Source organism: Musa acuminata, chromosome BXJ2-6 (assembly GCF_036884655.1).
Source record: "Musa acuminata AAA Group cultivar baxijiao chromosome BXJ2-6, Cavendish_Baxijiao_AAA, whole genome shotgun sequence".
Lineage (NCBI taxonomy): Eukaryota > Viridiplantae > Streptophyta > Magnoliopsida > Zingiberales > Musaceae > Musa > Musa acuminata.
Window position 1 is genome coordinate 38,745,518 of NC_088343.1, and position 124,541 is coordinate 38,870,058.

At 38.4% G+C, this 124,541-nt stretch overlaps 13 protein-coding genes and 1 long non-coding RNA gene across 23 annotated transcripts; 9 read left to right on the forward strand and 5 right to left on the reverse strand.

Moving 5' to 3' along the window:
• Positions 1 to 10,826: 10,826 nt before the first annotated feature.
• On the reverse strand, positions 10,827 to 17,440 carry LOC135615505 (eukaryotic translation initiation factor 3 subunit H-like). Its single transcript, XM_065114113.1, has 12 exons — positions 17,283 to 17,440; positions 17,061 to 17,140; positions 15,749 to 15,865; positions 15,543 to 15,646; positions 14,888 to 14,954; positions 13,627 to 13,760; positions 13,493 to 13,541; positions 13,220 to 13,291; positions 13,010 to 13,111; positions 12,858 to 12,925; positions 12,040 to 12,192; positions 10,827 to 11,052 (listed from the first exon to the last, which is right to left on the reverse strand). The coding sequence occupies exons 1-12, from the start codon at positions 17,290 to 17,292 to the stop codon at positions 10,995 to 10,997; spliced, it is 1,014 nt and encodes a 337-aa protein (XP_064970185.1). The 5' UTR covers positions 17,293 to 17,440; the 3' UTR covers positions 10,827 to 10,994.
• Positions 17,441 to 18,421: 981 nt separating this feature from the next.
• On the reverse strand, positions 18,422 to 24,192 carry LOC135615506 (uncharacterized). The gene is made up of 5 exons (XM_065114115.1): positions 24,064 to 24,192; positions 23,814 to 23,962; positions 23,684 to 23,732; positions 21,213 to 21,355; positions 18,422 to 18,778 (listed from the first exon to the last, which is right to left on the reverse strand). Exons 1-5 carry the CDS (start codon positions 24,110 to 24,112, stop codon positions 18,692 to 18,694), a joined length of 477 nt encoding a protein of 158 aa, XP_064970187.1. The 5' UTR covers positions 24,113 to 24,192; the 3' UTR covers positions 18,422 to 18,691.
• A 792-nt stretch (positions 24,193 to 24,984) lies between these two features.
• LOC135615507 (stearoyl-[acyl-carrier-protein] 9-desaturase, chloroplastic-like) lies at positions 24,985 to 30,310 on the forward strand. Its single transcript, XM_065114116.1, has 3 exons — positions 24,985 to 25,225; positions 28,226 to 28,727; positions 29,469 to 30,310. The coding sequence occupies exons 1-3, from the start codon at positions 25,110 to 25,112 to the stop codon at positions 30,027 to 30,029; spliced, it is 1,179 nt and encodes a 392-aa protein (XP_064970188.1). The 5' UTR covers positions 24,985 to 25,109; the 3' UTR covers positions 30,030 to 30,310.
• Positions 30,311 to 32,737: 2,427 nt separating this feature from the next.
• LOC135613655 (transcription factor BHLH156-like) lies at positions 32,738 to 34,142 on the forward strand. Its single transcript, XM_065110689.1, has 3 exons — positions 32,738 to 33,181; positions 33,260 to 33,634; positions 33,724 to 34,142. Exons 1-3 carry the CDS (start codon positions 32,750 to 32,752, stop codon positions 33,829 to 33,831), a joined length of 915 nt encoding a protein of 304 aa, XP_064966761.1. The 5' UTR covers positions 32,738 to 32,749; the 3' UTR covers positions 33,832 to 34,142.
• A 1,849-nt stretch (positions 34,143 to 35,991) lies between these two features.
• On the forward strand, positions 35,992 to 46,428 carry LOC103989251 (ATPase family AAA domain-containing protein FIGL1). The gene is made up of 14 exons (XM_065114117.1): positions 35,992 to 36,359; positions 37,254 to 37,392; positions 37,634 to 38,092; positions 39,564 to 39,811; positions 42,743 to 42,870; positions 42,949 to 43,067; positions 43,146 to 43,238; positions 44,073 to 44,174; positions 44,245 to 44,347; positions 44,522 to 44,605; positions 44,689 to 44,784; positions 44,886 to 45,013; positions 45,137 to 45,268; positions 45,554 to 46,428. The coding sequence occupies exons 1-13, from the start codon at positions 36,001 to 36,003 to the stop codon at positions 45,236 to 45,238; spliced, it is 2,160 nt and encodes a 719-aa protein (XP_064970189.1). The 5' UTR covers positions 35,992 to 36,000; the 3' UTR covers positions 45,239 to 45,268; positions 45,554 to 46,428.
• A 1,783-nt stretch (positions 46,429 to 48,211) lies between these two features.
• On the forward strand, positions 48,212 to 49,797 carry LOC135613656 (cytochrome P450 94B3-like). The gene has a single exon (XM_065110690.1). It carries the CDS (start codon positions 48,254 to 48,256, stop codon positions 49,751 to 49,753), a length of 1,500 nt encoding a protein of 499 aa, XP_064966762.1. The 5' UTR covers positions 48,212 to 48,253; the 3' UTR covers positions 49,754 to 49,797.
• Positions 49,798 to 51,950: 2,153 nt separating this feature from the next.
• On the forward strand, positions 51,951 to 60,117 carry LOC135615508 (uncharacterized). 2 transcript variants are annotated; one of them, XR_010488045.1, is made up of 8 exons: positions 51,951 to 52,361; positions 53,211 to 53,397; positions 53,525 to 53,775; positions 55,711 to 55,825; positions 58,095 to 58,187; positions 58,256 to 58,399; positions 59,710 to 59,879; positions 59,973 to 60,117. XR_010488045.1 is itself a non-coding variant. In XM_065114118.1 (7 exons), the coding sequence occupies exons 1-7, from the start codon at positions 51,979 to 51,981 to the stop codon at positions 59,824 to 59,826; spliced, it is 1,290 nt and encodes a 429-aa protein (XP_064970190.1). In that variant the 5' UTR covers positions 51,951 to 51,978; the 3' UTR covers positions 59,827 to 60,117. The 2 variants fall into 2 exon arrangements, 1 of the variants encoding a protein (XP_064970190.1); XM_065114118.1 differs by having other exon boundaries at positions 59,710 to 60,117.
• A 1,152-nt stretch (positions 60,118 to 61,269) lies between these two features.
• Positions 61,270 to 80,878, reverse strand: LOC135615509 (probable bifunctional methylthioribulose-1-phosphate dehydratase/enolase-phosphatase E1 1). The gene is made up of 12 exons (XM_065114119.1): positions 80,593 to 80,878; positions 80,254 to 80,390; positions 79,088 to 79,183; positions 76,328 to 76,447; positions 69,700 to 69,789; positions 68,043 to 68,222; positions 67,669 to 67,824; positions 63,588 to 63,734; positions 63,398 to 63,499; positions 62,504 to 62,613; positions 62,254 to 62,372; positions 61,270 to 61,783 (listed from the first exon to the last, which is right to left on the reverse strand). Exons 1-12 carry the CDS (start codon positions 80,819 to 80,821, stop codon positions 61,692 to 61,694), a joined length of 1,578 nt encoding a protein of 525 aa, XP_064970191.1. The 5' UTR covers positions 80,822 to 80,878; the 3' UTR covers positions 61,270 to 61,691.
• A 993-nt stretch (positions 80,879 to 81,871) lies between these two features.
• Positions 81,872 to 82,799, forward strand: LOC103989255 (uncharacterized). Its single transcript, XM_009408057.3, has one exon. The coding sequence runs from the start codon at positions 81,952 to 81,954 to the stop codon at positions 82,633 to 82,635; it is 684 nt and encodes a 227-aa protein (XP_009406332.2). The 5' UTR covers positions 81,872 to 81,951; the 3' UTR covers positions 82,636 to 82,799.
• A 1,759-nt stretch (positions 82,800 to 84,558) lies between these two features.
• Positions 84,559 to 93,105, forward strand: LOC135613962 (uncharacterized). Its single transcript, XM_065110958.1, has 12 exons — positions 84,559 to 84,595; positions 85,709 to 85,782; positions 85,921 to 86,001; positions 87,331 to 87,406; positions 89,051 to 89,121; positions 91,044 to 91,145; positions 91,719 to 91,808; positions 91,885 to 91,959; positions 92,050 to 92,082; positions 92,167 to 92,247; positions 92,833 to 92,916; positions 93,001 to 93,105. Exons 1-12 carry the CDS (start codon positions 84,559 to 84,561, stop codon positions 93,103 to 93,105), a joined length of 909 nt encoding a protein of 302 aa, XP_064967030.1.
• Positions 93,106 to 93,313: 208 nt separating this feature from the next.
• Positions 93,314 to 94,849, forward strand: LOC135613791 (uncharacterized). Its single transcript, XR_010487374.1, has 4 exons — positions 93,314 to 93,380; positions 93,469 to 93,564; positions 93,641 to 93,682; positions 94,434 to 94,849. It is a non-coding gene; the product is annotated as an uncharacterized LOC135613791 (long non-coding RNA).
• Positions 94,850 to 95,775: 926 nt separating this feature from the next.
• LOC103989256 (uncharacterized) lies at positions 95,776 to 103,652 on the reverse strand. 6 transcript variants are annotated; one of them, XM_065114123.1, is made up of 5 exons: positions 102,095 to 103,652; positions 99,012 to 99,052; positions 97,160 to 97,275; positions 96,328 to 96,389; positions 95,776 to 96,229 (listed from the first exon to the last, which is right to left on the reverse strand). In XM_065114123.1, exon 1 carries the CDS (start codon positions 103,498 to 103,500, stop codon positions 102,319 to 102,321), a length of 1,182 nt encoding a protein of 393 aa, XP_064970195.1. In that variant the 5' UTR covers positions 103,501 to 103,652; the 3' UTR covers positions 95,776 to 96,229; positions 96,328 to 96,389; positions 97,160 to 97,275; positions 99,012 to 99,052; positions 102,095 to 102,318. The 6 variants fall into 6 exon arrangements, with proteins under 6 accessions (XP_064970195.1, XP_064970194.1, XP_064970193.1 ...); XM_065114122.1 differs by lacking the exon at positions 99,012 to 99,052; XM_065114121.1 differs by having other exon boundaries at positions 97,160 to 99,052.
• Positions 103,653 to 108,083: 4,431 nt separating this feature from the next.
• On the forward strand, positions 108,084 to 115,676 carry LOC103989257 (uncharacterized). 4 transcript variants are annotated; one of them, XM_065114127.1, is made up of 7 exons: positions 108,085 to 109,255; positions 110,438 to 110,942; positions 111,302 to 113,829; positions 114,136 to 114,191; positions 114,331 to 114,426; positions 114,589 to 114,659; positions 115,086 to 115,676. In XM_065114127.1, exons 1-3 carry the CDS (start codon positions 108,292 to 108,294, stop codon positions 113,502 to 113,504), a joined length of 3,672 nt encoding a protein of 1,223 aa, XP_064970199.1. In that variant the 5' UTR covers positions 108,085 to 108,291; the 3' UTR covers positions 113,505 to 113,829; positions 114,136 to 114,191; positions 114,331 to 114,426; positions 114,589 to 114,659; positions 115,086 to 115,676. The 4 variants fall into 4 exon arrangements, with proteins under 4 accessions (XP_018683321.2, XP_064970199.1, XP_064970200.1 ...); XM_065114128.1 differs by having other exon boundaries at positions 115,256 to 115,676; XM_065114126.1 differs by lacking the exon at positions 115,086 to 115,676 and having other exon boundaries at positions 114,331 to 114,730.
• A 765-nt stretch (positions 115,677 to 116,441) lies between these two features.
• On the reverse strand, positions 116,442 to 120,246 carry LOC135615511 (chloroplast envelope quinone oxidoreductase homolog). Its single transcript, XM_065114130.1, has 4 exons — positions 120,090 to 120,246; positions 118,752 to 118,893; positions 117,558 to 117,649; positions 116,442 to 117,357 (listed from the first exon to the last, which is right to left on the reverse strand). The coding sequence occupies exons 1-4, from the start codon at positions 120,153 to 120,155 to the stop codon at positions 116,632 to 116,634; spliced, it is 1,026 nt and encodes a 341-aa protein (XP_064970202.1). The 5' UTR covers positions 120,156 to 120,246; the 3' UTR covers positions 116,442 to 116,631.
• Between the last annotated feature and the right edge of the window lie 4,295 nt (positions 120,247 to 124,541).

The following is a 124,541-nucleotide window of genomic DNA, read 5'->3' on the forward strand; positions in this document are numbered from 1 at the left end:
TGGCCGATTGGGCAATAGGCCGCAGGAGAGGACGATGCGCCGAAGAATCAGACGAAGCGTCGAGGGACCAATGACATGCCGGACAACTTGGTTAATTGCTTAGGATTAATTGTCTCGATCGAAGTTTTATTTTAAGTGTGCAGGATTAACTACGATGAAAGATAGACAAGCAGCAGGAGTTGCGCCGGAGTCAAGTTCATGATCACGTTGGGAGTTCGAGAGTTCGACGGAAGTACGGACGGTCGTCGGAGGTTCTGCGAGAACAGATCCGAGAAGTCCAGAAGCTTGCCAAGCGAAGCTCGTCGGAACTCGCCAAGTGGATCGTCGCAAAGTCCAGGAGTTTGCCGGAAGTCCGCAGAAGCATCACCGAGGGTTCATCGGATGATCGACGGAAGTTCGCCGGAAACTCGCCGGAAGAAGCGATTGACGTACCGAAGCAAAGCTGCAGAAATTGTCTTAGATTTAATCGTAGTTAGCACGGTGATTAAGTTAGAAATGGGAGGTGATCCCATTAGCTTAATCCTGGGGCAATTGGGCCCCTGAAGAACTCAAGTTGGGTCGAATGGTTCAACCCATTCGAACCCAAGTAGCTGTGGGAGGTGCAACCGCCCAGGCAGGGAGGTGCCACCGCCCAGGCTAAGTCTCCCAGCGAGACTGGGCGGTGCAACCGCCCCAGCCAAGAGGTGCAACCGCCCAGGGCTCAGTCTCCAAGCGAGACTGGGCGGTGCAACCTCCTCTGTCGAGAGGTAGCACCGCCAGAGCTCAAGTTCCGAGCTCTGGCAGGCGATGCAACCACCGAGCTCGGTCTTCGAGCTCTAGCAGAGAGCTGCAACCTCTCTGGACAGGAGATGCACCGCCTGAGCTCGGTCTTCGAGCTCTGGCAGAGAGGTGCAACCACCTCTGGCAGAGAGGTGCAACCACCTCTGGCAGAGAAGAGAAACTTCTCTGGTCAGGAGATGCACCGCCTGAGCTCGGTCTTCGAGCTCTGGCAGGAAGGTGCAACTACCCCTGACAGAGAAGGTGGAACCGTCCGAGCTCAGTCTTCGAGCTCTGCCAGGCGGTGCCACCTCTCCAGTCGAGAGGTGCAACCGCCTGAGCTCAGACTTCGAGCTCTGCCAGGCGGTGCCACCTCTCCAGTCAAGAGGTGCAACCGCCTGATCCCGGAATTCCGGGATTTGATCGTTTTGAGCTCGAAATTTGAATTGGGTTGGGGCCTATAAATACCCCACCCATTCAGCACTGAAAAGATACAGACCTACACCGAAATCTTGATCTTTTCTGTGATTCTAAGAGCTCAAAAGTGTTGTAAAGCCTTTAAGTCTCCTCCTTCTGTTCTTCAAGTTTTCAGTTGTAAAGTGAGGAGAGAAAGGTCTGTAAAGGTTGTCTCCTGAGCCTGTCAAAAGGAGAGAAACTGTAAAAGGGAAGTTTGGCCTTCGCCTATTGAAGGAAGGCCCCTAGTTGACGTCGGCAACCTCGTCGGTGGAGGAAGCCAAAAGTGGAGTAGGTCAAGGCTGACCGAACCACTCTAAATCTCTGGTTTGCGTTTATTTTTGAGTACTTTATCATTACTGCAAACCTCCTCCATTACTACTGCTCTCTGCGCTCTCACGAACAAGTTCTAAGTGCTGTTCTTCCGAATCTGCATTCAGACGTAAATTCGTATTTTCGTACATTACAGTTTACGTTTACGTTTGATTCTGCAGAACTGTCTTCCGTGCTTTTACGAAAGAGTTTCTTTGCAGTTTACACTTACATTTTGATCCTATTGATAACTGCAAACTGTCCTCTACAATTTTACGAACGAGTTTCAACATTTAGACGTAAAACTGCATTTAGACGTAAATCGGCTTTCCTCTCACAATCATCAGTTCTCAGTTCACGTTTACGTCTTGATTTCAACTGCATACTGCCTTCTACGAGTATACAAACGAGTTTCAAAGTTTAGACGTAAATCTGCGTTTAGACGTAAATCTGCGTTTAGACGTAAAACTGCGTTTAGACGTAAATCTGAGTTTAGACGTAAACTGCGCTTAGACGCAAAACTGCGCTTAGACGCAAACTGTGTTTAGACGCAAACTGCGCTTAGACGCAAACTGCGCTTAGACGCAAACTGTGTTTAGACGCAAACTGCGCTTAGACGCAATCTGCGCTTAGACGCAAACTGCACTTAGATACAAACTGAGAATTAGCTTTTGCATCATAATAGCTTTTATTGAACGAACGCAGCTTTTGGTTTTTAATCGCTGTAAGATTTCCGCTGCACTAATTCACCCCCCCCCCTCTTAGTGCTCTCGATCCTAACAATTGGTATCAGAGCCAGGTTATCTCTCATTTCGGATTTACACCCGAGAGAAATGGCTCTTCAAGAGGGCTTTTCGGTCTTTCGTCCACCGTTCTTTAACGGATTGGACTACACTTACTGGAAAACTCGAATGAGAGTTTTCTTGATTTCTCTAAATCTGGATTTATGGAATATCGTTGAAAATGGTTTTCAACTTCCCTCTAAACCGACGAACGAATGGTCGGATTTAGAGAAGAAGTATTTTTCTTTAAACGCAAAGGCTATGAATGCCTTATTTTGCGCTTTGGACAAAAATGAGTTCAATCGGGTTTCTTTGTGCGAAACGGCTTTCGATATTTGGCGCACTCTTGAAATCACGCATGAGGGAACTAGTAGAGTCAAAGACTCGAAAGTTAATATTTTACTGCATGATTTCGAGCTTTTTCATATGAAACCAAGCGAAACCATTGTTGACATGTACACCCGTTTTACGGATGTCGTCAATGGTTTAAATTCACTTGGTAAAAGCTTTTCGGATTTTGAACTCGTTAACAAAGTTTTGCGCTCACTTTCTAAAACTTGGGATTCAAAAGTAACTGCTATTCAAGAATCGAAAAACTTGAACCAATTTCCACTTGAAGAACTAATTGGTTCATTGATCACATATGAAATGACGTGCAATGCACGTGAAGAACTTGAGAACCACCTTCCAAAGAACAGGAAGGATTTGGGACATAGAACATTTGAAGACCACTCGAGCATAAGCTCAAGTGATGGTGAACTTAAACTACAAATGAAACGAAAATTAAAAAGCAAAAAGAATCAAACTACTTGCTTTAAACGTAAGAAGAAGAACAAAAACTGGGATGAATCGAGCTCCTCCGAAGAAGAGAAAGTCAACAAAAGCAAGGCGGCAAACTACGCCTTAACAGCCTACAATGATGAGGTAATCGAAATCCCCCTAATTTATTTTGAAATTACTTGATGCTTTCATGATGTATCTTTCTCTTTTAGTTTAGAATTAATTTTCTTAAAAATTACATGTTAAAAAAAAAAATTATTATGATCATACTAAGTAATTTCAAAAATGATAATATTGCATATTTTATGATAAACAAATAAAATGATCTTGATTGAAAATATGAAATCATGGTTAAGAAGTAATAATGTGCATTACGTTAATTTCCATTGTTATTTCTCGATTTTGATTAAAGATCATGTTTGATTTGAAGAAATGCATAATGATGAAATTAAATATTTCGATTGACAATTTCATGCATGAGATATACATGATGATTTTTGTGATTGATGGTTTTATGATGAAATTCATTTTACGATCCTAAACGTTGATGCATGTTTTCATTTGACATAAATGAAAAGGCATGCTAACATGAAATCGATCACTTAAGATGAAACACTTAAAAAAGGGGAGAAATATATGAATTGATGCTATAAACACTATGCTATGATTATCCCATGCTTGCATCACCAAGAAATATATGATTGCTATCATTGCTATATGCCCTGTATCAAGATATCAAACAAAATCTTGCTTCACAGTTTTACGCATTGATATCTTACCACATGATGAAATGCTACAATTGATGAACACTTGAAATGTAATCCTCTATCTTATTGATTTTTCAATAAATCTATGCTTGTCATACATGAATTTATTGAATGTAATTTTGATGATGATTTCAGATTTGACAAATGCTTGATTCGTATTTACGATATAAGATACACTTTAAATATGAATCATGCATCAATCATGTTAAATGCTTCAATCATTTTCTATCTCTAGAGTTCTCGATTTTGATGAAATACAAGTGATAAATTCATTTATGATATCTTGTAAATCACTTGAATTATGAATGAGTTTTTTTTTTATGATGCGTTAAAAGAATCACTTAAAAAGAAAATGCTTTTCCCATCTGATCGAGATTAATGATTTCATGATATTTTGTGAATCTCGAAATTAATTTTAATGACTTGATTATGAATTTCAAGTTAATGATTTGATTTGAATCATAATCTTGATCTTGCAAAATTGAAGTCACAAATAATATCCTGTGGTATTCATGAATTGATACTCACAATATGAAAGCATTGATATTCATGACTTGAATTGGATTGAAACATTGTATGCTTAAATTAATCATTCTCCTATGTTTCAAAAATTCCTTAAATGCCTTATGTGATGATTGAAAACTAACTTGCTTTATGATGAATCACGAATCATAACTTGATCTATGATGCCTTGAAATGATTAAAATATTTAATACTTTTATGCTCTACCCCCTACTTTCTTCTTGTTTTCAATGATAAAATGGGGAGACGTTTTGATCATGCATGGTAGGATATAATTTGACAAAATTGATACCATCATGATATGAAACATTTATGATGTGCAATTATGCATGCAATACTTGCTTTCTAATTATGATGTGATGTATTGCATATGATGTAAATCATGATCTAAAATGCTATGAGTGCCAAGTTACACATTTTGAGAAGAAATTGCTATATTGAAACATTAATGTAATTATGAATGGTGATATGATATCATGCATGTAATACTTCAACTTATGATAATGATGCATGCAATGATAAAATATTCATGATGAAAAATTGTCTTGACATTCATAACTTGATTATTCATCCTTTGTCATGATTTTGAAATCGTTGTAAAAGGAAAAAAGAAGTACAAAACTGTATTCTCTCTTCCTTTTTTACAATGACAAAGGGGGAGATAGCTAGCTTGTACAAGTCAAGAAGATGCAAAAACTTGACTGCTTGCTTGCCTATCTTAAGTAGCAAAGATTGCTAACTTGCTCATTTCAAGAAGAAAAATTGTCTTCTTGAACATCACTATCTTGAATATCTTAGTTGAAGCAAAACTTGCAATTTGCACATTGCAATAGGAAGCAAGAATCATGAGCTTACACAAGAAAGCTATCTTGTATTTGCTTTCGAAATTTTTGCTAGCTTATATATTGTGAAACTTGTATATCGTAAAAATTGCTAGCTTGTTGGTCTAAAGAGAAGCAAAAAGTTGCTATCTCAAAAGAGGCAAAAATGCTAACTTGCGCATCTAGCAAAGTGAGCAAAATTTTCAAGAAGCAAGAGTTGCCTTCTTGAACATCTCTAATTTGCTAGCTTACATGATGTAGAACTTGCTATCTTATATGCTATAAAACTTGCATATCTAAAACTTGATAGCATGAATGTTCTAAGCATGATGAAATACTTGCTAAATCTTCTAGCTCCAAAGATTGCATTATGATAAAACTTGATACTATGTTTTTCATGCAATGAATTGAACCAATATCACAAACACTTGATTGTGGTACTTCTCCTTTTTGTTGATGACAAAGGGGGAGAAGTATGTTGATGACATGACATGTGATGCATAAGTTTATGCATATGTTCATGTTGACGTGTTGCAAGTATTCATGATGAATATTGCAATGACTTGAATTCAGGTTGAATTCAAGGTTCTATCAATATGGCATATTGATAGGGGGAGTTTGTTTAAACTCCGGGAGTTAAGTTTAACTCCGTCATCAAGTGGTTGTCATCATCAAAAAGGGGGAGATTATTGAATCTCGTATTTTGATGATGAAACTACTTGATATATGTTTATGATTTAATCTGCGTTTTGAGTGACGCAGGATGCTTTGATCAGGATGAGACAATTAAAGCAGGAAAATCATGTTGTGCCGGAGGAACATGTCAGAAGATTGGACGTCGGGCCGGTGGATCGGTCGACGTATCGACAGAAGGCTTCGGGCCGTGGACTCGGGCATCGGGCCAAGTAGAGCGGGTATTGTGCCAAGGATATCGGAGTTGCGGAGTCAACTGGCCGATTGGGCAATAGGCCGCAGGAGAGGACGATGCGCCGAAGAATCAGACGAAGCGTCGAGGGACCAATGACATGCCGGACAACTTGGTTAATTGCTTAGGATTAATTGTCTCGATCGAAGTTTTGTTTTAAGTGTGCAGGATTAACTACGATGAAAGATAGACAAGCAGCAGGAGTTGCGCCGGAGTCAAGTTCATGATCACATTGGGAGTTCGAGAGTTCGACGGAAGTACGGACGGTCGTCGGAGGTTCTGCGAGAACAGATCCGAGAAGTCCAGAAGCTTGCCAAGCGAAGCTCGTCGGAACTCGCCAAGTGGATCGTCGCAAAGTCCAGGAGTTTGCCGGAAGTCCGCAGAAGCATCACCAAGGGTTCATCGGATGATCGACGGAAGTTCGCCGGAAACTCGCCGGAAGAAGCGATTGACGTACCGAAGCAAAGCTGCAGAAATTGTCTTAGATTTAATCGTAGTTAGCACGGTGATTAAGTTAGAAATGGGAGGTGATCCCATTAGCTTAATCCTGGGGCAATTGGGCCCCTGAAGAACTCAAGTTGGGTCGAATGGTTCAACCCATTCGAACCCAAGTAGCTGTGGGAGGTGCAACCGCCCAGGCAGGGAGGTGCCACCGCCCAGGCTAAGTCTCCCAGCGAGACTAGGCGGTGCAACCGCCCCAGCCAAGAGGTGCAACCGCCCAGGGCTCAGTCTCCAAGCGAGACTGGGCGGTGCAACCTCCTCTGTCGAGAGGTAGCACCGCCAGAGCTCAAGTTCCGAGCTCTGGCAGGCGATGCAACCACCGAGCTCGGTCTTCGAGCTCTAGCAGAGAGCTGCAACCTCTCTGGACAGGAGATGCACCGCCTGAGCTCGGTCTTCGAGCTCTGGCAGAGTGGTGCAACCACCTCTGGCAGAGAGGTGCAACCACCTCTGGCAGAGAAGAGAAACTTCTCTGGTCAGGAGATGCACCGCCTGAGCTCGGTCTTCGAGCTCTGGCAGGAAGGTGCAACTACCCCTGACAGAGAAGGTGGAACCGTCCGAGCTCAGTCTTCGAGCTCTGCCAGGCGGTGCCACCTCTCCAGTCGAGAGGTGCAACCGCCTGAGCTCAGACTTCGAGCTCTGCCAGGCGGTGCCACCTCTCCAGTCAAGAGGTGCAACCGCCTGATCCCGGAATTCCGGGATTTGATCGTTTTGAGCTCGAAATTTGAATTGGGTTGGGGCCTATAAATACCCCACCCATTCAGCACTGAAAAGATACAGACCTACACCGAAATCTTGATCTTTTCTGTGATTCTAAGAGCTCAAAAGTGTTGTAAAGCCTTTAAGTCTCCTCCTTCTGTTCTTCAAGTTTTCAGTTGTAAAGTGAGGAGAGAAAGGTCTGTAAAGGTTGTCTCCTGAGCCTGTCAAAAGGAGAGAAACTGTAAAAGGGAAGTTTGGCCTTCGCCTATTGAAGGAAGGCCCCTAGTTGACGTCGGTAACCTCGTCGGTGGAGGAAGCCAAAAGTGGAGTAGGTCAAGGCTGACCGAACCACTCTAAATCTCTGGTTTGCGTTTATTTTTGAGCACTTTATCATTACTGCAAACCTCCTCCATTACTACTGCTCTCTGCGCTCTCACGAACAAGTTCTAAGTGCTGTTCTTCCGAATCTGCATTCAGACGTAAATTCGTATTTTCGTACATTACAGTTTACGTTTACGTTTGATTCTGCAGAACTGTCTTCCGTGCTTTTACGAAAGAGTTTCTTTGCAGTTTACACTTACATTTTGATCCTATTGATAACTGCAAACTGTCCTCTAAAATTTTACGAACGAGTTTCAACATTTAGACGTAAAACTGCATTTAGACGTAAATCGGCTTTCCTCTCACAATCATCAGTTCTCAGTTCACGTTTACGTCTTGATTTCAACTGCATACTGCCTTCTGCGAGTATACAAACGAGTTTCAAAGTTTAGACGTAAATCTGCGTTTAGACGTAAATCTGCGTTTAGACGTAAAACTGCGTTTAGACGTAAATCTGAGTTTAGACGTAAACTGCGCTTAGACGCAAAACTGCGCTTAGACGCAAACTGTGTTTAGACGCAAACTGCGCTTAGACGCAAACTGTGTTTAGACGCAAACTGCGCTTAGACGCAATATGCGCTTAGACGCAAACTGCACTTAGATACAAACTGAGAATTAGCTTTTGCATCATAATAGCTTTTATTGAACGAACGCAGCTTTTGGTTTTTAATCGCTGTAAGATTTCCGCTGCACTAATTCACCCCCCCCCCCCCTTCTTAGTGCTCTCGATCCTAACAAAAATAAGCCTGTCAAAGGAACATTTATAAATATAAAAAAATTTATGTGATATTTCGACATATCATAATATTAAAAATTATTCAATAGATCAAATATTATATAAAAATTGAATATAAAAAAATAAAATCAAACAACGATATGTGAAATATATGACATATATCTTTCAATACTGTTATAAAAATTTTATGATATTTGTAGATATATCGTCGTTGGATCCGAAGGTTGTAGTGATATCGATATATAAGAAAAACTAAACTTATCTTTTTTTCTGTTATAAAAAAACTGAACGATGAATTATGAACAAATGGGAGAGCAGAGGCTCATAAAAATTTATATATCATTGTCAGGAGATATTTAATATCATAAATAAATTTTCTAAATTTGCATATCAAATTTACATTTCTTACATTTTCTCTGTGAATCATTTAGGTTAATCTATATAAATATAGATTTTTATTCAGAAAATTTATTTTCACATCCATATCATCTAACTTAAAATCATAGTAAGTCATTAATGTTATGACAATTTTTAATGAGTTTATTTAAAATTTAAATTTTTTTTGTTATGATAAATATATTTTTTTAGTAAAATCTTGTATAATAAATTTGATTAATATATTGTTCGATATTATCCTTTGGGTCACGTTTATATTAAGAGCTTTTTTATATAGTTAGTGAGTTATTCAATGAGTTCTCAAATATCATTTTAATTATTTATCTTAACTCTTCGTTTATTGTATCGTATCATTTTTTATAAATGTTACTTTGAAAACAATGAGAGGTGTTTTTGATTCATATATCATAATTTTATTCTTATAGATATACCACATAATAATAATAAATAATAAATTTATTTTTCCTTTGAAATCTTCTCAAAACTGTCCGTTGTGCTTATTTTACAAGATTATTAGTTATGATATCAATAAGTTTTGAGATCTTCTCAAAACTCTAAATTAGACAATCAACCTTATTTAATTCGGCAGGCCCAAAATTAGGCTAAACATCAACCCAATTAAATCAATTAGAATTTAAAGTTCATCAAAATAAAAAAAATTGATCAAAATTGATTTATTTTTCAAATTCAATCAAATTGATCTAGTCTATATCCAATCAAGCAATTAAAATACAATCATAATCAAATCCAATCAAAACATTTAGTTAAAATAAATTTAATTAATTAATTTATTATTGATGACATAAATTCAAAAATTTTAATTTCTAAGGTATAAAACTATAATTTTTCATGGGATATAATGGAAATATATAATACTGAAGAGCGGTAAATTTTAAGAACAAATTGAAATTTTCATGGTTTTTTAAGGGTAAAAATATTTTTTTTAAAAAACCCTAATTCTCATTCCTTTTCGTCCATGCCCACGTGCAACTATGCGCACGTGTTGTTCGACCACACCCATCATCATTAGACTATGTGCAACTATGCACACGTGTTGCTCGGCCACACCCATCATCATTAGACTATGCACACGCATCACTCGACGACTCCTACGATCGTTGTTGCACAATTGTGCACATATTTCTACTACACAATCATTGGGCTTTGGCATCCAGTGGCACTAGTTGTGCCTAGTAAATGCCATTGCAATGATATTCCTACAACTGTCGTAACCACCGCAAGCAATAGCACTATTGCAATTGCCTACGCCCATCTCGGCAAGTCTGTTGCACCCTATGGTGCTTCCACTACGTAAACACCCATCGCCATAATTAGGTTGGCAACCATCATGTGTCATCACCCTTAATAATACTAGCGTCGATAATAAACTATTAATTATAATTTATCAATCAAACATGAGAAACCTCACATCACCCGTAAACAACTAACATGACGAACTAAATAAAAGACAAATCGACAACACAAACTGATCGTTATCTCGTTCTAAGTATCATAAATTAAAATCGAATAATACTTTTTGGCTAGCAAAGGATGGTAACAAACACATCTAAATGCAAAATAGATCTGAAATATTTTTATGATATAAAGTATTTGATTTCAAAATAAGCACTTATACCAATTGTAAACATAAAAACCATAATATGCCATTGTTATAAAAAAAATTATTATAAAAAAATTAAAATCAAATAACGATAAATCAAATATATGAGTCTCTTAAAAATTCTATCTATTTATAAATAAAAATAAATAATCTAAGATAAATAATTAAAAAAATCTCTCTCATCAAATTCATTTCGTAAGAGATTCTATCATAATTAAACTTTCTTTTTATGAAATGATAATCATAATCAAAATTCAATAACATCTATAATATATCTTACGTAATTAGATAGAATCATATAATCTAATAACATCAAACTAAGTCAAACTTGCCAAGAAACAATAAAACAATTATGTCAACCATATGGAGATGTCAACTGGGGAATGCCACCAAAAGTTTCACAATTGAAATGTTAGTTGACCAAAATTCTCAATACCAAAAGTTATAAGAACTGCTTCAAAATGATCTTTGCTAACGACAGTTACTCCCATAGATGATGTTCTTCGTAGCCCATCCAATCTCACATGCGGTATACCATCTTGGATTTAATTCTCTTGCAAAGCCTTCATCATGTATAATCTGTTAAAGTTTTGACCAGCAACACTGCAATTTTTAAAACAACAAAAGAGATTAAATTACACATTAATCATATTTTCCTTTCCTGCTAAGAGGCATGAAACAACAAACAAAATGAAATAACACAAGAAAGAAAACACTTGGTTACATTCGAACACCCATCTTTAACCTTAACATCCAGAAGAACAAAAATATTACGTAGAAAGACCAAAGGCAAGATCAAAAGATATGGTGTATAAGATTCCCGTGATAATTTTCAATTATGTAAAATGGCTTACAATTTTCTTGATAATTTTCAAGACAAAACATTACACCCCTTATTTTGAGTACTTAATGACCACGTTATGACAGAAATAGTGACCCTTATTGGAGGCAGTAGATTGCTATTCAGGTTTAGCTCATCATAACAGTCAGATTAATTTAGAAACCTTCTGTGCGTGTAACCAATAACCAACACTGAAATAATGGCCATTTACTTTCAATTATTTAACATATTATATTGGAGATACTAACTGCTCCTACGGCACCAGTTGCATATTATAGTTAAAAAACATGGAAGACAGTAGCAGAAACAACATAATTCTATAAAGAAAACAGTATCGAACATTCTCACCCAAATAACTTCCAATAAATTCTGTGGCATAAAACAAATGTGTGAAATACAAACAGGGAGGAAAAGATATTATGAATGTCATATCCGAGCATCAAGTTTGATCTCTGTTAGCAGATCAAAGTAACAAAGAGCAGCATATCTGTAGCAGCATAGCAATAGAATTGGTTAACGAGAACAAAAACAACTTTTTTATACTTTGATGGCTGCTAATATAAGCAGATTTAGTAATATTATGCCAATATTACTTCAGATGTCAGATGCTTTAGTTTAAACTTCATTTGTGTTATTCTAGTGTATTTTGCACGCTTCAAATTTCCATATTAAAGAATGATCTACAAACACATACTAGTAAAGAGGATAAGTGGCATGTTTCTAGATGAGATTTAGTTACACTTGCATACCCATTAATCTGGTTGCAGTAGTTGGATATCTGATTTGTTATGAGATAGCTATCCAAACGGGATGGCTCTGGTATTGGTTTGAAAATGGGATTTGATGGATCTTCCTCAGGCAGTGGTTCCTCCCCAGCCGCTTTCCGTGCCATGTTCTCCACCCTATCACATAATATATAGACACAAACTTTAAATATATTATCTAAATAAAAAACAACAAATGCACAAGATCCAAGTTAAGATTGTTGCATCAAATGAGCTTAATAAAACCACACAGAGGTTGAACATCACAGACACGCTTTCGGCTGCATAAACTTGGCTTTAATGTCATAGCAATTGGTATCCGACGAACTGAACAAATTGCAAATAGTCATAAATAATCTGGATAGAAGCCCCGATACCTGGACCTTAATAAATCCAAATAATATTACTTATAATCAAAGCATCAAAACAAAATTGGCATACATATGGAAGGACAGTCAACCAACTCCTTTGTTCCGGGAAGAGTTTGAGGAGAACAAACAAGGACACTATCATTTCTTGTATTAATGTTAAGTTCTGACTTCCGAGTATAATACCATACATGAATGTTGATAGAGAAACTAATTCATACTCTGTAGAAGCACCTTGAAAGGATTTGTTTTGAATTCATTAAATCAAAATTACAAAAATGTCAGACAGAAAAAGAAAGGATCAAACAAATTTGTACATGACACATCCGGAAAATAGAAAAAGGACAAGCTAGCTCAACACAGGAAATAAGATGGTCCAATGTCTAAATACAAAGAAAGTGATATGATCCCGTAAATTGGTTATGTACATTTTACCTTCTTTTTTGAAGCCACGCTTGCTGTTGAGCTTGCTGTCTTGACAGATTTCGGTAATAGTACTGGAACTGAAAACAAAAAAGAACAAATTGGGCATGTGATCTCATTTGCTAGAACAAAGAAAGGTAAATCATTCGGAAGGCACATCAAACCTTATTCTGTTCCGCAGAAAGATCTTCCATGCAATCAATCAAAAATTCTAGGTTTCTTTCCACGTATGGAGCAGTGGATAACTTCAGTCGATCATAATCACACTGTCACAAAATCTCCATGCGTTCAAGACTTACAAGCATGAAAAGCAACACTAGAAACTCACAGAACGATTCAGTAGAGCATTCACTACAATGGAGGAGCTATCAGACCTGTGCAACAGGGGATTCAGGCTCCAATTCAGTCATGAATGCACTTGCAAGTGCAGAATTAGAAACTTTAATCTGTCCAATCAACAAACAAAAGTAACAAGTATAAGAGGAAAAAAAAAAGTATAGAACACATGTTAAAAAGATGGTATCTATGATCTTCTACGACATACGACATATAACTAATAAAAAGATGAGCAAGCAAGTGATTCAAATTTGCAAATAAAAAAACATTGAATGGTAGCTTCAAGTGACAGCTTGAGAAAATCAACTCACAGGTATCTCCTCAAAGATATCTACCCATGAAAGCTTCTTTTCTCTCAGCCTAAAAATGAAGCAATCACATGCATAGTACAGAGAAAATTAACTATCAACAACTTGATTAACTTAGATCACAAAGGAAAACATACTTCTCCCCGGTAAAATTATTGTTGCGGTAAAGATCCATAAACGAATCTGCAAGTTTCAAGGCCTTGAGAGCTAAAGCACCTTGAGAAGACCTTGATGGATCATATATGATACACACACATCTTCGAATATTTTCCTGTGTGAATAAAAATGTTATATAACAATAACCTGAGATCAAAAATTTTCATCAAGAATAACAGTGATTCATCTAATAGTAACTAAAGCAACATAAAGAACAAATATGACAAACCAAATATATCACCAACCATTAGGATGAGAAAAATAAGCAGTTGAAATGGTGCTAAATGTCATTATGCAATTCACCAAACTTATTAATTAGAAACAAACTGATTGATCTTCATGACTGATGTCTCTAAGTTAATCTTGTATTGACTAAGTTGCACTTATGGGTTGGTTCATATTAGTTTGATCTTGACGTTACTCTGCTTTTAAAACTTAAAGATGTTCTCCATCATTTAACTTTATCTGTTATCTCAAAAGAGTATTAACGGCTAAGAGAACATAACTTATATTAGATGTAGAGTCAGCTGCCAGTTTATGGAAGCATGCTCTTTGAGTTTGAGAAAGTTCTGTTCATATCATCCCATGTCAACATACCAAGGCACATGGGTCTGTTCAGTGCTTTAACATACTTTTGACAGGTGCCAAGAATCTCGTGTTTGAAACGTGCCAACATATTACAAACACCAAGCATGCTGGTGAAGCTTATATGTTGCCACCCATCTGCATTTAAAACAGTTGGTATATCTCTTAGACACCCTTGGCTTATCTAAAAGTCTTCATGCCACTGACCCATTGCACCCCAATCACAAGGCAACATCACTGCACTATCAGTATCTGATCCTACAAACTATCATAATTATTCAACCTACTATTGCAGTTCTGGACTTAAGCAACATGGTAAGACCTGAAATCCTCAAAGATATCTAAATTTCATTTAATATAGGACAAAATAATGTGTTTTTACCGGTTTAAGAAAAAGTAACACAAGAAAGAAGACATAAAAAATGAACTATTTAATATTTACATGAAAAAATCGAAAAATAAATTGCTGTCTCCAGCTGTTTGATGATCAGAAAGTACGCAAAATTATGTCCCTCATTCATTACGTTTAGCTATTCATCCTACAATCGTATGAAATTCATCATGGAAATTAGGGTAACTTTGTAAACTCAAAGCAGTATGATACCATTAGTATCCTAAACATACCATGGGAATGTATGACAAGGATCTTCACATTACCTGGTAATTCATGAACGTTTCAATCAGCTCCACAGTCTGGAAAGATCCCAGTAAAGTCGACTGGTACCTGAAGATAGAAGGCAGTTAGCTGGTAGAGGAAAAGCTTGGAGATCCTAAATGTTAGGACTTTGGTATAAACAGATTCTCTGCCAATGAGATAAAATACCTAGTTTATTCCCAAAAGAAATGTAGCCAATGAATAAATAAAAAGACAATAATTAAAAGATATTTTTTTCCAACTTTCACCACAAACTTTGAACACATTAACAAAGTTCAGCAGGCTAAGCTTTTTCCTACTTTCCAAGGTTTTTAAACAGTTAAAAACTCAATAATTCACAACCATATTCCCATCAATATGGAGACTGTTCCAGGTTGATTCAAATTTAAAAAGGTTGCAAGTAAGACTGAAGCCTAAACCTAGGGCAAATCTAGCAATAGAAGGCTTCCAGAATGCATAAATGGACAGCTAAAGGTTAGCAAAATGTTTCCACAGATAAGCAACATCTAGCAAACGAAATAACTCACAAAAGTCATATTTTTTATAGAATGATTAAATTGAAGACCAAAACAAGTAAAAGGATAACCTCGAAATGAATCATCACTGTCATCCATAATGATGTTGAATTCTACTAAAAAAGAAACATTAATAACATACCATCCCACAGTGTTATTGTCCACATTAACCTCTCTTAGACATCTCATCATTTCCAGCTGATAGTTGGCCCCATCTGCTTCAACTTCCTCATCTTCTTCCCTTGTCTTAGACATGGTAGTGAAGAAAAATGAGAGAAAGCATAACATCCGTGGACATTGCTAAATGGTTGCAACTTATTTGGTCTAAGATTTGACATCATTTCATACCGGGAAAGGAAAACAATTGGTCACTTCAAGAACACTACCAACATCTAGACCAAGAAGTTGACCTGTGACAAGAGCTGGCGAGAATTCATTGCAATGTTTAATTATCTTCAGAACGGCCTGCACAGAATCAACCAGAGAATATATATTCTGTCAGAGACTTCTTTTATAATAGAACTAAGTAGCACATGCAAGCAAGAACTTTCATAATTATATCTTAATCAAAATATAAGAGCAATTGGTAAGAATTCCAAGTCCCCGGAAGAATCAATCATGGCCTATTTGTTTTCTTGACCATTTATTTGGATTTAAAGTATAGCACAAAGGCGGAAGCTCCCATTCGCACTACATGATGTGCATAGCACAAGTAACAAATTATATTACAAAAAAAAAAAGTCTATGACAATATTTTGATAGGGTAATTTTAGAACAAGTTTGACTGTGCAATAGGTTAATAACAGATGACCCTTTACTTTTGAAAAAAATGATTCTGCTCGGTAGAAAGCTAAATCTGATCCTTCTAACTATAAATTGCATACGAGTACCAGTGTTTGAATGCATGTGAGTGTCGATTATGTTTTTCTTCTTTTACATGTTGAACCATACAGCATGATCCATACAAGACTCATATAATACTTTCAGTATACTATGCATGTTTGGTCTCTAATGGCCCCCAATATGTTTTAACACACTCTTTGGACGCTACAGGAAACATGTAGACTCATATATGGAAGGCTTCATCGATTTTTCACCCAGAATAAGCTTACAACTTTTACCACCACCGCTCACCCACCATTCCCAAGGAGAAAACGAAACAGATTTCTCCTGGCTCCAGTTTCCTAGCAAACCCACCTCAACATCTTCGATACCATAAGAATCAAACTGTCTGAATTGACATCATAGTTAGGCAAATCTTCAGTATAGTAAATTTAAGATACCAGAGCAACAACTGATCCATAGCTTTTTCAAAAGACGTACATGGCTGAGTTGAAAAAATACAAGTTCCCAAACAAAAGCAAAAATCTAGCAAATCATACGAAACATAACCTAGTGCAATGGAATTTCGAGAAGGTCCATATGACGAATTCTAATTTTTTGCGCAAAACTCCCTCAAATTGAAGACTACAAAACAACGAACTTGATGAGGAAAAAATATAAAAGCATTTTCTCACGTCAGCTACTACATCCTAATTCTTTTTTATCAACTTGTCCTCGGAAATTGAATCGTAACCTTAAGTTCGCCAAAACAAAATGGACGGAGTATTAAAAAGAAAAAAAAGGGAAGGAAAATGACATAAAATGATTCAAGATTTACCAGCCCTTCCATCTGAACAACTCGCAGAGGCGGCGTAACCTCCTCGGAGGACACAGCTTGAAGAAAAGAACGCACCATGGCTGCCAAAAACCAAAACCAAAACCCAACCTCAGGAGAAACTACGAGTAGCCAAACAAAACCGATCTATCGGTCGAAGAGATTAAGATCGAGACAGAGAACCATCGAAGGAATTGATTCGACAAAGGATGGGGATTCACTCACGATTCGCCATCGGAGACGAAACGGTGGGTTTAGGGCACGGCGCGAGGAACAGAGAAGCCGAGAGGCGTCCTTTATGCGCCGCTTCCTGCGGAGAAGAGGGGTGTTGCGACGACGAGGGTTACTTGGCTTTAAGATTGATTCCGAAGTAGGATTACTAAACCTGCGTCGCTGCAAACGGGTACAATCGCAAACACGATCCGACAACGGACATAACAACCCAAATTTTAAAGACAAAGTACGTTAGGATTGGCAATAATTTCATAGTTCTAATACGATTCAAATTATTTGAAGAACTGTGAATTCAAATGGGAAAATATTTTTTTGTGAATCAGAAAATGCTTGTTCTATAAATATTTGTATCTCAAGGTTGGTAAGCGAGAGAGTTCAAAATATTTTGGATGCTTTCATGTTTTCTTTTAATATATCTATAAAGAGTATGAAACCTTGTTTTAGATATATAAAAAATATATATATTATAAAAAATAATATTTTTTTCATAATTAATTATTTTTTACTACTACAAAATATACTATGCAAATATATACCATGAAGATGCAAGGTATCAATCACCGTATCTATCGCATACTAAGCGTGCGTTCTACTATATGAGCTACACCACCGTTTAGAGCAATGCCTCGACTTTTCATATATCTTTAATGAAAATAGATAACATAATGCTGCTAATGTTGACAAAGATGTCAATCACCAAATATACTAACTGACATATATCTTTAATGAAAATAGATAACATAATGCTGCTAATGTTGACAAAGATGTCAATCACCAAATATACTAACTGACATATTCATGAAATAAAAATATATATGCAACGTGACGTTAATGAATTAGAAGTTGCAGTCATTTCTTATCATTCTACTGATGACGTTTATTGAAACAGCGAATAAATACAGTACTGTGACAACCAGCAATAGAAAATTTACCTAGATTTTCTGTTATAAGTTACATGAGAACAATGACAAGTCAACGATAGATGTTCCCGATTAACCCCAAATCCAATATAAGCAGTTAGATTTGGAAGTCAGTTCTACAACATCAGAAACTAGCTGGCTGATATGGTGGTCATTGGTCAAGCAAGTAAAAGACCAATTTTGCAAAAATATTGCAGTTGCAACAAATCATGAGAATTAAAGAGGGCATTTTTTGGACTGACTGACTAGCAGTTCAGCAGCATACAAGCATTCACATATCATATTCATTACAGTTTGATGTCATGGTCAGCTACTGCTGTCGTAAAGTGGCAATTTTGTCTACATGGCATAGTCGGATATGCAATCCATGTTTAGACAATATTCACAAATGTTGGGTAGATATGTGGTCGCAAAAGCAACACAGAATCACCAAGATGCTCCGAATAATTAGCTAGTGCCAACAAATCAAAATAAAAAATTTCAATCGGAGCGCGCGCCTCCCATGAAAGTCCTTGGATCAGGGCAGGTCCCAGTGAATTGAGCCTGAGAGAAGTCGAAACCTGGATTCTGCAAATTGACGACGAAAATGAAGATATTAGAGCTTGGTGCGACTTTACTGGTCTCGGAAGGACCAAAAATTGTATTATAATATGTGCAGAGAAGATTTGAGGGGAAAATTTGCTGGAAAAATTTATGAGTAGTTAATATAATTATCACTTAATGACTAGGAGAGACCTCTACAGAGTGTAGAAATCACTAGGCCACAGAAATACAAGTTTAAGCTTCAATCTGCTAGCAAAACTTGGTTAACCTACCACATGAATGGATGACAGGTGTTTTGCTAATACCTCTAAAGCTTCTCTTTGTATTATTAAACTTGTATTTGATATATTTGGCCTTAGTTCTATTTAATAATGAAACGCCTGCCATCTATATTTTTACACATAACTCTAGTATGAAGTTACCACAAATTGCCTCCTGTTATATAAAGCAATGTCATAAACCAACAGCATATCATGAAAGTTTATTTATGGCTGTTATGGAGTGAAATGATTGTGAGCTGACCCTGATTTAAGCCTAGACGAGGCCGACAATCCACAGAATCCATGTGGACCATGTGTTTTGTCATCAATCTCCAATTTATGTTGAATTCCTGCTGGAGATTGAGTTGAAATCACTCCTTATTGGTATAGGATTCAGTGGCATATGGGTCATGTGATGCTCATGAAGAAGATGATGCCCCATAACAATGGCTTACATGAAAAGAAAGATGCATATAACTACAAAGAGCTCATTGCTATGTCAGTTGAACTTCTTTTGCTTTCTTTTTTCCTTTCTTTGAAACAAATATCCAAACAATAAGACAGGATTTGAAAGAATATGCGATGATACAACAAGCAAGCACAATGAACCTAATTAGGTCAATGAATGTGTCTATGGCACTATTTGTGATACAAAATAACTTCAAGGATCCAATTTCATCCACAAGCTGAAGATTGTAATTCAAACTCATCAATCTTAAGTTCAAGTTCAAATGCAGAATATAGGGAGACCATTAGACAGCAGAAGCAATTGAATAATTGAGACAACTGTGAAGGCTTCAGTTAAATTGCCTAAGGTCCACAACTGAGGCTAATATTTGTAATAACTGACAAGTTATTTGATAAGATAAGGAAATCTATCGAGACCATATTAAATCAGAGAAAGTTTTGCCGAGCAACAGACATTTATCCTCAAGAAAAAGGATTATCAGCATTTTTTTTATCAAAACCGTTTGGTTGAACATATTTCTTCCCGCCACGTTTGAGGGAATAAAGTGGGGGATCAATTATTTGAAATTTACATTTCAGATTTCAACCCATAAAATGGTTGATTAAATTTAATACTATAGATACTTACCCTTAACCAAAAGCACTTTGAGGGTTAAGTTGCTTGCTATTCTCAGACAGATGCATTAAGGAGTTAAATAAGAAATGAAACTATTTGGGTGTTTAATCTTCTAAATGTATTCAGCAGGTAAGAATTTCTTATAGGGTAATATGAAAGAGCTCAAATATATAATAAAAAGGATATACTGAGGAAGAATGACACATGTCATAATAAAGCTTCAAGCAAAATCAACAACATCCGATGACTCCATTATAAGAAAGACATTTTCTTTTTCTGGTTTCTTTGTCTGGAGTTTCAATTAGAGTAGGAATCCTAGTTCAAGTTGACATACTTCACAGAAAAATGATCAGCTATTTAAAACAAAAGCTGTACAAGAAATATTTAATCAAAAAAAGAATTCATTAGTAACATGGGCCTCTGTTTCTTTCCTCTCTCATTGCCTCTATGATTCCTGCATTTCTCCAAATTTACTCTACAAAACCTTATATCGTGTTCTCCCTGCAAAGTGCAAAGCACTCCAGTTCACTACTAGAGGCCATGGTGCAAAGAACCAGCAAACCTTGAGCATAGCAGAAAAGTGTTGGCACCTGGCATGACACCATGCCCCATGCCACCAATACCATGCGGGTACACTGTTTGGCATGATTGTCATGGGCAATCCTAAAGCTGTGTTGTGATAATATAATCTAAACTTCATAACATGTTAGTTCAAGTGAAAGAATAACTCCAAGCAGATTGAATAATATGATCCAATTCTATGGATGTAGCCTCTAAGCATTAAGCTATTCTTTGCATATCAACCATCATGGAGCTCCCAATTCTTTCACAAGTAAAAATGAGGATAAAGTATATATTTGTTCTTTCCAATAAACTTGCCTGAATTGAGTTTCATCAGTAATCTAAGTTTAGCACCAGAAAGTTCATCATAAGTATATAAAGATTTAATAGGTCATGCAACAAATGCCACAAAATCATAACCTACTAGGAGAATAACCAGACTGGTAGGAAGCATAAGCATATTCCTATCAGGAGTTGAGACATGGCTAAACCAAAAACGCACTGCAAAACCATGCCCCTTTTAGACATAATAAGCAAGAAAACCAGACTTTACCTCTTCCTGGAATCTCTGAAGCATAAGGCGCTTCTGTTCAAGATCTGCTGAATATGGATCCAGTGCACCCTGACCAAGTATGGGGGATGACCAAGTTTGTCCTTTGTCCCTCTTCTGTAGTGTTACATGCATGATCTCATCCTCTTTTTTGTAGAAGATAAGAAAATATGTCATCAGTTTTCATACTAAAAAAAGAGAAGACTATTGAACTCTATTAAGTGTGATATAACTAATTAAATTAAGAGCCACTAATCCCGTCTTACCCTTTCTAATTATTTCTCCTTAAATCTTCCTTCTCCTCCCACCACTAATCTGCAATGTTTCATCTTACCTGACAGATGCATTCAACCACCTCAAATGGCTTTTCCTCAGTTTATCATCAATCAGAACTAACAACAAAAAAGCTATAGTTAACCTCCTGTCCAAGAAAACTGACCAACTTATCCTACATGATGATGCGCATCCTTTAGTTTGTACTCTTTGACCCTCTTGTAAATATCACCTGGTTAAACTGGTTGCTCAATCCAAAAGGCACCTCCCATTTTGTAGTAAAAATAGCATGACTGTGTAAGATACATGTATTTCCTGAACATCATATCCTATCCTCCCAATGCCATGGCAGAAACTTCTTGCACTAGGCTTCCTCTTACTATGGATGGGCCTTTGGTTCAGTGGTAAGGTAGATCTATTTCCTGAATGTCACAGTATAAGCAGAAGCATTCTCTTTGTAGTGGAAGATAAGACTACGGGCCTTCCACCCTTCACAACCTGATGATGGTTGGAGACCATGTGTCATAACTCGAGCCTAATGGGTTGGCCTATCAACTTCGTTTGACCCAAACAACTAGCCAAAATATTTAAGCTGAAGTTGATAGTAATATACTCATCAGACCCACTCAAGGGCTTTACGTCCTCGTCAACGCCCAGCATAGCCCAGATCAAACCTTAGCATGGTGCATGTGAGGCGTAGCCCAGTGGTGGCTCAACGTCATGACGAGTCCTCTAACTCCATCCACGGATAACCCTTTTCTACTCGAGCCCCCTCACCATGCCCAAATACTAGATCGACTCTGATACCAAATGTCATGACTCGAGCCTGATAGACGAATTGGCCTATCAACTTTGTTTAACCTAAACCACTGATCAAAATGTTTAAGCTGAAGTTGATAGCAGTATACTCGTCATACCCTTATAAGTCAATCTTAGTCTTACCCACTTTCGATGTGGGACTAATCGGGGTATTCCATCATAAACTAGATTACCCATTTAATTAACAGTATAAATTTTTTTTGTTGCAAAAGTTCTTCAAAATCCTTCACTTCTCAAAAGCCTTCCTTTAATCATGATAAGTTGCAATGGAAATTCCATTTAAGTTAATAAAGATGACATTATATCTCTTCACATCCAAGCTCAACCTTTCACCACTTGTCTCTTGCTAGTTGCTAGCAACCTATTTGTACTCTTAAGCCAAAAACAAAGATGAAAAGCTGCAAGCTGCTATTGCTGAATATCATGAAGAAAGTGGATCAGTTTGTTAAAGTCGAGGGCCAGATATCCTCCTTCCCATTCTCAACAAAGACATTTCCAAAAAAAATTGTGCTACTTTGTCATAAGAAGACAGAATATAAGAACTATTCACAGTTATGATTGTGGACAACCTGCAAAGGACTTGTTCAATTTTTAGTAGATAGATACCAACACAAAAGTTATGCAAGATCATTTGTAACCCACACTATTTTGACAAACACTAGACAAAATATTGGTGGATATTAGCATGAATCAAATATTTTATTCCTTCAGTTTATGTTCAAAAATTCTAACAAAGTTTCGTGGGTAGCCCAAAATTAGCACGACAGTAAAAAATGGAACAAATAACAGGTGTATTCGACATTTTAGGTTCTGTCCATCAGCAGCTTCAAATCTAATCATGTATGCATATATATTTAGTAGACACAAGCACCTTTTGTAAGTTAAGAATGTAAAAGGTGTTGAATACAAAGAACAAGCTTGGACACATGCATGCACACCAAAAAAGAAAAAAAAAGGTTAGGATGATTTTATAAAGTGTAGTATATGTACTAAAAATGTATTGCTGACAGATACCAGGCACAGAAACTAGGACAAAAGACCAAAAAAAAAAACAATAAACTGATACATCAAAGAGGCTTCAAATCTCAAGCATAGATGAACTGGCACTTAAAGCTTCTCTTCAAATCGACCAGAGAAAAAAAATTTAGTGACAGTGTGTTATTCTCACCGTTGATAAATAACTCTAAATACCAGTAATAATCTGATGCCATTTAATCCAGGGCTTGTCTGATTCCCCACATGAACTAACTAAATGCAGTACTTAGCTTGATCTAACCAACCAATTCCATTACCAATAAAATCACCACAAAGCCCTTATGAAATGACGAAGAATTGAGACAAGGAAAAGAAATCAAAACTTGCAAAGAACAAGGACATATTACCAAGGGTCCAAAACGACGAGTCAGTCTTCACAGGGCAGGCGAGATCATGCTGACAACAAATTGAAGGCATTGAGGAAAAGGGACTATCAACAATCAACCAAACATATGACTAGAGAAAGGAAACGCATACATTGAGATAAGGGGGATTTCCCTTGATGCCCAATTCGATGTGCGCGGACTGGATCTTGCAGTAGAACAACTTCTTGGGGACATTGGCAGGGAGGTCGATATAGATGTTGACTTCATCTAGGGTTTGATCCCATTCGAAGACCTTCTGACCTAGATGATGGAAACCAGCAACACGTAATAAAACTATTCGGAAACCTCAGCAACCGCGGAGGAAGACAGAGGAGATTCCGGTGAGGGATCGAGGCCTTTACCGCCGTGGGAGAAGCTGTGGCGCTTGTCCGGTGCCAACTTCTCCGCCATCACCCCCTCCTCTCGGGTCCTTCTTCTACGACTACCCGTACGTGCTAAGCCGAGATGCAACTTATTATTGTACAACGAAAACCATGCGACGGTCGCATGGTTAACTTCGGAAAACCATTCTTTTTTCTTTATATTTATATATTTACTTTATATTTATATATTTACTCATGTAATTAATTATCTTTATTATTCCGATCTCTATATTTTTAAAATTATATTAAAATCTAAAATAAAAATATTTAATCTTATTTTCCGACAACTTTCTTGACGAAAATATCATATAATTTATCACTGAACATACATTAACTTTTTCTCATTTCAATTTACCACTAAATACATATAATATTTCTATCAGCAGTGATCGATGACGTAAAAAGAAACAAAACTAAATATTTTACTTTTATACCGAATATAATATTTAAAAATATAAAAATCGAGATATTATAATAACTAATTATAAAAGATAATTAATAATTAATTTTGCCGCTATTATTGACAAATCATCCAAACAAATTTATTACTCGATCTCTTAGTTTTGTCTATTTATTATTATTTTTATTATTTTTAAAGTAAAAAATATTTAATGGCAAAAAAAATGCTTATGATCGAAAATGTTAATAGGAACAATATTTCTTCGCACATCCTAAAATGTGTTATGTATAGAAGATTAGAGTGTGTAAATGTCATCCACTATAGCTTGAATTTTGTTTATTTAACGCTTTAGGAAACTTATCACTCAAATATGTCTGCTAAATGGTGACATCACTCGGATTGCATGTGAGAGGAACGCAATGTGATCGATCGAATGCCTCGAATACGACGAAGGGTGATTTTGTAAATTCAGTCGAGCGTATGAACAAGAAGAGCACCCGAAAGAAGAAACAAAGGCAGCGCAGTCTCCTCTCCGTCTCCTCGAGCGTTGGAATAGGAGGGAAGACTCCGAGAGAAAGAGAGAGGAGATAGGAGAAGGTGGGGAGAAGCTATACGAAGCGAAGACATGGCTCTCAGAGTGACCCTTCCACCGAAGATTTCCCTCGTCCTCACTCCTCCCAAGCCGAACCTGGGATCCCCTAGGGTCTCCATGGCCTCCGCTATCCGTGCTTCCGCCGCAAAGTGAGCTCCTTTCGCCCCCAGAAAAAAGCTCCCCTTTGTTCCATCGGAAGCTTTTTGGTTCCGCTCCTGCGGGTGCAGGCTTCGTGATCGGTCTCGATCGGCTCCTGTGTTGCATTTGAATTGTTCCTTCGAGATGCCATCGTGATTTAAACGATTTGGGTTTGTCGATCTGATGATACGGAAGTGTTTCGCTCTTATTGCATTTCGTTCCAACATTTTCGGAGTCGATTTGTTCTTCTTGGCCGTTGAATTATTCGATTCCAGATATATTGTAATTAATGAGTGTATTTGTTTGCTCATCCTGATCGATCTTATGGTGCTTGATCTGCTATTTGCATCATTTGAAATGGCTCAGGTAGTATGCTTTGGTTTAGTCTCTGTGCCCGTCGTTTTGCCTATGAGGAAAGAGCTTTGATGCATGCGTGACTTGTTCTCTCGAGGATGCCCTGTCCAAAAGTTCGTTTTTTTTTGGGATTCTGGCAATTTTGGTTTGGACACAATGTTTGTTTTCTTCTGTGGTTTGAGTTTGATGACCGTGAGTTGTTGAATGCTGCCAAGAATCTGGCGCTAGCGTCTTGTTCGCATGTGTTTGTTCTATTTAACTTTAAAGAAAAGAATCTTCTTACCGTATAACTTTGGTGGTGCCGACGTACCGGAGAGGCCACAACAAAATCTGTGGCCTCAAGTGTTTGACATAACCTTTTTCAGAGAGGTCAATATGAAGTGTGTAATTGTTGGAAGTATGAGGTAAGAAGTTATAGATGAGAAAGGAATATGCTTGATGCTTGGCTTGGGCCTATTCATAAATGACGAATTATCTACAGATCAGTATCATATACATACCATGGTTGTATACCTCAGCTTTACATTTCAGAATTTTCATAATGATACTTGTGAATTAGCCATTAAGGTATTGAAATTTGTTGTTCAATTTGGATATAGTAATTGCCAGCTTTGGAGATAGAATATTATGTGCTTTGTTTTCCTTGGTAAAAATCTAAATTATTGGACTTTCTCTATCGTGTACGTAGTTAATGAATTTGAATAATTATGTCTAGTAATCCCTATTAATTCTGTTTCTGAACTCCACCCATGGTGCTTACTTGTGGTTGCATATATGATTGCTTTAGCTTCCAAAAATTTTCTTTTGCAACTTATCTATTCCCAATTATATTATCAAAAAATTTGCTACAATTTCATAGCATTGTGTGAGATATAAACTATTTGACAAGTACATGGAGTGAAGCATTAAGACCATGAATATGATATTTCTCATTCTAAAATTATTGGCGATGCATATTTCTTCTCTTTTCAGGTTAATTTTCCATGAATAACTCATGTAAAAGAAAACCTTTAAAAAGCATTTTCTGCTAGGCAAAGTTTAAGAAGTAAGGCAATCCTTAGAACATGTATTGGAGGGTGCCTTGTGTACTGATCTTCTTCTTTTTTGTCAATCGCAATCAGATTTTCTATTAGTTAACCCAGCTATTTAATCAATAGAAGTTTGTAGTAATTTTTTGATTTTCTATTAGTTAACCCAGCTATTTAATCAATATAAGTTTGTAGTAATTTTTTTCTGTTCTCCTATAACTCGAATGTACTTATGACAACGGACATATTACAAGTCAAATGGGTAACTTCAGGACAGGGATTAACTACTTATAGCCATAGCTCATTTATTCTAAATGTTGATGTTGCTACATGCATTCTGCATCTCCTATAGTAATAAGTCATTAATTTTTTGCTAAGTTGACATCAATATAATATAATCAGCCACAATGGATTTAGGTTGTTTGCAAGAAACTCTCTCCTTTCGTCATGAAAATCATGCTTAATTCCTTGTTAAATTTGTTGGTGTTGTATATTTCCATGTATGTGTTGTCCATCCTGATTCAGTTTATGTTGGAACAATGGTAATCGTATACATGTGTATAGTATCATAACAAATAAAAGAACTTTGCATCTCAATCAAATCATTTCACAGTTTAACGTTTCTGGGTCAAGCTTAGTGGTTGTTTTGAGTAAACCAAGAACATAAACAACTGTGCTCCATTGTGTGTGATTAATAATCCATCTGTTGCTAGGATAGTTGCATCAATAACCTTCTAGCTTGTAACATCCTAGCTTTTCTGCCTTTCTTGATCAAGCTGATTTCCTTTTATCATTTTAGTCCTTTTTCTGTGACGTTGGGGGTATTCTAGAGCAAGGTCACTCAGACATTTGGCTGTCTAAGATCAATGTATATCTTGAATTCTGTATTTCACAGCATAGGACCATGCCTGTTATGTTCTCGCCCATCCCTCAATAACCAAGGTTTAGCATCCAACTAGCAAATCCTGATCCTGATTAGCAGGATAAGATTAAGAATGGGCTATCCTGCAAAGCATGTCTAGTTGCGGTGTAGTTATAGATGTTGAGTATACAAAAACAAATCTCATAATTACTTGTCAGATATGGTTTAGCTTGTATATATATATATATATATATATATATTTGGAACCTTTTTATGTGGCTTTTCTCCATTAAATTTTTCATACAACTCAAGGAGAAAAATAAAAGTTTTGGTCCATAACTGATGATTCAAGGAGCTGTATAGCACATATAATTATGATGAAGCTCCAGCTGTGATTATACTGCCATTCAAGCATTTGTATATGTGTGCATATCAAGTAAACTTATAATGACTATGACAAGGTTTTAACTAGCTGAGAAGCTGTCATGCTAAATATATGGATCAACTACATGGATTGTTTTACTAGAGTCAACACATATAGAACTGCATTGCTTTCAGTTATCTGATGAATTTTGGTTCTACATCTTAATTATTCTGATATTTCACAATTCTCTTTGGTGCCTGTATATATGATCCATTAGTTATCTGCAATCAAAAAATTCTGGAAGACTGCATGACTTGGACATTCTCTTTTATTTTCTCTTTCTAGTGCATTCCTAATGGAAGATAATCTTGGTATTTTCTTTTTTTTTTTCTCAAAATATCAGAATTGAAACTTCAAAGAAGCCCTTCTGTCCTCCTCGCGAGGTACATGTTCAAGTTACACATTCTATGCCGCCTCAGAAGGTTGAGATCTTTAGGGCATTAGAGGACTGGGCAGAGAATAACATCCTGGTACATCTAAAGCCAGTTGAAAAGTGTTGGCAGCCACAAGATTTTCTTCCAGACCCTTCCTCAGATGGATTTTATGAAGAAGTTCAAGAACTGAGAGAACGATCAAAGGAGATCCCTGATGATTATTATGTTTGCTTGGTTGGAGATATGATCACAGAGGAAGCCCTTCCTACATACCAGACAATGCTTAATACCCTTGATGGTGTGCGAGATGAAACCGGTGCAAGCCTTACCTCGTGGGCTATCTGGACAAGGGCATGGACTGCTGAAGAGAACAGACATGGTGACCTTCTCAACAAGTACTTGTACCTGACAGGAAGAGTAAACATGAAACAAATTGAGAAAACCATACAATATCTGATTGGTTCAGGAATGGTAAGTTGCCTGATCTGCTTAAGTTACTTGGCTTTGACAGCATTCAGATCTCCAGAATTTATCTTTTAATATACTGTCCTCAAAACTTTGGGCAAAATCCTGAAATTTGTGGTTAATCTACTGACTAAGTGTACTAGCAACAAAATCTGCATGATTTTTTTATATATATTTGAAATTATTTTGACCAGCAATATATTGGATCTGAGACCAAAAATATATTCTGGATGTATTTAGGCCTGTCTCTATTTTTGTTGGTCATATGTGGCTATTCATTTGAAACAAAATAGCAAGAACCAATAATTTTTAAAAGGAAGAGTGGTGCTAAATGTTAACAACTATGTCTCCTTGATGTCTTTCATCTACTTTCTGGACAAAAACCATAGAATCTTGCAATGAATTCTGTCCTCCAGTATTAATTGGAATGTCTTTCTATTAATCTGAAGTGAAGTTTTGAGGAATGAAAATAGATACTTTAGTATATTACTATATTTTTCAAGGAGAAATGTTCCGTGTGAGTTAGGAAACTGTAGAATAGGTTCTGTTGAAGTCCCTAAGCTGCATTTTGTCTCAGCCATGGTTAATATTAACTCTTCTGTTTCTGGTTGATTGAAAAACTTAATATTTCCTAAGCTACTTAGTCTGCATATATTGATAAGTTGCCTTTCACCAGCACATGTAAATAATTTTAGTTGGAAAGAATGTCAACACGTCAACTTCTTTTGTTTGTTCTGCTTTTGATAGGATCCCAGAACTGAGAATAGCCCCTACCTTGGCTTCATATACACCTCATTTCAAGAACGAGCTACCTTTGTATCCCATGGAAACACGGCCAGGCATGCCAAGGAATATGGGGACCTGAAGCTGGCTCAGATATGTGGCACTATAGCTGCAGACGAGAAGCGCCATGAAATTGCATACACCAAGATAGTGGAGAAGCTTTTCGAGATAGACCCCGATGGGACAATGCTTGCATTTGCAGACATGATGAAGAAGAAGATTTCGATGCCTGCCCATCTAATGTACGACGGACGTGATGATAACCTCTTTGAGCACTTCTCTGCTGTGGCTCAGCGGTTGGGTGTCTATACCGCAAAGGACTACGCTGATATACTCGAGTTTCTTGTCGTGAGGTGGAACCTGGAGAAGCTTAGTGTCCTGTCGGGAGAGGCAAGTCAAGCCCAGGACTTTGTATGCACTTTGGCTCCAAGGATACGAAGACTCGAAGAAAGAGCACAGGGGAAGGCCAAGCAATCACCAAGAATTCCTTTCAGTTGGATCAATTACAGGGAAGTGCAGCTGTGAGCAAAAACGACAATCGCTTTCCTATGTTAAAAGAAATATCCGATTAGCTCTACATCTCATATAAAGTGTCTGCATCCAACTTATGCTGCAGTTGGCTAGTAATAAGGATTTGTCAGATTGAGCATTAGTATCATAAAGCCATATTTATGTTTCTGAATCAGGATGTGAGCTGTCATCTTATCAGGTTATATATAGATTTCTTGAACATGACATGAATCTTGTAAGGGCTGTTCCGAGGTTTTCATAGATTTTGGAGAGCTTAATCTACAGTTACTTTTTAAGTTTTTCATGTACAAGTAATGAAACTGCAGTTAATAATTCCCTCTTTCCCGAACTCCATCTATGCATGATTGCTGAGTCTTTTCTAGTTTCTTTTTGTTGTAAGAGATGATCAGATAATTCTTTTTACATAAAGAAGAAATGTAACTCCAGGGATCTTAATTGGATCCGTTTAAATTGTTGATCTTGAACCCTAATTTTATGGTTGTTGAGTTGTTCTATACAATGTCTATTGAAATGAAACCAACAAGGTTCAGATCCCAGTTCTAAAATGGATCTTTGCCCTGTTCATTTCCGATTTCACTCCCTTGCATGCGCGACACAGTGCAGCTTCTATATAAATTATTTAGTTGCCGTTGGATTGAACAATGCACATTCGATCTATTTTTTATCTATCTAAACTTACAGAAAGTTCGGCAATAGGAAAACAAGAGGTTCGTGATCCTACTAAGAACACTATGAGATTGCACTTGTAATGTTACTAAGATTAAGATTAACTTATAAGGATTTGATAAGTGTATTATTATTTATTTTATTTTAAATATTTTGATTAGTTAATTAGGACAAATGAAATTGGGATCAATTAGCCTATTAGACTTAGACCATAACATTTGATATCAGAATCGATCTAATATTTAAACATGATAAGAGAGTTAGGAGTAGGAAAAGACTACTATAGATAGAGTTAAACGACTTGTTAAAACATGGAGCTACCGTCAGTGCATGTGGAGAAAATTATAATACTCAATTAGACTCAAAACTAAAATTAGTTAAAAAAGAACGGATGAGTATATTATTTGTTAAGAAATCATACATATGAAATTTCTTTTTTATAGTAAAGTAAAAGTAAAAATTAATATTCTTAGATGATTTAAAAAATACACATGAAATTCTTTTTCTTACAAGTCATTTAAATAAAGTAAAATTAAAAATAATTATATAAAATTATTGATCATTATTCGATCGATAAACATTAGTATAAGTTTTTAAGAGTTAGTCACATCGTCGATTTTAATTTTGTATGTTCCAAACTGCAAAATCCAATCATAATGCTGAATAATTCATGAAAAATCAAAATGACAAAGTCTACACAATAATCTTTAATATTTCTCACCTACTATTTATCTAACATTGCAAGCTCTTAGCTTTCTTTAACATCAACCTCCAATCCATGGACTGCACGCGCCGCCTCTCCCGGTGCGCGTGCTCGGAACGAGCAAGTCTGCGACACACAACACTCGGAGCACTCCCAACGTCAAAAGACCTCACCGTCGTTTTCTAATAGCTTCTGTCTCCGTCCTTCCTCTCCTTCGTGCTCAAAACTACTCTCGAGCTGTACAGCTTCGGATGGCCGACACCAACAAAAAGTCAACCGAGAACGACCGTCTTATTCATCTGACACACAAAACAAAGAAAACCAAATACATCCTCCTTGGGTTTGACTCCGCGGAATCATCTCCGACGATGAACACATGTTCCAGATAATGCTTGTCGGGGAAGGTCTTAACTGGTGACAACAACTTGTAATTTAAATACTTACTGTAAGATTGCATGATTGGATTCTCTTTCTGCCTTAAATCATTAATCTATTTGTACCTATGCGTGATTACATTTTGTTCATCCATAATTATCCTATTGCTCAGATCATTTGCTCCATGGGTTAAGTTTCAAGTGGGGTTTCCACATATTTATCCTTTTAGTGTTTGGAAACAACATATTTGCTGAATCTAACTATAATATTGCACATATCCTTTCCATACAAAGATCCCAATATTCTATCTGAAATACACATAATGTTCTTACAATAATCTTTTAAAGAACATATACATCATCTACACTTTTATTACAATAAAAATGATATATATATATATATATAACCATATAAAACACTCCTAATATTGTTTATCATAATAAGCTTTTAGAGTATTAATATGATAAAATTCATCCACAATTACATATATATAATTTTTAGATTTCACAGTGATAATATATATATATATATATATGCTAAAATCAGATTTAGAGGAATAAATACAAAAAAAAACTATTATGTATATATGAAATGTTCCCTTCATATTGGAGCTGAGCACAGTGTCACTCATCAGATGTCTGAACTGCTGTCACTGTCATCTGCAGCCCATTGGTTTTGTTCATGGCATTTATCTTCCAGCTCCTGGAATGAGCTGTCGACACATGAAACCTTAATCTGTGACATATACCACCAAACCAAACAACAAAACAAAAGCCATGCATTCTTGTGTTGTTCTTCTCAATTAGATCATCTTCTGATCCCACCACACCATCATAAACTAATCTACCCTTAACGTCACCCTGCCATTTGATCCCCACACCCCGATTCCCTTCACATTTGCAGGAATGATTCCGTTTACACTGCCCTATATGAGCTGGTGTTCATGCAGGAACTGAGCTTGACCTGAGCGATGGAGAGCGACCATCCCTTCCTCTTTGCGCCACAGGCCCGCATAAGCAACGAGGACGACGGGTTCGATCCCGTCTTCGAGAGCTACGACCATGAGCTGCTCCAGTTCATGCTCTTCGACGGCGGGCTCGCGGGTGATGGCCATCTGAGCTTGCTGAGGGAAGGAGCACTGTTCGATGCTGGCGGCCATGAAGGAACCACCGCCACCCAGTACCTGCAGGCCGATGCGCCTTCGGGCTCTCCCGACCTTAGCTTGGAGGTGGATGACGATCCTCCTGCGTGCGGAGGGTGCCATGATGGTGGCGATTCCCCCGGGGGGATCACCAAGACAAGGAGAGACCGGTCCAAGACTCTGATATCGGAGAGGAAGAGGAGGGTTCGCATGAAGGAGAAGCTGTACGAGCTGCGCTCTCTGGTTCCCAATATAACGAAGGTACAGATACGTTACTCTCCACCTGTTTCAGGTTGCGGTGGAGAGAGGCTTGACCATGGTTAATGCGATGTCGTGCAGATGGACAAAGCTTCCATCATAGCCGACGCAGTCGTGTACTTGAAGAATCTGCAATCTCAGGCGAAGAAGTTGGAGGAGGAAGTGAGCATGCTCGAGTCCTCGTCGCGAGAAGGCCAACCGCTTCAGTTTCCAAGCAGGAAGACGACCAAAGCTACCGATTTGGAGGAGGCTGCTGCTGTGATAGGCGGCAACATAATGCAGGTAAACGCATACGAAGTGGGTGAGGGAAGGTTCTACGTGAAGGTGGAGGGCAGCATGGGAGACGGAGCGGCGTCATCTCTCTACTCCGCCGTCGAGTCTCTCTTGTGCTTCGATCTGGAGAGCTCCAACTTCTCCCTCAACCCCAATGGATTTGTGTTCACGCTAACCTTCAAAGTATAAACGCCGAACACAGTTCTCTCCATTTTTGCTCTTCTCATTGGATTGCTCGTGTTAGGGTTGAGAATGTTTCTGTACTGCTGCAGATCGGAGACTTCAGCAGGGAGATGAATGCATCCTCCATGGAGTTATGGGTGATGGGAGCTCTTCTGAGGGAGGGGTTTCAACTCATGCAGACAACTCCTCCTCTGTAGAGAGCTACTTGTCCTCCACTAGCAGCGGCCACCCTCTCACATATTTTGAGCTTTGCGTACTCATCTTTTATTTGTAGACATGTTCACTGTAATAACAATCTGCTCTTCAGGCATTGGAGTGTATGCATGCATGCATCGACTGCCATGAGTTGTATCATGTGGAATCCACCATACTGAAATCATATGCAATAATGAGAGCACAATCATATAAAATAAGAGTTATATGTACCATATAATGGTAGAAAAGAGAGATGTAGCAACCAAAGTACTGTCAGGTAATTGGAAATTATGTGACTTCAATTGCACAAACAAGTTTCAATTCTTACAAGAAGCAGCCTAAATCATTTGCAGATATCAACTGCTATGATTGTACAGTAGACATAGGTTTGTTCTGATCCCATTGAGGAGGTGAAATATACTTCTTCAGAGTGACTTCTTATTTGTTCTTATAATAAGGAGTTCACTAATGACCCTTAACAAAACTTGAGATTGTGGTTGACATGATCATAGATCTAGTGTTTGAATACAAGTGTACTACACAGGTAATTTAAGATTAGATAATTGAAACAAAGATATCCAGACCTGGCTTTCTAGATGTTGTAATGAAGAGATTCCGACCATTGAATAAAGCTTATTATTATTATTATTAATATATTAAAGATTGCAGAAAGTCAACCACTATTCCTGCTTGTATATAAATCTGACCTCAAGATTCTTCACTAAGATAAACTTCTTTAATCTTTTATATTGACAACAATGGAGGGGTTGATCTCTAATAATAAACTATAAGGAGTTATGTCCCAAACCACTTCAATATAAGGATAGAAAAGGTTAAGGATGGTTACCTATATATTTCTTCCAATTTTTGTTATATCTATAATTAATTCTCTCTGACCCTTGCATGACATTTATCTTGACTTTGTTATTTTTATGTATTCAGGACTTGGATAAGTCTACTAATATTTTTGTGGTGACGTAGTGAGTACTGTAATTTCATCAACCAACCCTAAAGGTTTTATGAAGCAATTCTCTTTCTTCGGGTTTTAGCTGAAGACTAAACCTAGATCTCAGGTTTTAGTTGCCAAAGATGAATAATTGTGAATTCTTGAAAAAAATCTCTATGTTTGACGGAATTTTGTAGAGCTCTCCTGATCGTATAAAAAGACTATTTTACCTTTGTTTTTATCGATCTTGCAAAAACGATGGTCCTTGTCACCCTCATGTGAGCAAGGGTGTAAGTGGCCGCTATCATAGGGCGTAAGAAAGGTGGGGGTGGGGGAAGGTTTGACGAGGGCTACTGCAACTCTATCGCTTGGTGAGTTTGGTGAATAAAGAAGCATTGCTCTCATTGTAAGCGGAGGGGCTATATAAGCTGTGCCTATGTTGGTGGGGGTAGTGGTGGTCATTGTACTTATGTCACTAGATGAGTTCAATAGAGGTGGAGGTTTCACTTTCGTCATTGTGCCTCCATGGAAGGAGGCCTTGCGATGAGGAAGGAGGACTATAGAGGCCATAATGAGTCTTTCTATAATAGGTTTAGAGAAGTAGATGGGAGGTAAGGTAATGACGAAGGCATTGTAGAACAATGGCATAGGGCGAAGGTGGGTCCGATGGGTAGAACGAGTACAATGATTATTTATAAAAAAAATATTATATGAAAAATTTTTAAAATAGAAGTACTCTTAAGAATTGATCAAATATAAGGATTTTTTAATAAAAAAATTACTTATATATATATATATATATTATGTGTGTGAGAGAGAAAATTAAATCCAAGTAAAATGCTAAATCCTTACTCAAGTTTTAATTTTCTAATCGTTATGATTGATCTTAAAATATTTATCTTAATATCCTCTTGAAGGAAATCTTAGGAAAAAAAATAATTTGAAGCTAGGAGAGGATAAAGAAAAATCTCACTATCATTTTACTGATTATTATTATTTCTGTGGTAAATTTCAGTTATGATAGATTGTTACATTTCTAAACAAGAATTATTTTTCTTTTTGAATAGAAAAAAGAACAGGCCGTGAACCGGTCCCGGCCAGGTCGAACCAAATCGGTCCAAAATCGGACCGTGGTGGTGCTTATCATGAAGTTTCTTTATCCTCGTAGGGTCAAGTCCGTCATTTCGATTCCGCTAGCAAAGCCCGCGCGATCGAATCGGGCTCGATGATACCGACAGTCGAAAGCAGTGAGAGAGGGAAAGAAGCGACGACGCAGAGAGAAATGGCTGAGGAGAGGAGCGGAGGGGAGGGTGAAGAAGGGAAGAGTTCGGCCTCCGCCACGAATAATTGGAGAAAGGAGGTCGACGTTAAACTGAAGCGGCTCCAATCCCTCCTGTTCGGCGCCGATCTCGCCCTGGAGCGGGGCGATCACGCCGCCGCCGGAACCCTCGCTCTCCGCCTCATCGGCTTCCTCGACTCACAGGCGAGAAACCCCATTGACGCTTCCTTCGTCAGTCCCATCCGCGCCGAGGCTTCCTCCAAGCTCGCCGCCGCCTCCCGCGCCCTCGCTGTCGACTCGGATCGGTGTGTACCTCTCGCGCTTCCTCTTTTGATATATTCAGGAAATCGGTTGCTATCCGTGCTGTTTGTTGAGTACTTGAGCTATGATTTGTTGGTTGCTGTTTGAATCATTTTGGTGTCTATTCGAATATGAGGCCGAAACTTGCTGATCTCCACTGTCTTAATGAAATCGGTTTAGGGAAAAAAGAAAGATGAATTTTAAGACAAAAAAAAAAGATCAATGCGGATTTGAATTTTTGGCTCAGTGGAATGGATTAGAGCTACTCAATGTTGTAAACCATTATGGTCATGCTTGGCGCTCAGCTGAGAGTAAAGTGCAACTGGAGATTAGGTTATTTGTGATGGATTGAGCCAATTTTAAGCTGCCTCTTATCTCTCTAATATAAATCCATTAATAGGAAGTCAGTAATTGTATGAGCAACTTTAATGACCATTGATAGCATTGATATTCAATGTTTAAAAAAAGTTAAATAGTCTGTATTGTCATTAAAAAGGAGATAGAGGAGACGTTGATTAAATCTGATATTTAGATCCAAAAATGTAAGATTGGTAAGTGAAAACTGAATGGAATGAAGGGCTCCAATGCTATATTACATTTGCTAAAGCACTTCAGCATAAAGAATTATACTAAGATGGTGCCTATTTCATCGTAGGTATAATGTCATGAAGTTGATATGGCTGAATGTTGTTGCTCTACATGAGTGGCTTTAATAAACAGCAGCACCAAACTACAATATTCTTAAATGTTACATAATTAATTGTTCACTGTTGTTGATTGATTATAGAAGACAGTAACAATTTATGTTTAATTTACTTTGATGTACTTTTTAAGCTTGATAATAGTTAAAATTTCCCTTCAGGATTTTTTTCCCTAAATGTAGTATCTTATGGATTCAGACAGGCATTTGAACAAGCAAGAAAAGATGTTGGTTGTATTTTTTTTAAAAAAGGAGATGTTGACATCGAGAAGATTAAGGAGTCCAAGTATTTCCGAACTTTCATCAATAAGTCCAAAGAAAATGTTGCTGGAGATTTGGTATGGACTTATGTGATTTTTATGTTCATTCAGATTGAGGAGTGGTCTTTATTAATTTACTGAAAAATATGCATGCCTATTTGTAGGTTACTAATGTTGTTTTGGACAATGAAAGACTTTCCCATCTTGAATTTATTTGGCTGTGATTGCAAAAGAGTGAAACGAAGCTCATCATGTCTTGTACTCACTACTCAGTAGATATTGATTCCATAATCAATAAGTTCTGTTTTTGTTTTAGCAGATCAACAACACATCATCATGTAGCAATTCTTCGGCTGTTAAAGGTTCTGATATCAAGGAAAACCAGAGGATACTGGATAAACAACATGAAAAGTCAAGCATCCATACGGCAAAGCTTATGACACAGACAAAAATAACATCAATATATGGCAATAAACCCTCAAATCCAGATAATGCGACTTACAAGACAGTTCGGAATTGCCAAAGTGACATTCCTCAAGAGTGCACTGTTTTTGACAATGAAAAGACAAGTAGCAATAACTCTTTGAAAAACAAAGATGGCCCTGTTTGTTTGCAAGGTGAAGAGATAGAAAAACCACATGGAATGACTTCAAGATCAAAGCACCGGCACTCAGAATTTACAAGTCCAATTTGTGAAAATGCAAAGTCTCCTTCAAGTAATGAAGAAGCTAGTCTAGATATTTCTCACCATGGATTTGTGACCGCAAGGACAAAATTGGTAATTATTTAGTAATCATTTGGTGTTTTATTATTCTCAAGACCACTGTTACTTATCTCTTAGTGGGATTGTAAACATTTGTCAACTCACCTTAAGAGGCCATATTTAACATTAAGTAATCATATTTCTTGTGCTTCATTTCTTACATATTTTCAATATGCTGAGCTCTTTTTTGTACACAGATTCTGTACACTAATCTTTCAGAAGCTCTCCCTTTTATGCAGTTTTAACTTTTAAGTTTATCATATGTAACTTATCGTCAACTATTTGGATTTCTAACACATGCCATATTATGAATTACAACTTGCAGGTTGCAACTTCATATTTGTGCTACTCTTGACTCTAGAAGCCTAAGTGGACATAAAAATATTTTAGATTAAGGGAATGAAAATATGTACATCTTAAGGAGAAATTTGCAAATTGGTACTCTTAAGGGTGAAACATTCAAAAGTTTTTTCCTGTTTCTTTTAAGGCATCACCAAATTCTCTGGAAATAATAGTGATAAAGATAGCTTTAATTAGTTAAATTGGAAGTTTCAAGTGACTGATTTATGCAACTAATCAGCAATGAAGATTATCATGTGTACCTGTAAAATGAGGTACCTATACAGTGTGTGAAAGCATACCAAGATCTTATATTTGCTAATTTTTTAAGTCTTTCTACTTATGAACACATACTAAGCATCATATCTTCAGGAGTAAGTGCAAGCTGAGATTAAACATACATTAAGGTGGTTGTGAGGTGAAGTGAGTTGTGAGTTGATTTATATACTGTAAGTTTGAAGAACTTCTTGTGAATGCAAAGACTAGTTATATGCTGCAAAGAGAAACAAGGTTTAGAAGACCACACTTTCTTTTATGGTTTCTTTCTGATGCTTATTGTAATTGCTATATAGTTTCATTTTTAAAAAGATCTTTTGTGGACTCTATCTATTCTATGTTTGCTAGTGCATGGCATGTTTCTTTTATTATGTATAAATTGTCTATTCGTATGCAGAACATCTAAAAGTTTTCAGTAATTTTTATGTAAGGTCTAATGTTAGCAGTGGTATAATGCGATCATTTGCTTCAACTCCCTTTATATTTATGAGAAGCTTGTAGCTTTGAAGATTAATCTGTTCTGGAGATTGGTATGGAACTATATGACATTGATTCTGGGAAGACTTTTGCCACCTCTTTTGTATAATCTATAACCCATCAGTCCAGATATATGATACATGGGCCTAAGAGGGTTAGCACGTGATCAGAGAAGTTTGATATACTAGTTCCTTACTGGTTTGATCCTTCATGTTGAGTGTTGCCATTATTATCATAAGCAGTGAAAACCTTACATGTGGAATTTTTTCTGTTAAATTATTGGTTGTTATAATTAGGTTTTTGGAAGTTTGTAAGTTTATATCTTGTTTGACTTGAGCATCATACAAAAGGACACATAAGTGTAGCCTTTTAATAAACCTTCTTGTGTCCTTAGGAAATGGATGCTAAGCAAAGACCTTGTTCAATGGGCCCTGCAAATGCCTCTGTGTCACCGCAAGTCAATAATAATTCATTTGGGAATGTGAGAAACTATGGCATGAGGTATGGCAATGTTACCCGTCGTGGTGTTCGAGGTAACTTTGTCCCACCTATCAGATCCAGTGGAGGCAATACAGGTAATATGATTAGCCCAAGGATTTCAGGGCAGTGTGATGATGCTCTGCAAGATTCAACAAGAAAATGGTTGGTATCACCTGACTATTTTATGTCTTGTTAGTTACAGTCTATATTCAAACCTTTATCTTAGTTTTCTGTCTTTATAAGATATAAGTCATGTATAATCAAATGTCACTGAAATAGGGTATTTTATTGAATAAAATTCTCTAAATTCAGCTCGAGTAGGTTTATGGAGCATAGCGTTCATGCATTAGTTTTATGACACTAATGTAAACTAAATATTTTGTCTATCCAATTAAATTCTCTGGAGGATGGTTTTTTAATGGAAATTCAGAAAAGGTTGGTTACAACATCGCTAATCAGTTCAGCTATTAGGGTCAACAACCAGGGAATAGTTTTAAGTTTGTTGCTAGAATTTTGAGATTGCAATTGAATTTCTGCATCATTGTTTTAACCAAAAGCAGAAAACAATGAGACTTACGAAAATTAAGAAACTTGTGTGGCAAAAGAAGGGAAAAAACTGGTCAATTTAGACTTGCCGATAGCAATGCCATTGATTTCTATGTTGAAATTTCTTCCTCAGTTCAAGTTAGATGGCCATCATTCAATTTACCACATTATTCAAATCTTTATAGTTTAAATACAACTGATCAACTGAAATTATGTCTTTATTGTTATCAATAACATCATTATTAACAATTTGGTGTCTATCTAATCAACTGTTCTTCTGATGACATGGACATGCCCCATTTTAATTGAGACATGCTTGATCTTTGTGTCAAAATTATTTTGAGATAGTTTGCTGTATCATCTCCTAAATAATTTTGTCCTTGATATTAACTTCATCATAACTCCTAATGTAATCATCCAATGGAGCAATCTATCTTAAGCTGTGTATTCACGAGCAAAGGAGATAAGAAGTAAATTACTAACTTGATATGGAGAAAAATAAAGAAAATTTAGGTTAGCCACACTGCGTTTTTTGTTTGGAGACAAGTGCATGCTAAATGATCTTTTTGTGGAATAGAGGTACTAATTCAGATGGTGACTCTTGCCCAAAGGTGAATTTTAATGTTCTTGCAAATTCCAGTAAGTAGTTTCAATTCCTTAGGTAGTAGCCTTGGCTTGTGCAAAAGGGAACCTTCTCAATGAAACTTACAGGTTTGAGAAACCATTTAGAGATAAGAGTTCAATATGCACTAAACATCATAAATGTATCAATTAATATCATGAAAGCTCTCATGCTTGCATCTTTTACATTTGGTATGAACAAAACCCTATATTTAAGGAATCTCACTTTTTTCTGTATTGTTTTGCCCCAGGTTTATGTCACATCTTTAATGGAAAGGATCTGTCTTATTTCTTTAGCAAAGCTTTTCAAGATAGGAAAAAAGAATGTTGTGTGATACTTGTTGTTAATTATAGGGAACATTTATTTGAAATGACAGTTGCTCGAGTTGCTTCAACCAAAAAACAAACTACTGAAATAGAGAGATCACTGACTTCACATCTCTGGCTATGATATATAGTAAGAACAAATTTTAAAATACCATCATGTCATGGATTTAGCTAGTCTTGCGTAAGCCATGTGACACCTCTATGTCACTTGCTCGCAAAGGTTTAACTTCCCTATAACCTTATGTAATCCAATAACGACCTGCACAGAAGGAAAATTAAATAGTGAAAAGTGAATTCGTGGGGGCAAAATGTCATTGTCGCTCTACTGAAGTGTAACTCAGGATTGCACAAGCATAAGTGGATAACATACTTCATTAGCAAAATGGACACCTTCGCTAGCTCGGATCAATCGTGCAGCAAGGAGTCCAAGCCTAGACCTCTCTGCTCAAAGTCTCTATGCACGAGTGCCCACACGACATTCCCACATTCTGTTACAAGACATGTGACCCACCCAGTCCTATGCCCGCCAGGGATTCCAGGGTTTCGAGATGATTAGCATTTCACAAGTCATCTCTTTACAAGGAAAATAACTGCACAGTGCTGTTTAAAGGTTCTATTTTTGGTGCAGTTTTACCCATGTTCGACCACCCCTTGTGAGCCTCACTTACAAGTCTTAATGGCTAAAAGACTCAACCAAAATGGGGTTGTCAAGTCTACTGCAAAGCCTCTTATAAGCTACCTATGATGGACATAAACCAAAATAACGGACAACTTGTGCAGACAAGTTTTCAAGTATTATAGGCTTGCGCAAGCGATTTGTGACATTTTGTACCAGTCTATACGAGCCAGGATTCACAAAACCAACAGTCAACCAGAGCATGACCCAAGAATTTTGTTTGGCTCGATCTAGTATGAGTTGCGTTGCTTAATAAACTTATTGTACTAGTCTTATCCAATGGTAAACAGTTTGGTACCGAGCTGAACCAGCCAGTAAGCTAACTGCCAAATACTTATAATTCAAACTGCTGTCTTTTATTCTTTTTCTTTCTCTCGTGTTCCATCACACACATTCTCTTTCTCCCCTCTACCACCTATTCGTCCCTGTCGCCGCCTCCTCTGTTTCTCAACATCGTTTGCTCCTCATTCGGATCACTCCTCCTCCTTTTATCCATAAGCCTTCTCCTCTGTCTCCTTTTTCTCCTTCTCTTCCACGTCCTCCCAAATTTCTTTTTCTCTTTGGTCCATGCAATACTGATTCATTCCAAGTGTGTGTATATTGATCCATCCAAGACCATATTGGCATGGGACAGAGATTTTAAACATTATAAGAACAAAAGAATAATTTCAACCAATCCAACATGACTTATACATATTATTTTGAGTTTATTTAGTTTTATAAGATAATTTCTATCAATGTGGTGTAGCTGTTACATATAATTTTTGAGTTATTTAGTTTTATCTTTGAATTGGCATTTGAAATATCAGATTATGTATTGGGATGCAAAGGATTCTGCATATTCAATTTCCAGGATTTAATGTGGTCAATGTCCTCTATTCTTAATAATTCCAAGTTTCTTAACTTTGAGGTTCTGTTTCCAGTATAGAAATGTTGTGTGGCCCTGATGGTGAACTGCCTGAGAAGTTGAGGAACTTGGAACCTCGTCTTATTGAACATGTAAGTAATGAGATAATGGATAAAGACCCTAATGTCCGGTGGGATGACATAGGTAATTAGATACAGTCAAATTTTTTGTCTTCAGAAATTGCCAATCCTATGATATATTCTCACCATTGTTTTAATTCAGCTGGCTTGGAGCATGCTAAGAAATGTGTGACAGAGATGGTAATATGGCCTCTTTTACGTCCTGACATATTTCATGGTTGTCGTTCTCCAGGAAGAGGTCTACTGTTATTTGGTCCTCCTGTAAGTATATTTTAGTCAAATAAATGCATATCCTACAATAGCAGCATCAAATTCTAACTGAATGCTACATGATTATAGGGAACAGGTAAAACAATGATTGGAAAAGCCATTGCTGGAGAGGCAAAAGCAACTTTTTTCTATATATCAGCAAGTTCGTTGACGAGCAAGTGGGTACGTAAAATGGTGGTGCTTGATTTCTTTTTATTTATTTGCTATTAATTAAAAGGTTTTGCCTTTTTAAATATTGTGGATAATGATTTTATACTGATTTGAAAGATGATCATTGCTTGAAGTTTGCTACTTCACATCCTGACTTGAGTCTCGGACAGACTGATGAAGCATGTGTGAAGGGGGAAACAGGGTGGTGCATCATGAAATGTCTTTCCTGATGTGTGTCAATACCACCTTTTGGGGCTCAAGTCTTTAGTTAAGATGAGATTTGAGTCATTCGGTGGCTGTAACTATGAACATCATGCACTTTTGTTCTTTTGGAACTATGTTGGTTAAATTTGAACTGTTATGCAGATCTCTTTTTATAGTCAACTTGGACCACTTTCTCTGGGAAGAAATATGTATGTAAAAGCTCATGTACCGGATAAATTAAATTTGTTTTGTGAATAAACATCATTCTGAACAAGAACTCAGTGTAATAAGCACAATTATTCATCAATTATAATGTTCTTGCATAGTACATATGCATCTATATTTATGGCTAGATTTAGGGTTATATCTACAGCTACGTTAATATGTGAGACACATTAAAAATGCAAGAAGTATCAATTTACAACTCACTGTTTAAACATCTTTTCTTGATAAATTGTTGACCAAGCTGCTGATACAATATGAAAAGTAACAGAAATTAGTAATTCACTGGATAATTTTTCATGATCTTCTTTGTCAAACTTTATTTGCTGCATGTTCTTTGCTATTAAATTTCTTATTGCACAATGGAATATGCACAGACATATTATTTCATGTGAGTTTTTGTTATATTGAGTGCTGTAGATTGGTGAGGGGGAAAAGTTAGTCAGGGCACTTTTTGGAGTTGCCAGCTGTCGTCAGCCTGCTGTCATATTCGTGGATGAAATAGACTCCCTATTGTCACAGGTATTGTCTGACAGATTGAATTATATTTGAATAGAAATTTGATATTTCCTAACATTTCTTTTTACCACAGCGAAAGTCTGAGGGTGAGCATGAGTCAAGCAGGCGACTTAAAACACAATTTTTGATTGAAATGGAAGGATTTGACGGTGGAAATGATCAAATTCTGCTAATAGGTAATTTAATATTTGGTCAGGACGTTATGGCTTGTCGTATGCGGCAACTTTGTTTTCTTAGTGTTTGCAAATGTTTGTGCTCTTTTTACTATCTTCCATATATAATTGCTGCAAATTGGAAAACAAGTAGCTATAGTAATTCTGTTTTGGACAATGGCTTGAAAAACAATGCAGGAGCTACTAATAGGCCGCAAGAGCTTGATGAAGCTGCTCGCAGGCGACTAACTAAACGGTTATATATACCTCTTCCATCATCAGGTGATTTTCTTTTTCTTGGTTTTATTGGATATATTCTTAAAATATTTTGAAACATTGCAAACCTCTATAAAATCGGTTTGAAGAAGCAAGAGCCTGGATTGTTCGTAATCTTTTGGAGAAGGATGGGCTCTTCAAGCTTTCAGAAGAAGACATAATTGCAATCTGCAAATTAACTGAAGGTAATTAGTGAAATTAATTGTTCACCATAACACTTACCTGCAACTTGTTGTCTTATAAACAGACATTTTTGAGTAATTTTGTTATTTCTTCAACCTTTCAGGTTATTCAGGATCAGACATGAAAAACCTTGTAAAAGATGCATCTATGGGGCCACTTAGAGAAGCTCTAAGACAGGGCATTGAGATTACAAAACTTAGAAAAGAGGATATGCGGGCAGTTACTCGTCAGGTAAAAAAATCTGCTTAGTCAAGTGTTTACATTTTGTCATGTTGGTTCGATGCAGGCAATTTATTTTTCCATCAAATTCATACACATCGTGAACAAACTCTTTTGATGAATACCATTGTATAGGATTTTGAGTATGCAATGCAAGAAGTAAGACCTTCTGTTTCCTTGAATGAATTGAGTACCTATGAGGAGTGGAACAGACAATTTGGGAGCTTGTTGATTTAGCCATCTGATTAACAACATGCGCTGGGAACAGTAAGTAGTAGATGGTGGGCCATCTCAAATCAGCTTATTTTTCTTCTGTCATATTTTACTGTGAAATAGTGTTTGCAGTTCTTCTAGTTCATTTGCAGTAATCTGGATTCTTGTTTCTCAACTTTGAGTTTCTAATTGTTGTCCCATGAGAGTGCAACAACCTTTGTTTGTCTTCTAACCTTAATAAAGAGTACTTGTTGTAGGAGAACTAAATATGAATTTCATGTTACAATGGCAAGATTGAGTTTTATGATATAATGGCCTAGATTAACTTTTTGTTTGCAGGGAATTGCCACGGCCAGCTGTTGTTGGATCCATGATATGCTTTAAGCTCTTTAAACAATCTTTACCCGTAGATGTGTATCTGTAGGGGTCTTGCAATTATTTGTGTTAATAGCAATTTACATGTATGAGAATCAGCCGTAAGGAGATTTTGTTTCTGTTGATCTCCAGAAAATTGAAGTTACTTGGGTGTGGTGGCTTGGCTTGCATTGAATTTAATTAACAATATGCTCACTTGAGTTTGTAGATTTCCAGTAATGTATTACGCAATCCTTATATCAATGCTCACATCATTTTTGCATAGAGATGACCAATTAAGTTGTGTTATTGTAGATATTCCTGATGTAGCTTCAGGCGTATGCAATACTGATTGACTGTGTTCAAAGTTTCACTTTTTTGCCCAAGTCAAAACATCATGATCGGAACATCGGTTACTAGTGGTCAAGAGCAAATTGGTTGGGTAGGTGTTGTATGGCTCCAAGAAAGTCCTGCTGATCACCAACTCTCTAGTTGTTCTCGTTGATAATTCCTGTTAATCATTGCAGATGTTTTACCCTTATCACTCCAAGATTTGCATCTGGTTTTATCATCTGGTAATCTTTCCTTTTAGAATTACTTGGAGCAAATGATTTGAAGTGAATTGCTAATGAATGGACAACATTAAGCAAATGACACTTGGTTTCATGATTTGTAGCTTCTTTTTGAAGGGCAACTCTTTAATTCCTAACTCATTTGACTGCAATCTATGTTAATTCTCTTATTCAGAAGTTCAGACCCTCTCTCTTTTTTTTTTCTGTCTATTTGGGTTATACAGGTGACTTCTGTTCTTCAATGGACCAAATGCTGACGGAAGCAAGATAAGGAAGAACACATCATACTATGCAAGTTTTCCTTCCAAGCACGTTGTATCAAAAGCTTCCCGTGGAAGGCTATTTGTAAGCCACACTCGTCTCCTTTTAGCCTCTTCTTTCACGTGCATATTTCTGTCGTTGTAGATTAACTCCTCCAACTCTTCTGCGTCAAGGGTTGTCAACATCCACTGATCTATCCAACCTTTCCATGCGAAGCCGCGAAGTAAACCGTAGTCCCTAGAGTGATGTGTTCGTCGCTGCATCACTACATCGAGTGATCACCTCTCAGCTGACGGTCCCAAATCAACACGTGACTGCAAAAACAGTCTTGAAACTTGAGGAAAGATATCGATAAGGGATGATACAGTGGTCCATAAAAGATGAATCTAAGACGGCACCAGTGGTGCTGTGACACAAATATTTACACAGCATTTTTCTTCACACCGATGGACGGTGGCCGGAACTGGGATTGACTTCTCCAGTTCCAGCCAAACAGTCGCAAGGGCACTTGATATTTTCCTGTGATCATGTCGCTATCACAACGTGATAATATTTCATATCTCCGGGCCTTTTGGTTATGGAGTATCAACATTTTCTACGTGCAAAGCCTAAAATAACGGCTGTGCACTTTTCAGTCTCTGTTTTCTGCCGCATTTTTTTATCGATCCAAAACCACGTACTGACAGTATCGGTGTTTCCACGTTGAGTAGTGTCATATTGGCTTGTGTCGCTATAGAGCTCTCGACGGCAGAGTTTATTGAGACACATAGAGAGAGAGAGACACGTACATGATGACACATCATGCTCCTGTCTATGCCGCATTCGAGCTAACATGGACTGCGGTGGTTGGAAGGAACGCTGCCGGCCCTTCAGCTATGAACTTGTACTTTTTTATATTGATTTAAGGTATGATATATCACGCGCATCTTTATGTCATTTATTTTTAACACTTTGATTAGTCTCATATTTAAAATAATAAAATTAAAATTAATTTATAAAGATACGATATATGTATTATTATTAATTTTAACTTAAATATTTTGATTAATGATTGAAATTTAATAAAGTTGATAAACCAATTACTCTATCAAACCTAAATAATGATAAATGATATTAGAGTCAATTTAATATTGATGTATAATAAATAATTTAAATAAAAAATAATTATTCATGGAGAAAGTTAAAGGATTCACTAATCTATTGTCAATTTTAATCTAAATATTTTGATTAGTGATCTAAATTTAACGAAATTAATAGGTTAGCTAGTTTTATATTACACATGCATCCAATTAGTATGTGAATCTAAACAAAATATAAAGTTCAATTTGAAGGTGTCCAAATTTGGACTCAATCTTTTATGCTCACATTTTCGATTTCCAGTGCTCGATGGAGCACAAGTTCTGATGCCATCTATGCACGTTGTTATATTATTTTTTTTCAAAGAAAATAAAAATAAAATTGCTTTGCCATCATGATGTTATATTATACCCGACTCGAGGTGTAATGTAAAGGGCGCACGTGATGCGCAATTGAAAGCGAGTGTCTTGGCCCGATCACCTTCGCACGTGCTCCTGAAAAGCCAATTGCTGCTTGAATCACATTCATGACTTAAATCACGACATGTACTCCGAGTGGTCCACATATGCTCCTCTTGTGGTGCGTGCGCTTGACCATTGCCGATATCGTTTCTCCGATCGTGGCTTACATTCCGGCTTTAGTTGCGACATGAAGCGTACCCTCTCCTCTCCCTATATAAGGCAACAGAATCCTTTCTCTTCCCGTTGTCTCTCAACCGACACCTGACCTCAAATCTCTCTCTTCTATAGAACAAAAGCCTTCGTTACCACACTCAATGGCCATTGCCATCCCATTCCTGTTTTCCTTCGTCTTCTTATTCTTGCTGGTATCGAGGCTTCTCTCCTCTTCTGCTGCTGTTTCTTCTTCGTATGGCCCCAAAACGCACCCCGTCATTGGGTGTCTGATTCGGTTCTATAAGAACCGGCACAGGCTCTTGGACTGGTACACCGAGCTCCTCGAGGCCTCGCCGACGCAGACGATCGTCATGCGCCGCCTCGGGGCTCGTCGGACCATCGTGACTGCCAACCCCGAGAACGTCGAACATGTACTCAAGACCAACTTCCCTAACTATCCCAAGGGCCGGCCCTTCACCGAGATCCTCGGCGACCTCCTCGGTTGCGGAATCTTCAGCGCCGACGGCGAGCTCTGGCACACTCAGCGCAAACTCGCCAGCCACGAGTTCAGCACCAGGTCCCTGTGCGACTTCGTCGTCAATGCTCTCGAGTTCGAGACCGGAGAGAGGCTGCTACCGATCCTGTCGTCGGCGTGCGCCCACCGCGGCGTGGTCGATATGCAAGAGCTGCTCCGCCGCTTCGCCTTCGATACCATTTGCAAGGTCTCGCTCGGGACGGACCCCGGCTTCCTCGACGCCTCGTTGCCCGAGTCCCCACTCGCTGATGCTTTCGAGGTCGCCTCGGCCATCAGCGCTAAGCGAGGGGCTGCACCGGTCTTCGCGGTGTGGAAGGCCAAGCGCGCGCTCCGCCTCGGCTCCGAAGGCCAGCTTCGTGCCGCGGTGAAGCTAATCCATGCATCCGTCATGGAGATAATTAGAACGAGGAAGACGGAGATCAAGAAGGGCACGCAGCACAACGACCTCTTGTCGAGGCTCATCGTCGGAGGCCACAAGGACGAGGTGATCCGCGACATGGTCATCAGCTTCGTGATGGCCGGGAAAGACACGACCTCCGCCGCTCTGACATGGTTCTTCTGGCTCCTCTCGTGCCATCCCGAGGCCGAAACGGAGGTCGCCAAAGAAGCGAAGCAAGCCAAAGGGCGATTAGACTACCACGCACTGAAGGATATGAAGGTGTTGGAAGCGTGCCTCTGCGAGTGCATGAGGCTGTACCCGCCGGTGCTGTGGGACTCCAAGCACGCAGCCTACAACGACACGCTGCCCGACGGGACTCGGATCAAGAAAGGCGATCGAGTGACGTACTTCCCCTACGGCATGGGGAGGTCAGAGAAGCTATGGGGAAAGAACTGCATGGAGTTCGACTACAGGAGGTGGTTGTCGGAGAGCGGGGAGTTGGTGCGACAGTCGCCGTTCAAGTTCCCGGTGTTCCAAGCCGGGCCAAGGGTCTGCTTGGGGAAGGAGATGGCGTTTGTTCAGATGAAGTACGTCGCGGCGTCGGTGCTCAGAGAGTTCGAGTTGAGGAGGGAGGAGAGCGCGAAGCAGAGGCCGGCACTGGTGCCGCTGCTGACCGCCCACATGGCTGGTGGGCTACACATGGTGGTCGAGAAGAGGGGAGAGATGGAGTCTATCTGCTCTCTCTAAATGCAAAATTAAGTACCTAATTTCTGCAAAATATTCGTAAGGTAATGAATGCATGGGATGATATGTAGGGTTTCTTCACAGTAAGATGGTCTTTACCTCCAAAAGAAAGGATCAGATTCAGTGGGATCACAGATGTATTGATCCAACTTTGTTTGTCTTGTTATTATTCAACCTTTTTTATATTTTTATTGATAGTAAGTTAGTAGTATTGTATTGATATTCTATGTGACAAAATAAGTATTGATCAGAGAATGGATTAGTAGAGTGTAGGAAGCAATCAAACACAGAGATCTGTTCATCTCCATTTAGGATGGCAATTGTATTGGGTCCAAGCACAGGAAATAAATTGAGTGTAGAAAACCTATTCCCTTCAGCTTTTGTCACTGAGCTAAATGCTCAAGTCTCCTTAGCTCTCTGTGCTGCTGACTGACACAAACAAGAAATGAACTGCATGGGAGCCAAACCCCAACATAATTATCACAGAGAGAGAGAGAGAGAGAGAGAGAGAGAGCAATCATCACTAGAGATTCAAGTGTGTGAATGTATCCAATTGAAGCATCTGTTGGATGGCAGTATCCTTTGGCAATTGGCTCCATGTTGATGGATAATTGAATGGGGAAGTGGATCATTAAGGTAGGAACCAAACAGGAAAGTCTATCTCATACAACAGGAAGCAAGAAAAACCTCAGCCATCAAAGTTTCTCTGCATAAAATAGTCTGTCACAATTGATCCATAACTAACATGGAAGACAACATATTGGATACAAAGTCTTAAAACAATATTAACTTTTTCTTTTTTATATGAATAAAATAATATATATCAAATATATTATAAACAATCTAACAATGTAGATCAATCAAATTAGTAACAAAATGCTAAGTAAATGACAAGACAAAATTTTTGTGAAAAACCTATGAAGAAAAAAATCATGGATGAATGAGATCAATCTTCTATTATAAAATAATAAGATTATACTGCACCTTTCCTAGATTAACTAGATGATTTTAATATCATATGAGAACTAAACACTCTGATGAGTTTCAAGAAGCTATATAGAAAAATTGAGTAGAAGAAGAAATGCTAAAGATCTACACTGATCAATTCAGAGTGCATAACATCTAGATTAGCATACCAAAAAATCATAATAATCGAATCTTTTTTCTTCCTATACGAAAGCTTTATTTCTTTCTTATGACTACTCAACTTAGGTTTTTTTTCATCTAACTCATATAAAATTAGGTTAGAGTTTTAATTATTCTCATATATCTCATCGCTTAAGTCGTAGGCCGAAACATCTAACCACATATAATAGAGACGATGTTGGAAATTTATATCATGGTCTACTTTGTTATGGATTATGTCAGTTTTAATAAGATTAAAAAAACAATCAATGGCATAATATGTGATCTGTGATGTTATAATTAATTACAAAACATAAAATAAAAAAGGAATATTAGAAGGTATGATTTCTATAAAATATTAGAGAACCATAATGTTACTAAGAGATTTAGTCATGTCTTTTGTATACTGGAAGATATATCACAATTCATATTGTTTTACCTCATTCAACCTCTCTTTCAGATATTAACTGAACTCTCCTCTCATGCTGTTTACACATCGAAATATATGTACATCTACTGAGGTTTCTCAGGGTTTGATTGCAGAGAGAAAGATAGGATCTGTCACTTCCTCTCTCCTACATTTATCTTGTAATAAGTTGGCCCTTTCTTACAGTGAAAGGCTTATCACTGAGATAGAAAGGCATTATTATATGGAGGAAGATATGCTAATAACTTAAAGTTTTGTTATAATTCGAATAATGTTAGTAATATTCAACTAGTTTTACTAGTAAAAGTCTGTTCCTTAGCTTCAATTTTATCTTTATCATTTATCTTTTCTAAAGAAAAAAATGTTAATGATATTTAGATACTTAATTATCTATTTTACTTAAAAATATAATATTAATTACAAATAATCATATTATATATATATATATATATATATCCTTTCACATTTAATTTTTGCATATTTCTTTTTTAAAATTCTAAAATCATATAATATATTCAAATATTAATAGCTTCCATTTCAGTGCTGTCTCAATCAACTCTTGCAGGCCAAACAGGGGTCTATTGGGCCGGCCCGGCCCGGCCCGGTAATTAGAACCGTATATATGGTTGTGACACAGAGAGAGAGAGAGAGAGAGGGGAGAGAGAGAGCGAGAGAGATGACGCCACAGGATGGCCGCCGCCCGATCAAGCGCTCGACCGTCTCGGACCAGCAGCGGCGACGGGAGTTGGCTCTCGTCCGCCAGGCCCAGCAGCGATCGGATTCTCAGAACCGTGCCCGCCGCCTCGCCTCCTCTGTCCTCGCCCTCCAGTCCTCTCCGGAGCCTGCCCTTCCCGACGACGCCATCGAACCGGTGCAGGCGCCGGAGGTGGATTGGGCGCAGACCGAGGCGGTTTTGACTGAGTCCGAGGCGCCGGTGAGGGATTTGAACGTGGCGCAGGCCTCCAAACTCAGGGGCCGAGAGGCTCGCCGGTGGTTCGCGCACCAGCTCATGCTTCCAGAGTGGATGATCGACATCCCTCCTCACCTTGACCGAGACTGGTGAATGCTGATTCCTCTTCTTTTTGTCTTAGTGGCAGTGAGAAGTAGTCGTGGTTCTTGATTGTGCGTCAATGACCCCTGTTATCTTGATTAAATACGGTACATTTTTTATTGGGTTGTTATTGTTCTACTAAGTTTCTCCCTTCTTTTGATTCAATAATTCGTAAGAGTTGAGAAAAAGATGCAGCTTTTCATAGGATTTATCACCCTCGGTTCCGTTTCATTTAATTAGGGTTTAGTATTTGTATAATAATTCTACAGTTTCCAATAGGTATTTTTTCTGGATTTTTTCTTACCGGTTTCTTGTCAGAATACCTTCCTTTAGCCAGCCGGAGTCCGACCTTCAAAAAACAACAAAAAAAGAAAAAAACGATTGATAAAGATTGATAACTTAATGCATCAGATGAAAGGGTTCAACTGAGTGCATGGCAGTTCATAACAATCCTGCTTATGTATCTGTCTGTAGATGGATGGAAGTCTTCAAATAATAACCTTTTAGAAGCCAAGCAACTTGGAGCTAACCAACTTAAATGAAAAATATTCTTTAAATAGTATGTGGTTTCCTTAGCTATATCACACTATTAGCAAAAAGTTACCTGCTTGTTTGCTACTGTGTTGCAGATTGATGCACTTTAGTTATCAACTAATTTTAGCTGATTCATTGTGCTTCTTTTGAAACTTACTTTAGGTCTCATTATCAAATTTTGTATATTGTGCTCTACAAGCATTTTCATAAATGAGTTGGGATGTACAAGTTACTTTGTCCAGAGAGCATTAAGTAGTTTATTCATCTTGTGTATATGAGGTTCTTTACTGTTTAATTTAGAACCTAAAAAAGGAATCTTATAGGTTTGTCTTTGCAAGACCTGCTGGTAACCGGTGCTTTGTCGTTTCCTCTAATGGTACCACCATTAGTAGGCTCCGGAATGGATCTGTGCTGCATCACTTTCCTTCTTCGTTACCTAATGGCTCCAGGACAAGAGACATGTCAGGCCCTGCAAGTTCGTATTGTATCCTGGATTGCATTTTTCATGAGGTTAGTCTACATGTATAGATTGGCAAGCATAACTTGACACATTAGTTTTTGACATAATTGTTACTACTAAGAGAGTATTTTTAATTTTTCTTGAACTGTTATTTACATTTTAGGTTATATTTTGCAGCCTAATCAGACATACTATGTGATTGATATGGTCTGTTGGAGAGGGTACTCGTTGTATGATTGTACTGCAGAATTCAGATTCTTTTGGCTGAATTCTAAGCTTGCAGAATCTGGAGCTTGCAATCCTCCATCAACATACCACAGATACACGTTTAGTGTTGTTCCTATCTATGATTGTGACCAGGCAGGTCTGCATGCAGCATATTCTAGTGTTGTGCCTTATGTGAAAGATGGGTTATTGTTCTACAACAAGTAAGTTTCTATTCTCTATTAATTATTTTAGATGTCTACTTCATTCATTATCAACAGTTTCATAATAGATAAATGCAACCAGCTACATTGTACTGAGAGATCCTCTTAATTTTTCATATTTATGTCACCAGCCTCATCTGCCTAGAAATTAATTTCTTTTTAAGGTATATGGATAAAGGTGGTATCACCAAATACCCATGCAATATATGTCAAACTTTTCAAGTAGTTTTAGCTTATAGATTTTTTATTAGTTTGTTATGTATTCTTTTACCTTTCATGTTGTTCTTGCATTCAGATTGTCAAGCACTTTCATTAATCATGTTGACTGGTGCATCTTCTTCATGTATTCCTCTTTTAGAGGGTCCTTTCTGTAAAAAGAACTGGCAACAAGTACATGGAAATCTTTTTAGAAGGAGGTTTGTCTTTTGACCTTTATCTGTTCCTTTAAACTTTTCTCCTGATCATCATGGCCTGAAAGCAAATCTTAACACTCGAGTAAGAAGTGGAAATCAAGAGAGAGAATTCCTGATTAGACTCTTTCACATTGATCATGGCCCTGTAATTTGTAAGTCACAACCCCATCAACATCATTCACCAATTGCATACAACCACTGATTGTGTACTGTTTTGATCATACCATGATCCCAACAAACTTCAGTTTTTTACCACACTGCTTTCCCTTGTAACTCGGTTGATTGTACCAACACCTCCCTTGTCATGTCCTGGCTTCTGAACCCCAACGTGACCAGCTCTCTTGTTATGTCCTTAGCCATGAGATGCAATCAACATTGCTCATAAATCAGCAACATGTTAGAATGAAACATAATGAGATTGATAGAAATTTTATGAAGGAAATGCTAGATAAGAGACTTATGTGAAGCCTACTGAATAGTTAATTTATATAGTTACCAAAGCCCTTGGACTTGGGCATGTTTTACTTGATAATTGTACCAGATGGATATAAGAAATGTCTATCCTCCTTTGAGAGGAATTGTTGACTGGTTTATCATTTTCATATATTTCTCTTTAGAGCATCTTTTCAACCTACATATCATATTAATATAGGTGGACAAAAAAACCTACAAACATTCCTTAAAATTTTTCTCCCTTAATCATCAGTGATTTAGATATGTATGAAATGAAAAAAATCATCAAGTAGAACTGTCTTATGGTCAAGGTTTGCAATACTGAATGGTACTGGGCGTTACATATCGGTCCGCTAGCTGACCGACACGCGGACCGCCTGCTACTGGTTGGTATCAGCCCGGCGACGGCGAGGCGAGGAAAAAGAGGCATTCGAAGAAGAGGGAAAAGCTTCGAGAAATAGTACCCGACGCCTCCTCCTCCTCCTTCTCCTTCTTCTTCTTCGTCGTCTTCTTCTTCGCTGTGGCACCCGTTGCCATCGCTCCCTCGACGCCGCAGCTCTTTGGTGCCTGCTGCCATCGTTCCCTTGACACCAAAGAAGATTCTTCTTCTTCCGCTCTTTCGTTGTGGCGTCCGCTGCCATCCCTCGACGCCGCAGCTATTCGCCTAGGGTTCGGGCGTTGCTAAGTTATATATATTTTTATATATTTAATATCATTTAAATATAATATATTTAATATTGTTTTAAGTGCACCATCGTTAGCTATTTTATATTTATGTCATTATATATATATATATATTTAATATTATTTAATATTAAAATTAATTTTAATATTTTTGAGGCATATCGTGCATACTGCTTGGTATGCTCGTACTATACCATATCGTACCGAGCAAAGCTCGAAACTTCAGTACGATACAAAATTTCAATCCTTGCTTATGATTATAAATTTTTACATTGAGTTGCAGATATAAAGTTCATGATTAGCATCATCTGTTTATCAGTCATACATCTACCACAATCTGTCTTCCACTTTTCATGTTTACCCCTCTCTTTCCTCTCTTTCTCAGACATGCACACTATCAAACTGGGAATACACCTTTGGCGCTAGTGTGGAAGGACAACTACTGTAGTGAGTACTTCCTTGATACAGACAGCAAAGGATTGGTGCCAACTCAGCAACAGGTAGAAAGTGTTGCATCTGTTGACAGTTATTATGACATAACTTTAAGGTCTTGACACTTATTTACTGAAGAAAAGTTCCCTAACTTACTATGATTGCATGTGAGAAAGAAGGTTAAGTTATTTTTCTACATGATCATGTTACAACTTACAAGTGCCACTTTTTAATTCGACAAGGTAAACTAGCTAATAATAAATTAGCTACCTGCCCATTTAAGGTATTCAGGGATGGTAATAGGTTTTATGGATGAAGATTTGCCCTGACAATATAGTCAACCATGTTATTCAAGTAATGTTGTTTCTTAAACATTTGGTACTTTTGCTATTCTTACATGGTTAAAGGCCTCGCATGAACTATATAAAAATAGTTTTCTTTTCCTTTTTTGGGCTTTTAATATAAGAAGCAATTTCTTTTGGATAAAAAGACCTGTTCTAGGCAAAACATCTTTATATTCTTACCATGTGAATTTTTAGTTCAATCTGCACAATTATTCCTTTCAGAGATTTTGGGCATCTTCCAATTATGTCAAGTTGATATAATTGGATATAGAGTAGGTTTTATAGATGTTTGTTACGGCACAAATTGAGTCTCTGTAGTATTGAAATGCCTCCCAGGGTTTGTGGCATAAAACAATAATAATTTGTAATGTCTCAGCTGTTTAGGTTCGCTATGTTTCTTTTTTTCCCCATTATTGAGCTCCATATAGGACAGTTTCAGTAGTTAAATTAAGAGCTGACAAATCTTTTTTTTTATCAGTTTTAAGGATTTTCTCTTAGCTCTCTCTCTACACTCCTTGCATCACTAATCTTTATCAACTCACCTTATCAATCTAGGACATCTAGAGGTTTCCTTTAATCATGTTGGTACTATTTGAATTTGGTTTCTCATTTATTCCTTTATCAGAGGCTAGAGATGTTCCTAATTGTCCGCTAGTGAAAAAACTTCTTGCTCCCTTTCTTAGGAGCCATGCATATCCACTCAACATGCTTATGTTGGCTACTCTTAACTTTTTATATATGTACATTCTAATCTCTAAAGGGTGGTTGACCTTACAATCATCTTATAAAATTTTCATTATATTAGGGGCACATGATTATCACTTGGAACTCTCCACATCCTTCTCTACTCTAATCATCTAATCTAAAACCTTTTTCATAATTCTGAGTCTATTGAAAACTTTGAAAGTGGTGTTGTAATTGATGATTTGCTTATATGTTATAACCCTAGTTTTTATGTGGCACTTGCTGGTACAAAACAATCTTCCATTTTTAACTATTCAGAAAAATCAGATTTATGGTTTGCTTTTAAGGAAATTAGTGGGGGACTAAGGATTTATAGTGGCGATTTTTTAGTAGAACTAGGCCCTTGTCGACTGTTAATATATAGGTTTGATTTCTATGCTTCCACTGTATTTTCACAACTTATATTCAAAGTCACCAGCTTGTACGAACAACATTTTCTTACCGAATTGCAGTTTGTAGATGGAATATCATTTTTTTTTCTTGTTGTAGGCATTTGCTTACTCTAGGAAGCCAGTAGGTTTCAATCTTTCTTTTGTGGACTGCCACCCAATGACAAAGTTTGTTGAAGCAATTTCATTGTCCATCTACCATGTTTTCAGTGACAACTATGTAGGACTCTAAACCAGTGGTCCTTGTCCTTTAATAAATATAAGTAATAATTCATTCTCATTTCATGTTTTTGGACATGGTCAATTTTGATGTTGAAATAGATGTATATGGCAAAGTTTAAAATCTTGGTCCTGTGTCAGTTTTGACACCTTGTCAAATCTGTATGGTACCGATATACATGGCGATTTATTCACCCAGTATCATAGAAAAAAATAATAATAAATTAAATATCTATCAATTCTGAGTATATGGTCCACTACTGGTTCTTGGTTGGACTGATATATACCAGTTTGTTCATGCCGCTATCCAATCGGTGTTTGAATTTCAAAACCTTTGTCTGTTGTTGCGTATGCCTGACATATTTCCATTAGAACACCAACACTTGCTACACACGAGAAATTCTTAGCTGAATGGGTTAGTGCAATCCTTTCTTATCTGCTACACACACAGCCATTGTCACATTGTCTTCCACTTGTTCTTTCTCATATGAATCGAGTAAAGGTGGATTGTAATACATCCATTCATGGAATTGTATTTATATGTTAGTGATGTTATTTAATTATATAGATTAGCAAAAAAATCATAGATGTCAGATGATAATTGTCCCTTCATTTGTTTATCCTCATTTTTTGTATATCAGGTTGTCTTGGAGATCCAAGATGATGGTAGATTAACAACCTCTGATGATCCTCCTGTTGTATTTGGTTGTGTAGAGGCGGATTTTATTCAGAAGGTAATACATACGTTCAAGTTGCTTTTTCAGCTGATGGGACACTTAAGTTTGAGTCATTCATTGTGCAGTCAGGTCTGCGGGCAGGAAACCTCCTCCGATTTGCCATCAGAGATGAAAGTGTGAGTCTTGTTGATGGCAAGCTGGAGATAGGTGGTTTACAATTTGTAAGCAAAGCTAATCGTGCACGGGCTTTTGCAGATAGCTACTCGAAGGTCAGGAAGAAAATTGATTTAATTTCATCATAGTTGCCAGTTAACATGCACATCCTAGATTCGGAAATATATTGAATTTTCAAATACACCTCTTGAAGCTCCAACCTGCTGCATAACACCATTAATTTTTAAAGTGCTGCTAATATTGCTGTCTAGAATAATTAAAAGGGATAAGAAATTCAGTCTTTATCACTTGATTGAAAAAGTATATTCTCTACACCACATAACTGTCATCTCCCATGTTTACATCTACATACATCGGCTTTACACTTCGCATCCATATATTCTTGGATGATGTTGGTTCATCCTGAATTGAAAACACTTTAGATGTGCATCTCATCCAAAATATCTCCTTCTAATTGAAGTGTGCTCTGTCGCTGTGACCTTAAAAACCTAAACCACTTAGGAGGTTCACAGTTCATCACAACCGAGCCCGATATATCCACAAGTCTAGTTTCCTAGACATAGTAATGGGTTCTTAACTATGTAGACAAAACAACCCATATTACTAGTGGTAAACCCAACTAGTCTTGTATGCCATCATAGTTTCTCTTCCACTTTCGATGTAGGACTAGTTGGAGCATCACACTTCAGAAACAAAGGCACAAATAATTACCTCATTGCATATGTGGTGCTGCACCTATAATGCAGTCAAATTATACAGTCCAAGATATATTTCCTGTTAATTTATTTACATTTACATTACATGTTCAAATTTATTATGCTAACTTATGGCATCCAGCTTTTCTAATCATGAATGCTATTTCCTTGGTCCTTGTGCAAATAATCTGATAATCTCACAACTATTATGCTAACTGAAGGATCAATAGATCTTTAGCAATGCTTGAAACAATCTGATATTCTCAGAACTATTGTTCATCTTTCATCTAAATCTGGCTAGAATTATTCTGCAGAACATGAAAGTTCAGATTCAGTTAGTACCTCGACAGCTTATGAACTTCATGGTATATTTGCTTAGAAAAATAGTGATTACAGATTAGCATTCTTATGTCTTGCGGGTGTATTGGCACTTTTTCCTTGTTCGTGGTTTTTAATTCTTCCACATTTTATTTACATGAAAATTTTTGTTTCTTCTGATTATTTATCTTTTTTGAAATGTTCTATTTTCAAAAAATTTCTTTACCCATATCGGGCTTATGCGTTTTGCCAAACCGAGTTTTCCCTCTATCTAAATTGCCCCGTGGCAGAACTGCGGTGGTGGGAATAACCATTTTGTTAGCAAGTTCAAAGAAGTATTATGTGCTATTGGTCATGAATTCTTATATCTCTATCTGCAATGCAAAATTCAGGTTTTCTTCCAGTATGCTGCTCGGCATTCTCCTCTTCGAATCGAGGATCTTGCTGCATCGGTTCAGCCAAGTCATGTCCATGACAACACAATTAAAGATGTTGACATGGATGGTTGAGAGCTCAACACACACGTGTTCTCTATTATCAGGTTTTCTTTCGAAGAGAATTGGTAGGTCTACATTTTTCTTGTATACCAATTGTACCAAGTTTAGATTACTGGCCCGGAATTTCTCCCATCCCTAAACTAATCTTATTTGAGCAGTGCTGGTATTTGGTCGTTTGCCATGGAAGTTTTGTACAGATGGTAGGGATGCAGGCAAGACAATGCCGACTTTCTTGTTATTCATATGTATTTTGTCAAAAAATATAGCTGATGTATGATTGAAATCTTCTGAATCTTTCCCTGATGCTAACTTATGTGATACTCTCTCATCCTTGAATTGCTGATCCTTGTGTGAAACTTTTGTTTGACAATCAGATGTGGGAATTTAATTTAAATGATAGAGCTTGTTTTCGGTCAAATGATTTAATGCCAGAAGGCTGTGTAAACTTTTTTTCCCGGTTTTTTTCAGGTCATTGTTGACTGGATAAAAGAAGTTGCTCATCTTACAGAGGATAGATAGTTGTGCTGCCGCTGCTTTAGATTTAAATCAGTGATCAAAATGTTACAGTAGCATATGTTTTCACACAATTCCGAGGCTAAGCTGAGAGATAGATGTAGACCATATTCTAGCTAGGGAATGGACTTGTGGATGAATTTAAGAGAGCTGGAACGATAAATCATTTAGACCAATTTCCATTCTGAAAAGGGTAGTCCAACTCAGTTCTTCTTTTATCCTAATATGATGGTCAATTACATCAGCAACTTCAAACCTGAAGTCAAACCTGAAGTCCAATTGTTTTTTGGTTTTCTGACTCGCTCAGTTATAGCTCCATATATTGACTAAGATAAAGATGGCTGTTGGAGGCTATTCAGCAGCGCGCAGGTTTAACGGCCTGTGTCGACAAAGGTCGATGACAGCGCCAGCCGACACTAATTAATGCTCCTAAGGCAACGTGGACCGATCATTCAAGCCTCATTCATTCCTACTGTCAAATGCGTGACTCCAACTGTTACAAAGGATAGATATTGTTATTTTTCACAACGTGACATATCCAATTAGATATTTAGAAAATAACCCAATTAGAATTAGATATTTTAAAAATAACGATAAGGTTTCAAATCCACGTCAAAGTATAAATTAACTGACAATGTCTCATATTCGAATCCACATAAAAGTGTAGAAAATAACTGACAATATCTCGTTTTTGAATCCATGTTAAAATGTTTTGTACATCGTTTCATATGATAACTAAATATTAATTTTTATTAAAAAAAATAAAAAAAATGCATATCCATCTTTGAAGGACCGGCTGCGCATCACATATTGCAAATAATTGTAGTGTTCTTGTGCAATAACTACTCTTAACACTCAAACAGAATTAGCAGGCTCTGCCGTGCAAACAACAAAAAATACCAGTTGGATTCCAACAGCATCCCGAAGAAGTGAAATGCCAAATTCAAAAGTCAAACAAAGTTCAAAATCATATATTGAGTTTGACAACAACATAATCATGGAGTTTGGATCTCCCTAAAGACAACATAGGGCCATAAACACTCCCCAAGGAACACTCTTTTATTTGTCCCTTTTGTGGAATGACCTCATAGTTCCAACTCTTCAGACAATCATTGCAAGTTCTTTATATGCTACAAGCATAAACAATTATTCAGAACACCTCTCATACATCCAGTTGCACCATTGTTTGATGGATCTGGAAGTGTCCATTTTAAAAAGCATCATAGCTGGCAACATTCTTCTTAATAGTTCCAAATATGAGTACACATGAAAGTCATCGAAGATGATCTTTTGTTTCTTTGGCAATTACTGCGACCATATAACCACAATATCACCATATGGAATACGGTGTAGCATGTTTTGGTTTATATCTCTGCAAAGGAACGGATGGTTTTAAATCCATGGTTATCCGGGAGGGGTGCATTTCCAGGACGGACAGAGATTAGCACTTCAAGACCTAAAATATGATAAAAGTATAACCTCAGGATTTATAGATAAAAGTACAGTTTGAATTTGCAAAATCAATAATAAAATATAATTGAATTTGCAAAAATTGATAACAAAATAAGTTTGCTGGTATTGCAGTAATCCATTTTGAATATGCGTTATTAAGGACTTGTGCCAATCAGCACAAAACCAGCCAACACATGTCTAGCACAACCCATTGGCAAAACAGAAATCTCTGATTGCTAGAAATTTCACCCATAAAACTACTGACAGTTACATGAATTATTAACTATATTTCACATGGTGTGGAATATTAATAAGGTTGATGCACCTGTAATCTAACTTAATCAAGGAGTTTGTAGAACAATATTCAAATGAATATCATTTCTATTTGGATTATCACCAAACCAACTCAACTTAATAAAGTATAACAGATCAAGGAAATATCCATCAGACAGTACACAGAAAACTTATACTTACCAGCCGCCCTTGCTGCCACAGCTTCTTGATACACATCAGTTACAAATAAGATTTGAGATGGTTTATTTACTCCCACTGTTTGAGAGATTTCAAGGTAACTGCGTGATTCCTTTTTGTTTCTGTTGATGAAAAAAAGAGCAGAATGTGTACCTTAGCGAAGAGGTATAGTTAAAGGGAAACATAAGAGCTTGATCACCAAAGAGTAAAACAAAAAAAGAGCTTCATCAGTAGAGACTATGTATAAGTGTACCCGACTGTGGTGTCAAAAAATCCACTTAAGTATTTTCTCAGGTCCCCATAAAGAGTGTTTGCAAACAAAAGTCTTTGGGCCTCTCTACTACCACTTGAATATATGTATACCTGCAACATAAAAGGCCATTTTCTACAGCTAAACAGATGGAGATGAACATCATGATAGACTAATGGCACAACTTACAGAAGAGCATTGGGCATTTCCTATAAACAGAAGCAATAATCATCATCATAAATTGAATAAAATAAAAAAAACTTTTGAGACTCAAGGAGAAGGCAGCGGATAAACCCTAACTAGTCTCAATTAGAGATGACATCTTACACAAGTTTAACTGTTAGAACAACATCCATCATGTTAGCACAGTAGTTAGAAAATGCCTCAAAATTCACAAACAGAACAATGCCTTTAGCAGCTGCAAGTTCATACATGACAGGCAGAATAATTGGCAACAACCCCAACATCAGTGGATCAGTCTTGATATTGTTGACTGTGTTGAAGGGCTAAGGCTGTAAGGCATATTCATAGCTTCAATTATACCTCCTTATTGGTTATAGTATGAATAATTTATTTTCTTAAAAAAATAAAAAAAAATAAAAAAAATATAAACCGAATAAGTAGTACTTGACATGGTTTTTATTGATACAGAAAAAGAGCATAGAAGAGTTGAGATATAATGTGATGGATTTCAGAAAGAAAGAGGTGAAAAGTAATTTAGTAGTTAACTTGAGGTAATAAAAGATGGGAGCAATCACTAGCATTAGAGACATATGATTGTCCAGCAAGTTCCTTATAACTATAGGTATTGATCAACTTTACATCCTTGTCTTCTTGCATAGCACTTCTTAAGATAGAAAGCATACTGAAATTGCCAATGGAATTAGCAAATATCACCTTTGTACCATTCACATGCCACTTCTTAAGAGCTTCAGGAACGTCCTCATAAACGATTCCCTGCAATTCTTTATTCTCATATCCAGCTCTCCAAATATGTCCCTGCATGTAGAAACGATAGAACATATATATGAAATTGCAGATCAAAGCACATGATAATCAAGGAATTGCATGAAATCAGTTTTATTACCTGCAATTGTTTTAGGGAAGTAATTTTTCTATCAGCTTTTATCATTGCCTCCACATTAGTTACTAAAGAATCAACCACATCATTTTTCACATCATTAGAAGGGATGGGTACAGAACCAGAAACCCCTTGTTTAAGATCCTCCTCAACCTATAAAAAAATTGTTACTTAACCAAATCATTAACAAAAAATAGGAAATATGAAACTAGAGAACGAAAAGGAAACTGCTTTTGGTCCTAAAAAACTAAACATTAAAGAAGCTGGAGGAATCAAGAATAAGAGACAACTACCAGAACCACATAATAGAGTGAGGAGGAAAGTTGCTCCATAACTATTTCAAAGATCACTCGAAAGAACAAGAAAAATACAAAAAATTGAAAAAAAAACATATATGCAAGTGATAGAAGTTAAAATAAGAAAAACAGTGCAGGAGCAGGTCATTCCATTATGGCTTTTTAAAAATGCATAAGATACATGAAACGTATGGAATGCCACTCAAGGATTTAAACCTCCTACTTGATGGAGATGCAAGTATCGCTATCTATTTAAATTTTGTGTCATGAATGATTTTGCAATTATCAAATATAGCCACATGTTACCCCAGGAAGAAGACAGTACCGCCATCCTTTTGCCACATTGATCAACAGAAAACATTTTACAAGCATATTGTTGGCAAATGTATCCCACTACAAGCAACCATTCACTACAAATTCATATTTACATAGAATTTCCAGCTGAACAAGTTACATGACATAAGGTCCACCATTCGAGATCACTTGTTCTGGTCCTACTTCACATCAAAGTAACATTTGATGCAGAATGAGATGTCATAGATCTCATGGTAAATCTATTGGGATCAGAGTTATTCAATATGAGGTACTTTGTTTCAGCTCATAGTCTCTCTTAAAGATGATCTAAGGCTGATGTTTGTTCTTTTGGAGACTGATTAAGACTGCAGTTTTCACAAATTTATTTGGCATTTTGAGATAATTTCTGGTGGACTTGAAGTTAGTTTGAAATATGAATGGCTGTTCAACAATCTTTCACTATACATATTTAATATAATTGATTATGGACCACATACTTGCCACATCTGTAAGAAATTTCAGTTGGTCACTAAATTTTTACTAATGATTGCTATTCCTGATTTGTATTCAAGACTTGGGCAAACATTGCAGGAAATGAGATATTTTTGTTCTAATAACTTCCCTCCTATGGATTCCAAAATAGACAAGCAAAGGGGACCCATTCTAGTCATCACTTGAAAGAAACTACAGTCGTGAAATATGGCAGTTGTATACTTGGTTTTGCTGAAGAGCAGTCCTTGGAATAACGGGTCACAGGCCACCCATATCTCTTTTTTCTTTCCCTCATAACTTTCCCATCCTTTTCCCTGTTCTAACTATCCCTCTTTTGTTCCTAATAACTGTGTTTTATCTGCATTCCTTACACTCCCTGGAGTTGAATTTATGATAGATCTGCTCTCAGTATGCACTTATCCCCCTGAAGTTCCTACCTAATGTATCTCCTATGTTTAGCTTTGCTTAAGCTCTTCCATTGTCTACCTTATCATCCCATGATAGGCAAACACATTCAAGTTTCCAAAATTTTCCCATGCTTGAAATGAACATTGACAAACTCATCTTGGGAAAAGGATATAATGTCCTTTTTATCCCATGCCATGCAACACATACAAAATTGTGCAACATGCACCAAGAAACCTGTGACATAAAAGGGTCTCATGATGCCCCATTATAGCATTGGAGACATATTGGCATGACACAGCAAATGCAGCTAGGTGCAGTGTTTTGAAAATACAGCATTAAAGTATATATAGGATGAGGCACAGAAATTCTGGCAAGGTGCAGGGTTAAGTGTCAGTAACTTTTCAAAACTATCCAAAATAAATTGCGTATGACAGAAATGGTAAGGCTTATTCATTTTCAGTCTAGCCAAATAAAATTTTTAGCTTGTTTTTCAAATTAACAAAGGATGTCAAAAGCAACTTTACGGCTTATACAAGTGATTCAAGTTCTAAGGACTACAAAGTATGTTTTAGGTTTAATTATATTCATGTAAAAAGTGTTACACAACTTTTACAAGCAGATTATTTACTTTAGTTTGCCACATTGCATAAACTGCAATCCTTGGAGGATAACATTTTGGTTAAGGAATGAAATTTACTCAATTTAAGTGATGTGATAAGTAGTGATTAGTTAGAAAAACAAAAGAATGAAACAATGAAAATTACCACAATCAAAAAGTTGTAAAACATACAGTAATGTGTAAACGAGAGAGCTAGGAGTTATCAAGGCGTCACGACCCGACCTTGACCTATTAACTTTGTTGAACCTGTACCACTGGCTTAAAATGCTTAAGCACATATTCACAATAGTACATCTAGATGGATCTTGTATAAGTCAATCGAAGCCCACTTCCGATGTGAAACTGAATTCCACGGATATTCCTTTCCTATTAAAGCCCCTCACCATGTCCTAGGTCTACTATGTTATCATTTTCCATTAACTTCGTTGAACCTGAATGACTAACCCAAAAGTTAATAGTAGCACATCCATCAGCCTCTTATAATCAGTTTTAGCTCACTTCTGATATGGGTGTATTCTGACTAGGGGCAATGGCCTTTCCAAGCACTACCACCGCTACAATTCGTATTTCCACCAAAAATATATAATAACAATAACATCATCAACAAAGTCATAAGTCCCAATTATTTAAGCTTGATTACATGGATATTCTGCTTAGTAGCAATGTTCAAATAATTTTTTAGATATATTTTATCTGTTGTGTATATTTTCTTACATGATTCGTTTTATCGATCCGTATCGATGTACCAACTAACTATCGGTACAGTACGTACCGAGCTGTACCAAGCTATACCGAACGTACCGACACACGATACATAGAGGTGAATCAATGTACCACCCATACCGTTCTCCTAATGAACCGATACGTACCACCCATATCGAGCGGTATGTTATGGTACGACGAACCTTGATTTTTTATATTTTCTTGCAAAAAAATATACACAATGGATAAAATATATCTAAAAAATTATTAGAACGTTGCAACTAAGCAGAATATAAAAGAATGAATGGGAAGACACAGGAGCATTATTAGGAGTGAACAAGGAATGAATGGGAAGACACTCAGAACGACATACAAATAGAAGTCTACGGATAGTAAAAAGGAAACAAATTAAGCTAGGGTGGATCCCCACTGTTTATGTTGGATCTTGAGGGCAACATATTACACACTACAAAACACCAAAACTTCCCATAATAACTAGTTAGCTAACAACCAAAAATCTTCAGCCGCTTCCCTAGTACTTTTTCATCAAAAATTTCAGAAATATGAAACTTCCTAGGAAGTTATCCAACAGTTTCCAGTTACATATGTTAAGAATATGAGAATTAATACACATATATATGGTATTACCACACTAATCCACCAAAAGTCTGAAATTTATATGGAGATTGTACCAGTGTCTATTCACAAACAGGAACAAACATAGTAGTCAGTAAAACCAACACTAATAATTTAAAGAATTTGGGAAAAAAAACTATTAGCACAGGCAATATTACTGTTAAAAAATGCATTAAAACAAGTGGAGGAATTTAAAACAGGTTAGCCTTTCCTCTCAAAATATTTGACCTTTGTTTCCAATACAGGTTTAGAACAAAAAACAAAAAACTGTTATCTGTCTAAATGATAGTATTTCCAACTAGCAAGATAACAGTACTTACTTACATCAAATAAAAATGTCCCTAGGAAAAGAAAAGCAGTTTTATAAATCCATTTTCTTTTAGTTGTTCCAAGAAACTCTAATTTGCAAGTATCAGTCATGCAAAGCTAGAAGCTCAGAATTGTAGGCTAATGACAAGAGCTGCAGATTAAGATGATTAAATCAATCAAGTCCCACTTTTACTGATCAGCTTGTTAAAAGCAATCATGTTTTCTAATTAGCCATGCATTCTTAGACCACAACAATATAGCATGAAAAACTGTAATATTATATAATTGGAACATGTATTGTGGAATAACCGTTGAAGTATATGAATCTTACTTGAGTTTGCAGTAGCTTAATATCTTCTTTGGTCTCCTCACTCTCATATGTGGACACTAAATGTTTCCGCACATTGTCACGAGCATAGGGAAAAAGGACATCGGTAACAAATGTAATTGGGGTTGTTGTTCCTTCAATGTCCAGAACAATACAATGCTGCATGATGAGACAAAAATAAAAATTAACCTGATATTAGTTGGTTAATTTTAAAAGAATGACAGAATGGTAGTCAATGAAGACAGAGATCCACACCAGAATGATCTCCATACTACACGAGGATCAAGAAATGTGCATGAATGCACACATAATAGCTAACAGCATAAGCAAGGACAAGGGGAGATTTAGAGAGAGGAAATGAAGACAAATGAACTTACTCTTGATGTCTCAGGACAATGTTCGCCATTCTCTATTGCTTTTACAGCATCGTTTAGATGCTTATTTTTGTCTTGAAATGCATTTGTACTGCCTATCAGACCATGACTTGGACTACTGTAATCAATACCTAATTGATGGAGTTTAAGTGCAGCATCAAAAAGATAATGGTAGCACTCAGCCTGAAAAATCATTAAAAAAATTATTGTAATTCTAAATTAATACCACAAAACTTTGGAAGAATGAGAAAGAAAAAAAGTCAACAAATGGACAAGAAAAAATTAATTTCCAGAAAAAGAAAAATATTAATTAGCAACAACATAAAAACAACTAGCTTCTTAAAAAAGCTGATCTAGAATTTGTTGTCACGAGTCCACATCATATATGCGAGAGTCCCTTAAGACTTAAAGGAAAACTTGGTCTAAAAATGGATTGATCACTGACTATCATAATTTATATGGTAATGAGTTGACAACTGAAGCAAACTATTGCTTGTTGATCACATAAATGGGCATGAAACATGCTAATACTACAGCTCAGTAAACGGTGAACATTGTGCTAGAGAGATATCAGCATGTCCCTCCATTTTGAAAACTACACCATTGCTATAGCCCATGAGTATAAAGAAAATACTTAGAAATGATTATATTCTTCTAAAACTTCAAGTAAATCATATGGTACGTTCTAAAAACTTGTCTCAGATAACAAAAGACACTGTCAAGGATAACTTGAGGGTATGCAGCAAGGTATACTGAAGCACACAATGTGCATCTCATGCAGGGCAAGTGCATGCAGTTTCATGCCACTGCATGACCACCACCAGCACTGACAGGCAACAGATTTGCCTTGATAGGTCTTTGATCAGCAGATTCGAGGATGACATAGCATGATGGTAAATACCTAAATCCTCGCATCTTGATGCGAGATGTAGGAAAGCTTAAATATCTCAGTAGATTAATAAGTGCACTTTACAACTGATCATCAGATGAAGCATCAAAGTCATTTTTTACTATTCATGACCCAACACATGGATTTACATAAAGCTTAGATATCTATAAGGGATTCTCATTTTACTTTTTTATTTTAGGGTGGGGAGGGGGGCATCCAAAAACCAAATATGTCAAATATACTCGAAGGACAGAGAACTTATGAGATATAGTCAAAAATAAACAAGAGTAAAATTTTCAGTGCACATAACATAATAACATGAAGCTATCAAGTCAAGATAGTAGAAATGGATTACATTCAAACTTCAAATGATCAGTAATGAAATCTAATCAGTATAATTGAATCCAAGGGCTTCAATTCCAATGTTGCTGCAAATACATTGGTGAAACAAGAGTAAATTCTTCAGTGCATAACATGCTAACATAAAGGTATTAAGTCATGATAAATAGGAATAGATCACATTTGACCTTCAAATGATCAGTAATGAGCAATGACAACTAAAATTCAATCTTAAGACTTCAGTTCCAATGTGGTTGCAGACATGCAGATGCATTAATACAAGGTACTACAGCATTTTGTGCAATAAATAGCTAAAGATTGTAATAACGACTAGGATGTAGATGTTTGATGTCTGAAACAAAATGAAAGAAAACCATCAGCTTATAGAACACATAGATAATCGATCCAGATTAATATAATAAGAAAATAGACCTGTGTCTTGGCATTTATCCATGAGTCTCCCCAAACGTATATCCCATGGTTCCGCACAAGCACAGCAGTCGCTTTTGGGTATGCTGCCATCTGTGAACCATTATATCAGTAGAATTAGTACATATAGGGCCAAAATAATTAGATGAGCACATCATATTATGATATAAAACATGGAGGTATTTCACATGATACCAATTTAGAAGTATGACCTACATTAACAGTCAGAAAGGACATTTTACTAATTACATCAGGCTCTATCATTTCCACTTTGTACCTGGCTGCCATTAGACATTGTGACATTTTCCTATTTTACAGTACCAAACACTTGAGAGTTTTAAGAAGATTGGTTTATTTTTATGCTCCATTAATAGAACATCTGAACTACTAAAATTGTAATCCTAGCAGATAGCCATAGCCAAAGTCATCACCAGGACCAAAACTGTTATGGAGCAGCATGTTGTCACGGACAAACTTCGAAACAGGATGTTTGATGTAATGCTTATGTATGTCCGTGTCTTTTGACATGTTCATGCCTTGTACAACATGTAGAGGGGCGGCCGAAGGCTTGATAGTCTCATTTTAGTTGGGTTGGTGGCCTCTTTAGGCTTGTAAATAAAGGTTGTGTCATGTGGACACGTGCGAGAGATTTTCGGTCTGTAATGGACCATTTTACCCTTTGTTGTGCCACTGTTCAGAGCTTGTAAAGTCTGTTTGTAATTTGCATTGTCTATGAAGTGTTTTTCGGAGATGTTTGCTTGTGGATCCCGATTGAGGCGTTCTCTCTAGCCCGTTCTCTCTTTTGTTGGTCCTAAGGGACAATGGGAGACTTCGGGGAGGCTGACCTTTGCGGACGGACACGCAAGGGTGCCGCACGACTTAGGCAAAACCAGATAAGTTCGTGACAGATGGTATCAGAGCGGGACAAGCATTCATAGAAACACTTAGCATGCAAACGTGGGGGACCTAGCGGGGCTGCGTTGAGGGCAGTCAGCACACGCGCAACCGTTTGGGGGAAAACGAGCATGGAGATGTAGGGAAAAGGAGTCGCTTGGTGGAGCGACCATCTAACATTGGCATTCAGAGGAATGGCCAACCCTTCGCGCAAGAGGCACCACGAGAACAGGCAAGCTTAGAAGAATGTGGAGCGCACAAAGGTTGGGATGGCTGAGTTTGAGCTACGGCTCAACGTTGACAACCATACTTGATGGTGCTCAAGGCAAGCGAGACGCTTGGTAAAGGATGAGACCATCCAAGGTGGAATGAGTTGCTCAACGACCAAAAGAGTTATGCAAAGCTCACAGAGGTGAGGGGAATTGCTAACTCAAAGAATTTGGTACTCATGCATGGGCTTGTATGCGGACGATGAAATGTTCGCGGCCATCCCAAGGCGACCGAAACTCGGCGCCATGGTGCATTGAAACTTTCTCTTCGGCATGTGAAGGATACGTCCGTAGGAGGCTGAAGTGTGCAATGAGTTCAGCATGTTGCTAGGCCTTGAGTGGTGCTATGGGGGCTGTATTGACGTGGAGTCGCAATCTAGCAAGTGCGTTTACAGGAGGCAAATCAATGCACAGTTTGTTCAGCAGATCGGAGTAGTCCAAGGGGATGGTGGTCTCCGAAACGAAGAGAGATGTTGCTCCAATGGGACAGTTATCCAGGAGGGATAAGTCCCGACTCTCCAGAGGGAGAATCATGTGAGACGGACCTCACATGTTGAGGAGGAGTACCTCAACAAACAACAACTCCACGAAGCTCGATGGACTGAGCAAGCGGCGAGGAGTTGTCGCATGATCTCGCTTGAGAGAATGCATTGGTGGATGCATTGCGAGATCAAGTGGGGCAGCGACCCAAAGCAACTTAAATGAAGGCACACTTGGAGTCGATATAGAGATCGGACTCAAGGGAGGGCTGACCCGTGGAATGGTGGGCGCGAGGGCCACCATCAACTCAATGCAAAAACGAGGAGCGGAGCAACTTGGGGGTAACTTGGCGAAGTACTCAAGCCGCTCGAAGGGAGCCAGTATAGAAGTTGGAACATGAAGCAGAGGCACAGTGCTTTCCTTAGACAGAGGTCAAGGACATGAACTCTTGCAGAGGCAAGAGTAAGATCATGTTGTTCCATGGGTCCTTCATTCTGACGGAGCGGACTCATCTTGCATGGTGCCAAAGACGAAGGGAGCTTCGGGGCACATGCACCTTATCTCGGAGGAGCATTTGATGGAGGAACTAAGGCGACTCAATTTGCGAAGGCGAAGTTGAGTTCAGAAGGCCTTAGCACGGGGCAAGAGGACGCAGAGGCGAGTACTCTTGAAGAATATGCCACAGTGTTGTCATTCAAGTTGCTACGAAGGAAGCGGTGCGCAGCAGAGATTGTGCTGGTAGGGGCAGAGCAGAGGCCCAGGATCCAGACAATGGTGCACAAATTACAGTGAAGTCCGTGGACTTCGGGAGCTACTAGGCGACGGACTGTCCTAGAGCAGTGCTTCATCTAGGTGTGACCCAAGAGTGGGTGGATGAAGGTTGATTGCCAAAGGAGCGAACAAAATCGAAGGTGGAGGAGACCCTGCGATGTATTGGCAGAGGCCACACATAGAGGGTTCACAATTCGAGTTTATTCCACAAGGATCAGAATGCAATGGAGATGTCACCAGGAGGCGACATGGTGCAGCGGATCGTGGTGGAACAGTTCGTGGCAATGCGATACACACGATATAGTCCCGTGAGGGACTAGATCATATGGAGGTATGATCGGGAGCTACTGGAAGCTCCACTTCGGTGAACAACACGACGGCAAGAAGGGCTATGGATTCAAGGAGTGAAGGCCATGGTACCGCAGAGGCGGGTCTTCCGTGCGTGCATCGAATTTTGCATCAGATGAAAGCCTTGGTCATCAGCATATGGGGGCTATGTTCCACCAAGGAAAAAGTTCGAATGCAAGTGGAGAGTTGATCATACAGAGGTATGATTGAAGCAGCTGGAGAGTTGGACTGCTCCAGAGCTCATATTCGCTTAAGGGAGCCCGGCAAGTCAGAGGACAAGGCCGAGTAAGCGAACGTTGCTACCAAGGAAGCTAAGGAGAACAGAATCGGTGTAAACCCTACAACGCAATGGCAGAGGCCATGCATGGGAGTTGCAGTCTGTCTTTCCATCGACCAAACGGACTGCTTGGAGAACACAGAGGTGTTGAAGCAGGGGGTCGAAAGGGGCGAGGAAGCGACGACGAGTCTAGAGGGACTTAGCTACCCAAAATCAAGCATCAGTTAGAATGGAGGTAGACTCAGAGGAGTGCCATGGGCATGGCAACGCCATGGTACCGCAGAGGCGGGACTTCCGTGAAAGTCATTGATCCCTTGCTCTCATGGAGGGAGAGCGCTTGGTCGTGAAAGGGACCGAGGAGGTGGAGCATGCAGAGGCAATCTCCAAGTACCGAGACAAGGCTGAAGGGCAGAGGCCGAAGAACTTCGTAAGACGGTGTCAATGTGCTTCTCATCAAGATAGCCGAAAGTGAAGGACTTCGGGTCATGCAAGAGTGCATAACCAAGGAACGAAGCAGACAGTACGTGGTGTTGTACCTTTGCTACTCAGAGGAGTAGGCGGCAGGGTTGATGGAGAAGACGGTACAATCCCAGAGGCGACCAAACCTATGAGAGAATTACTCCAAGTTGGGGTGAAAACTTCCTGCATTCCAGAAGTTCGATGGCATTGAGAAGGTGAATCACAGTAACTAACTCAACGCAAGGAGTGCAAACACTTCAAGTGCTTCAGAAGTGTGAGCAAAGAGCAGGCGAAGGCTAATAACCAGCTCGATGCATGAAGTACAACCTCGAGGAGGCGGGCGAAGTCAAGTAACCTTTGCCTTCTCAACTCTTAAGAGAATGGGCGAAACCGAGTACCCCAATTCTCTTATCTATCCAGCAGAGGAGCTCTGTATATGTTCAAAGACCCTTCGAAGATAATGGAAGACAATAGTTGTCAAATCCTCACCAACGGTGATCAGTGTTACTGAGAGTAGATTGTCCGCTTCATTTCCCAACGAAATGCCAATCGAAAGCGGAAGTGATGCGAACCTACTTAGATGTGACAACTAAGTGAAAGAAGAGTCAATGAGCAAATTTTATGGAGGAAGGACCCAAAACTTCAGAAGTTTACGAGACGATGCTCGTCAAAGCTCCAACAAGCATCCACCCAGTTCAAGCAGCATGTGGAATTTGAGAGACTGGCGCAGTAAGGATGGTCTTTTCCTTCATCTGGGGGATCCGCAGGAATCAACAAGGGTCAACACAACTCAGCCAACCCTACATCAGAGTTAGAGTCATTGGTGAGTTGAAGCAACATGGCGGATCAAAGGTTCGACTACTCAAATACAGCAGCGGAGAGCAGCAAGGAGCCAAGAGGCGCATTGAAACTGGAGCAAAAGATTGAAGACTCAGCAAAGGCGAGGAGTTGCAGTGTCGACAAAGGCTTCAACGAGGACGTCGAAGGAATAAGTGGGGGAGAATGTCACGGACAAGCTTCGAAACAGGATGTTTGATGTAATGCTTATGTATGTCCGTGTCTTTTGGCATGTTCATGCCTTGTACAGCATGTAGAGGGGCGGTCGAAGGCTTGATAGTCCCATTTTAGTTGGGTTGGTGGCCTCTTTAGGCTTGTAAATAAAGGTTGTGTCATGTGGACACGTGCGAGAGATTTTCGGTCTGTAATGGACCATTTTACCCTTTGTTGTGCCACTGTTCAGAGCTTGTAAAGTCTGTTTGTAATTTGCATTGTCTATGAAGTATTTTTCGGAGATGTTTGCTTGTGGATCCCGATTGAGACGTTCTCTCTAGCCCATTCTCTCTTTTGTTGGTCCTAAGGGACAATGGGAGACTTCGAGGAGGCTGACCTTTGCGGACAGACACGCAAGGGTGCCGCACGACTTAGGCAAAACCAGCTAAGTCCGTGACAATGTGGCACTCTGATTGGATCAAGAACCAAGAATCAAAAGTGAAATGATGCATACATCAACAAGACACTCTTACTTCAAGCTGAATTGGCGAATGCATTGCATACAAACCCCTGAGACAGTACAAACTTCTAAAACTAGAGAAACAAATCAACTTAAACATGGACCTATAAAACCTAAAGAATATAAACCAATTATTTAGCCAAGCAAATAAAATGAAAGAATGTTTCTCTCAATGCTTGTCTAGGGCAAATCACCACCTCTGTTTTTCGCATAATCTGGTTTCCTCAGCCACCACAATACTTTTTAAATATTGGAGTTGACAGCATTACAGATAATCTCAACCAACTATGACAGCACCAGAAACCATCGGCCATGATCTCTGGTACTCCTACTTTTTTCTATTGGGTTTTTAAATTTTTTTATTCTTCATGTTAGAGATGGTTAACTCTTGTTTTCCCCATGTTTTCTTTTCAGTGTCACTGTTACACTAAGCCTTAGCTGACTGTACAGGTAAAAGTCAGCACATTTTGTTCCCTGAGTGACTGGCAGGTAGAACTTAATTTTATGGTCATTCTTGACAGGACAAACAAAAACTTAACACGATTATCCAAACACCAATAGCATTTTAAAACCATTTTAATGAGTTACAAAACAAGTTGCCTATCCACATTTTTTTCCAAAGTCAAGTAGTAAATATTATGAAGTAATAGAAGCAGGGACTAACACCTCAACCAACAAGACACATACTGACAAACCAAGAAGCAACTGAAGGAATATATCTTTTGAAATAAAAGTTCAAGGTCATTTAATATACTAATATTCTTCAATATTCTAACCATCATAATTCATAATGATGAATTGATGAATCTAACCATCATTCTTACTAAAGCTGCCACATTGATAGGTAAACAGACCATGTTCAAATAATCACATACAGATGCTCTCTTAGTTGTCTTCAAAAATAATGATTCAAGCTTAGCCTTTCTTGCCCAGTGTTAGCTCATGTATTAAAATTCTTTCTCCTTGATCCTAGTAATGTCATCATTTATCTCTTTGTTCTCATTTTAGGTACTCTCTGTAACAAGGAAGAATTGATGAAAGAAGGACATGTGAAAATCATGCCAAGAAGGCATGTCTCCATTTTAGTTCTTGACAATGACTCCGTGGGTTTTTCTAATCCTGAATTGTCATAAAAAATAACTATTTGTTAGTAAGATTGACTATTTACCTCAAAATTGTCACCTCAGTTAAGCTTGTCTAATTTTGTGCATAAGTTCTAACCTCTCTTGAGCATACATGTACTCTTTGATTTGTTTCTAGGTATGATAGGAGTTACTATGAAGTATGAAGCACTAATTAGCACCGTTTTTTGCATCTTGCCAATATCTGGCTGAGATCCCATTAAATTCACAGGTCACACAATAATATCAGTCCTCTGAAGCATCGTTCGCCTTATTGGTACATACCAAGCTATATTGAGTATACTGACACATGATACATAGGGGCATACCGATGTACTGCCCGTATCGGTCTCCTGTCAGACCAGTACATATCGCTTGTACCGAGTGGTATGCTGCGGTACGACGAATCTTGCTCTGAAGTAGAAATTACAAGTAATATATAGAGAAATGCAGACCCTCTATGATGCTGAAGAATGAACAAACTCATAAGAGGAAGGTATACCGCTTGACTGAGGGATTCAGTAAGTTCACGCTCGTGTGCAGTGTTCTCAATTATTGGAATAACCAGCTCATCATAATAACCATGGCCTTGAATTCCTTTTATCATCTCCATATGAGTTATCTGCATCAGCAAAAACACAGAAGGTAAGAAATTTTTAGAAAACACACAAAGCAATCCATAAAACTGGACATTTGTAGAAGCAAAATAAAAGCCTAAATTGACAATTGTGTAAATGGGTCTCCAAGAAGTTCCATAAATAGACAACTTCCCCCTTCTACAACATAGATTGACCATCCTGATTATAACAATTTCAATTTTCCTTTTGCTTCTCCAAAGGAACTTCCATTTACTATTTGACCATTTAGTACACACCAGGAAAACTGAAAAAAGGAAGACCAAGTTCAATTTGAACAAAAGAAAACATTCAATCAGATTTGAAATATACTGCCTATGATGTATTTTCCTCTGTCTAGAATCTTCCAGTCTTTCTTTTTTTCTAGAATATTCCAGTATTAAAAGCCAATTGTCAACTGAAGTAACATGATGGTCAGTATAGGGGCTAAACTGACACAAAAAAGGGCATGAAAAACAACATAACAAGAAGGCATAATGCCCCAACACCATTAGCACTTAAATTGTTGATCTAGGTTAAAATAAAAATGTCTAGACTATGGCATGGATGCTGCAAAATCAACAACCAAGATCTTCGAAACCAAATTCTAAATCAATATTTCAGAAACCATCATGAAAGCCATTTATCATTCTTCACAAGTTACACTCATCTATAAGCACTTAAATTGATCAGACTACAATGCTAATTACCAGAAGATATATGCATAAAGTTCCACCATCAGTGTGGGAACTCATACCATGAGTACAAAGTAATACACAATCTACTAACCAATGTGAACACCCTCTCTGTCCGATTATAACAAGGCGTAATGTCCCAACTATTTGCAAACGGTTAATGGATCTTTTCCCATTATTAACTTTGTACAGGACAACATCCCCTGTTAAATTAAGAGCAACTAAATCTCTGATTCTTGTTCATAGTAAAGTTTTTCTTAAGTCTCCCTTTGCCTCATGTAGTGCCACTAATTCAAATCGACTCACCTTCTCTAACCAAGGCATCGAGATGTCTCATTTGAACATGTAAATGCTAAGATTTTATAAAGTAGTCCAATACCAGATTTACAATTTTATATGAATGATATGTACCAAGACCCCAAACAGTACCATCCTGTACTACCAAATACCAAGTACAGTTGAAATTAAAAAAAAAATGAAAAATGAGAAATACACCAAGTGGTACACAGCTATATAGTTTATCACTAATGCTTTGTCAGACCAATCGAAGACTGCTGATCTGTTATATAGACCAAACCAATGTGTATTTGGAACATTACCATCTTAAATGATTTTCCCTAATATTATGCTCTGTCAGTATTAATTTGTTTGCCCAATCTCCAGTTTAACCACCCTTTCTCTTTAAAAACGTGATAGTCAAGAGATGGCATTGATTATTAATCCTCCATGAAGATTAGGAAAGTCCATTCTCCATACTCAGATAATAAGTGATCATAGCTACTTATTTCAAATTCCTCTCTACAGTTCTAATCAAAATACTGCAAGATATTTTCACTTTCATCTGTACAGTTTCCACCAAATGATCTTATTACTTTACCTCATAAAATGTATCACTATTTGTAACCTTATATCTTCTTCCTTGAGTTCAATTTCAGTGGATCAAGAAACAGGAAAGTCTAATCTTGAGGAATATCAATCTTCAAAGTCATACCCATCAAATATATACAGTAAGATGAATAATTAAGAAGACATGTTCCTCTTCAAATAATATGAAACCAAAGTGAAGGAAGTTTGTTTAAAAGACTGAAAAAAAAAATGCAAATTGACTAAAAGATCATATAATAATCTGAAGCTATCAGCTAAATCTGGAAATCATTGTTGGTCAGCATGCATTACAAAAATTAATAGTTATGACAACAAAATGAAGCAAAACTCTTAAATTCAACTCTAAACTCCAAAGTTGCCCACCTCATACTGTCCAAAACTTATTCTTTCTAAACAAGTTCCTACTTTCCCACATTGTTTCTTTTGTAGATTATAATTTCAACCTAATAGTAGCCTAATAATTTAATAAAAATATGTAATATCAGCTAAACTCTCCAATATGCATCTGTTACATGATAAACAGACCAAGATCAATAGTCACTTTAAATTATAATTCACCAATCTTTAATTTTTCAATTAAAGATCTTATAGAGACAATCTATCGATGGTCAACTCCAACTTAACAATCTGCACCTTTCGACCTAAGTTAGCTTCATCATATGTATCATAGGGATCTACCTTGGAACAGTTATGCTTCTCCAAGTCCTGTTACAGACGGTAATCACTTGTTCTATCACCCTGTTTATACGCCAAAAAGCTGAATGTACCTGTACCTATACCACAAGCCCCTATTTCAATATGATAAATAATATTGTTTTGCTTCCTGTCTTACTTCATTCATGAATTGGCTGCCGTCTTCTTGGAGAAGTATGGATTCTTAGGAAATTTGATGCGCTAAATCCTTCAAGTTTAACACTATAATCATGAAAAAGAAGTTCTAATACTAAACCAAAGCACAGTGTTTAAAACTTGTCTAAAGTTGTCAATCAAGTGACAGAAATAATATGCTCTATATTCCAGAAACAGACACAAACTTTCTGACTTTATCCCACATTTTGAAAGCTTTACCCTGAACTCCTTTGAGAAAGGATGAAGCATTGTTATAAGACAAGACTCCATTCCATGACTATGAATAACAGCCCCAGCATTACGCATCTGATAAGCCTACAAAACAAAATAAGTAGGAGATGAGCACTGATATATGACAATAACTGGTTCAAAATTCTAAAACAGAGTAACGGCATAAATGTTGCTAAATATAATCACCCAAGTATAATGAGAATAAATGCAAACACTTTCAAGACAATTGGCAAATCTAATGAAGAACCAATGATAAAGAAAAGCAAGTAATAAATAGTTTATTCCTACAAGATATTAAAGATAGCTAACAAATCTCAAGATACTTAAAGATGCCTCACGTTATGGTAATGCTTTTAGCACCAACAAACAAATATGTAAGACATCTTTCATATTCAGTTTTTAAGAACCAAGTCTAGGTTCAACATGACACACACAAATGTGGCATCAAGGAAATCCAAATTCACATTCTAGAGGAACCAAAAATTAAGGACATGTACCAAATTCATAGTTCATACAAATAATTATACAGAGATGGATGGATGGAGCTTCACTGATCAGTGTCAAAGTGAGGAACCAGCATGGGCAGAGATTTGGTCGATCATCTCATGTCTAGAACATGTGCTACATTTCTACATCTTCATTTCTACTTGAAAAGATACTAGAAACCTTCCTCTTGAGGATTCAGTATAATCTACATACTGCATATCCAAATGATGAAAGAGATGTCACTAAAACAGCACATGTTCCATCCCACAAAAGCATCTCATGTCCAGAACATGTGCTACATTTATACATCTTCATTTCTACACTGAAAGATATTGGACACCGTCCTCTTAAGGATTCAGCATAATCTACATAGTACACACCACATATCCAAATGACGAAAGAGATGTCACTAAAACAGCATATGTTCTACCTTTACAATAGTTGATGTGCTCCCCACCATACCAGTAGAACACTCGTGTATGTTCCACTAATAGTAGTACCACAAAGGTGGGACATACTTTTAAGTTTTCTTCTTATGTTTTTAATGCAGAAGTATTTCTAAGTAAGTTTTACTAGTCATGGTTTTTCTGCTAATTCAGATGTAAAAAACTTGGCATGGTAATAAAAATGAAACAAAATACTAAATAAAACAGAGCGAAACAGATCACCTTCATGAAGAGGGGGGCACAATCGGTGCACTTGGGAAGCTTATGGGGGTAGGGCTTCTGCGACGGCGCAGATAGCACGGCCCCACTCCCAGTCAACACGTACATATCCTCAGGCATCATCCGCTCCTTCTGAACCCCTAAACGCGACGGCAACCATGGTAAGTTCGAATCTTGATCAGTTTACAGGGCAACAGCAATCGATAAGTTCATCTAAAGAACGGCCGGGTAGGGAATCGAGGCGACGTGCCATAAAAGACCCGTTTCTTCAAGAACCGGGCAAGGGACAATCAAGAGAAGAAAAGGAATCCAAGGAGGAAGGCGGATGGAGAGAAAGGATACCCGAGGGGGACATGACGATTAGCTGGTGGGGCTTGGGGACGGCGTCGTCGTGGACCTTGACGGTGATGCTGCCGCCGGTTCCGGTCACCCATCCGAGGTTGTAGAAGTGGCGGCAGAGGTCGGCGACCAGGGAGCGGGACTCCCCCACGGCTTTGCCTTCCAAGTAGGCCTGCGAGCTCAGGTGTGGAAGGCCTTCCTCCGCCGAGACCGCCGCTGCCGCAGAAGCCATAGTCTCTCTCAGAAGGGTTTCGTACTTCCCACAAAGAAATCACCAAATTACGGCCCCACGGAAATGGTAGTGCAGGGAACCGGAACCAGATTCGTGGTCCGACTCCTATCGCTGAGCGGGCCCCATGTTTCACATGCAATGAGTGGCTTGGTGTGAGTGGGTGTACAGACGGAATCTCATAAACGGAGGCGGCCCGTCCATTAGAGATCCGAACAGACACGGCAAGCCAAATCTATCGAATCCCATGTGATTCGACCGCAGTCCAACCTCACCATCTCCCCCGAGGATCCATGGCGCGTGTTGTCGATCGTACTCGAACAAGAAGATGATCGCTGCATCCCAGCCGTCTGATCCGAGATCACCACCCCCTATCCCACCGGGTAAAAAACACACATGAGACGTCGCCGTCGTCGGTACGTCGCTACGGGGAGTCGGTACATCGACGTACTATAATACAAGGGGACCCTTATTTGTACCCAGTTAACTGAAGCCGTCCATCTCCTCTTCGTCCAATCAGACGGCCTCCAGCCTCCGTATCACGGTACTCTGCTTACCTCCTGTCTCCTCCCTCTCCGACTATGGCAAAGCTTAAAAGTTTGCGCCGTATCGTCACTTGCGGTGACCGTAATCGAGTTGAAGCGAAATGCCAATGCTACCCCTAATGTGCATTGTGAATCAACGGTATCGTCACCATTTATTGTGGACCATCGAAAGGCATCGGTCAGTTAACGCACCGAGTTACAGAGTCGGTATTATCACCGAGCAGTTGTAACAGTTAACGCACCATTCCCGTTGCAATGGGTCTTTTCAAAATCTCCCGCTTTCCTGGATACGGGAGTCCAGACCACCATACTGTGTACGAACAGGGTTCTGGTTGTGTACCGTCCATCATACGACACGTCACACATCTTAAGGTGGGTGCTCATCCGCATAGATGCGGAAGCAGATATTAGAGACACAGTGAGACCGGCTATCGGCGGTCGACAGTCCGAGCTCTCCTATAAAAGAACGACCCTTCCCACTCTCCATCTCCGCTTCCGTTCTTGCGAAACCTGCAGGGCCTTTTTTCCGATATATTTCCCAATAAATTAGCTTTTTTTGGGATAAAGGAGAGCGAAGGCTGAAAGGAGATGAAGCTGAAGGGAAAGATACACCCGTCGCCGGCGGCGCAGCTTCCCGCCGCTGGCTCGCCCCAGCAGCATCAGAGCCACGACGCCCTGGCGGTGCTCAGCCTCCTCCCGGCGGCCATCCTCGCGCTGACGGCGGTGATGGGGAAAGAGGACAGGGAGGTGCTCGCTTACCTCCTCACGCGATCGATCGAGGGCTGGGCGGAGGACCGGCGCCATTGCCAGAGGCCGGGCCGAACCCAGCACCGTCCGGTCTTCGGCTGCGGGTGCTTCGACTGCTACACCGGCTTCTGGTCGCGGTGGGATTGCTCCCCCGACCGCGAGCTCATCCACCAGGCCATCGAGGCGTTCGAGGAGCACCTGGCGAGCTCGGAGAGCAAGGGCGGGGCCAGCGCGAGGGTGCGGCGGAGGGGGCGCAAGGCGGCGCAGCGGGCGGATAAGGGCAAGAAGATTAAGGAGAAAGAGACGGACATGGCTCGGAGAAAGCCGGAGGAGGTGGAGAAGGATGCCGCGCTGACGACGGTGGGAGAAGCGGAGAGCGTCTCCGACGAGGAGGCGCCGGTGTCGGAGACGGCGGAGGAGGATGAGGGGGCCGAGACCGGGAGCGGCGAGCGGCGGAGGGGGTGGGCGGACGTGATTGGGGTATTTAATTCGCGCTTGTGGAGCCTCTGGAGTCCGGGCGCGTGACGTGTCGCTTGGTACTGGAAAAAAATAGAGGAAAAATAAAAAAAAAATTAGAAGAAATATATTAAATACTTTTAATCCGCTCTGTGAAAATTATGTTTTCTGCTTGTTTTGTTAGTTTCTATTTTCCCTGTAAATTCCGTAAATTTTTCTCACTATTTCCGATAGCATCGTTAGTTAACATTGTCTATATATATTATGGAAAGCAGGGGGTGTCTTTTTGGTGGAAACAGTAGTATGTATTGTACATATTATTACATATATTCTTGGGGTCTCCATAATATGATATTACATCTTGCAGAAGTAGCTATTTAAACTTTGTTTACTATCTTTTCTAGTACTATCATTGTTAGGTAAGAGTGGTGACTTAGTCTACATTAGTTGTTGTCTTATTTGTGGTTATTATAATAATGAGGCAAGGTGATGAGGTTAGAGGAGAAAGATGAGTGGATTAAGTGGGGTGATGCATTGGGGTTAATTAATCATATTGTTATTGGGCCCTGAACCAAGGAGTTGGTCTTCTTGAATGATGGATGCATGTAATATAATAGATGGGGACATTAGATGATGATGACAATGATAGGTATTTAATAATGTTAGGTTCAGCCTTTAGTTGGCATGAGTTCTTATCCCAAGTAGAGTTTGAATTCCTCCATTGATAACTTTGTAGATAAGGCCTAAGGGAGTTCTAAAGGCTTTCAGCATCTTTTAAGAGTATATAGTTACTTTGCATAATTCAAAGCATGACAAAAAAATAGTATTTTTTTGCAGGCATGTAGTGGAAGTATCCTAATATCAAAATTAACATAACTTACGGTCCAATTTTTTTTTGTACACTATTATCATATGGACCCTAATTTCTTCTTACCTTATGGTTCTATTAGAGAGAAATCTTAAAAAACTTTAAATTTATTTCTTCACAAAAATCTTGAGATATATATAGTATTTGTAACACCCTTGATTAGTCCCACATCGAAAGTCGGTAAGATTAAGATTGATTTATAAGGGTCTGATGAGTGTATTATTATTAACTTCAACTTAAACATTTTAATCAGTGATTTAAACCAAACGAAATTGATAGGCTAATTAACCCATCAGACATTTGGTATCAAAGCTAAATAGTCCTAAGATTTTAGAAATATTTATCAATCCTAATAATAAGAATATTTTTACCCCTTATGAAAATATATTGCATTAAACTCTTTTCATTATTCGTCATTGTATAAAAAAATTAGTTGACCAATATTTCTATAAATATCAAATTAATAAATAAAAATAAAAATATTTGATAATGGGTTATCGTTACCTTGTTCTGATTTCTAATTAAAGTAATTTATCCATTTAATTTTGAGATAAAATAATTAGCAACTTATGAATATAAATTAAAAATATACTTATCTCATTTATATAGAATGATATATTTATTTAAATGGATGGTTAATGATATATCTGTCCTACGATTACATTAAAGCTTGAATCCTGTTATCCTTTGCTAAAAATCAAAAAATTACATGGTTATTATTATGAGTTATATTATTTATCATATTTGAGACGACATCATATACTATGATTAATTAAATTTCCATAAAGAAAATCGAAATTATTTTCCATTTCAGTTTGAAAGGAAAATATTTTTAAAAGGAAAATAATTTTATATAGAAAATTCGCATCATATTCCATATTTTTATATATATAAATACGCCGAGCGCATCGTAACCTCCAAATTGCCGTCCGATCTACATCCCACGGTTCTCGAAGACGCATCCCTCGAGCTACTTAATGATCCGACGGCTGAGAGCCTTTTGCCAAGAGTGTTGGGTGATGGGGGATAAAACCCTACCACCATATAAATACCTCGCCACCCGGGCTTCGGGGCTATCGTTGCCGGACGAACCCTCGACGGTTACGTAAGGTTTTCGATCGGCCATGGCGCTCGGGAAGGTCGCCATCGTCATCGGAGCGGGTACTCCTATTGCTCCTTTGCACTGAGGGTTTGAGGATTGCTTCTTGTGCTTTAACCATTGTTCGACGTAACCGTAGTTTTCATATATCAGTTGTTTTCGCTTTCCTAGGTGTTTTGAGGGGATAATTCATAACAAAGCACATAAAAGTGCATCTTGTCATGGCAAGGAGTTTGTCCCTCGTCAACTTTTAGATTAGAGATGGGGGAGTTGGCCTTCGAGAAACCTAGACATATTGTCTTGTTAACTTATCGAATAATTGTCGAAGATGCTGTTAATATTTTGTTTGTAATGACTACCGAGTGTTGCTTAAGGATCGTCGTTCTATTTAAATGTGTTAAATTCTTTTGATTTATGTATAAAATGATGAATATATTAGTGTGGCAAGCTGGTTGTCACCTGCAAACCAAGATTGTTTGGGTAAATAAATGTAATTTTTCTCATTTGAGTCAAGATTGTGTAGGAGAGTCAATGTATTTGTTCAATAATGTTCCTCCTTGAAAATCTGGTTGTCGGGCTTGTTCCCCCATTATTTTCACAATCCTTGAAGGGTGGATGGTTGGGTTTTTTTTTTTTTGTAATGTGTCTCTAAGCACTCAAGACTTTGGAAGCTTAGTATGTGAAAACAGGAAACCCCTATTATTTTCTTAGACATACATGATTATTTTGAAAATTTTATCATGATTTTATCTGCAACAGAAGATATCTAGATTTAACAGTTTGTATAATGTGATTTGTACATTGTGTCCTTTATTTTCATAGTTCTGCTGTTCATTCACTAAGTAATTACTCGGTAATTGCATATCTTAAGGATCAATTAAGTGTTACTGCTCCTAGTGTCTTAAAGACCTGTGTTAGTGACTCAGTTGTATGGACTAGTATCATCTAACCACACATGTCCAGTCTATCTTGCTTCAAATGCCAATGTGCTTACATATTAACCATGCACCTGGTATCATAACTCTGCTATATTTCTTTTTCTTTGTGTGCTACATACTTTACATGCTTCGTGGTGTTTTTCTTTTAACTGTCATTTTTTGGCAACTGTTTACTTTTTTATTTAATAAAAACACTGCATCATAATGGTTGAATGTCATGTGCCGAGTGTCTTGCAGGTATTGTTGGGTCTATGATCACAAAGGAAGTTCATTTTTCTGATGTCACTTATTTGTTTTCTGGTGCTTTCAAGGTATCTTGGTAAAGCTTCAACTGACATGCTCATGGTCTATATAAACATTTGCCACTCTGTAGATTAGGATTTAGGAACTTAAAATTCAATTCTTTAGTGTCTTTTTTTACCTTAATGAACAGAATGCTTGTACTGCAGATTGTCACGAAGCACCTAAAACAAGATAATGGTAATATTCAATCTTCTAGCAAACCACAGACTGAATCTCTACTAGCACAGGTCAGGATTACTTTAAATATGTTTTGACCTTTTTTTGCAGCTTGCTTCTGTTTCTAAAACTTTTGTTGATTATATTTTTTCTGTTGTTATCAACTTATGTTGAAGTTCCAAATCACGTGGGTTATATATCGAAGTTGTAACTTTCTATTATGTTCCTTTCTTTCTTGACGTTTATACTGATGCTATGATATATTGATTAAACCTTCCTGTTTGTGCACTTCTACTTTTTGGGTCAGCTGCAAGCGATGAATAAGAAACTTTGTTGTAACCTACACAAAATTGATAATGGCATGCTTCTTGTCTAGTACAAATATATTGATTTCTTATGTGTCTGGTATTGACATTGGTATCATATAATTTTTAGTGGGCTCCTGTTTTGATTTAGCATTTATCATACAATGGTTCAAATGTTGGCAAGTCAAGACTGGATATTTACATGTCTTGGCAGTCCATTTGTGTAAAAGTTCTAGCATTATATGGGTGCTATTTCAGCTTCACCCTGTTGCAAAATATGTGCATTCTTATGATCCAGCTGTTTGCTTATGCTGATAGCTTGGTAGTTGTTGTGTTTGCTTATGAGTTCTTTGCCAGCTGTATATGCTCACTGTTACTTCCGTGGCCTTTAGTATATAAACTTTAAGAGTAAAATTTTTGTGAGCAAGTACATGCACGTGATGTGGATTAATGGATTGAATAATATGTTAGATGTGTTCTGGTCTGCATCCACAATCCAGTTTGTTATGGTATGGGGTTGGTTATCAATTCAATGCTTGGGAGATCGTACAATCAAGTTTGGTTTGCACCTACTCTACATTACGGGTCTATTATTTGTCCATCAACGAAAGTTCCAATTCTAGTCTCATAGCAATAGTTTGTACCTTTAGATATAACTGTTTCCTGGATCAATATAACTGTTATGCATCTAATTAATTATTAACTTTTAAGGCATGGTGGCATGATGGTGATATTCCACTCTGGTACATGCTGACGACACAAGTCGGAAAGGGGACTGTACCGGCTGGCATGAGCTTTATTGACCTGGCACGATACTTGACTTTTTAGGACTGGCTCTTCATGCCATGCTGGCATGGTTGATACAAATTATGTATATTTAGCTTGAATCTGTGATGACTCAAGACATGGACTTCATAGGATATTCTCAATGTCCTACAAAATATGTCATTAAGTGTCCCATTGAGTTTGTACTACCTATCACCAATTTTTTTGTCAGATATTTGTGAAATTGCCCACTAATATGAAAATTTTGGGTCTTGTTTCAATTTTTCATGGTAGGCCTACACTCAAATTGATTGCATATAAATATTGCAGGTTAATACTCTCCGTCAAGAGTTGCAACTCTTAGCATCATCAAGATCAGTTACAATTGTAACTGGTGCAAACTCAGGTCTGACTTTTAGGGATACTGTTGTTTTTTTTTATTCCACAATGTTTTGCTTGTTTATAGATATGCTACTCTCTGTTTAGTATGCAATTTTTTTATCTTGCTTTACAACCATTGTGATGGATTTATATCCCATATATGTCATCTGTGCAACTTTCTTGACTATCCAATCTCTACAGAAAAAAAGTAATTCTTAGCATAGACCATGTGAAAGTTTCACTCAATTATCATGTCATTTCTTTCATATGCATGTAATGGCGACAATGCAAAAATCTATGTGATGATTTTAGGAAATGTTGAGCTGATATGGCTAGGATGAACAACCATAGCGAAAAAGTTCATAAGAAAGGTTTGCATATGACTCGTGCATTTAGTTGATGCCCTTATTTTTCTAACAAAGGGAACAAAATCACATTATTAACTGATGAAAAACATACCTGTTACAAAAGATTCCTGATTAGTGAATTTCAAAGTTTCACAACAACTCTGAGAGGGGTTAGCAAACCCAAAGCATAATCCCTGTTCTTTTTTTCTTACTTGGCTAACTAGTTAGCAGCTCTATTTATTTCATTATAGACATGATCAATTTTCACCTTAAGAAAAGTAACAATAGTAAAAGGATCTAATGTTCCAAAGGGCTTGTGAATTGCTGGTTCACCATAGCTAGCAAACTAGCAATTGGATTCAATCACAGGTGTGCAACTCTGTTTTGGCACCTGCATGATGCCCTTCTTTAAGCCCCTTGATCTTCTGCTACCAAGACGGAGTAAGAGTCTTCCAATTGCCTATGTGACTGCAAAATCTACCACTAAGCTTGCACTAAGACAACATGCTCCCCCAAGGCTCCAAAGGTTGAGCCATTCTAGAGGTGAACCCCATTGAGCAGGGTGAAGAGGAAGTTCACTACCTCCACAGGAAGGATCAGATTCTCGAAGTAGTCATCTGCCACAAGAAAATGTAGTTCCATGCCGTATCATGTGTAACTCTGTTTTTGGCACCTACATGATGCCTTCTTTAAGCCCCTTGATCTTCTGCTACCAAGGCGGAGTAAGAGTCTTCCAATTGCATATGTGACTGCAAAATCTACCACTAAGCTTGCAACAAGACAACCTGCTCCTCCAAGGCTTCAAAGGTTGAGCCATCCTAGAGGTGAACCCCATTGAGCAGGGTGAAGAAAAGTAACAATAGTAAAAGGATCTAATGTACCAAAGTTCATGACCTCCACAGGCAGGATCAGATTTTCAAAGTAGTCATCCGCCACAAGAAAATGTAGTCCCATGCCATATCATAGGTTGACAGTGAGAGTGTTCACAGTTACTATACTTTTATACATACCTAGTTTGTCCATCTATAGCCTCTTTGGTACATTTAGACAATAAGCGATGATAAGAATAGGCTTGCTCTTACTCTTTGTGCTTTTCCCAGTGGATAAAGCTAGAAGTATATGTGAAAATTGCAGTTAAAAGAGGTTTTTGTGTTAGGAAAGCATAAGTTTTGGGGGAGTAATAGTCAGTTGTTAAGATTGGATATTACCTAATCCCTACTTTCTTTTGCCTCTACTCTGGCTAATGGTGAATGTATTTTTATACTTATTAGTTGCCTATTTATTAGAGCATCTCTTTAATTTACCTTCAATTTTGATTGCAGGTTCTGGTACTTGTGGCATCACAGCTGTTATTGTGTTTGGGGCTGTTGGATATCTATGTATATGGTGGAAGGTAATCTGCCATCTACTTCATCACAGACAAGTTCAATTCACCGAGAAGTTTTCTAGCTTGTCGCATAGAATGTCTTGTTTTTTAGTTTGAATGTGCTAGTTAGCTTAATTAGTAAAGACTTTGATAGATTATCACAAGGTCCTGGGCTCGAATCCCATCTTTATCACTTACTATATGCCAAAAAATTTAATCTAGCATAAAATGTTCTGTTTTCTAATTGTAGCATTTTTTTGCTTTTCCTTGCAGTTAAAAGAGGTTTTTGTGTTAGGAAAGCATAAGTTTTGGGGGAGTAATAGTCAGTTGTTAAGATTGGATATTACCTAATCCCTACTTTCTTTTGCCTCTACTCTGGCTAATGGTGAATGTATTTTTATACTTATTAGTTGCCTATTTATTAGAGCATCTCTTTAATTTACCTTCAATTTTGATTGCAGGTTCTGGTACTTGTGGCATCACAGCTGTTATTGTGTTTGGGGCTGTTGGATATCTATGTATATGGTGGAAGGTAATCTGCCATCTACTTCATCACAGACAAGTTCAATTCACCGAGAAGTTTTCTAGCTTGTCGCATAGAATGTCTTGTTTTTTAGTTTGAATGTGCTAGTTAGCTTAATTAGTAAAGACTTTGATAGATTATCACAAGGTCCTGGGCTCGAATCCCATCTTTATCACTTACTATATGCCAAAAAATTTAATCTAGCATAAAATGTTCTGTTTTCTAATTGTAGCATTTTTTTGCTTTTCCTTGGAGCAATTCTAGTGTATTGTTCATATTGTGTGTATTATATAATAGTATATGAAATCCCTTGTCATATTAAATGCTTTGTACCTTGAATTTCCAGTCCATAACTGGGAACTAATGGCTTGAAATGATCGTTATACAACATGCTTGGTCCATCCAAGATGAGCTGGCATTGTAAGGTACCATGTCATGACATCCTGTGGTGACTTGCTTGTCTAAGTGCCAGGCCACATTGCAGACCAGATGAGGAGGGCTCTGGTCTTTTGTTAATATGGGATGCACTGACATGCATGTTATACCTTTATTGCCTATAACTTGCTGGGGTTATCACAGAGCACTAGGCCTCAACTTGCCTTTTAATGCACAGCTAAAGAAATAATTGAAGCTGTTTGCTTTCATAAACAAATGGTAGGATAATGAGATTCAGTGATTGGATTAACCTGTAAAAAAAAAAGATTAGTCAGCATCAGTGGGCATGGAATGTAACTTTGTTGACACATGATTTTCAGTCAAGTGATACTTGTTAATTGTTATTATCACTGTGACAATAGAGCATATAAGATTGATTCTATCAATTTAGGATGTTTTGGTTGATGATCATGCACCTGGTTTAAGAGTTATAGTAGTTATAGAGATTTGTCTGGTCCGCAGCCCATATCATGAAGATTGAGAGATACTGGTAATGCATATTTTAATTTACACCAAGAAATAGATTTTAGCGGATACTATTGCAAGACATTAGCGTTATTTCTTTTTTCTGTTTTTTGAAGATTTCCTGAATTGCATTATGAGGGATATAAATAGGGTTAAAATAAAGTTTCAAGAAGTTTTTGGAGTCCTTATAAGAACTCAAAGACCATCATATAGTTTTGGGATATAAGAACTTCAATATCAAGGATAGTCATCATAGATGGTAAATTTCCAGTTGTTATGTTGAATAAATTATGTTATAATAGAATAATGTGTCTCCTGCCAGGTTTGGGAAGTGTATGAACAGTAACACCATGGTTTTTGATCAAAGATATCCATTTTATGATTGTTATTAGCAAGTCATCTGGTCTTCATAGTGCCTTGTGCCACTATTGCCAGTGTTGCATTGACAAGTGGCTGATATGTTTATTCTTTCTTTGAAAGTCAAGATTTTTTCTTTATCTATATGAAAATTTTGTGCACCTGGCAGGGATGGAAGGTTTCTGATATGATGTTTGTGACACGTCGTGGTTTATCAGATGCTTGCACTACAGTCGGCAAGCAACTGGAGCTAATCTCAGCATCAATTGCTGTATGTCATCATTTGACTTTGTCCTCCTCTTTTCTTTATTAAAAAAAACAATCAAGTATTCTCAAAATTCCTCCTTTTTCCTTAACTGCTCTCAACCAGAAAAATTATAAAAAGGATTGACATAATTATCTTTAATTTAATTGATTAGGAGATGGCTGTTCAGTGTAGCAGTAAAGCAAATGATCATGAAGGATTCAAAATATTATACATAAATTTTTTCCACTTGTTTCATTAAGCAAGTTTTACTTATAACCTTTGCAAATAGGTGCTTTTGCAGGCTCATGGACTGATGAATAGATGTAAATTGATGTTTTTTTTGGACTTTCAAGTATTTAACATGATCATCACTGCTAATTTAGAGGTTTCTCAGGTGCTGTAATAGAAAATGACTAAAAAATATTACAACAAAAGTATTTATCTGTGTGAAATCTAATTTGAATATTTGATTATGACATTATGTGCTATAAAAGAAAAAAAATGCAAAATGTTGCCCATATTGGATATTGTATCTTTCATTTTTTTTTTTAATTTACTTTCTCTTGAGATTTTCTTTGTAATTCTGGGAATCTGTAGACTGCTAAGCGTCATTTATCTCAAAGGATTGACCGTGCAGACATCAATTTGGAGGAGATCAAGGAACTTGCTACTGCCACCAAATGTGAGGTGGGGAAATGCTTCTGTCCACCTCTCATGTATTGTACCTGTCAAAGCTTTAAAATGATATATTTTAAACCTTCAGGTCTCAAAGCTACATGGGGATTTGGGTTTGATTCACACCGATGTTGAATCTGTTCACCGTGCTGTCCAGACTCTGGTAATTTTTCACTTAGTTTTGCTTTGATCTCTTATCTTTTAGTCTAGAACAAATATTTGTTTATGCTGAATGTAACTTGTTACATATCAGGAGACAAAGCTTTTTCGAATAGAGGACAGACAGGTACAGTTAGAAGTTTCCATTGCATCAGTTCTTGTCCATTATTTTCCTTTTTTTTTATTGTTGATGTAGGATCATCCTTGTTAGGATTTTGCAACCCAAGGAGTCTATCATCTGTGTCAGTATGTGGAAAAATTAGAACAGAGCAAAAGTCAAGAACTTATTCAGGTAAAAAATTGTCTAACCATTGTGTAATTAACATCTCTATTGTCTCATTTATATTATGGCACCTATACCATTGGTATTTTTGACTTTTGCATAGAGAAGACTGTTTGACTGTCTGAATTTTTAAATATATTAGTTAAATACTATTGCTTAGACAACTTTTTAGTGGAAGGGATGAACTTTGTGAGTTTGTGTAGTGTAATACTCTTTTGGTTTGTTGACCTTGTATCATCGTATATGCTCATATGTTACTATAGATATAAATGACTTTTACTTTTGAGGTATCATTTAGTAGATGCTTATGTATCATTGCTATCATGTTTCTTGAAGTGCCCGTGATCCGTTAGATATTAGTCTGTGATGCCATTTGTTGATTGCTTACCTGATGTAGCAACATCATATGCATGTTTGTCAACAACCTGATTTTTTCCACTTCAACAACTTGCAGGACTCACCATCCAGTTCTAGCCAAGCAATTGAACTTCCACAAGCTACACCGTTAATGACAAAAGTAGGCTTATTGCTTTCTGTTTTCTGGTTGCAGTGCCTGTTTCAGTTTTTAACCTAATCTTACCAATCTCTCAATAGACAGACTCTTTGCCACCTTTGACACTGGAAACACCATCATCGTCAATGTCTTTGTCGTCATCATCTGCTGTTGAGAAGTCTAAGGTGATGATTTTTGACATTTACCTCGACTTCTATGAGTGTCATATTATAGAATCTGATCAACTAAAGTTTTCTGGGGTTCTGCAGCTTGCAACAGCTGTATTGGTTTCAGACCTAGTAAAGCTTAGCACATATAATGTTCTTTATTTTGCCAAAACAGTACTAAGATCAATGCTGGTGTACCATGGTTGATCCTGAACCTTTCTTTGCTTGGAAGTGTCATGTGATAGCTGCCACATTATCATGGCTGCAATGTATTTTGAACTTGGAATACCCATGATTTTTTTGGATATCATATTGGCGTGGCAGCATTTGCTGCTCTCTTACCAAATATGCAAATGTAGTGCATACTTTTCCACAAACCATTAGTTTATATTTTTTTCTTTCACTTCAATGATTTGCAGGACTCACCATTCGTTTCTTGGCAACCAACTGAACTTCTACAAGCTACGTCGATAGTGACAAGAGTAGGCCATTGCTTTGTTGTTCAGTTGCTGTGCCTGTTTCTATTGTTAACCTAGTATTACCAACTTATGCCTATTTATCTCTTGTTAGGTGGGCCTTTTGCCACCTTTGACACTGGAAACACCATCAACATTGTCTTCTTTGTCGTCATCATCATTATCACGATCTGCTAATGAGAGTTCTAAGGTCAGGATTACTGACATTAAGCTCATCCTTTTTTAAGTGGCCTATTTTGATGTCTGATGAAGCATGGGTTTCTCAGATTATACGACCATCAACAGCTGTCTCAGCTTCTGGGCTAAAGGTTAGCATTAATGTTCTTTATATTTATTTTATTTATCCTTAACGTTGCATAAGTGCTTGAAGAAAAATTCACAAAAACTAACTTCTGTCTTGTTGATTCAACAAATTTTGCCCCCTAAAGCTATCTAGATGTGGTAATCTCAATATGTTCCAAGCTACGGTCAGACTAATACAGTATAATTTCATATGAGCCATTTGATTGAAGGAAAATGCAATGCAGTATGATGGAGATGTGAAGGCTAAGAATGGCAGAAAGGAGAGGCTGAGAGTCATATCTTTGTTGGAAATTTTTGAAGCATTGTATGCATGATTATTCCCAGAAACTTTTTAAGTAAACTTCTAGATCTCCTGCTTGGACTATAAGCTTTTCTAAATTAGAGTATTCAGTGTCCCATGAAATCCTATTAAATGCCTCGAGAGCTCCCTGACCCTATATTGTCAGTAGGGGTACTCGATTCACTTAAATATGTCTCTGACATAGTTAGCACTGACTTTGGAAGTCCACAAAATTCTATAGGCGGTCTTAACTTTCTTGATTCACATATTCCAAACCATATTATAATAAAAGTTCATCTCAACTTAGCCAAATAGCTATTTGTTACATTAAGATCTGTAGCCGCATTATTAAACATGTGATATCTTCTGAAAAGAGTTTTGCTACTTGGGACAGCATTAGAATTATATGATTACTTGGGACAACTTGTCAACCTTGAATCTTGTTCTTGCATATTCATAGAATTTATCCTTTTCAGGAGGTAATAGGGAGCTCAGGATCTAGCTTCAAGGCATCGGGTTCCTCAAAAATTTCAAGCTTATCTCCGGTAAATGGACAACCGAGCAGCAATGCACAGTCCAGCAGGTCCACATGGAGGTTGCCGGACTTCAGTATTCTTACAAGAATCCATGGTACCATGACCAGATGATTCTTGACCACTTCTACTACTGATTTTTTTTACTACCATCTAGCTGCATAGGTTATTAGAAGGTAGAGTACTACTGATTTTTTACTACCATCTAGCTGCATAGGTTATTAGAAGGTAGAGTGCTCTATAGATGAGGATAGAATTTTGGTAGATGTGTAAATATTTAGAACATAATTAGTTTTACATAATTGCTTGGTTTTAAGATGAACACAATTTGTCTATAAGGCTTATGGCTTTCTTCCTTATGGTGTGTCTTTGCATATGACAGTTTTATCTTGTGGCTTTATGTGAGTTGTTTGATGAAATGAGTTTCATATCGATAGCCTGACACGAGTAACATTAACATTATAATTAGCTATGTTTTTTTAAAATGCTTTTTAATTATTTATTTGAAAATCCTTTGAATGTGTTTTAATGCTTTTGTTAGATAACTAAGAAATTGAGGTTTAAGAAAATTAGAGAGGGGCAAGGATAAATCATCAATAAAAATAAAATGTAAAATATGGGCAAAACTGAGAAAATAAAATTAAAGTTTTTTTAATTGCTTAGCCAGTAAAGAATGAAACAAAATATAAAATTAAACAAATAAAATTGAGGCTTTTCCTCCAATCTAACTCCATAGCAAAAGCCAAATTCGATCGTGTGAACCGTGTCTGAAATATTATAAGAGAAAGATAATGAAAAAACTATATTTTATATATGTTAAGAACATCATTGCAAGAGAGTTAATCGGTGTAATGAGCCGAGGAACATTATCACCTATGGAGATATTTTTTTTATTTCAGGTATTTATTTTATTTATAATGCTTCTTTAAACATGGTGTAGCCATTGAATTATGATGCAGGTTAGCCAAACATAAATAAGGTTTGCTTCAGAGATTTGTCATAGAATGGAAACCACACGACTATGAGATCATCCAGCTTGATGTCTACTTCTTTCTCCTCTCCAATTTTCCTCTAAATAAATATAGAACATTAGTATTTTAACATTAGATCCATACCATAACATTTGTCACACTTATAACGTCTTATTTTGAGTTACCATTGGGTACAGTTCAGTTACTAAAACAACAAGAACACTCTCAATCAAACTGCTTTAAGTGGATGTGCAGAATTAATACTCTCTCCCTCTTACCTCTTCCCCACAAGTTCTCTATCACAAATATTTCTCTTTCTCTCTCCATATATATATCCAATATGGAGCTGGTCGCTGTTGTCCTCATGGCAACCTTGGCGGCAACCAAGGTGGTGGCAATGCCCCACCAAGAGCCAGCACCTCCACCCTTAGACTCAATGCCGCCATTGGTGTCAGTCCCCACAATGGAATACCTCTGCCAGGGCACGTCGTCGAATCCCTCCAAGGTGATGCGGCTCCCAAAATGGGTCTACAGCACAACCCATCCCAGCAATGCTGCCTGTGCCATCATTACTATGCTCCACAAGAGTTGCATCCCCCTCCTCCAAACCTGGTCCTTTGTCTTGGCTCACCGGATCAAGTTGCTTCAGTTTCGTTGCGACGAGTACCAGAGTGCCGAGTCGAGCATCGCCACGGCCCCTAGCAGCAGCCCGCGCAGGAAGGAGTAAACGCCCTTCTCGATGGGACGTCATGGATGTGGTGGGTGAAACTGAAAAATAAGAAAAATAAAAATAGCCTTCCTTCAATTAATTAGACAATATAGAATGAAACGAAACACACCCAAACGAAAAACAAAATTGATGTTACGTAAATATGTTCTTGGGAGGCTTCTTTTCAATCTAATTCCATAGATGAAGTCCACTTCCTGACTAGAAACAAAACATGAAACTATCAGTCTAATGCACAAGACTCCTAATATTATTAGATTATGTTAAATGTATATTATCCTAACTTTACAAGAAAATTCTCATTATTGATCACAGTTCACAGAGGAGTAATCTTACGGTCACATCCCAACTATAAGAAATTTCAAAACAGAAAAATCATGCAAAGACTAGGTTTTATTATTGTTTCAAAAATCATTCTAGAGATGCCAAGTGACATTAGATACGCTTCTACCATGCTTCACTCAAAGATCACACTAGGCATTTTGCATTAGTTTCTACAACATTATGCTTTGGGGGTCAAAGTTTGCCTCTCACAGTGTTTGGTTCCAAAACTTACAGAACTTCCATACTAAAACAAAACATGGCAGTACATGCAAAAAATAGTACGGGTAAAGAAAGAAGTGTTCAACAATGTTGAAGGAATACATTTTTGGGTTGCATCAATGACACTATTTTCAAGTCAATAGAACTGCATCATTTTCTGATTGGCCTAAGGACTGGATACCAAGCCTTCCAATCTGATGAAATTATGGAATTCCTTGTGAGCATTTGATAATAAAGTTGAATGAGTACATTGTCAGTTTTTTGTGAGAGATCAATGTCATCTAATCCAAACATCAGATCAATAATAAAATCTCTTCTTTTCCACTCTTTTGAAACTCAAGCTAGTATTAGTTGTCATCTTAAACATGACAGAAAAGGAAGTTTCAAGAATTTGAACAACCTCATAAACTAGACTTGTAGAAATGTACCTTTCGAACGTTCATCTTAATCAAAACAACCTGGCTCAGTCAAAACCCTTTGAGCCACTTCAACTTTCGAAGTACTCCAAAGCCAAAGTAATTGCAGCTTGATTTGTTCAATTTGGCTGGTGAATATACCAACAATATGAGTAATCATAAAAAACAAATATTCGTTAGAATACTGGTTAACACAGACATACATAATTGCTGGAATGACATACCAATCTTATGTTACGGCCAATATACAAAAAGCACATGAAGAAGGCAACTTCATACCATCCTCGTCTATACCTTCTGAATCATTTCCTGCTATGCTATGCTAGACAAGCATCCATGTTCCATTCCAGTCCTCATGAGTCATTGCCATAGCCAACTTTTCTCCTACAAATTCTATAGACTTAAGTTACAAAATAAAAAAAGGGCTTTCACATGGTGCAAGTCTTCGACACCCACCAATATTGTTCTTTCCAAATCAAGCACTCTCCAACATCAAGGCTTGCCACCCACTTAAGAGGACTTAAATGAGCAGCCTGACAATGCTCTGCTGCATGGAAGACTCACATGTGTATCTGCTCCTGTCACAACCCATCCTAGTGGGATAACTAAAATATTAACTTCGTTGAGTATAAACTACTAGCTCAAAATGCTTAAGTTGAAGTATATCCATCAGACCCTTATAAGTCAATTTTAGTCTTTGTCACTTTCGATATAGGACTAATTGGGATATTACAATCTCCCATAGCTTGACGTCCTCATCAAAGCCCAATATAACTCAGAATAAACTCTAGCATAGTACATGTGAGATATAGCTTAATGGTGGCTCCATGTTGTGACGTGTTACCCATCCACGGATAGTCTTTTCCTACTCGAGCCCCTCACCGTGCCCCTATACTAGGTTGGCTATGATACCAATACTCACGACCCGGCCTGATGGGAGAACTAGTCAATTAACTTCATTGAACTTAAACCACTAGCTCAAAATACTTAAGCTGAAGCTAACAGTAGTATACTCATCAAATTCTTACAAGTCAATCTTAGTCTTTGCCCACTTCCGATGTGGTGGGACTAATTGGGGTGTTATAGCTCCGTCCATGAGAGCTACAGACAAGCATCAAACATAAGGTACAAAGCTCCATTAGTTTAGAATAGGAAAGTGGTAACAGATCTACTCCTTGCAGGGTATCTCCATTTCAAGACCAAAAGTTGTAAATGACTACTAAGACACATATATGATGGTCAACATTAGAAGGACAAACCACAAACATAAATAAAATATTCATTAAACTCAACTAGGTAAAATGCTCGACATTGTTCAATATCAATAACCCATTCCAGTAGTTGGTGTACTAAAAAAAAATGTGAACAAACAACAAAAAACCTGGCAAGATCGAGATAGAAAATTGTATTAGAGGGACCCAAGCATGTTAAGTATAACATGTTCATAATACTTTGGGCCTAAAATGTTGCATATATGTGAAATCTTGTAGAGTGAGAAATATGAACATATACATTGTCATGTTGTTCCTTTGCATGTACTTGCTACATGTAGGTTGCTTGCTTGAGGATGCAAATAAGGATGTGAAAAACAATGTCTAAAATAAGCATGTCCCTTCAGTTGAGATACATGCTTGTATTTTTAACTGCTAGCCGACTACCATAAGCAGGAGGTAGCAATACAGAGATGTCGTCAACAAGAAGAGAACAATTTGAGATGTCGTCAACAAGAAGAGAACAATTTGAGAGAAAAATGCCCAACTATACTTTCACACAAGTCACAGGTCAAAAACATACAAGTAATCAGATGAGGACTGGTGAACTTATGCTACTGGTAGGAAACATCTTTTGAGGATCAATAACAAACCTGGTGCCAGCACAACGAGATGCTCATCCCGTGTTCAAAATCTGAAAATACCATTTAAATGAATCCACGGACTCATTTCAGAAAAAAAAAATCATCAAAATTATTGAAGTAGACTTATAGATTTAATCTGACTGCATTTTATCTAAACTAGAATTTGAAAAAACAGTAATGTGAAACTGGCAAGGTGTTAAGAAAGGAAACAATTGTCTGTTATTTGTAGCAGATGAACTCCTGATATATCATATCACGGCAGTTAAGCAGACATTCTTCTGATATGTTGTCTGGATCATAATCAAAGCAGTGAAGCACCCAAATGATGCCATCGTAGAAGATGCAACACAGAAAAGCCTTTCTATGCTAGTGAGAACTCTACATAAAACTGTTCCCCCGAAGAACTCTTCCACTAGCTTTTATCTCGCTTGAAAATTTCCATAGTCACTCAGAAGCATGATGTACAATTAGACACTTGCATGGAGTTGTAGAGAAGCATTATCTTCAACAGCTGAACCATAGATACGATACAAAGCACTCACATATACTTCCCTTGTATGCACTTTGAGATTTGAAAGATGACATAAGTTGTAGTCTCAAAGTACAAGAAAAAGGACTTCTGGTTCAGGATTGTCATTCTTAGCACATTTATGCATCTACATACACTCAAGAAAGTTACACAATAGCAATAGCAGTTTTTATCTTTTCTGTAGAACTCAATGTGGTTCAAACTTCAAACATCAAGGAGGCTTTCATCCTTTCATGTGGAAACAACACGACCAAAGCAGCATAACGTTCTGTAATTAGAATATAATTAGTACCAGTGATTGCTGTACCACCCTAAATGGTATGAAGAGGGCGATATGTACTGGTCCGGGCATGCGCCGGTACACGGACCACCCCCGTTTCAGGCAACTCGATCCAGTTCAATAAAAGTAATAAAAAAAACAGTGGGACCCATCTAACTAAGCATTACAATAAGAAAAAAAAAATCAAATAGAAATTAGGGCTCACGAATGCGAGCCCTCTTCTCGCGTTCTTCGCTGTTGCCGCTGCTAACATCGTTGCAGCTGCATTCCTTCTTCTTCCTAGGTACAATCCCACCTTTTCTTCTCCTCTTCTTCCTCCTCCACCACTTTCTCTTCTTCCTTCATCCCTCCTCCTTCCTCCACCATTCCTCCTCTCCCTCTGTTTCTTTCTATCCAAAACACCAGTATATACCGGTGTATTGTGTGTTAGGACATTGGTACTGATCGGTATGTATCGGTCCAACAAATCTTTAAAACGGGTATGTTACCTGAAACGGCGATCCTTGATTAGCATAAGCTTATCTAATCTATCAGCTTAAGCTTTTAGATGGACTGAGGTTAAATACAAGATATTTGAATGATCTATTATTTGAAACTCCAAGATGTACAACTATTCCCTTTTCTAACCAAAGTTCCATATGTTCCACATGTTGGGCTTTGCCATTTTGCTCTGGTATCTAATAGGTAAGAGAGAGTGCTAGAATGTAAATGATAAACTATCATCTTAAGCTTTTAACTGGACCGGTATTTTGAGAAAAACAAAAACTGGACCGGTATTTTGAAAAAACGAAAAACTCCATATTTTGAAAATAGAATAAACTAACTCACTCAATACTATAAAATATAATTTGATCATCAACTTTTTAGGTACAACAATGAAACTCCAAAACCCATAGCATATCTGAATAAACAAACCCATAGCAAATCCTCCATTTTCTTTTTGACAACAAAAGAAATTTTATTTTAAAAAACAATAAAAGAAATTATTACAAAATTGGAACTCATGGACTTATGATCTAAATTATAACAATCACCCCTCAAAAGAAACGGAAAAAAGAAAACTATGACTATCATCTTGTGGTGATGAGTATTCACTATATACATAATCAGATTTCTTCCTTGCCATTTTTTGGTGTTTCAAACACATTCTATCACTAGAAGAAATGCTATTTTCTAGGATTTGAAACAAAATGTTTCATTAGGCACGATTTCAATGTCCATGATGCACTATCACTTAAAAGTACAAGTTATTTGAGAAGTCCAAAAATAACAAACTATGAAGATTTGATAATTTAAGACTTTCTAAAGTAATTCATAAGGGCAATATAGTCTCTTACTCATTTTTATTCAATCTTTTGATGGGGCTGCCCACAAGGAATGTCTATAACTGCCTATGCGGTACGACAACTATAATATCTCGATTTAGTCTTACATCAAAAGTAAGCAAAGGCTAAAATTGAATAGTAAGGATATGATGGATGCACTATTATTACTACTAATTTCGACTTGACATTTTGGGTTAGTAGTTTAGGGTCAACAAAGTTAATAGGTCAGTTATCCCATTAGGTCAAGTTGTGATAATAACTTGACTATTTTAAATTTCAGAAAAAAATTATCTTAACTAAAATAATTGTAATGGTGTCATGGGAATAAAAAAATTAAAATATAATATAATTTGATATTTAAGGCATTTCAAACATGCCTTGGCTAGCTACCTAATGATTCCACCTAAGCCATAAGAGGATTGCCACTTGCCACCAAGGACAACTTTTATTAAAAAGAATTAAAAAGTCAAGTTTGAAAATGACTACTTCTCGATCCACTTTCCATACTATAACTCATTAAAAACCCATGAAACTATAACAGCCAATCATTATATACTAAGCTTCAACTTGCCAAATATATCACCACTCATATTAATGTACACCCCCTACTCAACCTCCACCAGTAACTTAGAAATAAGTTTTCATTTTTTCTGAAACTTAATTGATATAAACCCATCAATCAATAGATTTCTAATGATGACCGTCAATAAATTTGCTATAGCTAAGTAACACAGGTGTAAAGTATGTTACAAAAGAAATTATAATGTAACTTGTAAACATGAATTGAGACACCGCATTAGCCATTCTTCCATCCCAAGAATCAACAAGGAACCCAATGAGCTGCTAAAATACTTGAGAAGCACACCTATATCTCAGTATAACTACAGCTTCATTCATATGAACGATGAATAATGAATATGAAAGATGCCTGGCTAGGACAGACACATTGACAACATACCTTACAGCTGAGAATAGAAAGAATGATGATCAGACAGACCTAGTACGCATCAAGATCCACCTATAATATCTCCAGTCCAGCATGAAGCCATTTACAAATTTCCAACTCTGATAATTAATTCTCGATACTTGTTCTCCTGCATGTGCCTGCCAACACAATTCTGTATCTGAGTGATCCGTTTACAACCTCCATTCATATAAAGAGATCCAAAGCCCTAATTTTAGTCAATCATCAACGATGAAATGATCCTCATGTCCATCCCCATCAACCCGATTCTCTCCTGGAACGATACCATTCACATGGTGCAACCCATGCACCATCTGAGACAGATAGGGTACAGCCTGGTGGTGTGGCTGATGTTGGTGGTGATGGTGTTGTCCCAATGCAGTGCCACCACCAGTGGCATCTGAGAGCCCTCCAAAAACAGGGCTCGCCGCCCATTGTGATAGCACTCCCAGAAGCTGCCCAACCACGCTCTGCTGCTCGTGAATGATCCTTGCCTGAATCTGCTCCATCTCAACTCGGTGCTCCCTCAGCATCCCCTCCATCCGCTTCCTCCACTCCGCTCTCCTCCCCTCCATACGCTCCTCCCACTCTATCTCCTCCTCCCTCCGCTGTCTTTGCACCTGTCTCCTTTCCTGCTCCCTCTCCTTCTCCGCCTCCACCTCTGCCCGTTCCCTTTCTATCCTCGCTCTCTCCCACTGCGCCTCCCTGTCCTCCATCTTTGCCTCCCACTCCTTCCAAGCCGCCAGTGCTCGCCGCCGCTCAGCCCGCTTCTTCTTCCTCCGCTTCATCCTTCCCATATTCACCGCCAGAGGTCGCGCGGGCTGCTGTGGCACAGAGCCAGCGACAGGGGCCACATCATCGAAATCAAAACCCTCGTCGTCGCCGACCTCCTGATCGGCTCCTTCTCCGCTTCCGCCTTCAGCGCAGTCGTCGAAGGCTAACCCTAGGGCGAGCTCGCCATCGTTGTCGAAAGCTTCCCCGGGAGCAGGGGCGGGGTCGGTCAAGGGCAAGGGGGCGTCGCCGAAGACGGAGCGGTAGCGGAGGAAGTTGGACCAGCGGGAGAGGCCTTGCTCGTCCCAGTCGACGGCGGCAGTGGCGGCGACGGCGGAGGATGAGGATGAGGTAGGGGGAGGGTTGAGGAGGAGTAGCTTGCGCTTGACGAGGAGGTACTGGTGGCGCATGTTGTGGACCTTGTTGGCGGCGTCCTTCCAGGACCAGAGGAAGGGGTAGGCGGCAGGATCGGCGGCGTGGTGAGCGGCGTTGACGTGGGCGGCGATGGGCCGGAATCGGCGCTCCCGGGTGCGTAGGCGCGAGATGGATCCGTCGGCCGCCATCTCGGCGTACTTGTCGAGGAGTGAACGCTCCTCCTCCTCCGTCCACTTCTTGCGCCTCGGCGCCATCAGCTATGACTTCCGCTGAGGAGGGAAGGGTCGCATTGCCTCGAATTCTCTGCGCTCGGCCGCCGAGGAGGAGCAGCAGCAGAGGAAGAAAGCGGTCCGTCTCCCCCTTTTCTAGGCTCTTTGTCGTTGTCGTCGCTGCTGCGTTTTCTGTGGTGCTGCGTAGGGCCCGATCTCGATGTAGCAGTCTCAGAAACGAAGAGTATATTGGACGAAACAGCGTGCAGGCTTGTTCGAGCCGACCTGGCAAGCTGCCATTGCATGCTTCCGTGGGACCGCTCTCGTTCTGCCCTTTAAATACGCGGCTGAGTTGATCGACCAATTAAATAGTTTTGTTTTCCACAATTACAATTCATTTTCCATAAATTAATATTAAGGGAATCCTGAAAAGTCCATTTCCAATTATTGTCACATAAAATTTTAGATTTATGCTAAATTGCCAATTATATTAAGTAATTACGCACTCCTGTCCTAACTCGGTATGGAGGTCGTGGTGGAAACCTCTCTGGTAACATAAGTTGTGGTACAAGTCGGGGACGCAATGGATGTTTCATGACTACGAACACGAGCTTCTTCAACACGAAGACGTCCTCCTCCTCCTCCTCGGTTGCGGGCTTCCACTGGAACTCCCACACCAGATTGGCCATGAAGTACTCGAGGTGGAGCATCGCCAGCCTCATTCTGGGGCATATCTTCCTCCCCGTACCAAGTGGCATCATCTTGATCTCCTTGCTCCCTGTGGTACGTCTTCCCTCACCATGTGTGGCAGCAGGAAGTGCGCCGGCGGGTGCGTCCGCAGGCCGTCCAAGATCACCGCTTCCAGATATGTCGCTTTCTCTAGATCCTATCCTGGAATGCATCGCTCTAGTGTCCCCATCACCTCCTCGATCTCCTTCTTCAGCTTCTTCTGCAACACCGACTGCCTCACCAGGTTCTCTATGATTCACTGTAGAACCGTGGTTGTAGTCTCAGTGCCCCCGTTGTGGAACTCCGAGCATAAGCTTACGACCTCGTCATTGTTGAGCTTCCTCCCTTCGCCATCCGACAACTCCAGATGGAGGAGAGTGTGAGGTAGCAACGGGTTGCTTCTTCCGAAAGAGCATCATGGCAGAATAAAATTGAAATAACCAACTCTATATTTCGTATGATTTGAGCATCAATCATCATATTATATATATATATATATATTGTAACGTATGATTACTCTTAAATCGAAAGTAAGCAAGATTAATATTATCTTATACTATTATGAATTTTAGCTTAAATATTTTGATTAGTAATTTAGACCAAATGAAATTGATAGGTTAGTTAGCCTATCAAACTCATAGCATACATACATATATATATATATATATATATATATATATATATTAAGTATATGAGAAAAAAAATTTCCTCAAATCTATATAAATAAAATATGTTAAATATTTATTAAGAAGATTTTATATGACAGCTTGTAAGCTAATGAATACTATAATAAATACAAATAGTAATTGAAAAAACTAAATAAGAAATTATATAGAAGTTTAATTGAAGGATTAATTTATCTTATATATTTAAGGTCTGATATTATATTTATGATTAATTTATTATCTAGATTGTTATAAGTTATAGAGAGTTCTTATATATAGAGAACTCTCAATTATGAAATCTGTTATAAGTTATATTCTTATATTGATAGTGATTGGGTTGATTGTGGAGATGAGAGAAAAAATAATTTAAGATATATTGTAAGCCTTGGCTGAATGGTTATTTCATAGATAATAAAAAAATAAAAAAAATATTATTCTCTCAAAAATAGATTATGGTTATAAGTATGATATTTCAAACAATTTAACTTCAAAAAATTTTAGTAAATATAAAAAAAATAAGATGAACCAATTAAAATATACAACCGTAACAAGTTTATTAATGCAATGACTAAGAATCCTATCTTTTTATAGACGTATCAAACACATTAAAGTTTAACATCACTTTCATTCGTGAACTAACTTACGAAAGAAAAGTTCAAATAGACTATTGGAGGATCAGTCATATTTATAAAAACTTTAATATTTTTAGTTTTAAAAAATAATTTTAAATTATAATTATTTTGAATTAAGAGATATGATAAAATTAATTCAAATAGTTATGACTACATGCGAGAAAAGATAAGAATTTCGATTGAGATAAATGGATGGGTGGTTTATTTCAAAAAATTATAATTTATCTTTTTGCTATTGTAAATATTGTGCTTTTGGATGAGTTCAAATATATAAATTGAAAAGTAGTCTTATTTTTTATTTTCTTTTTCTTATTTTTCTGAAATTCTAATATGCACTGAACACAAATGACATCTCAAATTGTCTCCTCTGTTAGTGTGTCATCGAGGCGCATCATGATGAGATACGAAAGCTAAGAAAGCTACTTAGATATGAAATAAATAGGAGCTCAATTACAAACTTTCATATGAAAGAGCTCCTGCAACAGATATTAGGATAAAAATTTTAAATTTATTTTATGACATGCTTTCTTATTAACATTTATCTTCTCCTATAAAAAAACTAATTTTTATTATTCAATCTACGCATATGTGAGATTTTCATACGTGATTTATAAGGGATAATTATATATTATCTTTATAATTAATTATGATTAGTATTTCGATCTTTATACTTTAAAAAATAGTATTGGGTTCATACACTTACGAAAGTGAAATATTTAATCTCAATTCTTTTTACATTGTTAAATTTGTTGATCGAAAAAAAGTGCACATGACGCGAATGAAAGGATAAAAATATAATTTTACTATATTAAATTATTAATTTTATATAAACTTCTCTCATCGATTTTCTCTTCCCATCAAGTTAAAAATATAATTTTACTATCTTTAAATTATTAATTTTATATAAACTTCCCGGGTTATAGAGTTATGATTATTTATCACAATGATTAAAATCATGGATTAATAAGAGAAAATATATCTCAATTTAAGATTTGATGCCCCAAAAGACCTCTATATAGTTGTGGCAAGGAGAGTTATCGTTTCACTAGAGTCGACACTCGAGGTAGTAACTCGATTAAACTAATCTTACTGACAATGAAATGAAAAAAGTAGAGGGAGGAGGAGGAGACAATGTTGATTTGGGAGTATGCGGCCTTGCTATCATCTTCATCGGGGGAGCGCCCTCCACCTAGCTAAGCTTCACATGCAAGAGAAAAAGTTTCGGTTGATCATGAACTAGGTGAACTCCACCCACCACCTCTACAACCTCGTGGCCTTCCCCTTTCGCTAGTTCAAGTAAGGTGTCTATGTCAAGATTCATAACATGTTGCATTAGTTCCTCCATATCAAGTGCAAGCTCATCCCCACCCCCACCCCCACGCACCATTTTGTGGACCTTTGGAGATCATCTTGACCCCTAATTCCGCCCCTTCTCTAAAATCCCCACTACCTACGGTGATTGTGAGGATGATGAGAGTCTTGACGAAGAAAATTATGAATATAAAAATGATGATGTTGAGGAGGAGGATGAGATGCAATTGGCCATCCATCTCTTTGCCTTTGATTATGAAGCGACGGATGATAATCAAAGGAGGTGCGACGGGTGAGTAAGATTAACAACAACAGTGGCGACAAGAGGGGAAAAGGAAATCGATCACGATGAGAAGTTTATATAAAATTAATAATTTAAAAGATAGTAAAATTATTTTTTTATTTTTTTTTATTCGTACCCTCTTTTACATGATAACACATGCTTTTTTTTTTCATTGGATGAAATTAACAACGTAAGGATAATTAAGATTAAATGTTTTAATTTTGTAAGTGTAAACCTTAATATTACTTTTTAAAATATAAAAATTAGGATACTAATCATAATTAATTATAAGGATAGGGAACATTCATGCGATAACAAATGCTATCCTCCACTAAATGTTTAATGATATCCCCACTTTACCCCAAAATATAATATTTTATTTGTGGCTCCAATTATAACTAACGATTATTTCATTGTTCTTTCCTTATTCTTGCCATTAATAACCATTCTTAAAAAAGACAAATGATAAAAATAAGATTGACTTACTATTTAAGATATTAGTCAGCTGCTATCTCACATCTTCATAACATTTAACCCTATTAAAAAAATTTATTGAATAAGATTTTGTATATGTATGTATACATACATATGTATATGTATGTATACATACATATGTATATGTATGTATACATACATATGTATGTATATGTATGTATACATATGTATATATATATAGGATGATAGTATGAAGCTTTGATCCAATAAGATTACAGTGAGAAGCCTAATTGGATTCGACCAAACATGTCCAAGTCTAACTGAATAGTACAAGTGGCTGGTTTGGTTGGACCCAACCACATTGGACTCTTAATACGTCTCCTCACGCAGAGCAATTACGCGATCACACGCGTTTCCCGTGACGGCTTGCATCGGTGGGGCCTCCCTTGTGGATCCCACCGTCGCGACTGTTGTCAGGAAGGTGTTGGATTGGGGATCGATGAAGGTGTAGGAAACTATTCCGAAAGAAGTAGCAATGAGTCCTTTGGTAACACGCCCTCGGTATTCCCACCACCCATATATTTCCTCGCAATCCCCAATTCCATTCCATCGATCGACCGGAAACCCTAATCAAGGTCCGCTCGGTCTCGATTTCGATCTCGTTCTCGGTTTCTGTCTCGGTCTCGATTTGGAGTCGTTTGCTCCCTCGTTCCGTTGATTTGTCCTTGCTCAATCCCGAAGTCAGATCTTGCTTTAGGGTTTCCGGAGCAGCAGCTGATCCATGGCGGATCGGAGCGCGGCGGCTGCGAAGCCCATATGGATGAAGCAGGCAGAGGAGGCTAAGATTAAGAGTGAGGCGGAGAAGGCGGCAGCGGCAAAGGCCGCTTTCGAGGCCACTTTCAAGGCTATGGAGAAGGCCAAGGCGAAGGAGGAGGAGGAGGAATCTTCCGACAGCGACGGGGACGAGCCGGAAGACCTTGCGTTGAAGCCCATCGGCCCCGTGGACCCATCCAAGTGCATCGCCGCTGGCGCTGGGATCGCCGGAGGCACCGCTTGCGCGCCGTGCACCTTCACTGTCGTAACCAAGGATTCTGACAGCCGGAAGATTCCCACCGGTGGAGCCCAGATCAAGGTGAAGATCTCGCCTGGTGTTGGAGTCGGGGGCTCCGATCAAGAGGGTATGGTTAAGGATCAGGGGGACGGGGCGTACGCCGTGACCTATGCAGTGCCCAAGCGCGGGAACTACATGGTGCATGTTGATTGCAACGGGAAGCCAATCATGGGGAGCCCGTTCCCAGTGTTTTTTAGCGCCGGCACAGCCATAGGGGCAACGAGCTTGCCTGCGGTGTCCTCTTACCCCAATATGGTGAATCAGACAATGCCCAACATGCCAAACTATGCAGGCTCAGTATCTGGGGCATTCCCGGGGCTGTTAGGCATGACGCCTGGTGTTGCATCAGGATCCGCCGGAGGAGTGGTTTTGCAGGGGATTGGGGCATCACTGGGAGAGATCTGTCGGGAGTACTTGAATGGACGATGTTCGAAGACTGACTGCAAGCTCAATCACCCACCACATAATCTGCTGATGAGTGCACTAGCAGCAACGTCAACAATGGGGACCTTGAGTCAGGCCCCTATGGCCCCTTCAGCAGCTGCAATGGCTGCTGCTCAAGCAATTGTTGCTGCACGGGCTCTTCAAGCTCATGCTGCTCAGATGCAGGCCCAGTCTGCTGGGGGCTCACCAGGTTTGCTATCCTTCTATATAAGCATACTGTGTTTGATGGTTTAGATTAAGTTTAATGTCTTGTTTAGCGGATCAGCAAAAAGTAGGAGAATTTCTCTGAGACATAATATGTTTATTATGTGCATATTGAGGATGCATTGTTCATGACTTGCTTTTACTTTGGTCATTGCAAACCTTCAATATAGTGGTCATGATGCTGGCATTTCATATATTTGCAGTCATAGAAGCCTTCTGGGAAATTTATTATCAGTATATTATGTAATTTATGATAGAAACTAGCAAATTTATGTAATGCCCCAGATACCTAGCCTGCATAACTTGGCATGTTGGTTCGTCTGATTATGTATTTTGTTATCAGTATATTATGTAATTTATGTAATTTCAGTATATTATTATCATTTTGTTTGGTATTGATCTTAATTATTGGCATAACCGTGGGGGTTGCACCAATTAAAAGCTAAAGAACTATAATTCCAATAATAATTAACTATGATAGTGTGCAAGGGAGATAGTAGTTAAATTATGTGAAGATTTAGATTAATAATGTAACATGGTTCTCTTGCAGTACTGGGATATGTTCTTACCGAATGTATATCTGGAAGGTTGAATAAGAAGTGTCATGTTCTTCCGAGTATTGGGCATTCACTATTTCTTGCTTCTGTTATGCTTATTGTGGTCCTAAGCTTAATTGTCAGAAAAATTACTAAAGGATATAATATACTGCAATGTGCTAAGGAAAATGAAAAAAAAGGTATAGGAGTTATTTGGACCTTTTAAAGAAATTGTAAGCAGGATTGAACAATCAGTTTGTGTTTTTTGCAACTATCAATTGTAAGTGTCACATGTGCCCTCCGAGTGCCTAGTTTAAGAATTTTGGGTTGAACCTTGTGAAAGCCAGCGTCTTGAATGAGTCTGACACGCTTAGCAGTTATGCTAAGTAGGAAGCCAAATTGTTCAGATTGGTTTCATCTTTTTTCATACGCTCTCCAACTTCTGAAATTTTTGTTGCCTTTTGGAACCCATGTATGTTATATCATTTACCTGATATGTGTATTATCATATGAAGATATTATTGGCCCTGCTTTTACATATGCTTATCACTCACGTGTATTGAATGTTTTGCTTTTCCTTGAATTTTATTGAACAATATATTGACTTCTTTAGTTTGTTGATCATTATACAGGCTCATCTGATGAGGCTTCCAAATCTGATGCTTTGAAGAAAACAATACAAGTCAGTAATCTTAGTCCACTTCTTACAGTGGATCATCTCAAACAGCTTTTTGGTTACTGTGGAACTGTTGTTGATTGCACCATCACGGAATCGAAGCACTTTGCTTATATCGAATATACTAAGGCAGAAGAAGCAACTGCAGCTTTGGCACTGAACAACATGGATGTAGGGGGGCGTCCGTTGAATGTTGAGATGGCAAAGTCCCTTCCTTCTAAATCAGCCGTGGGAAATTCCTCGTTACCGTTAGTTATGCAGCAAGCGGTTGCTATGCAACAGATGCAATTTCAACAAGCCTTAATGATGCAACAAGCAATGGCCTCGCAACAGGCTGCTGCTCGAGCAGCGACAATGAAATCTGCAACAGAGATGGCATCAGCAAGGGCAGCTGAAATAAGTAAAATGTTAAAAGCAGAAGGTCTAGTTAGTGATGACAAGGAAGTTAAAAGAAAGTCCAGGTTATATATGTTACTATTTTCTTGACTCATTCCATACCATTTATTGATTCTTTGCTTTGGAATTTTTTGTAGATAAATGAGCATTAAATTGAATGTGACCTTCGAAAATATTTGAGGAGTTTTTAAGTGCTTTTTTCTTTTTTCACTGATAATATATGCTTGTTATTTGACTCGATCTCTTATGGTTAGCTTGTACATTGACCATGATAAATATCTACTGAGCCTCTATCTCGTCTACTATAGCTTATAAGCTTTGACCATCATTTCTGTACTGAGTCTGGTTGGTTCATCATTGCATATTCTGATTCTTTTAGCAAAATAATTCAATTTATCGTTGCTAATGTTTTTGCTTTAACCAGGTCCCCATCTATCCCTCGCCGTGATTCCAAGTCTCAATCAAGGTCACCCATTAAGTATCGAAGAAGCAGGTATTCTCGGTCTCTGTCACCTGCAGTGAGACATTCCCGAGACCAAAGATCAAGATCACCAATAAGATCACGCCATTCACGTCATGATGACAGGTCGTACAGAGTTGATCGTGATCTCTATAGCAGAAGACGAGAAAGGGATAGATCACGTGATCATTACTCTGTCTCAAGGAGAAACAGAAGTAGGAGTTCAAGTCCTCAAAGAAAATCATCTCGAGCTGGATCGAGATCACCCAAGCATCACAGAGAAAGTGCAAGCTCCAGAACAAAGAGGTCATCTCGAGCCGATTCAAGATCGCCAAGGCATCATAAATCAAGTAGATTATCTCCAGTAAATAGTCATCGGTCTTCCTCTCATCGTGGTAGGCATTCTAGATCTAGATCTAGATCCATTGAGCGAAAGCATCATTCAAATGAAAAAGAAGACTCCAGAAAAACCGAAAAGTCAAAGCAAGATTATAAAAGATTGGAGAGAAGTAACGAGTCCTCTAAAGATCCAAAAAGGTCAAGGGACATTAAGGAAGACAAGTCTGCGGCACATTCAACTGGCGGTCCTAAACGAAGGTCCTTGTCACCCAAGGATGAGAGAAGTGCTAATAAGCACAAAAGGTCTAAGCTGGATGATTCAAGTTCTGAAAAAGCTGACACTGTGAACAAGGATCAAAATATAGATGGGGAGTGCTCCGAGTCAATAGGAGATAAGAAGTCTGTGCAGTCTTCAACTTTAAAACAGCACAGAAACTTGGAAGATGGTGATGATGTTAAGCATGCTGAAAAACGATATTCAAGCAGGCATGAGAGTTTAAGATCAAGTCACAGGAAGCATGAAAAAAGTGACTCGGCCACTACGGAGAGAGAACGTCCAACTGTTGAGTCCACACACTTGAGGGATGATAAAAGGTCTTCACATCATTCAAGTTCAAGATCTCACAGAACTTCTCGTCGTTTGGAAGAGGGGTCCCTCAAGGCTGCTGTTGACCAGAACAAAGTGGAGAAGCTAAAAGAGGACAACATAAAAACTAGTGGACTCGAAGCTGTCATCACCAAGGAATCTCAAATTTCAGATGACATCCATGGAAAATCTGACAACTGTTCAAAGTTGGAGCCTCACATGTCAAGTCCCTGTTTGACTGGGGATGAATCTATGAGAAATTCTAAGGCTTCTACTGGAGACACAAATCACATAGAAGGTACTTTCACTGGATTGACAAAAGATTGTAATGTTGAAAATGTGACTTGTAAAGTAAGTTTAATGGTGGGTACTGATGATCATGCTGAAAACAAAGAGGCAGAGTTCCAGACTACTGAACTTGAGAATCACAGTTCCATCAAAATTAAGGAGAATGTTGGGCAAGACCCAGCAGATTTAGATGATGATTGCTGGCAAAAAACTGCTGATTTGGCTGCCAAGTATCCTCCATATGTTGATCAGGGATCGGTATACACTAAAAGTGGTATGTCACCTTCTGGAACAGATATTACTGCCAGGAAAAGTAAATACACTGAGTTGAAGGGACCTCAAAGTACCATTCCTGATAAAATAGGAGTTGAAGGGGCACCAAATGTTGATTCCACAAATATTACAAGCATTACTAAAGAATGGTACATTGATCGTGACTACAAACCAGATGAACTGGGTACAAGTCATATGAATCAGCAGTCATCAAACTTAGTTGCTCATGTGGGCTCCCTTTTTGAGGGGCAGATCAATGGTTTAAGCAATAATGAGAAAATAAAAGAGAAAAGTGAAACTGAGGAATACAGCTGTGTACAGACAATTCAGTCAGTACCCCTTGATCATGGGAACCCCAGTGATTCCAAAGAAATTAGAAACGTGGAATCCTCTTCTGCCTTAATGGTCAGAGACCATGGATATTTTTCACAAGATTTATCTAACATGAATGATATTTCTTTCACTAATGAGAACTTGACTGATCAAAATCCAGAGGTAAATTTTGGAGGTCACAGGATGAAGTATGAAGGCAGATGTGGTGAACCACAGAGTGCTGGAGTAGTGGAGATCTCCTCTCTTAACAATCACATGTCCGCTGATAAGGTTGCAGAGTCAAATGAAGATTGGACGACCGCACATTCTTCTGTCCTGGATGCCCCAGCTAGCTCATCATCACCATAGAAGACTTACCACTGGACCTTAACAGAATACAGATGCAGCTATTAGTCTATTACTTGGCTTTTCTTTTTCTGATCCAGGAGTTTTACTTGCAGGAGATGGCGATAATGTCGTTGGAAGAGGTCTCTTTGCCATGGAAGTACTCCCTATGATAATTCAAGATTTGTTCTGTGGAACTATAATGATGAAGCCTTCAAAGGAATGAACTCTATAGTCTTATTATGAGTTTGTGCTGATAAGATGATATCATCTGCAGTTTTAGTGCATCGACCTGCACGTGTTTGTCTCTGCAGGTCTTCAGTACCTGGAACACTTGGGAGCATCGCTGGTAGGTGACTCGTAAATCAAGGATATTATTGTTTCTTTGATAATTATTAGGTTTTGTATTCTTGGATGACTGCAAATTTCAGTGCATATTGTACGACTGGCTTGTCCTGGTTGATGAATTGTTCTATTAAATTAGTTGATTAGCTAGTTATCTCTATGATTGGCAGATATAGTTGTAACTGGAGTTTTGTCCTTAGGCAGTTCAAACACCAATAGCTTCTATGTTACTAGTAAATGCTGTCTGAAGCCTTAAACTTCGTGATTTATTTAGGTCTAGGAGTTTTTGATCTCTGGAAAAAAAATGCAGGGATATCTGCTGTTAGGGTTATTCAGGGGATGGATGGAGCATTTTCTATTGATGAGGTGCATCATTTCTTGTTATAGTCTAAAATTTATGTTAATTTCTTTTACTGTTACAATATATGTTGTTCATATGGTAATTCTATTTTCCCGTTTCTTTTTTTTTTCTTCTTTTCTTTTCTTCTTTATTTTTGGGTAACAGGACTCCTTGTTGATAGCCCAGTGTAAGTGATCAATGAACGGCACGGTATAGTTGTTGGTCGTCTGAGAACTGTCGAGGCCAAGATCAAAACTAGCGGTGTAGCTTCATGAAACAAGATTCTTTACTTTCCAATCAAGCTTCATGACTTATTTGCAAACTGAATACAAGACTGGCTTCATGATAAGCCATTCTGAAGTGTCCAATTAGTTAGTCATACAACTTACTACCGTGGTCCTGTGGTATCCAAAATATGTGCAGGTATCGAAAGAGAATTGCTGCTGGGATAACATGAAAGCAAATTGGGCCATTGTTCCACCGATGCAAGAAAGGTTTGTTTGTAAAGCTTTTAAAGCACAAATTGGAAAATTTTCTCAATGCATTTGTTCTCGGTTTTCGCATCTGGAAATGGTTTTGATTTACACATTGTTTTTTGTATATAGTATGAAAACTTAAAATTTTTATATTCCTTATATTTCTTTTCTCTTTTTTGCCCTTTAAACTTTTCCTTCGTTTTTTATTTTCTTTTGGCTTAGTTATGTACTCTTTGCCTGTATTTTCTGAAGGTACATTATTAGGTCGTAGTGTCTGGCGTATGGCTATGAAGCCTACCAAGCCAATATTTTTCTGATTTAAAATTTCTTTTGGCAGCTAAGATTCTGCCCAATTTTGTTTTGTTGAACATAATGTTTGGGAATCAGGAAACTAGCTACCACTGTTTGTTCAGATCACCCATGCTTGTGTTACGCTGCATGCAGAAACTACATTTGTTCGTAGGATGTGGGAAGACACCAGATGATCCGAGTAGGATGGTCTTGCTTCTGATTGTGTTCTTCACTGACCTTTTACGTTTCGCCTTGCATCATAAAATTTCTTGTTTCTCTTCTTTTTCTATATCTCCCTATGCTCATTTTTCCTTTTGAGTTAGGGTCTGCTTTGGATGACTATTATCCTTGGTAAAACTATGATCCTTGGTTAAAGAGAAAGATGCAGAGGATCAGCCAGTTCTCCTGATGGTGCGTGCGTATGAGCTGCTCAACAACCCCACTAGATGGTATTTCTTTTGCACTGACCCAAAACATGTTTCTTGTCTGTTCTCTCTCTCTCTCTCTTTTTTTGTTGTGCAACGGGCTGCTAAGTGAATGTCAAGGCAAGTATAGATCTTTCGTTTTAGTCTTAGGCCTAGTTTTTTTTTTTGTTTTTAACATCTTAGTTTTAGTTCTTTTAGTCTTGTACATCTCTCTCTCTCTCTCTTTAAGACAAAAAAAAAAAGCGAGTATAGATCCTGTACCATATAAAACTTCTGTTAAAATTAGTTTTGGAATCTGTGCAAATTTTATCTTTCTTAACCTTGCAAACCTCTAAGCAAGGGGACCTTGCTCGCTATTGTTCAGTCAAATCTTCCTTAAACCATGTCCAGGAAATCTTGTCGGTTCTCAGGCAATTTCCTCTCCATGTTAGGAATCACCTACTACTACTACTCTCCATGAACCTGGTTTCGACTACTCTTTCTCAAGAAAACACTCGTTCAACAGAACAACCCACGGTGGTGGTGGCTATTTTGTATATAGATTCTTTTTATCAGATTAACATTATCAATGATATGTTCTCCTAGTGATATCTTATGTTCTTCTTGCACCACGATTATATTTATAAGCCGGGTTGGTTGCTCTTTTTCGCTTTTGTTTGGCATTTCACAGTTTTGTTGTTTCTTATTTTTATCTTTTTATAGTCGGAATTATATCAGTAGCACTGTGTGTTTGTTTATGCAGTATGGCCGCCGATGCATTCAGCTTCCGAAGCCACGTACAAGTTTTCTTGAAAGCCTTTTGCGTGTGTTGCTTTTATTTCAAGAAACATTTACTTGATTCCTTTCACTTCTTATTTTTGAATTGTGCAACTTTAGAGGTGCAGTTTATGAATTAAAAGGAAGTATTAACTTAGAAATAATTACCTATACTCAGAATCATCCTTTCCATGTTATTCGATTCCATGTAAGGTTTCTCTGTAGTGCTTCATATTCATATGCCGACTCGAATTGCACCCCCCATCGATCCTATGATCCATCAAAATAACACCTTCCCAGACCATCGCCAATATCAGCTGTTCCGGACTAATCAGTAATATTGCTTCGATTTGCTTGCAACAGCAATAAAAGGATCAGTTCGCCACACGTTATGGAAGGACATACTGTTCTGGCAGCTTAAACCTGTTCAACCAACATATACACACAACACCACTTTAACCTCTGAAACCCTTTGACACACGTTACTTTTATACATTCACGTATCTCCGTGCATCATATCATCCTGCCACCACCGGAGCCATGGCCTCCTCTCCCCCCATCTCCACGATGATCTTTCCAGTGGCATGACCCTCCATGCTTTTGGCCCAGGCTGCAGCCGCTTCACTCAGTTGGTGCCTTGAGTCGTCCACCGTCGTAACCTTCCCATCCCGCACCAGCTGAACCAAAAACCTCAAATCCTCCTTGTCATGCACGAAGATGAGCAGCGGCACCAGCTTCTTCTTCGCAAAGGTCAGCCTTTTCACCACTGAATGAAACCAGGTCCACGGAGTAGGAGTTAAATCGATCACCACCCCGTTAGCCGCCAGGTTTGGCTCAAAAGTGGACCAGCTGATACCCACCGTGCAGTGTATCACTACATCGTACTTCCTCCCCGAGGGGCTGCTCAAGCTCTTGCCTTCTGGAGTTTTGTAGTCCAGCACCTCATCTGCACCCAACCTCTTCACAAGATCGACGTTCCGAGCACCACAGGTGGCCGTCACATGAAGGTTACCCAGCTTCGCGAGCTGGACCGCGAAAGACCCAACCCCACTGGAGGCGGCGGTGATCAAGACATTCCCGGGCTGACCGGTGCCATCAAACTTGGTTCCACCATCCCTCAGTGCTTGGAGAGCAGTGAGCGCTGCGATCGGTAGGCTGGCACCCTCAGCTGCTGAAACTTCAGGGGGCCTGTCCACTGTTATGTTCACCGATGCAACAGCATACTCTGCAAGTCCACCTGCATTCTGATCATACCACACACATCTCAAGTTAGAAAGATCCAGGAACTCAACATGTACTCACTAAACTTATCTATCAAGAGCAGTCAATTTGATCAAGAAGAACCAAATATCAAGAGCAACATACAAAGCATACTGGAATCTTAGTATGACCATACATAACTTGCTTTCATAAGTTGAAGATGGGGAGTACTTCGAAAAATTACCCGAAAGTTAAGCATGGAAACCACCTTGTCACCTGGCTTGAAGCTATGTACTCCCGGACCGACCTCAACAACTTCTCCAGCTACATCGGTCACTAGTGACCAACCAAATACAGAACATAGTTTCTATCCTCCATTAAAGAGTTTCAAGAACCAAATGCTAGATATATGCATATATGTATACATGTGTGATTCAGAATGCAGACTATGGTAAACATTTAAAAGTGCTTGTAGAAAGAAAATATGATTTACCGATCTGATTAGTCTCATATCGATGGCTACCAGAGCAGAAACGAAATGTACAGTAGGCTTCGAGATGAATGGGACACATCACAAGTAGTTGTTACTCTGATACTGTATAGCTGACGCCCAAATGCAAAAAACTACATGAGCCAAGCTTCCAGGTAGGAGCTCTCAGATTGTGCCCATTGAGAGTGGGTAGTCACAACCGATACGAGACTTAAAAAATAAGGATTTCTTATCTTTTTTCGTGAAAAATTTAATCTTGATCAATATCTTTACCGGCCAAGCTGGCTGATATCTTAAAAAATTTGTCAAGCAAAATTTCAAACTTTACTGCATCATTACCGTATCAATACAGAAAGTCATTCTGTCAATGTTCCAAAGCTTCTACCAAAATTAGTTTATCTATTTTTATCTGTTCAGCAGCACATATTCTCTCCCTTCCCAGATGGTAGTAGTTCGCATACAACATCAAAAAAAGAAAAAAAAATCAGAATATCCAAAAAGGAATATAGGGCTAACCAAGGTCTGTCGTACCGAAGCATACCACCCGTATCGGGTGGTACATCCGGTGCGTACCGGTCCGATAGGTCACTGGTACACGAACCGCCCGATATCGCTACAGTGCTACAGTTCTATACTGTATCACTGTTACAGTATAGAAAAAATAAAAAAAATATTCAATACACCGGGCGTACCGCTCGGTACGCCCTGATTTACCGTTTGATACAATAGTACTGTACCGTACCGAGCCCGGGTCGAAACGCTGATACGATATGATACAGCGAACCTTGGGGCTAACAATCTATTCAGCAATCAATCAACAAGAAACCTAAATACAGCTGACAGAAAGCTAAATTAAATTCAAACTAGCCTCTTTTCATAAGGATTTCACATTAGCAGACAATCATAATGGAAAGGACACTCATTTACTTGATTTAAGCAGTAGCTTACCTGGAACAAATGGAAATTTTGGTGGCATAAGAGGTCTCATCACACCTTTTTGGATTTTCCAGTCAATTTGGTTGATGCTTGCTGCTTCCACTCTCAACAACACCTCGTCCTTTTTTGGTGAAGGAACTTGAATCTCCACATGCTGAAGCAAGAATGAATTGTAATCAAGAACCATCATCATAAAGTCTGAAATAATTGCTTGACCAAAGCATATATTTATTGGCCAAAAGTTGCCCAAGCTGCTCAGAGGTGAAAGCCCCTCGGCCTAAACTTTAGTGTTCATTTAGCACAGTTAGGTTCGACATCTTCACTACGTCCATTTGACAACATAGGGTAAAATCAACAAGAAAGTAGAAGGTTTCGAGGAAAATACTCAATTCTCTTGAAATGTGTCAATGAGGGTAGTAAGCTAAAATAAGAACCATGTAAATTTTCCTTTTTAAATACTTCAGATCAACTTTGACTTTTGAACAGAACATAGTATCTTCATTGAATGGTTGAAACAGGACAAACCGATTTAGTCGTAAACATGATGAAATGATTTATATTAAAGGACCTTGTTATAAACAGTCAATTTTTTCTTTTGAAGTGGTGAAGATGGGTTTTGATCTCTGGGCCTTGTTATATATATCTACAATCAAGATTTTTTCTGGCTAAGATATCTAATGTCTTAAAGAAAAAAAGAAGGTAAGTGAGCAACGTGCCACACCATGACAATTATAATTCAAGCAATTAAAGATCCAACTACCATGATTTAGAGAACATTCTAAATCTTAAAAGTGGGTAATCTATGTAGTCCATTCTTTTAGCACAAGTCAGATGTCTCATCCAATTCCTTCATTCCCATAATCCCCCTAAGATTTGGAGCCAAAGAGTGTACAGACTTTTTGATCTGAGGTCACAAAGTTGTGGCACCAAATCAAAGCAGTAACTACAGTGGCTACAGGTGCACTGAATCCCCCCATGGATCAAAACCATGCCTCTCTTCGATTCTGTTTTATGTGGCATCTCATTCTCCAATCACATATACCAGTTCCTAAACAGAGCTCTTCCCTTACTCCATTCAACAACAACAACAACAACAACAACAATTGTCTTCACGCACCAACATAACTATCAAGGACATGTTTAGTTCTCCATATAGAAAGCATACATACATCAGCTCGAGACTCGATTTCCAGTAAACTAATCCTTGATGCTGACGCTTAGATCATAATCACTCTGTCCCACTTCCTTGTACGCTTAAACTATTAGTCATAGGTCGAACAGAACGTGGGCAAAGCAGAATTAAGACGAATAAGCGAAGTCAACGGGGCAGATCGGGGAGTGTCATAGCACCTTGAGACCAGCGGCTCCGCCGCCGTAGCCGTCGTACTGGACGGCGTGCATGGTTCTTCCGGCCATGGCGGGGGAAGCAAAATAGAGGGCGACGGGAGGGGCGATCCCGGAACTCTGTGGCTCGACCGAAGTTTCGACGCTGCCGTCCGTCTGGTCGAATGAGTATTTGTAGCCGTGGAATTGAACAAAATGACCTAATTACCCGTATCGGATGTCCTTTTCTCGCGTCTGCCCGTCTCCGTTCGGCGGGACGTGACGTGCGACGTTGCCGACCTTACACGCTGCGTGGGCCCCACCTTTTGACACCGAAGCGAAGTCCGGAGAGTCCCAATGCGCGGATAACTTAGCCCCTCGTTTTCCACTCACCCCGTTTCAACGACTCGATGCTCGGTCCCACTGTTCCATTATTCTACCAATCATAAGGCAGGTAACAGATGCGGGTATTCGAAGAAGAAGAGAAAAAGGCATCGGAGCTTTCTGGCGGGTTCCACACTCTTCGTTTAAAAGAAATCCCAAGGCTCCAGAACTCCTGCCCAGTGTCTTACCCTCGCGATGACAGCCAAACCAATGCGGGTCCCACAAGCTAGGGGCTCCATGTCCCTTCCCAATCATCGCTATGGGAGGCTATGCGGGTACGCAAGTGACTTACACTTGCCAGAAATATCAGGAATTATACTGAATATAATTTTTTTATTCTTTTAAAAAATGTCTCGTCATAAAAAATAAATAATATTATTTTTAAAAATAATCTCTCCCGGTAAAAGTTTTATATGATCACAATTAAATGAAAAATTTTATAAGACATTTACTAATTTGGTAATTTTTATGAATTTGAATATTGAATAGTTTAAGAATAATATATAAATCAATAGAAAAGTGGAAAAGAAGTTTACATCCGTCAATAATTAGGATTAAATAAATTAAATATATTTAAAATGATATAAATATATGCCAACAAAACTATTGATACTTTAGTTAGAAAAATATGAGATAAATAATATTAATAGTATAAAAAAAGTTAATACGAGAGATAAAAAGGCTTTGTAAATAACTATAAATATATATATTTTTTAAAATATAACTTACTCATTCCATATGATTGTAGTGTTTTTTTTTTCTAGTTTTACATCTTAAGCCTCTTTCTCTAATATGGATTCTGAGTTGGCGTGTGCCTCTCTCTCTGTAATATGTTAAATAATTAAATTTAATTTAACGATGTATACCTTTTGAAGTTCTCTAATATGTTATATTAAAATATGAAAATAACCTTTATGTCAGGATTGAAATGAAATAATTAGATTTAGTTTAACGATGCATATATTTCTGTTTAATCTGTAAGGCACCATCTACTGTCTAAAGAGGAATTAGATCTTTTCTCCTTTCTTCTTATCTTTTCACATTAGTACTCCCCTCCATGAACCTGGCTTCGACTACTCTATTTCTAAGGAAACACTCGTTCAACAGTACAAACCACGGTGGTGGTGGCTATTTTACATCTAGATTCTTTTGATCATATCAACATTATCAACGATATGCTCTCCTATTGATATCTTATGTTCTTCATGTACGATTATATTTGTAAGCCGGGCTGGTTGCTCTTTTGCGATTGCTCATATTTTACATATAATCATATTTTCACGATTTTGTTGATTCTTATTTTGTATCTTTTTATGGTCGAAATTGATAGCAAATAAGATTTTTCCAATGATACAACATATTTTGGCCCCAAGACACGTGAAGTTAGAATCCGTACTAAGACACTGCTCGACACGTCATACCTCGGGAACCCCAAGACACGCCAACTCAGAATCCATACTAAGGCACTGCTCGGCACGTCACACCTCAGGAACTCCAAGGACACGTCAAGTCAGAATCCGTACTAAGACACTGCTCGGCACGTCCACCACGCCAACCCGCGTACAACCGACCCACGTACAGTAATATAAAGACCTATGGCCAGCATCTAGCCAAAGGGGAAAAAAGGTGGCAAAAATCAATTGATCACTCCACTGACTTGCTTGTCGGAGGGGCCTCGTTGGATGATCCTAACGAGGGCCATTTTTGTAGGAAAACGTAACCACCTCATGAAGGCGAGCTACCAACCACACGAGAATCGCCATCCAGTGCACGAAGGAGAGGAGTCAATCGGTCTGGATCTCGACCAACGCCAACTAACACTCCTTCCTGAGGGCGTGGCCACCTCACGAAGACGAGCTGCTAACCACCCCGGAGAAGGAGAGACGCAACTCGATATACATGGCACTCGGATCGACACACCAAAGAACCCTGATCAACACCGAGTTGCGAGGGCCCGATCGACATCGGTATCTAGCTCAACCGACAGAAACTACCGACATCGGCCTGTGGACCTAACTGTGTTGACTCACCAGCTCTTGCCTGAGTCGCTCCAGATCGGTTCCCGACCTACGGCTCGCCAGCCCAACTCTTGCCCGAGCCTCTCCAGATCGGTTCCCGACCTGCGGCTCGCCAGCTCAGCTCCTGCCCGAGCCTCTCCAGATCGGTTCTCGACCTGCGGCTCATTGGCCTAGCTCCTACCCGAGCCTCTCTAGATTGGTTCCTGACCTACGGCTTGCCGGCCTAGCTCTTGGTCGAGCCTCTCCAGATCACTCCCGACTAGCGACCTATCAGCGCCCAAAGCTTGATTCTTGCTCGGGTCACTCTAGATCGCTCCCGACGGGCAACCCGTCAACACTTAATTTGGAGCCGAGCTCATAAATTCGGTCCCCAGACTCAATACAGAGCCAAGCTCACAAACTCAGTCTCCAGACTTAATTCAAAACTGAGCTCACAAACTCGGTCCCCAAACTCAATTCGGAGCCGAGCTCACAAACTCGGTCTCCAGACTCAATACGGAGCTGAGCTAACAAACTCGGTCCCCAGACCCAATTCAGAGTTGAGTCAATTCGAAACCGAGCTCATAAACTCGGTCTCCAGACTCAATTCGGAGCCGAGCTCACAAACTCGGTCCCCAGACTCAATTCGGAGCCGAGCTCACAAACTCGGTCCCCAGACTCAATTCGGAGCTGAGCTCATAAACTCAGACTCCAGACTCGAATTGGACCCAAACTTATTTGGTTCCTAGGTTCGATTCAGAGCCGAATATACCCACTTAGACCCCAGATCTAGCTCCCATCTGAGTCATGCTAAATCGCTCTCAGTTTGTGACCCGCCGACACCAAAACCTGAGCATGGACGCAGTCACTTGGCCCACAGGCCCAACTCCATTGCCCGAGCTACGCCTCACGACCAATCTAATGCCCGAGTCACATTTCGGCCCGATCCAATGCCCGAGCTGCACCTCGGCCCAATCCAACGCCCGAGTCACGTTTCGGCCCAATTCGATGCCCAAGTCGCATCTCGGTCGATCCGACGCCTGAACCACGCATCTCGACCAATCCGACGCCTAAGTCGTATCCTAATGGATCTGACGCCCGAACCACACATCTCAGCCAATCCGACTCCCGAGTCACATCCCGATTGATCCGACACCCAAGCCACGCATCTTGGCCGAATCGATGCTCAAGCCGCACCTCGCCGGCCTAGTCCTTTTCCCGAGATGCCCTACATAGATCTCTGACTCGCGATCTATCAAAACTCTAACCGAGTTAGCCCAGCTCGATCCTCGATTCATGACTCATCGCTCCCAACTTCAAGCCGCCCCCAACCCATCATCTAACTTACGACGCATCGGTCTCGCCTCATCTGGCCCCGGCCACTCGATCGGCAGAGGCAACCCTTCCCGAGGCACAAGGCGCTGCCCCTCCAAACTGCCCCCACGACGAGCCAATTCAGCTTCCCCCGCAAGCAATCCACACTATCACATCACTCCGACCTAGGCATGCCTCTCAGCCCTCTTAGGACCCCACAACATGCCTTGGAGGGGGGAGGGGATAGATGGAGAAGTGATACGACATATTTTGGCCCCCAAGACACGCCAAGTCAGAATCCGTACTAAGGCACTGCTCGGCACATCCACCACGCCAACCCGCGTACGACCGACCCACGTACAGTAATATAAAGACCTCTGGCCGGCATTTGGCCAAAAAGGAAAAAGGGTGGTAAAAATCAATCGATCACTCCACTGACTTGCTCGTCGGAGGGGCCTCGTCGGGTGATCCCGATGAGGGTCATTTTTGCAGGAAAACACGATCGCCTCACGAAGGCGAGCAGTCAACTACCTAAGAATTGTCATCTAGTGCACGAAGGAGAATAGCCAATCGGTCCAGATCCTGACCAACGGCAACCAGCACTCCTTCTAGAGGATGCGGTCACCTCACGAAGATGAGCTACCAATCACCCGGATCGGCACACCAAAAAAAACTCTTGACATCGGTCTAGACCTAATCGTACTGACTCATCAACCATAACACATTTGTTCACTAACACTCGACTTTCCCTTAACAGAAATCTTATCTGGAAATATATCAGTAG

What these genes read in the sequence shown, in the direction of transcription:
- LOC135615505 (XM_065114113.1), bottom strand. An exon ending in AAACGTTCATGAATTACCAG is followed by an intron (nt 13,761 to 14,887) that starts GTAATGTGAAGA and finishes TTATTCACACAG; the next exon opens with GAAAATATTCGAAGATGTGT. An exon ending in CTGAATCCCCTGTTGCACAG is followed by an intron (nt 13,112 to 13,219) that starts GTCTGATAGCTC and finishes ATTTTGTGACAG; the next exon opens with TGTGATTATGATCGACTGAA.
- LOC135615506 (XM_065114115.1), bottom strand. Translation starts at nt 24,112, where the DNA reads ATGGCGGAGAAGTTGGCACCGGACAAGCGCCACAGCTTCTCCCACGGC. An exon ending in GAAATCCCCCTTATCTCAAT is followed by an intron (nt 23,733 to 23,813) that starts GTATGCGTTTCC and finishes ATTTGTTGTCAG; the next exon opens with CATGATCTCGCCTGCCCTGT. An exon ending in TTCAGAGATTCCAGGAAGAG is followed by an intron (nt 18,779 to 21,212) that starts GTAAAGTCTGGT and finishes GTCAATTTGCAG; the next exon opens with AATCCAGGTTTCGACTTCTC.
- LOC135615507 (XM_065114116.1), top strand. Translation starts at nt 25,110, where the DNA reads ATGGCTCTCAGAGTGACCCTTCCACCGAAGATTTCCCTCGTCCTCACT. An exon ending in ATCCGTGCTTCCGCCGCAAA is followed by an intron (nt 25,226 to 28,225) that starts GTGAGCTCCTTT and finishes TCAAAATATCAG; the next exon opens with AATTGAAACTTCAAAGAAGC. An exon ending in ATCTGATTGGTTCAGGAATG is followed by an intron (nt 28,728 to 29,468) that starts GTAAGTTGCCTG and finishes TGCTTTTGATAG; the next exon opens with GATCCCAGAACTGAGAATAG.
- LOC135613655 (XM_065110689.1), top strand. Translation starts at nt 32,750, where the DNA reads ATGGAGAGCGACCATCCCTTCCTCTTTGCGCCACAGGCCCGCATAAGC. An exon ending in TGGTTCCCAATATAACGAAG is followed by an intron (nt 33,182 to 33,259) that starts GTACAGATACGT and finishes GATGTCGTGCAG; the next exon opens with ATGGACAAAGCTTCCATCAT. An exon ending in TGTTCACGCTAACCTTCAAA is followed by an intron (nt 33,635 to 33,723) that starts GTATAAACGCCG and finishes GTACTGCTGCAG; the next exon opens with ATCGGAGACTTCAGCAGGGA.
- LOC103989251 (XM_065114117.1), top strand. Translation starts at nt 36,001, where the DNA reads ATGATACCGACAGTCGAAAGCAGTGAGAGAGGGAAAGAAGCGACGACG. An exon ending in AAAATGTTGCTGGAGATTTG is followed by an intron (nt 37,393 to 37,633) that starts GTATGGACTTAT and finishes TTGTTTTAGCAG; the next exon opens with ATCAACAACACATCATCATG. An exon ending in AATCTGCAAATTAACTGAAG is followed by an intron (nt 44,785 to 44,885) that starts GTAATTAGTGAA and finishes TCAACCTTTCAG; the next exon opens with GTTATTCAGGATCAGACATG.
- LOC135613656 (XM_065110690.1), top strand. Translation starts at nt 48,254, where the DNA reads ATGGCCATTGCCATCCCATTCCTGTTTTCCTTCGTCTTCTTATTCTTG.
- LOC135615508 (XM_065114118.1), top strand. Translation starts at nt 51,979, where the DNA reads ATGACGCCACAGGATGGCCGCCGCCCGATCAAGCGCTCGACCGTCTCG. An exon ending in GGGTTATTGTTCTACAACAA is followed by an intron (nt 53,776 to 55,710) that starts GTAAGTTTCTAT and finishes TCTCTTTCTCAG; the next exon opens with ACATGCACACTATCAAACTG. An exon ending in AGGCGGATTTTATTCAGAAG is followed by an intron (nt 58,188 to 58,255) that starts GTAATACATACG and finishes TTCATTGTGCAG; the next exon opens with TCAGGTCTGCGGGCAGGAAA.
- LOC135615509 (XM_065114119.1), bottom strand. Translation starts at nt 80,821, where the DNA reads ATGGCTTCTGCGGCAGCGGCGGTCTCGGCGGAGGAAGGCCTTCCACAC. An exon ending in CTTCCCTAAAACAATTGCAG is followed by an intron (nt 63,500 to 63,587) that starts GTAATAAAACTG and finishes TTCTACATGCAG; the next exon opens with GGACATATTTGGAGAGCTGG. An exon ending in TTTTTTGACACCACAGTCGG is followed by an intron (nt 62,373 to 62,503) that starts GTACACTTATAC and finishes TTTCATCAACAG; the next exon opens with AAACAAAAAGGAATCACGCA.
- LOC103989255 (XM_009408057.3), top strand. Translation starts at nt 81,952, where the DNA reads ATGAAGCTGAAGGGAAAGATACACCCGTCGCCGGCGGCGCAGCTTCCC.
- LOC135613962 (XM_065110958.1), top strand. Translation starts at nt 84,559, where the DNA reads ATGGCGCTCGGGAAGGTCGCCATCGTCATCGGAGCGG. An exon ending in ATCTATGTATATGGTGGAAG is followed by an intron (nt 89,122 to 91,043) that starts GTAATCTGCCAT and finishes TGCACCTGGCAG; the next exon opens with GGATGGAAGGTTTCTGATAT. An exon ending in TAATCTCAGCATCAATTGCT is followed by an intron (nt 91,146 to 91,718) that starts GTATGTCATCAT and finishes GGGAATCTGTAG; the next exon opens with ACTGCTAAGCGTCATTTATC.
- LOC103989256 (XM_009408058.3), bottom strand. Translation starts at nt 103,500, where the DNA reads ATGGCGCCGAGGCGCAAGAAGTGGACGGAGGAGGAGGAGCGTTCACTC.
- LOC103989257 (XM_065114127.1), top strand. Translation starts at nt 108,292, where the DNA reads ATGGCGGATCGGAGCGCGGCGGCTGCGAAGCCCATATGGATGAAGCAG. An exon ending in GTCTGCTGGGGGCTCACCAG is followed by an intron (nt 109,256 to 110,437) that starts GTTTGCTATCCT and finishes ATCATTATACAG; the next exon opens with GCTCATCTGATGAGGCTTCC. An exon ending in GAAGTTAAAAGAAAGTCCAG is followed by an intron (nt 110,943 to 111,301) that starts GTTATATATGTT and finishes TGCTTTAACCAG; the next exon opens with GTCCCCATCTATCCCTCGCC.
- LOC135615511 (XM_065114130.1), bottom strand. Translation starts at nt 120,155, where the DNA reads ATGGCCGGAAGAACCATGCACGCCGTCCAGTACGACGGCTACGGCGGC. An exon ending in AAAATTTCCATTTGTTCCAG is followed by an intron (nt 117,650 to 118,751) that starts GTAAGCTACTGC and finishes GTTGGTCACTAG; the next exon opens with TGACCGATGTAGCTGGAGAA. An exon ending in TTTCCATGCTTAACTTTCGG is followed by an intron (nt 117,358 to 117,557) that starts GTAATTTTTCGA and finishes TGGTATGATCAG; the next exon opens with AATGCAGGTGGACTTGCAGA.